At 41.3% G+C, this 125,446-nt stretch overlaps 1 protein-coding gene across 1 annotated transcript; it reads right to left on the bottom strand.

Annotated features, from left to right (window-relative positions):
- Positions 1–3,877: 3,877 nt before the first annotated feature.
- On the bottom strand, positions 3,878–115,333 carry LOC145389876 (intermembrane lipid transfer protein VPS13D-like; the record flags this gene model as incomplete). Its single annotated transcript, XM_080265003.1, is given in 48 exon segments — positions 3,878–4,002; positions 6,239–6,344; positions 8,802–9,060; positions 9,826–9,992; positions 10,868–11,349; positions 13,503–13,555; positions 14,157–14,327; positions 16,210–16,390; positions 20,813–21,065; positions 22,615–22,774; positions 24,157–24,341; positions 25,932–26,277; positions 28,191–28,327; positions 30,865–30,975; positions 32,979–33,108; positions 35,532–35,739; positions 42,745–42,765; positions 44,276–44,374; positions 47,065–47,223; positions 48,269–48,451; positions 50,120–50,324; positions 50,607–50,727; positions 53,748–53,872; positions 54,641–54,961; positions 56,207–56,431; positions 56,858–57,003; positions 57,687–57,865; positions 61,823–62,048; positions 63,674–63,890; positions 65,609–65,691; positions 69,690–69,852; positions 70,406–70,616; positions 74,019–74,091; positions 77,357–77,506; positions 78,964–79,184; positions 80,306–80,420; positions 81,607–82,392; positions 85,024–85,217; positions 89,733–89,856; positions 89,973–89,982; positions 99,499–99,676; positions 100,896–101,030; positions 102,077–102,391; positions 103,430–103,545; positions 105,588–105,678; positions 107,396–107,616; positions 110,579–110,746; positions 115,246–115,333. Coding segments are annotated over 48 exon segments (8,743 nt in total), but the record flags the coding sequence as incomplete, so codon positions are not given.
- Positions 115,334–125,446: the final 10,113 nt, after the last annotated feature.

Genomic DNA, 125,446 nt, shown 5'->3' with positions numbered 1-125,446 from the left:
TTGAGAAATGGAGATGTGACCATATTTGAGTATAGCTCATTTCCTGTATATCACAACTAGATAAATCTATCTATCTATCCATTGCCAGATGCTGCTAATCCTATAAGGGGTGTAATATTTGACTTTGAGTTATTTGTATTATAGGAAGGGGCACTAACCCTCCACCAACCCATCACTTGTTGACATGTAGTGTGCATGTATGGTTTGAATATTATATGGTTACCACCCAGCGCTGCTAATGGTTTCTTTGACTTACAGGAAACCATTTGGCTTGTCACTCAATGTAAAGCCACCTGTAAAGGAAAAAAAGTCATAAGAAGTGACAGGAAAGATGGGAGAAATAGGAAAAGAGGAGAGCAGGCACAGAAAAAGAATGACAAAGGCTAAGGAAGAAGTAGGTAGTAATATACTGGAGTGAGTGGATGATGGTCACCACCATCTACCACTAACTACAACTAGATAAATATATATACACATGCACACACACACACACACACACACACACACATACATGTTCCCCCAATATCTCTGTCCTTTGGGAAAAAGTGATCACGTGGTCATTGAGTTTTACATGTTAATAGGAAACGTCGAGCCAAGAGACTTAGCTTCGATAGAGAAAAAGATACAACTTTGGGAAAGCAAATTTTACAAGATTGGAGAAACTTTTTTGAAAATGCAGATTGGAGAAAATTCAGAGAAACAAGAGAGATACAGAGGAAGTTGGATATCTTTCTAGACCTCTATAATTTGGGAGTGGAAAAATTTGTACCAAGAGTAAAGAGGGAAAGAAAACAGGAAAAAGGAGTGGTTTAATAGAAGGTGTATGATAGCAAAAAGAGAGAGAGATAAGGCGTGGAACAATTGGAGAAAGAGAGGTAAACGACAGAACAAAGGAAGAATATAAAAGAACAAGAAATGAATACACAAGAATACGTAGAGAAGAAGAAAGGAATTTTGAAAGGTATAATTGACAAATGCAAGGATGAACCCAAACTGTTTTATAGATTTGTTAATGGCAAACTGAAACAAAAGGAAGGAATCACCAAGCTGAAAGTAGAAGGAGAGGTCTTTAAGGATGCGGCAATGCAAGCAGAAATAATGAACAAACGTTTCCAGTCAGTTTTCACTAAAGAAAAGGAGCTTGTGGAAGGGGAGGGTGTGATTAGAAATGTTCCGGTGATGAAAGATATAAAAGTGGAGGTACAGGAAGTGTATAAATTACTGGAAACTCAAGATGTAAGGAAAGCCCCAGGACCTGATGGAATTTCTAATTGGGTACTGAAGGAATGCAGAGAACAACTGGCGGATAAAATTCACAGCTTAATTGTATACTCACTGGAAGAGTGCAAAGTGCAAAAAGAATGGAAGAGGGCAAATGTGGTACCAATTTACAAGGGAGGAAACAGGGAAGAACCCCTGAATTATAGACCAGTGTCTCTAACCAGCATGGTCGCAAAATTGTGTGAGAGAATTCTGAAAGACAGATGGATAAAATATCTGGAAGAGATGAATATTTTGGCTGAATGTCAGTTTGGATTCAGAAGTGGAAGGTCATGTGTTTCTAACTTGTTGAGCTTTTACTCAAGAGCGATTGATGTGGTACAGGAGAGAGATGGTTGGGTGGATTGTGTGTACTTAGACTTAGAGAAGGCCTTTGACAAGGTACCTCATAAGAGACTAATGTGGAAACTAGAATATATAGGAGGACTAAAGGGGAAACTTCTGGAATGGATGAGAGACTTTTTGAGAGACAGACAAATGAGGACAGTAATAAAGGAAAAGATGTCTGGATGGAGGGAAGTAACAAGTGGAGTCCCTCAAGGCTCAGTGCTGGCGCCAGTAATGTTCCTGATTTACGTAAATGATATGGTAGATGGAGTGAACAGTTATGCAAGTCTGTTTGCTGATGATGTAAAGATCTTGAGGAAGATAGAGGTTGAGGAGGATTGTAAAATACTGCAGGAGGATTTGGATAGGATACACAATTGGAGCCGGACGTGGGAAATGAAATTTAATGTAAAGAAATGTAAAATATTGGAAATGGGTAAAAGTACCAGGAGACCATCACTGAATTATTTTGGGTAATGAATTAATCACAAAAAGGAGAGAAGAGAAAGATTTGGGAGTGCTGGTCCAAAGATAGTTTGTCACCAGAAAAGCACATTAACAAGATAGTTGGAGAGACTTATAAACTCTTGACTAACATAAGAGTAGCATTTCATTATATGGATGAGGGAAATGATGAAAAAATTGATAGTGGCCATGATCCGCCCCAGGTTAGAATATGCAGCGGTAGTGTGGTGCCCACACAAAAAGAAAGATATAAACAAGATTGAGAGAATACAAAGAACAGCAAACCAAGATGGTTCCCAAGTCTGACAGACCTGTCATACAGAGAGAGACTGGAAAAACTGGATTTGCCTTCGTTAGAGGAAAGGAGAAAGAGGGGAGACATGATTGCGGTGTTCAGGACCATGGTGGGAGCAGATAAAATTGACAAAGAAGATCTGTTTGTATGGGATAAGAGAGCAACAAGAGGACATGGAATGAAATTGAAAAGTCAAGCTGCTTGAAGGATATCAAGAAATATAGCTTTCCTTACAGAAGTATAGACTTATGGAATAGCCTGGACAAAGAGATCGTCCAGTCTAAAAACTTAAACGAGTTTAAAGTTAAATTCGACTTATTGAGAAACAGCGACGGAAACCCACGAGCATAGTACATTCCGTGTATATCACAATTAGGTATATTAGGTAAATACTTAAATATTTGGAACGACTTAGACAAAGAGGTGGTGCATGAGAAAAACATTCATGTGTGTAAAGGTAGACTTGATAAATGTGGATATGGAGACAGGACAACACGAGCATTGCTCAATTCCTGTATACTACAAATAGGTAAATACAAATAGGTAAATACATCTAATACTTATGCTCATAGTGATCCTTTTGTCAATTTCTGAAAGATAAATGCAGTAATCCCTCGATTACCCAATGTAACAGAGCCTGTCCGGGTAATGGCTCCATCTGGATAATGGACTTCTCCCCCCGCCCCCATTCGTACAAAACCTAATTTCAAGAGGCAATGTAAAAGGCCACTACAGTACATCGTACAACATTTGTTCCTGTTGTTTAACACTAATCTGTCCGGTCAAGCAGACCTATAAACCACAGCCAAGCAATTACCATGGTCAAGCAGACAGATCAACCACAGACAAGCAATCACCACTTCAGGGCCATACCCTGCAGTGACATGAAAACATGAAAAAAAAAAAAAGGTTACACAAGAAAAATACAGTGGGCACACAAAACATAATGGTATAAATGGAATAAAATCATGGTACGGTACAGTAAACTAAAATAAAATCAAAGTCAACACTCACGATTCGAACATCCCACATCAATCTTACCCAGGATCTCCTGCTTCTAAATAATCGGCACTACCCTCTTCCTTTTCCCTGGTGTTGGGACAATCTTATTACACCCTAGCAAGAGGCATGCAAGGAATAGCAAGGCCCGAAGGAGGTAGGGAACAACCACAAATATCACCACGTGCACTGCCATAACAACTGTCTGAGGGGAGCTGCTTACTATACTGTAGCCAGGTAGGAACTGGGAATGACTGAAAGGGTCTCTAGCAGACACTGGATGAACTACCCAGCCAGACAGGGCTATTCCACCGGGCTATTCCTGCTCGGCTGGGAGCAAAAATGTTTGTATGGCCATAATTTCCACCTGGACACATGCATTTTGTCCAGACACTATAAAAAAAAAAGTTTGAATACTGGTTTTGCACAGCCAGATCACAGCGTCCTGGTAATGGATTGTCTGGATAATAGCTGTCTGGATAAGCCAGAGATTACTGTATCGGCACCAACCTTGAACGAATGGATTATCTGGCGTGGTGTAGATAAAGTCCAACACCTCCATCCACCAGTCTAGGATGCCCATCAGACGCATATTGTTTAACAGGATGGTGAAGCGCGTCACATTCTTGGTAGATCTGTACAATATAAGGAATGGCTGACTGAATGCAGAAAATAAATGTAGTGATAAAACAGTAACAACAGAGGTAACCAAAAAAACAGGAACTGCTTAATCATGGAACACTCACTGGCCACTAAGTTAGGAAATCTCAGATCCAACTTCATGGGGAAAAAAAACAAATCTTTACCATCCTAAATAAAAATCAATGAACGGAAGTTTTCATATTTAGTAACACAAGTAAAATGTACTCACTGAATTACAAAAAAGGCTAACAGTGCAATATGTTCAATTAATCATAATTTCCTCACTCATATCTAAATGCTAAGGGCAACTGAGAGTAATCCCTATCTATATTTTCCTACAAGCAGCCAATGCAAGATGACTGGTGAGCTGTATTCTTTTCACTCACACGTTGCCTAAAACTGTCATCTCTTAATCTTCACTGCTGAGTTGCAGCAAGAATGTAACACTGGAATACGATGCCAGTCACAAAAAGGTGCTAAGGAAAGAATGTACAGCTGTGGTATTGTCTTTTTCTGCCACTGAGCTATGTGAAATAAGCTGAAAAAGGATGAAAATCTGGTCTAAGTTAATGTGAAAAGAGTATAGCACTGTAACTGCCATACTGTTATTGTATGGTTACAGCAGGAAACCATTTACTATGCTGGGTGGTAACCATTTACCAAAACTATGGTGCCTGGTGGTTTAGCGGGTAATTAAGGAGCTCCAGACGGATTGAGCCTGTGTAGGTTTATATCCATGGGGTGGATGGGGTTTATTGCTCACATAATGCCACTCAGGGATGAGTGAGGCAGGTCACTCTCATCTTATATGTCAGGATCAACTTGCCTAGCCCAGGGCTACTATGCTCCTCATGGGGCAACACAGGATTAGGTGATGATGTGGATGTTGATATTCTTACTTGTAAGTACAGTACACATGTGCTGAATTTGTTCATTTTACATATTTCTTGTTTTGCATAAGCACTTCAACAACATATGAAGTGTTCTTGTGGTGAATATATGGAAGTAAAACCTTCCCTTTCCTTCACACTAATTCCCTCGTGTGAGGTGCTAATCCTGGGTCGTATCGAATTTTGCCTATACACACAAAGCAGTACCCTTATCTGGTAAGAGACTAAAAACTGCATCTTTTGCCTCTTTAGACACACACTACACCGTTAAAACTACAAATCCAATGCCATACTTGCATAAACACAATATACACCGAAAATAGTTTTAAAAATTCATACAGTACTGTACTTTTTAAAAATAAAACTTCTATATTATGTACTGATTTTGTTCACATGACATATTTTTTGTGATTCCAAACAATTTCAGCAACAGTGAACTTTTTTTTTTTTTTAATATGTATATTTCTTCATACACTGAGGTGGTTTGGACATGTGGAGAGAATGGAGAATGAAAGACTGACTAAGAGGGTGTATGTAGGTGAGGTGGAGGGAGGGAGAGGGAGGGGTAGACCGAGGATGAGGTGGAGGGATGGAGTTGAGAGGTATATGAGGGAGGGGGGGTGAGTTGGGGGGAGGGGAGTCAAATGGTGGGTGACAGAGTGACTTGGAGGCGTTTTGTCTGTGGCCACCCTTTGCGGGATTAGGGCGTCGGGCTATAGATAGATAGATAGATATTTCTTCATTCAGTGCAACTATTAAGTTTTCACCAGCATGTCCACAGTCATTTTGTGATTTTTTCCACGATTCATTATGAATCACAGGAGGGGTTTAGGAAGCTAAAAATTACACTGGCAGGTGCACCATATGATTCCCTTCATGTTGGTAAAGGAAAAAATTTGATTTATGAAACTTGAAAAAATGGTCCTGGTGCTGACCAGGGGGGTGCATCAATTTCCAAAGGCATGGCCATGGAAGGGTTAAGCTCCTCCCAGTGATGATGAATGATGGATTATGATGATGATGATGGTGACTATGATGATGATGATGATGATGATGATGATGATGATGATGATGATGATGATGATGATGATGATTGATGATGATGATTATGATGATTGATGATGATGATGATGATGATGATGATGACTGATGATGCTGGATGACAACAACGATGACAAAAATGTCCGGATTCTTTCCATTCTTTGTCATGATGTGATACTGGGTTAGGATTAATATAAACTGTCATTTCTCCCATCCCTCTGTAAAGATGTGATACTGGGTTAGGATAAAAATACACTGTCAAATACTCACCATAACACATGAACTGACAGTGACGTACCTGTAATGAACTTCTGCCTGTAAGCGGCTCTTGTTCTTAGCACTCTTTATAGGGGTTGGCTGCAGGATGTCTGTGAATACGTTGGACCGCTTGTTGGCGGCAAAGTCTACCAAACACAAACAAACATTACATTATTAAAACAGAAAAATGCTGGTACAGACAGCATTATAATTGATGTAGTAAGCATTATTTCTGGCACCATTTTAGTTATGATACACACATTAGCTTAAGAATTGCTAAAATTATATATAAATATACAAGTTCATATATACATACATATATATATAAACATATGCAGAAACTTCACTTCACCGTGAAGACATGTATGCAAAATAAACACAGGAGAAATGAAAGGAGAGACGGTGAGTACTTTCATATATTACATCATCAGACAGAGTGATACAGAAACGTAAAGGGCAGAGGTCTTTCGTGCACACTCACAGCAGGGTGTGGCACATAGAACAAAGGATGACCTGAATTAAAACTGATTGATCTATCTATCTATATACCTAGGCTGCTTCCCCCAAGGAAAGGGAGGTAGCCGAGACAGGACGACACACTCCCCATTTACTCATCCATTCAAACACAATCATTTGCATCTTAGCCCCAAAAGGGAGAACGGACAGATCCTCACCGCACCACACCGCACAAGGATCAACTGCGCAATGCAATCAGTGACATCCGCAGCAGGGCCCAACAGCAGAGCTGGTTTACCCCTGCCACATCATAACAGACCCATCCCCTTACCCACACCTGACCTGAAAGCTGATCAGTCCAAATGCGGGAGAATATCCCCTCTTACTCATTCACAATTTCTCTCTATTTATTTCTGTCACACACAGCCACTCTTCCTTGCTCAACAGACATCCCTCTCACATCCAGCACTCTCTTCACACTGTCCATCCATCCTATTCGTGGTCTTCCTCTCAGCCTTACACCTCTCACATCAGATCCAGTTATCTTTTTCACCAATCGCTTATTATCCATTCTCTCCATATGCCCAAACCATCGCAACACCCTCTGCTCAACTCTACCAGCCATCTCCCGAACAACTCCAGTTCTCCTTCGCACTTCATCATTTCGCACTCGATCCATACGCGTCACTCCACACATACTCCTCAGACACCTCATCTCCATTACATTCAAACTTTTCCTCTCTGCTACACCCATATTCCATGTTTCAGCCCCATATAACGCAGTCAGTACCACAACACCCTCATACAGCCTTCTCTTTACATCCATTCTAAGCGAACGACATCTAAACACTTTTTTCACTCCTCCCAGCACCTTTCCTACTTCATTTATTCTAAACTTCACTTCTGCATCTATTCTTCCATCCACAGCAACATGTGACCCTAGATATTTAAAACACTCTACCTCCTCAAGCAACTCGCCATTCAAAACTATATTCATCCCCCTACCATCTACCAACCTCATACACTTCATCACTTTACTCTTGTTCTCATTTACTTTCAATTTCCTCCTTTCACACACCCTTCCAAACTCCTCTACTGATTGATACAAAGAACAATAGGTACCTGACTTTATACCTTAGTGATGCACCTGACAAAAGGGGTAAATACTACGACACTTATGCATACGTTAAACCAACGGTATTTACCCCATTTGTCAGGTGCATCCCTAAGGTATTAAGTCAGGTACCTACAGTTCTCTGTATCGATCAGTTTTATTTCATCGTAATGGATGCCACACATGCTTGTTTTTGTGAATAAACAGCAGAAAAAAATGCAATACCTCGCCACTAGACCACATGGGAATTTACAGTGGTGTGCAGTGTTAAGAAATTAGAATTTAGAGTGCAAAGGATTAAGTATGGAGTGCAAACTGGTGGTTGAAACTGGCGTGGCGCAATTAAGAACAGAATGTACAGTGTTAAACAATTATAACTCACAGTGCGAAGAATTAAGTGTAAAACAACACTGGATTACTGTATGTGCTTCAAGAGCAATTTCACCACTGCCACAGCCTTAGAGGAGGCGGCCACCGACGTTCTGTAAGTACCCTGTTCACTGCTAAATATTTTCCATACTCACTTATAATTCCTCATTCTCTGGTTCCTTTTCATTTATTTCATGCTTTATATCCATTATTGGCGTGAATAGGGTCTTAAATAGGTTTAAGTAGGTGTTATGCTTGTCCGGTAGGGAGTTATTTAGGTGGCTTTCAAAGTTAGGCTGGGTTAGGGTCCATAAATACCAGTCCAGCAGGCAGGGGCCCACTTTCCGGACAAACCCACCTCCCGGCCATGCCTTTGGCTCTATTACATCGGATAGTGGAGGGATTACTGTATATATATATATATATATATATATATATATATATATATATATATAAAATGCTAAAAATATAATAAGAATAAATAAATAAAAACTTCAGTTTACTAGAGAGATGTAAGTGTCTAAGGTGAAGAAATGTTGGGTGTTCATCTGATATATTCTGCAATACCTATCTATCAACCATTTCTGATATTAAATATAACTAATTCTAAACTAATGTACTGTACTCAATGCTGAGAGACTGCTTAAAGCAGAAGATAATTTACCTTTGAACCTGGTGTCACTGATAAGTATTTCCTGTGAGACCAAATCCACATCTTTGGACTCATCAGAGAAGCTTTCAAAGGTCAGTCTAGAGCTGATGAAGTTGACACAAGCCAGTGGGTTTGAGGCAGCTGTGTCCACTGAGCCTGTATCCTCACCCTCACCACCATCCCTTTGTAAGCTATTCAGTTCAAGAGTCACGTTGTCCAGATTGAGGATGAGAGTGAAGCTCGTCCACACAGAGATGCCCAACGGTGAAGACTGTGGGAAAGAAAAAACATCATCAACCAGACCTCTTTTTCCACCTTAGGTAGGGTCCAATAATCATGACAAAATGAGAAACTAACCAAAGTCTGAGCTGAAAAAAAAAAAAAGCATAATTAGGGCCTACACACACACACACACACACACACACACACACAAATCATGATGCCTGTACACTCAAACTTGCATAAATCATCTCCTTTACTACCTGAGTTTCACTAACACAGAACATTACACTTCACACATACACAGCATAACAACATTCTCCTGATGTTAAGGAAAATTCCCTGTAATGTCAAAAGAAGTACTAGTTCCCTAAATTACTTACAGTCCACTCCTAACCTTAGCAATGAAGTTAGTTTCAGTCCCTCAAACATGAATCATATCATCCAGAAAACAAAATTTCTTTTACTTACTTCAAATGTGCAGGTGGCCACACATGAACTTGGTACAGTGTCTGTGAGAGTCAGAGGTCTAGTTACAATTTCAGACATTCATGCATCAATTATTTAGTCATCTCAGCAGGTACTGATTCACGTCAGTGCCACCAACAAACATATGATTGTGTCAGCATTGTCAAATGTATCAAATGCTAAACCTCTGTTACACACTGATGCCGTCCCAGGGTGATATGTAGCCACTTATACATCTGCAAAGTCTATTTTAGCACATGTAGCCCTTCCTTTATGTCCACCCTTATACACAGAGGAAACAATGTCGAATGATCACTTAAAAAAATACAGTATGAAGTGAGGCACTGACCTGTTGTGTGTGCTGAGAATGAGGCTGGTAGAGGTAAGCTGGTGGTGGTGGTGGTGGTAGTGGCTCCCCAAGGTTAAAGGCCAGTAAACCGCGGATCAGCCGGTAATCTGCTGTGGTGATGCTGGCATGTACCTTGGTGACGGTTCCATGCACACTCAGATCCGGGACTAAAACAAAAATATGAACCAAATTTTAGCATTACCATCATCAACAACATTACTGACATAAATAGCATCACCATTCCTCATTCCTCCTCCTCCTCCTACTGAAGATCATGATCATCATCATCCAAATCCTGTTCCCCATATTCATAAGGGGTGAGGAGCTCCAGTGTCATTTAACCTACAACGTTACGCATTCAGACTTTACTGGTACCAGGCATTAACAAGTTACATGACCACATTGCATGTATGAGTATGCAACACAGTAACATCGTCTCTACTCTTGGAAGCAGCTGACAAATGCTAGTGGGGTAAAGCCATTTCACTGGCTGCTATGTGCAACCTCATGCATCATTCAACTATGCCTTTTTATACCATGTCAATCCTCTTTGCTTTTTTAAAATTCCATACTATTAAACACAAATAACCTATCTTTCAACTCTTTTCTTTTAAAAATTCCACACTATAAAACACAAATAATCTGTCTACCAACTCTCTTATCTTTTCAAAATTTCACACCATAACATACCTGATCTAACTCTTACCCAATCTTTTATTGTCCCACATGGAAGGCATGTATAGAGGTCTGAGGCTAGCCTGCATAGTCCACACATTTAAGGCAAGAAATTATGCCCTTTTCACCCAAACTTGGCCCAAATTTTTGTCCTTGTCTAGCCTATTTCATTTAGCTAAATGATAGAAAGATAATGCTACAGCTCTGCATTCTTTCCACAGCAGTTCTTTGTGACTGGAATAATTTTTTTGTGTTAATCTATTCCTACAATTCAGCATTCAAGATGGGGATGGAAATTTTAGGCCAAGTCAAAGTAAAAGGGGTATAAATGCTCTCCACTGAAACCCAATACAGAAGGTAAACTGACCTGCATGACTCATTGCTACGTCAAGGTTCCTCTCCACCTGCAGCCTGAGAGCACACTTATCCTGCAGGAGCGATGGGCCTTGTCGCACCACCCGGAATGCGCCAAACAGCCACTCCACACCACCATTCTTCTCACCTTCTGAGCTCATCCAACTCTGTTTTCTTTTACTTCTTTCATCGTATTTCTTTCCCACACTTCCTGAGTCCTTCTGGCCTTTCCTTTCAACATCACTCTTTCCTTCCCTCCCTCTTCCTCCCCTGTGTCCTTTCTCTCTCCAGTCTACCTTATCCTGTGTTTCTCTGGCACTTGTGTAAATATCCATATTGACTAAGTTTATATTCATCACATCCAACAAACACTTGTGAGGTTTAGCTTCATCTGACACTTTCCTTGGGTCAGATTCAGCATCAGAGTCACTCAGGTATGGACTGGATCCAACATCACGGTTTTGGCTGTGTGATCGTGACCTGGCATCCTGAGACCTATGAAGGTACAAAATATTACAATGCAGTATTGCAGGGAATTATCTATACTGTTACTGATATTAAAGTTACAGAGAAAGGAAATAATCCTGTCTCACACTAACATCCGTGAGATGTAGAAGCTTGATGTTAGACACCATAGTTCTCAAAATATAGTGTAACATAAGCCAAGGCAAACACCCTCAACTTCTGGTGGAATTGTATTACTGTATTTATAAAAAAAAAAAAAAAAAAAAAAAAAAAAAAAAAAAAAAAAAGCCTCCTGGCACCTGTTGGAGGTTTAAATTAACAAAATCTGCACCTTGACTGGTGCTGGACACCTGTACACCACCTGGTGTTTAGCTTGTGCTTGTTTCATGTAATTTAACTAGAGTTGTACTGTTTTGTTATTTTAAGTTCTGGAAAAAGATATCAGCATCACTGTCTAAACTTTACCTCCCAACTTAAATATAAGTAGAGTGGCAAGGAACTGGAAATAGCACTTGGAGAGTTACCAACCAATGAAACAGACTACACATTCATTCATTCAACAGTCATCATCATCACTGTCATTATCCTGACCTTCTCCCACCAAAAGATGGAGTGAAGAAGGGTCCAGAAAACAAGACAAAAGAAAGCACATAAGAGGGAGATGTATCACCTACATGCCTTGTGAAAGGAGCCAGAAATACCATACAAATCCCAGGATCATGTCTCTGCTTCACATGTCTTACCATCTGCATTGAGCTACTGGGGAAAGTTTTTTTTTCTTAAAAGATGTGCTTCACATACACTCTTCAGATAGAGTCTATCAGTCAGTTATCAGTTTTAAAAAGAAGTGGCAAAGCTTTACCATATGCCCCTCCATACAACCACTTTGATTATCATTCAAGCCTTCAAAGTTCTCAACTCCATCTCACAGGCAAACCATCCAGGCAGGTACATACTGTAGTCTCTTTTTTAGATGCATTTCAAAAATGCCTGTGGGATAGACATTGCACAGACTGGGAAAAGAAACAAATGCAACCCAAAAAAACAAAAGATAAAAGAGAGCCAAATTCAAGATCTGTATTATCATAATTTTTTCTTACAAACAAGAAAACACTAAAAAACAACAGCAAAGAATGCCCTTAATCTTTCAATATGATGACATCATGACATCATTTTAACCAGAGTGTTTTTTACTTAAACCTGGGCAGACATCACATCACCCACTAAACCATCTAGTTAGAAAAGTCTTTCCAAAGCTCAATGAATTGATCTGGGGAGAGTAGGAATAAAATTTAAAGATGTCATGGAATTTGAGACTAATTATATAAACCTGTCAATGAAGGGACTGGACAAAGCTCAAGGCACTTTGGTTTTGTTTGCTTCCCCCAAAATACACTTGGTTCCCTCCCACATCCCTGCATCCTCTTTCCATGCTCCAACCCATCAACCCTCCACAACTGTTAGTGTACTGCATTATCGGGTGTTAATGCACACAATGAGTAAGAACCATCTCATCTATTTATAACAGGATGTATTAATCAAGGAGAGCGTGGCTACAAACAAATTGTCTCCATATCACCCTGCTCCCCTCCATCATAAAATGGCAGATTTCAAGTGTGTTTTATGTGTACCAACACAGCTGATCATACTGTCATGTCGTATTGTTTATAAAGGCTACAACATGCTGCACGGTTGTTAAACTTGTGGTGGCTCTCCACGCTGCTCAATCTATGGCAGCCTCCCTGTTCAGTCCCTTATCCCTGGGGTTACCCTCTATGACCTCGTCCCAGGTCATTTTCAGTTTGCCTCTCACAACCCTTCCAACGACATTCACACTTCTCGCCTTTTGCACCCAACTGTCATCCTCCAGCCTCTCAACATGCCCAAACCATCTCAATCTACCCCTCCTCATCACAGCATCAATACACTCCAGTCCCAAACTTCCTCTCAATTCTTCAATCGTAAACCTAGCCTCCTCCCATGCCTCGCATTCAGCTCACTACACGTCCATCTAATCACTGTCATCTCTGTACACTTCAGCTTGTAAACACACGAGATACAGAAAAAACCTTGAGTTATAATGGGGTTGAGGACAGCATGCTCTTTACTCATTTACTGTTACAGTCCAACCTAAAATACTTTATTTTTTTCTGGCTAAAGGACAAAATTAAGACAGACATTACCTGGGATGTGATCGAGGCAGCATCAGTCTATCCTCCGTGTTTTGTCTCTGAACCTGACAACAACAACAAAAACACTCATTATCATCATCATCATCTTTCAAAACCAGTCTGCAATATTTATCATCATCATCTTAACCATACTTCCCACTTACAAAACTGGTTGGATAAATGGATAGGAAAATAACAGCACAGAAGTAGAACACTATATGGTAAAGAGACTGCAAACTGAAACAAGCCACACATCCATTCATTCAACAATAAAATCTCTTGCTCTTGGCTCCACCTATCAAACCAAATGATCCAACATTATGCTTCATACTGTCAATGGGTTACAGACTTCAGCTGACTGCATTCTACATCAACTGGGATGACTTCACACAATTTTTTAAACTCTCAAGTGGCATCAGCTGTGGCTTTAAAAAAAAAACTGATGAGTGGCATCAGCTGTGGCTTAAAAAAAAACAAAAAAACATGAGTGATAACTTGCCATCTGCTTGGCCAGGCAAGGTGTTTTCTGTGTCAGGAAGTTGCTCTTGAATAACAATTTAAAAAAATGAACATGACTTTTCTGTTCATGGTTAAGGTAAAGATTATATGATTCAATAAGGTCCTTTTTTACTCATTCTCATCATCAACCGTGAAGCAGCAACTCACCTGGCTAATGGTACCCTGTGAACCAGCCAAGAGGAATTTGTTTGTGATTGTGAGGCTGCCCAGCTCAGCCACCAGCAGGTCGCGTGAGCAGGAGGACATGGGAAGGAAAATGACTGGAGATCCAGCACTAATGTCCAACGATACACGTAATCCACGGCTGAAGTCTGACACCTAAAAAATACACACACAAAATGTAAATAAACTGCATCAGCATACCCATCACCATCACCAACTTACCAATGAAATACTGCCAGTTCAATAGCACTACAGTACATGTAAGGAGAATTGCCTGTGAACTAAACATTTTCTGTATCATATAAACTACTACCAGGATGTATGCTAGCTTTCTGCCCATAATGGTTTTTGATTACATTAGCCAAGTCTAAAGCTGCATGATGACCCAAAGCAGGTATATAATAAGGACTGGCTCTGTTACCATACATATTGTTTTATATTTATACAGTACTACAAATCAGGATCAGTATGACTGCAATTTACTCATCGCTATCATCAATGCTGTGCTTTCTTTTGAGAATTTTCTAATGGTAAATAACAGTGACAGAGGATCAAAGTTTCATAAGCATCACCTTCATCCAAATCCTACTTCCTAGGTACATATGCAGTGTTTAGGATCTAGAAATAGCAGTGGGAAAGCACAGAAAGATGACAACACACTGCTCAATGCAATGGGTCACACAACAATGTACCCATCAGTCAGGTAGTGACAATTTTCAGCTCCACCACATATTTGTGTATGCATGTGTAGCCAGTCTCACTTGACAATCTGTACAACAGCTTTAATTAAGTGCACTTTGTTTATGGTTCTTTACCTGATTCTGTCCTTTAAGCAGGAAGACTGGTTGGGATGGTAATGTTGCTTTCAGACTTCAGTGTCAGGCATTGCTACTCTATAATACAGGAAATACCTATAAAAGTACAGCATAACTACTATACAGATTCAAGCAGTGGTGGGCAAGTTAATGAAAAACGTTAGCTTCGTTAATCGTTAATCCGTTTATCAGATAATTAGCTTCGTTACAGTTAATCAGTTAATTTGGATTAATTCTGCCAAAAATTAATGGAAGTTAACTGTTAATCTGTTAATCCGCTAGTTTTACATATGAAACCATCACCAGCCACAATAGTTTCCTCACTTTCCTGCCTATCCATTCTGTCCTGGCCGACTACAGACTACTGAGATGTACTGGACTGAGACGCCACCACTATGAAACTGAATCTATGAGTATGATCCCTCCACAGTCCAAACTCCAAAATTCTGTTGGCTTAGAGTCGATACTATCAACATCATGCTTAAACCCAGCAGGCTGTCCAAATCCATTCATTCCAATTCACTGATTCTAACTCCTCCTCTACTTTGGTCCTGTAATCATCTGCCATTTCTTTGATCCTCAGCTTCTCAATTTTCAGTCTTTCTCCCTGACTGCTCCTCTCTCTCCCGATCCACCTCACTCCTCTCAGCTTGATCTTGCATACCACAATCACATGATCTGACAGACCTCCACATTGTCCTCTCATGGCCCTTGTATTAGCAACCATTCCCATCACTGACCTCTCTACGAGCACGTAATCAATCAGGCTTCTTTCAACACGATCCCCGTTCCCTCTATACCATGTATATTTATGTGCATCTTTGTGTTTTAAGTACGAGTTACAAGTGAACAACCTCCTCGCCTGACACATATCCTTTAGTTGCTTCCTATTATTATTTTCTGGTACTCCATAATAACCCATTATGTCATCCTCAAGACCAGCGCCTACTCTTCCATTCATATCCCCCATTAAGATCATTTTATAGCTCCTGGGCATTTCTCCCACTACTTCATCCAGCTCATCCCAAAACCTGTCTTTCTCTCTCTCACTCCAGTCCTCACACAGTGCATATGCTACAATCACTGCCACACTCACCGTCTCAATACAGCAAATACCTAAAATACCTAAAAAAGTACAGCATAACTATTATACAGATTCATGGGCTACGTTACTGAACAACAGTATACAATAAAAACAACTTTGTCTGCATATCACAACTGACCTTAATTCCAGCCGTTGTTGCCCTCCAGCATGACACAATGTCTCTGAGCTGCGTGAACTGTTGCACCAGCTGTGTTAGAGCCAAGGAGAAGCGCTGGGTGTGGACGTACATCACTGACGACATCTTCAGCTTCACACGCATGTCACACTCTCGCAGCATTCCAGGGTCATCGTGCCCATACCTGACAAAACCACCTCACATTAGTACACAACAGTACAGACAAAATCATTATCTTTTGTTGGGTAACATTTCTTAACATTTACTCAGCTTAACCCCTTTAATATCATGATGATTTTGTCTTTTTTCCTTGCTTCTGTCAGACAACTGTATTCATTTTTTGGGAGACTTTTCACATTTCAGAGGTTAGCTATTCCTTTTGTTTTTAAAGGCTCCAACATGCTTGCATGCATTGGCCTTGGTCACCTAATGGCATTAGTAATCCCTTTCAATACAAGAGTGCTCTCCTAAGCTGAATAAATCATCTAAAGACAGCATGAATAAACTAAATAATATGTCATCAGATTTATGGAATTTATGAAGACCTCTCTTGATGGTGGGTTTACAACGCAACTCATGGCTTCAACTGTCTACCACAGACTGAAGTTCCTTCTTTTAATGCCTCAAACCATTAATGCTATTATGCAATCCCTATAATGGAATTAACCAAAGTGCAAATGATGTCTGTCTACTGACATGCCACAGAACTCCTTTATGGAACAGTTCTCTTATGGACACAGGGATATTAAGGGTAAGCCTTGGAGATGTGTACTGGTATAATATACTAGTACTGGTGGCCACATATAATTTTTACATCACAGATGGTGTAGCAAGTTATGATGCACCAACCACATGTGGTCCAAAAGAGTATTTCTGAGGGGTGGTTGGGGTTTGTGGGTCATGTAATGATGCTAAGGGACAAGCAACTGATCCTTGTCATCTTAAATGTCTAGACTACACTGCCTAGCACCAGGTCCTAATGCTCTTGACGGGGCAATGCTGGACTGGATAATGGATGGACAGACAGCAGAACCACATAACTTCACCACCCAACTTCTTCTTTAAAAAGTTGTTGGAAACTGTTGGTAAATGCAATTGTCAGATGTGTAATTAATACTTCTCTCTATCTGTCTATCTATCTGTGGCCAGATGTCTCAATCCCATGGAAGGTGTCCACAAAAAACTAGCCTCCACCTCACCTTGTCCTCTACTATCAGGCTGCCTTCTCTCCGCCTTCATTCATATACCTCTATCCCATCCAACAACCTCATCTTTGGTCTATCCCCCCCTCCAATCCCCTTCATTTCATGCACATACACTCTCCTAGTCAATCTTTTACTCTCAGTTTCTACAAAATGATAAAACCATCTCAGGGTATTTTTCATAACTTTCCAGCACACCCGTCTGAACACCACAACACACCCCAACTTCCTCAAATGTTTGCCTGTTTCTCCACGAAACTCCACACACTCCTCTCAGATAGATAGTTTCTACTCCACTCACTCTTGACTTGTGTCCTTCCTGCTAAGTCCAAACTTCACTTCACAACTGCGCAACAACTTTCTTATTTCCATACTTACCTCTCAATTCCTTTTCACTATCCTCTACTTACCTTCAACCTTCCTTTCCAGTTGTACTCTTCTTGAACTTCAACCTAAACCCCCATCACTGCTCATCACACTACTTAGACTGCTCACATTCTCCATTCTCTGACCATTCAGCCTCACCAAACACTTCATGACTTCATTCCTCTTAAAAACATTCATCCATTCATTCATCATCTAATCCAGTGTGGCCCCATGAGGGGCATAAAAGTCCACAGCTAGGCAAGTTGTTCCTGACATTAAAGATGAGAATGACCAGTCTCATTCATCCCTGAGTGGCATTACAAAAGCAATAAACCCCAACCACCCCTTGGATATAAACCTGCACTGGCTCAAGCCGACTGGAGCGCTTTAATGGGCCAGTGCACTGAGTGGTCCTGACATCTGGTGGGAGTCTGTGAACTTCTCCCAGATGCACCTGTTGCAGGTGTGTGGGTTACTGCTACCAATATTTGATGTTATTCTACCCAAAGCCATCTAAAATTGAGTGTTATTACATTGAACATCAGGTTTACACCAACAAAACTAAAGGTTCTACAATATTCATGGCCTTATAAAGAAGATGGGTTGGGAAAAAAATAGTATTCAAACGTATGTTCTACTCCTGTCTATCAGGTGATTTCTAGGGATGTATTAAAGAGGGTTTACGTGGAAATATTGCCTTCATGCATGTATAAAGAGAGTAAATAATTTGAATATGGGTATTAAGAATTCCATTTCTTAAAAAACAATGATGAAAGATATGGATAAATTCGCCACACGACATTTCCATTCGGTACTTGGCTCTGGCACATGTAAGATTGTACACAAACAAGAGACTGGTGAGGTGCGTCAGTAATGGGATGACTTGGTTGTGTGGCACTGACAACAAGAAGAGTTAGCAAAATGATGAACTTTGCACCGTGGCTGACTGCAAATCAAATTCAACTTTCAAGGCAGACCAGCACCCATTCATGAAACAAGTGAAAGGATGGGCCAGGTTTCCACCAAAGATGAATGCCAAACGTTGTAGGCTGTGGGAGACGCCATGTGGGTGTTGACTGAAGAGCAACCAGGAAAACATGTCATACATTGCTCCGGCAGCGAATTTCAAAATACGGCAAAATTGTGCATGAAAGCATTTCCCCATATATTTACCATGTTATAGTCTTATACCAATTATATGGGATGTTAAATGAACCAAGTTAATTCCATGGACATGATGATTCCTGTTTTAAGATTTTTTTTTTCTTCTAATGCCACTTACACACCAATAGCATGAATGTCGAAGGCATTTGAAAAATTCTGTGATTTGAGGAAACTACATGAAAGTGCATAGAAAAATTTATCTTTGAAACCCACAAAACATATTTCTGGGAGAAGTTCACAGACTCCCACCAGATGGCAGGACCATTCAGTGCACTGGCCCATTACCTACTAAACCACCACATGCCATAATTTGGTTATATAGTTACCACCCAGCATAGAAAATGGTTTCCTGGTGTACAGGAAATCATTTGGCTTGTCACTCAATGTAGAGTCACCCGCAGACAGAAGGAACAAGAAAGAATGAAGGAAAGAAAGAAAGAAGAGGAAGGAAGGAAAGAAGAGAGGAAAGGGCAGGCACCCGAGAGCAGCACTACATCTAGTGAGTGGATGGTAAGCGTCCCCACCTACCACTATCCTCTTAAAAACACTTACAATAATCAAATCTGTAACAACATGAGAATCTCACCCTGGACTTGGACTGTGTATACTGTGCTTATGGGTGAGTTCCCTGGCTATGAATTATGATCTTGTGGTTACCAAGCTTGTAATCCCACCCTTATCACCTTCTTTCCCTCTATTTTTTTTTTATATACATCGCACTGATTCACTTACCTATGAACAGTCCTCAGTGTATGTCTAGGATATATGTAGTCAAACCATTACGATCCCAATGACAAATATTTCTGGCCCCCCAAAAAGGATAAAAGCAAAATCTTAGTTTCAAAATTATATTGTACCGTAGACTCTCGCTATAACGGGGCTAACTGGGGGGAAGCCTGATCCAATAAAGCTGATAGCTCATTATATCTGAGTCCCCGCCCCCCTGAGGTGGATTTCAAGCACATGTTTGAAAATAAATGAGCACAAGAGCATATTCTAGTAGCTACAGTACTAAAAATGAAAACTATACTCACTTTACACTAACTTGGTCCATAATTTTGTCCTTTTGCAGCTTATTTCACATCTCTGTCAGCACTTCCTTATAACTAGTACAATATTATTATATGCAGCTTGTTATTAGAACTCTGTAAAAATGATGGGGAGAGGGCAATTTCAGGCCAGGTTTGAGTACAAAGGGTTGGAAACATATGTATAGTGACCCACTGCATTATATTCAACCCGTGGGTTGCAAGCCACAGCTCGGGCTGGATAGTGCTGCGTTGCGAGCCACATCTCAGGCTGTGCTGGCCATGCATCACTGTAAACAACTCGACCCCCACGCAAACTTATGCATGGTGCTACGCAAAGACGGAGAGAGAGAGATATTTTTCTTTACGCCAGATGATGCCTTGGATGTTTATCTTCAAGTTTATAATAAACAAAAACATTTTTATTTTTTTATTTTTTCACTACTCCCATACGTAAACTTACGCATGGCTCTACGCAAAAATGGAGAGAGAAAGATAATGTTTTTTTTTACACCAGATGATGCCCTGGATATTTATATTCAAGTTAAAAAACAAAAAATAATAAAAAAAAAAAATCCTTAATTTTTTGCACACCATGAGGTGGGATAAAAAAAGGTAACTGCGCAATCCGTGGGTTAGTGGGCAGAGTTCATTATGGCTGATGGAAGTTTGGCAATCTTCGTAGTGTCCGTTAAATCTGATATCCTCTACACCAAGGTCCATTATAGCCGGGGTCTACTGTGCTGTGAATTAGGAACAACCTTAAGTGTAAAACTGATGTTAACAGATCAGAAACTTCAAAATGAAAACAATGCAAATCATATATCTTAACAGTCCACTACTCACTTGAAAACTTGGAATGTCATAGCCTCTGATCCAGCCGTCAAAAACTTCTCTGAGTAGAGGTGGCCATGTGGCGTGGTGTCAGTGAGCGTCAGTGATCCCAGGCGTCCAGTGAGGGTCAGGTTGCCCCCCGACCCCACCGAGCGTACCAACACCTGGGACACCCTTGCACATGCCAACTCCTGCCACGTGTGATTCAGAGTCAGGCTCAGTGATCGCACCTGCACCTCCACTATTGTGTTTACTTCTTCTACACCTGTAATAAGAGATTCAGTATCAGCATTACCTTGGCCTTTTCACATCTAAGGATAGGGAGGGGTTTGTAATGTGTGGCTCATATTGTTTATAAAGACTAGAACCTTCTTGCATGCGACGACCTTGGTCACCTGACGGTAGTTTTCCATGATGCTCAATCTTTGACAGCCTCCCTACTCAGTTCCTTATCCCTGAAGCCACACTCTATGACTTCATCCCAGATCTTCTTTAGTCTGACTCTCACAACCCTACCCTCGATGTCCAAAAATTATGGAAAGATTAAATATGATAGCAGGAGAATTGATCAACAGGATGTCCAGTTAAATCGGTCAATCACTTTTTCACTCACCATTCAAACCCATGGAATCCTAACTCTAACTTCACAAGAGACGATTACTATATTACTAATCCTTTGACACCTGTCCTGGAAAGGACACCTTACTAAGGTGACAATGATTTAACTAGGCAGCCTTATTGTTTAATTATACAAACATTATTCAATATCTTTGCTATCCTCTGAAGACCGGAGAATGGTGGACCTCAGCTCACCAGGTTCGCATCCAGGTGAGCCTGGGATGATGACGACAACAACAATAACAATAAACAACAACAACAATAACCTTTAACCCCAGTAAAATAATCATAACAATCATCATCATCATCCCCAGAGCAAGAAAAAACATGATAGAAGAACAAGTCAACAGTGTGCACAGTGAAATGAGTCATACACTCACTCACTCACCAATGAAGTCCCTGAGTCATCCAAGGGGTCATTGGGAGTTATTGCTCACGTAATGCAACTTAGGGATTAGTGAGGCTGGTCACTTTCATCTCAAATGTCAGGACCGAATTGCCTAGCCCCAGGATCCCATGCTCCTCCTCGGGCAACACTGGATTAGATGATGAATGAATCCAGATTTCGTCCAAATTCGGACATGCCTTTGGCTCTACTACGTCAGATAATCGAGGGATTACAGTACTATGACTATATCCTTTCAACAGCACCTCTTTGTGACTATACTCTTTTTACCTTAACCTGGCCCAGATATTTGTCTATTTACAGCTTATTTCACATAGCTCAGGGTCAGAAAATGATAATACCACAACTCCAACTCCATATCCTTTCATAGCACTGCTTTGTGACAAGCATCATATTCTAGTGTTTTTCTATTACTAAAGCTCAGAACTCACAAAGGAGAGATGGCAAATTTAGGGCAAGTTAGAGTACAAAGGGTTTAGCAACATATACTAGTATTAATCTATTGCTACAAATCTACATTCAAGATGGGGAGATGGCAATGTTAGGCCAAGTTAATGTGAAAAAAGTATAAGAGCCGACACAAACCTCCTATACTAAGGACACTGGGAGATGGCAATTTATGACAGACTGGGAGATGGCAATTTATGACAGACTGGGAGATGGCAAGTTAATATGAAGAAAGTATGAAAGCAGACACAGACCTTTACAAGAGAGACTGGAAGATGGCAATTTTATACCAAGTTAATGTGAAATATGTATAAGAGCAGACACAAACCTTTACTACAGTGACTGGGAGGGCTGAGTGTGGTGCTGGCTGAGTGTTGTGGTGATGGTGAGGTGTCGAGGTCATCATGGTCTTCAGTGCTAAAGAAATCCAATACCATCACCCACGAAGGAACGTTAACAACGGTGTTCAAGCTGTTGAAGTCCACGTCAATGAAGCGGTGGGTCTGAACACAAAAGCAAAGCACTGAGTAAGCTATGATCACTCTGATTGTCACTACATTTTACCATTACTATAAATCATTGCAGTCTCTCTCTCTCTCTCTCTCTCTCTCTCTCAACCAAAACAATGCTATAAAGCTCAATCTGATTACTCTCTCCCTCTCTCTCTCCTTCTCTACCTCAACCAAAAGTGTTATAAAGCTCAGTCTGATTACTCTCTCTCTCAGCCAAAACAACATACTGGAGCTCAATTTAATTACCCATTAATTTCAGCAGCCTTCAGAGATATATTACAAAAAAAAAAAAAAAAAAAAAAAAAAAAAAAATCAAAGCTAAATTTTTCATCCATTAATGTATTCATCACAAAGGAAGCAATGAGGTGTTTGCTGAAAGGCACTGTTTCATATTTTGAATGTGTCAGCCTTGTTGACCCATCACTTAAACATATATAAAAATGATGCTGTTCCCTCTTCCACAATCCCTGTACTTGTGTTGGCTATGGTACAGTTGATGTTTTGTAAGATTTTCAAATTTCTCAGCTTCATCTCTTCGGCAAAATACTGCATCCACATTTAATTATTTTTCTTTTTGAATACACTTGAAAAACACCAGTGGAATATAGCCATTCTGTCAACTGCCAAGCTGAAAAGGGTCCATCTCCTTGTTTTGTTCTTTTTTCTAATAATCAGAGTGACAGCCTTGCACAAGTTCAACTAAAGGTTGCTTGATTATGAAATGCCAGGACTGGGAGTAGAAATACCAGCAGTGGGAGCAGAAATACCAGCAGCAGGAGTAGAAATACAGCAGTGGGAGTAGAAATGAATGCAGTTGGAGTAGAAATACCAGCAATGGGAGCAGAAATGCCAGCAGTACGAGTAGAAATACCAGGAGTAGGAGTGGAAGTATTAGCAGTGGGAGTAGAAATACCAGGAGTAGGAGTGGAAATATTAGCAGTGGGAGTAGAAATATCAGCAGCAGGAGTAGAAATACCAGCAGTGGAACTGGAAATGTCAGCAGCAGAAATAGTCTGGTCATCTACCTTTAAATATACTCAACTACCGTGGCCTAGTCTTGGGCTCCTATATCTTGAAGGGAGTACTATGTGAAAAAATGTTACCACTTTGTATTTATCCCCTGTTACTTAGGCATGTTCATTCTCACTGCTGCTAGTCTGAGTTATTCAGATGAAGGGACCCCAGATGAACAATGGGTTACAGCAAGATCATCCTATTTACACCACCATAAGTTAAACAATGGCTTAATCATGTTCTGTTTTTATTGTTATTTGCTAAAGCATGCCTTAAGATGATTCTACATAGTAACATCAAACTTATACCATTGAAAACGTGTCTAAGGCAACAAAACAAGAGGTGTATTTAAGCCTCACCCCATCATATTTACTGTAGAACTCTGGGCAGTGCCTGTCAATGTTTGAGATGGTGATGGTGACGAGAGTGTTGGAGTGGTGGTGAGGGTCGTCCTGGGGAGTAGGGGAGGGAGGGGGTGTGGCAGGACTCTTTGTACTCCCTCCAGTTTTGCTGTGACTCTGGTGTACACCCTGGCTCGGCAGTCCTGCACAATGGATAAAAAGAACTACCATATAGTTACTCCTCATTTAAAGCTGTTTCCCTTTAATATCGATTCATTATGAAGACGTTGATGAATTAACATTTATTCTTCATTTAAATTTGCTTGTGATTCTAAAGCTGCTTCACAACAAACTGTTTCATTAATAGGCTTCTAATGAATTATGGTAATATCTGTTCGTCATTTCAAGCTGCTCTTGTTCTTATGTTGCTTTAAGGTCAGAAATGAATGTTTCTTTGTGATATTAACCCCTCCATCATGAATCAAAAGCATGTCTTGCTTAACACTGCACCACTTAAGATACAATTACATCAGTACATAACCTAGGCTTAAGGACTGACCGTATGAGAAAAAAAAAGAAGCACACATTCTATTGTAATAACATACAGGCCAAAATATGATTGGAAGTGTGTGCTTATTGTTGCATATTATCCCACAGACCTTGTTGCATGTCTGCTACCTCCACCTGAAATACTGGGGCAAGATTTCATATATATATATATATATATATATATATATATATATATATATATATATCTGCATATATAATACAGCAGGTGTTAGGTGGTGATGTCCACCATCCATTCACTTGATGCAATGCTACCTTCAGATAGCTCTGCACTAAGGGAGAGCCAACCAAATGTCTTCTTGCAGCCTTGAAACTGTCTCCTACATGAGGTGGTAACCATATAACCAAGTAGATGCCTGGTGGTCTAGTGAGTTAAGGAACTCCAACCAGATTGGCCCAGGAGGTTTGATTTCAATGAGTGATTGGGGTTTATTGCTCAAGTAATACCACTCAGGGAAACCTGACTGGAAACTCTGGCTTTAAATGTTGGGACTAAGTAGCATAGTCCAAGGCCCTAATGCTCTTCATGCAGAAACAAATGACTCTTGATGACAAGGAGATAGAAAATAATGATACTGTAAGCCAATCGTGTTGCATATACGTATGTTACAGGAACAATATGACTTGGAGCTGGAGAGGGATTCCTTCATGTGGTGGGACTGAAATAACCAGGTGGGTCTGCAGCCTAGTTATACAAATGTCCCTTAAATCCTCCCCATCCCCTCAAATGATGGATGGCGCACTACAGGAAAAAGGCAACTTCAATCTGAAGCCCACCAGGTTCACATTTAGATAAGCCTAGAGCCAGAACAGCTGCAAGTTTCTTACTAATCTGTTTCATTATCATCTCAAGTAGCAGGAAAGTGACAAGGCCTATACGATAATCAAGTGCGTAATAATTTTCACTCCAACTCTGAACGAGCATCAATGATCCTTTTCTTCGTTTATATATTACAAGAGTGATAAACAATAATGGTATTCAGACAAAGTTTATCGGCACTAACCTAAGAACTCTGCTGATGTTGACAAGCCCTATGACTGATTAATAATTATGTATATGTGTGAGGGACTTAACTCTCTCTAAAAAGTAGACTGCAAACCAAGGCAGCTACATGATATAACAACCAACATGTCAACTTTTTTTTTTTTTCTTTTTTTTTTTTTTCTTTTTTTTTTTTTTTAATGCAAGGAAGAAGGAACCAAAGCCCAGGAGCCCACAAACTTACCTCTAATAAAGCCACAAAGAGGTGCTGATGGCTTCTGCTGAGCCTTGAAGAAAGGTTTTTCCAGTTTGAGCTGACTGGGGAGGGAGGAGGAGATGAATCGTGTGGGGGGTGCCTGGTTGAGCTCAGGGCAGGATGATGAGATAAATTTTGGCATCTGATGCCCATCTGAGAGGAAATAAGTTGATGATGGATGATGCTCTGCTGTTGATGGATGGAGCCGATCCTTATGGGGATGATGCTGACCTGATGATGCTGTCTCAGGTACAAATGACTCTGACTTCATCAGGTACCTGTGTTGGGGGTCAGACTGCTGCTTGTCCTCCATAATCAATGATCGTAATGTCACCTGTTTGGGGGAACAGTGCATACTTTTAACCCCTTCATTCTTGTGATTTTTTTTTTTTACCTCCATCATGGAGGTTATGTTTTTGCCAATGTTGGTTTGTTTGTCTGTTAGCAAGATTACTCAATAAGTTATGAATGGATTATGCTGAATTCATTTTGGAAGGGTAGGGCATGGCCCAAGGAACAATCCATTAGATTTTGGTGGTGATCCAGGTCATCATCCGGATCCGTGAACTTCTTAATGGATTCTTTATGATGGTGGGATAGTGGCAATTTCAACAATTTAAATTCTAACTTGATAAATAATACCTGCAATGCTTGCACAAAAATTACAAGATAACATCTCCTCCTTGGAGGAGGTGTGCAATCTCGGACTGCTCTTGTTTTTTTGGTTTATTGCTGCTACATCCAGATGATTTTAGTCAACCTATGAAGACCTCTCATACTTGAAGATTGACAAAAGCCACAGCTAACCTCTAATATACTAACAGTATCTCCTGAGCTCAATAAAACCATCTGGAGAATAAAGCACAGTACAAAAGACAATACTACAGTGAAACGGTTAAATTTTCCTCCTCCTGCCCGTATTTCATTCCACAAAGAACGCTGTATCTGTTAAGTGCAAGGTCCAGCTAAAGTAAAAGACAATCTATCTATCTACAGACACATGCCTTAATCCTGAAGGGGATGGCCATAAACAAATCAACTCCATGTTGCCCTGTCCCCTGCCATGATGATACCCTCCCCCAACTCACACATCCCCTCTGTCATATACCACTCCACTCCATCCCTCCATCTCATCCTCAGTCTCCCTCTCCCTCTCCCACCTCCATCTCACCCCCACACACACTCTCCTCATTAGTCTCTCACTCTCCATCCTCTCCACATGGCCACACTATCTCAATGTATTTCTCCTAATGCTTTCTATCACATCCACATTCACATGTTCCTTCACTTCTTCATTTGCCAGACTGTCTCTCCATGTAACTCCACATGCTTCTCTCAAATAACTCATTTCCACTACTCACTCTCTTGACTTGTGTCCTTCCAACAAGGTCCAACAGAGTTGGAATCACAATATTATCATGCAGTGACTTTTTTACTTCCAAGCTTACTTCCTTATTTCTTATCACTGCTTTCAAAGAACCAACAAGCTTTCTTCCCTGTTGTACCCTTTCAAGCATTTCATCCTCCAAACTTTCATCCTTACTCATCACAGTACCCATATACCTAATTGCACTCACATTTTCCATGGAGGGTGAAAGACTGACGAAGAGAGTGTATGTGAGTGAGGTGGAGGGGGGAAGAGGGAGGGGGAGGCCGAGGATGAGATGGAGGGATGGGGTGGAGAGGTATATGAGAGAGGGGGGTGTGAGTTGGGAGCATGGCAGTGAAATGGCGGGGGACAGGGCGACTTGGAGGCGATTTGTTTGTGGCCACCCCAAACGGGATTGAGGCGTCTGGCAATAGATAGATAGATAGATAGATTTTCCATTTCTTCACCATCCTAGACAGAAAACAAACAAACAAACAACACTCATCTTCCATATACTGTACTTCTGACTATTCTCCTCCTGCCTGCACACAAATAAAGTCACATCTACATAAATAAAGTTGCGTCTACATACATAAAGTTGTATCTATATGCATAAGAGCACTGAATGTTATAAAACCTAAAAGGAAAAAACAAAGATACAAGCAATAACCCTTAACAACTTGTGATAAAATTTCAGGTTTTCTATTTGCCTTTCATTACTAAAACAATTACAGAAAAATAGATCCACAGATGGATAACACAAATTAAAAAAGTTATAATACTTTAACAATAAAAATAATTAAGAAGTTTAATATGGTACTGGCAACTACTAATCTACCGAGAACTTAAACTAAGATCATGGCAGCTTGTATCCCCACCTGTGTACGAGTCTTGAAGGGCTCGGAGGACTCATAAGCTGCCCTGATGTCCTCTAATAGCAGGTTAACAAGAGGCTTATCCCTTTCACCCACATCACCTCGCAGCTCAATGCACATGCTTGGTATAGAGAAGGAACCTGGCCAGGGGTAAAGAGACACAGGCTTTAATAACAATGGTTCTTTCATGACTGTACGGATAATACAAATTCTTCAACCACTTCAGCTTTAAGGCATCATTCTTACATTATTCTTGCTATCTCCAGATATTTTATTCAGTTTAGGATAGATCCCCCCTACCTTTTTTTTTTCTTTTCTTACTGGAGGGGTTAATGTAATGTCCTCATTACCAGGATACTGTTTTTAGCTGAATAATATTGCCTGGTATGAGGAAGAACAAAATGTAAATTACATCCTAGAACTGACGGAATTAAAAATATGCTCTTTCATTTAAAAGAATAACAAAGACTGTAAGTACTGAGGTTGATAACTGAGAGGTACAAAGGTTGATAACCAAAAGATATGCACATGATATGTACCGAGGTTGATAAATGAGAGGTAAACATATTATAAGTACCGAGGTCAATAACTGAGAGGTACCGTATGCACATTATAAGTACCAAAGCTGATAACTAAGAGGTATGCATATTATAAGTACCGAGGCTGATAACTAAGAGGTATGCATATTATAAGTACCAAGGCTGATAGCTAAGAGGTATGCATATTATAAATGCCGAGGTTGATATCTGAGAGTATGCATATTAATAGCCAACATTAATACAACAATTGGGACTGGAGATGGATACCTTCATGCAGTGGCATCAACAAAGCTGTATGAACACTCCCAACTAACCTCCTATTCCCCAAAATGAGGACGATGGACTACAGGAGAAAGGCAATTTCAACCTGCATTTCACTGGGTTATGTTCAGATGAACCTGGGGCAACAACAACAAATATTTCAACAACTATATGCACCAGATTTTCTTTGGTGCATATAGCTGCTCAAGTATTGCGCAGTGGCAGTATCATAACCAATGAGGTCTTGCCTAAGTGACGTATTTGCTGGTGCTATAAAGCTTGAATTGGGAAAAGTTGTCAATACCATCTCAGCACTTTTGCGGCACCTCAGTTTGGGTTACCTTTCCTAGAAGGGTAACCAAGTTGTACCCCACCTGCTCGTGGTGACCTCGCAGACACCCTGTTTTTCTCCATTTCTGTTCTTTGTGTTTTTTTTTTTCTTTCTTTCTTTTCTCCTACATTAGGGTGACACAAACGGGGGTGGCACTACCCGGGTTTATCCCAGGTAGTATTGTACTGATCGTTCTTTTGTGTATAGAGCCCCTAGATTATATAACAGATTGCCACTGTCCATAAGACAACTCTCTACTGTTGAATCCTTTAAGAGACAGCTGAAAGCCTTTCTTTTTTCAAAATGCTATGACCTGGAGAGAGGTACTATGATGGATGATTTTTATAGGTTTAATTATTGCCACTTTTGTGTACATATGATGTAGCTTGTATGATAAATGAGAAATATCACAATTCTTGTAATTGTAAAAATAATGTATGTGTGTCGAGGGATAGTGAATTCCCAAAGGATAAACTGGCGCTTTTGAGAAACAAAAGGCCAGATTATTATTATTATTATTATTATTATTATTATTATTAATGTAAGTAGGCTGGAGAAGCAGATACGGTGGACAGTGTCATGTACAAACTGATGATTCTGAAGTAAAAGTAGATGCACATCTATGGTTGTTCTGAAGTCACTTTTTATACACAGGTATTATGGTTTCTAAGGATTCATCATGGAAATTCAGGGACAGTTCAGACTACCTGGGGCACTTCAACATGCTGGTGACCTAATATTTAGAGCTGATGATAAATTTTGTAAACCTAGTCACACGATTAGTACTGGTACAAACACTGGAACTCATCACAGCAGGACTCAGATGTGGTTGGAAAAAGTTTAGGCAGTTACTGCCCTTTTGGACAACTAAAGGGCTCTTCCTGTACTTAAATGGCAAGCTGAACAGACACAACTTGCATTACCTGAGCAACTGCGATGCTGTATGACTGCAAAAAATGGGCAATGAAGATGGCAGCTCAACAAGAGTATAAATGCAATGAAATAAGAACAGATACACTGAAATGTACTGTTACTGAGGGACAGGTTGCCTAATACATAGATAAAAGGTAGTAGGTTAAGTATGTGCAAGGTCTAATATAATGACAGAAATAGGTGGTTCAGCCATGTGAACTATGATGAACTGTTGTTTGAGAGATATACGAGCATGAATCTGGATGACATCCGCTATGCCATCCACGAAAAATGTGATGAAGTGCCGAGAGGTGATCTTAGATTAAGCCTTCTGATGAAGAGGTAGCAAGAGATCATGCAATTTGGAGGGCTGAATTTAGTTAATAAGTCTACTTAAAGATTGGTACTGCATAATCTGAGTGGAATCATGAAGTACGTGTGTGTGCATGTCAGTGTGTGGATGGCAGCCATGACAAAATGGTTAGTGTGCTGATCCTCTCACTCAAGCAGGGATGGTGGTTCAATCTGCCAATTTACACAATAAGTATTCAAGGTATTGTATTTTCTCCCAACAAGCCTTGAAACTGCTAGTGTGAACCAGTCTTAACTTTGATGAGCGCTCTTCCTCTCTTACCCTTGACAGCAATGGTGGGTGAATCAGTGTATGATGCTGCTGACACACTATCACGACGACCTTGAGATGCATCCAGCCCTCCATTACTTCCTCCTTCCTCTGGCAATGGATCTGTATAGCGGAATGAAAAAATTAAATATATGTTCAGCAAAGCTTTAGGAAGTGGAGAAATGCTATGAAGCATAAGAGCTTAAGAGTAAATGCAAATAAAATAAAGGTGATGGTTGATGGCAGCACTGTCAAAGAAGAGTGGCTATGTGCGATTTGCCACAAGGGCATGGGAAGTAATTCCATCTTGTGCAGCATCAGTGATAAGTGGGTGCATAAGAGATGAAGTGATATTAGTTAGACTGCAAGATAATGCTGATTTCACGTGTGCGGTGTGTCAGGGAGAGCATGTGGAGATCGTCAGGCATGAAAAGATTGATCTTGCTGGTGAGTCTCTTGAGTATGTGGAAGAGTTTTGTTATTTGGGGGACATGTTGAGCCGGTGAAGGTTCATATCCAAGGGATGGTTGGGGTTTATTGCACTCATAATGCCACTCAGGGATGAGTGAGGCTGGTCACTCTCATCTTAAATGTCAGGACCAACTTGCCTAGCCCCGGGCTCCTACACTCCTCATGGGGTGACACAGGATTAATTGATGTATGTATGTATGTAACTGTAGTAGATTCTGTTAATTTGAGCTACTGAAGATTTCTGTTTTAATCCTCATCTCTACATATGTAAACACCAAGATAAGTGCTGAATAATGTAATGTTGCCAAACCAAACTGTTGGTAGCTGCAAAATGGGGGAGGTGCTGTGTTAGTTTACTGGTGCTTTTTCCCCTTATTAATGATCTGATTGTGCCGCATTTGGGTGCAGTAACACTGATGGATCTTCTATGTGACTATCCTGACTCCCTTGTGATCCACCAAAAAGGAAATTACAGGATATTAAGGTGAAGAGAGCAAGCTGGTCTATGAGTGAGTGTCATCAGCTTAGCTAGGCAAGTGTCATGTACAGTACAGTATTTGGCCCACATCCGCATTGGGAGGTAAGCCTATATAATATCCTGATGGAAAGCACTTCGTCATTCTTCTTGATATCCATAATTGTGGTATTGTTTAAATTCAACCAAACTCCATCAAACTTAAAAACCTCAGGCAAAATACGTAAACACTGCTCGTGTTAATTGTTCTAGCATCATCTGGAAACTCGTCCCAGATCTTGATTTGCTTCAAAATCAGCCTACCTTGTACAGAGGTAGGTTAACCTGCTGCGTGCCAGCTATTTTTAGCCTTGTGGGTCACCCCAGTGCCGGCCATTTTTCAACTTTTTTGGGTTAAAATGATAGATTTTCGTGTGGAAACAATGAATTTTGCCATTAAAATGCTCACCGAGGCTCGGAAATGAGTTTTATTGAGTCCTGCATACTCATGTACAGGTATAGCCGCTCTCTCACGCTGACCACGTACGTGAGAGAAAGCCGTTTTCTATGTAAGGTATACTCAGGTATTTATGCTGGGAAGGTATAGCAATGTTCAGTACACTTTTCTGATTACTTAATACTTCGGCATCTATCACAATTTGCATGTCTTCCTCACTGTGAATGCATTATCTTACACTTACTTGAAGATAGGTACAACCTGACTTCATTACGTAAAGTCCTGGCACTTACAAGAAGGTATTTACAGCTTGACTTCACTATACAGTCCTTACACTTGCAAGAAAATATTTACAACTCACACTTACATGAAAATATTTACAAAATGCCTTCACTATGTACAGCACTGGGTGAGGCACACAGGCAGAGTGAGGCAGAGGGAGCGTGAGGAGGGGAGAGAGGGAGAGGGAGGGGAAGACCGAGGATGAGGTGGAGGGATGAAATTGAGAGGTATATGAGGGAGGGGGGAGTGAGTCGGGGGGAGGGTAGTCAAATGGTGGGTGACAGAGCGACTTAGAGGCGTTTTGTCTGCGGCCACCCATTGCGGGATTAGGGGGTCGGGCTATAGGTAGATAGATAGATAGTAATATACAGAATACGTCCCTGGGTAAGAGGTGCTATTAAATCTCCAAGTGCTTGAAATTTGGCCCACTGATCCACATATACACAAGAAAGCAGTACTAACCCAGTGATGGTGGGTGGTGTGTGGTGATATCAGCGGTGGGTACTGAAAGACTTGACAATGTTTTGGTCACTTGCTGGTACTGCTGCCTTGACACACTGATCTTCAATGGGGTCACCATACCACCCTCAACCTGAAATATAAAAATGACTACAGACTGACTCATCTCACCAGACAAACATCCTTAATCCCTTTCAACTCCGTTCATGGTCGTGTGGTCAGACTGGAGCTTTCATTTGACCACTAACCACAATGACTCATTCCTACCTTGTAAGTAGGGCTTCTCAAATATAATGCAAACACTGCTCAGTAGCTACCAGTAATCAAATTGTACATGTAGTTAAGTTCTGTCTGATAAAAACAAACCAACTACATAACATACACTCCTAAAACTGAGGTGAAAGTGTATGGAAGCAACAAATTTCTAAAAAGACATGTATATAACAACTGTGAACCTCCAAGATGAGAAGGAAGATTTTTTCATCTAATGTAACAGCCTCTGAGGTACAGGGGCTTAAGGCTGTTACTATAAGTCTGTATATTTAAGTGAATATGACCAGCCTCCTTCTTCTAATGGCATTACATGATACATAAACCTAAATGCACTACCAAAAGGGGAATAAACCATCATCTGCTTTTGTATGTACAGTACTGGACTACACAGAATCTCCCCACGTTATGTAAATCTTGACTTCACACAATCTTTACAAAAACATCTTGCAGTGTGTTCAGTATGTTCAATTATATTACTGCAATGTGTACAGTTTATTAATGATTACCGTGTGTCTGACAGAGGTTTGGGGTTGGAGAAGAGCATGTGCCAACTTACCACTTTTTGAAGCAAGAGGTAACCGGAGCTCAATCAGTCACCTAAACATTGCCAAGGAAGTATGGTGGCTTACACCTTACACTCTGGATTACATTAGTCTTTCCTCAGACCCTCCATGGAGTACAATAATAATGGATTGGTTTTGTTACTGTTCTTCTTCTATATCATCAACAACAGTATCATCATCGTTAACACCTCTACCATCATCTTCAACATCAGGATTATCACCCTGATAATCATCAACATCATCTCCAACATCATCATCATCGTCATAATTTCACTTCTTTCGATGATAATAGAAATGGTAACAGTCAATCATTTATTCCCTAGGGGACCTCTGAGGGCCCAAGACCATCATCCAGATCAATTAACCCTTTCACATCAAGGAAGGAGCGTAAATTCCGGCTGTGCACGTAACTCTTGCTAGAGAGCTTTCAGAACTGTCGCGTAGAGATACGGTATTTTACTTCTAACGCTTGTAGGAAAGTTACTGTTCATCAAAGAAAGGCCACTTCGGTCTCATTTTGAAGATGACGACTTTTGCTCTGTCATACATTGTCCAGAAAGGCAATATATACAAAATAAAATGCAAAAAAAGTGAGTAGAAGTTAGCTGACATGCTAAAGTTTTACTCTGTCCTTTAAAAAAATATTTGCCAAAAAAGAAAAAAAAAAAAAAAAAAAAAATCAAGAAGTAATAATATTTTTTGCTTCAATACGTAGCAGAATAAATTTCCTTTCCAATAATGCATTATTTGTTGTATTTTCTTAAATAATAACGCCGCATATATACGCGAGAAAAAGGAACATAAGTGTTCGGCAGGAGGTCAAGAGGTGTACATCCTACCTGTGAGGAACCTCACACCCAGTGAGCCGAGCAAACCAAGTGAGCACGCACACACCAGCTGTGGCAGGCTTAGCTCCGCCCACTTTTACCCGTCATCCAACACGAATGAAGACTCCCTAAACATTTCTTTTGAGATTACATCGGATGATGGGCAAAGTCGTCATACTGAGGTTAAAGGTTGATAAATGCACAACGACGCAGGTCGTCATTGGTATGTCTATGGGTTAAGTTATAAGAGACCACATTATATCCCTGGCAGTATTTAGATGACAGAAAATACTGGCAGTATTTAGATGACAGAAAATACACTATGAATTCACTGCTTAGGCATACATATTGATGGATTACATATTCAACTGTATCATTTACAACGGCTCCAGCATGCTTGCATGCATCAGCCCTGGTCGCCTAATGGCAGCTCTCCATGCTGTTTGATCTCTGGCAACCTCCCTATTCAGTCCCCTATCCCTCATCCCACATCTTTTTTGGTCTGACTCTTGCAACCCCCAACAGACCTGGGATGAAGTCATAGAGTGTGACCACAGGGATACAGGACATGAAAATTTCCACTTGAACAAAACCTTTCACAATCCACTGCTTGTGTAACCCAGGAAGTGTCTACAGCAACAAGGCCTATTTCACATCAATGAGGGAAATGTAGGATATTTTATCATAAACTGTCATTCTATTTAATTTATCTGTATTATGATGCCGCAATCTCTGAGGAAGTGGGCACAAACACACTGCCTTCCTATTGCTTTGTCCTTCTACCATCTGGCTGCTCTCCCTCCACTTCAAACCACTCTCATTCATACACCTCTACATCCCATCCTTCCATCTCAACGTTATTACCACATAATACTCCACCCCTTTCCATGTACCTGGACAGAATCCCTGGAGGTAGTGGGGTGAATGTCCACAAAGAAGTCTGAGGGTAGGTAGCACAGTCCAGACTCATGGTCTGCCAGGAGATATGCAGCCTGTTCATGTTTGAGGCGCAGCTCTACCGTGGTGCTGTGCAGGATGGGGCAGCCGTGGTCCTTGCAACTATACAGGTCCTCAGCACTCATCACCATTGTAGACAGTGGACTGATGGTACAACAACAAAGATTAGTTCAACAAAGGGTTGTATTCTGGTGCTGGAAAGGATGCCTTCAGGTGGTGGCATTGATAAGAGCGGTCGGCTCAACTGTCTTATACAACCATCCTTCAAATGCCCAGATGGAGGATGGTAGACTGTTGGAGAAGGGCAACTTCAGCCTGCACTCCACTGAATTTAAGACAGATAAGCCTTTGCTACAACTACAACTACTGCTACTACTACCACTACTACTACTAGGGTTGTATTCCATGAGATGTCCTTGTCAGCACAGGAGGCTCTCCCAAACACCTCTTTCTTAGTGATTGATGTTGCCTATTACAGTACTATCTATATACCCAGGCTGCTTCCCCCAAGGAAAAGGAGGTAGCCGAGACAGGACGACACACTCCCTATTTACTCTTGCACTCAAACATATTCATTCCAATCTTAGCCCCAAAGGGGAGAAGGGACAGATCCTCACCACACCACACCTCATGAGGATCAACTGCGCAGTGCAATCAGTGACATCCGCAGCAGGGCCCGACAGCTGAGTTGATTTACCCCTGCCACATCATAATAGACCCATCCCCTTACCCACACCTGACCTGATCAGTTGATCAGACCAAATGAAGGAGAATATCCCCTCAGGGCTGCATCATCATTTATTCATTCACAATTTCTCTCTATTTATTTCTGTCACACACAGCCACTGTTCCTTGCTCAACAGACATCCCTCTCGCATCCAACGCTCTCTTCACACCGTCCATCCATCCTATTCGTGGTCTTCCTCTCAGCCTTACACCTCTCACATCAGATCCAGTTATCTTTTTCACCAATCATTCATCATCCAATCTCTCCATATGCCCAAACCATTACATCACCCTCTGCTCAACTAGATCAGCCATCTCCCACACAACTCCAGTTCTCCTTCGCACTTCATCATTTCTCACTCGATCCATATGCGTCACTCCACACATACTCCTCAGACACCTCATCTCCATTACATTTAAACTTTTCCTCTCTGCTACACCCATATTCCATTTTTCAACCCCATATAATGCAGTCAGTACCACAACACCCTCATACAGCCTTCTTTTTACATCCATTCTAAGCAAATGACATCTAAACATTTTTTTCATTCCTTCCAGCACCTTTCCTACTTCATTCATTCTAAACTTCACTTCTGCATCTATTCTTCCTTCCACAGCAACATGTGACTCTAAATACTTAAAACACTCTACCTCCTCAAGCAACTCACCACTCACAACTATATTCATCCTCCTACCATCTACCAACCTCGTACACTTCATCACTTTACTCTTATTCTCATTTACTTTCAGTTTCCTTTCACACACCCTTCCAAACTCCTCTACCAACTGCCTCAATCTCTCCTCAGAATCAGCCACCTGTGTAGTAGCATTCACAAACAGCAGCTGATTCAGATTCCACTCTCTACCATCAGCATTCACCAGACTCAGTCCTCCACCTAACACTCTTGCATTCACCTCCCTTACAATGCCATCCATATACATATTAAACAACCAAGGTGACATCACACATCCCTGCTGCAGCCTCACTCTGACGGGAAACCAATCACTCACATTATTTCCCACTCTTACACACGCTCTACTATTTACATAAAAACTTTTCATTCCTTTTAGCAACCTACCATCAAGTCATACAATCTTAAAACAGTCCACAAGACCTCTCTATCAATTCTATCATATGCTTTCTCTAAATCCATGAGCACCCAAAACACACCCTTATCTTTTGCTACATACTTTTCACACACCTGTCTCACAGCAAGCACATGATCCATGCATCCCCTCCCTCCCCTAAAGCCACACTGCTCATCACCAATCACTCCCTCTGTACCCTCTCTAACTCTCTTAACCCCTGAAGTACTAACAGGATCGATCGATCCTTTACCAGAATTTCGATTGATGCCTAATAGAATATATTAAAGACCCTTCGTAAAAAACTGTGGACACTAGGCTTCGGCCCGATTGTGACTTATATCGATGCAAACCAATGAGAACTAAGTCCTGAGTAGGGAGGGGGGAGGATTTGGGCCCCTACCCATGGTGGGGGTGATTCCCCCACCACCCTCTTGCCACCTTCCTCTACCCCAATACCTTTGTTCCCTTTCCCCCTCCCTCTCCTCTGACCACCTCTTGTTCCCTCCCTCCCCCTCCCTCACCATCCTCCATCATGCCACCGTGGTTCCCCCCCCCATTTTCTGCCCTCCCTGGGAAGGGTTATATCCTCCCTACTCACCCTCCACACCCCTGTACTCCCTCTCTGCCTTTCCTCTTTGTCTTGTGGTGTCTGTTTCCCACCTCTATACCCTCGTACCACCCCTCCAGGCCTCTCCCCAGCCCCACCCCCACCCCCTGTAGTATGCCGTCAGCTTACATCTCCCCTCCCCCCCACCTAGAGTATTATACGTCTATCTATCTATCTATCTATAGCCCGACGCCCTAATCCCGCAAAGGGTGGCCGCAGACAAAACGCCTCCAAGTCACTCTGTCACCCACCATTTGACTACCCTCCCCCCAACTCACCCCCCCCTCCCTCATATACCTCATATACGTCATTGTTACTATTCATGTCGCGTGTTTTCATTCAATACCAGATTATTGTTTGTGTAATTGCATACACTGATGCACGAGACACAGAATGTGTGTTTTTTTATGTTTTTATGGTACATTCACCTTTCATGTAAATGTTAGTAATGGTTGTTTTTTATAATAATAAATTGTGTACTGTATTTGTGTGTTTGTCTTTCTCCTACACCATTATCAATATTTTGCATGCCAGCCTATTACAGTTTTTAAAAAATTATCTTGTAAGATGCTTATATTTCTTGCACTTTAACATACAATGCAAAAATAACATACAAGAATATATAAACATATCGCATTAGAAAAAAAAAAAACTTGTATGGCAGACGAACCACAAAACCTCCCTGACAATAATACCTTATGTGGCTTCGGAGAGTTTGTACCGCCTCCTCCTGAGCATTTTTTTTTTTTTTCACATAACATTTCAATATCCTCTTGCATGTCAATAATAACATTATATATAAACATGCATGAGAATGCTATGGTGCAATATGCAAAATAAATCACTGGAGAAGTGGTACTACGAAGTCTTTCAAAACACCTACAGTAAACAGGCCACAGTACCAGCATATCATTAACCCCTTCCTATTACTACAGCATATTCAGCTGATGACAGCATCCTAGAGAATGGCTTACTGAAGGATATATCTAACCCCTTGCCTTTGATGTCTCTCCAGAACTGAATACAACCATCCTTTAAGATAAAGAGAAATAATAAAATACTGTACACCACTGCAATGATGGACTTAACTGCTGAAACTGAACACAGTGAATGAGAGTAAACGAAGATCAGCAAAATGCTGTACGACAACAGATCAACTGAAAGCTGAACAAAGTTAACATCATGCCACAGTGTTCTGACACAAAAATTGCTTTGATACCAGAAACTCTATGTTACAGGTGTATCTATCTATCCATCTATCTATTTATAGACAGATAGATACAGATAGATAGACAGACATAGCCCTATGAGGATAAAGTAGCCTGGAGATGATTCTGTCACAGGCATCTCCTGTCCAAGAGTCCCACAAGGGTCCAAGAGTCCCACAAGGGAACATGCATTGGAGATGATGACAAACACTTTTATTTTGGTATTTTCTCTATGCAGGAAACAGGTAGTAAACATTCTACAGGCTGATAACAATGTACAAGATCTATATAATGATGCACATAAAGGCAAGCTGGGGCTAACGAGAATGAACCACAGGAACAAGTGTGAAAAAATGAACATTTATATGAACTACTTAATTATCTCTAGTGTACTGGAGCATTAATGAAGCTGAATAAGGAAGTGTTTAAAACCTGCCACACCAATTAAAACAACAAATAAAAGCATTCTTGAGTCAATTATGTATACTGGGAAATTACTATATTATGTGAAACTCCTAAAAAGACTAAGTGCTTTTACCTCAAGACAAAAGGGATCAAAGCACTGAAACTTAGTGCTGACTTCTCAACAACTTTATAATAAAACATGAGCATCTTTAAAATTAGTGCAAAATCAACAACTTAATAACAAAACAATGAATCATCACTATCATCATCATCACCAAACTCCTGACCTTTTACTCCAACCTATGGATAAGATGTGGCAGGACCCTGAGAACAAGGAAGGAAAATGTACAAAAGTGGGAGACCTGCAGGTACCAACAGCATGCTCAGTGAAACAGGCCAAACACTCATTCACACAACATTCAAGTCCCTGGAATCCTGACTCCAACTCGAAAGTTTAACCATGAATATATGTTTATTTTCTTAACAGATGTGCTTCCCATACACCTGCCAGATAGTTAACAAAAGGTATCAATTATGAAGATAAAAAATGGAAAAGCCAAGACCTTTTCACCTGCTCCTCTGTATAAATTCACACACAGTCCCCTGTTGATTCCCTAGCTTCAAATTAAGTATATATTCACAGACGTGTATAATCATATCAAATAATGACTTGTATAATTTGCTGTAACAGCTGTATCTTCTGCATGTATAATCATCATCCAAATCTCAACTTCTCACTTAAAGATGGAGTGACAGCTTTAATTCATGTTATGCCAGTGGAAAGGTGTTCTGTTATTACTTTCCCTAGTATCAAACAGTGCAATGATGTGTTCCAGTGAGTCACAATCAACTTGAACTGGTGCAGATATGATAACAGATAACAACAAACATGCAAAGTCATCTAACTGGAAACAAGGTTCATTATTAAGAGTATAACCTCATTTCATCTGACTAATCTGGGGAAGAATGACTGTTATAAAAGCAAAGTCTAATATAATCAAGATTTCTCATGCTACAGTCTCATATTTTTGGAGAAAGTCCAGAGCAAGTATGTGGGTCAAAGACATTGTGGAGTTAAATACTCTGCTGTTTTTACTGTTGTTCAGTAGCCCCAGTCTGCCTAGCTGGGAAGACCCATCATACACAGGCAAGCAACCACCCCTGCAGGACTGTCTCACGCAATGAACCAATTTTCCCTTGCGGTAGACAGCATCTCACCATAGTAGTGAGGCATGAGAAAGAGTGTGGAGGTTTGGTTCCTGGATGAACGTTGCATTTGTCCTCCCCACCCAGTTAACAGGGGCACCATATCACCCCAAGTTAAACCCTGCTGGGCTGATTCTTTGTAAGCAGTTTACCTTCCTTCAGTCACTGTTTTATAGCCAATTTAAATTGTACCTCATATGAGGCTTGCACTGGAGCTGTGCAGACCTTCATTGTGCATCATATGAGGTCTGCAGCCTGGCAAGGGTTGAATATGTGCAATATACAAATGTGGTGCTAGACACAGTTATCACACAGTCAACACTGCAGAACAATTTACCACATGTATGTCTGTTAATAAAGTTTAAAAAAAAATCACAAAGCACTGGCTTCTCCAGACTTTTACTTACCTTTTTTTTTTTAAGCTAAATAAAACTGAATTTGATGTAAGAAATGAAAGTCCAGCAAAATGAAAGTGTCTACTAGAATCAAACGTCTGATATGGCAAGGTCCATTATAACGTAATTATGGCTACTGGATGATGAAAAGAGGAAAATATGTAACACTGCACAATGGCAAACAGTGCAGTACCTGACACAAGCAAATCTTCAGAGGTTCTGTCATGCATACACAGAAGAAAATGACAAAATAAAGCTACATTTATAAATGCAATTTACTGGTAAATGCTTCAGTTTTATAACCTCTTCAGTAGTGGCATCAGTCATCAGTTTAAGAATTTGGTGGCAGCAAAAATAAATTATAAACAATACTATTATGCCAATGGGTTAATAGGGTTCTCTTTAACCACCTGAACCTTCTTGTAAAACTGACAAATTTCTATTTGCTCAGACGAAGTTGCATCCATGGTGCCACCTCTCCATGCCTTCCCTTGCGTTACACAGGCAACTGGCTGCATTCATGACTGGAATGTCACTCAGCCATATTGCAGAACTTCGCATTCTTTCATTCCCCGAACTGCATCTCTCTGGAACTCGTTTCCCCAGAGTTGTTTCCCTCCAAACTTCAACCTACTGCTGTTCAAGTCTAACTGTTACAGATATTTTATGAACTGAGGACACCAGTAATCTGGTGCATGGATTTTTTTTTATTCATTTGTTTTTCCTTCCTTTGTTCTGTTAAAAAAAAAAAAATCCTGCTACTGAGAAATTTTAGTCAGTGCAGTGGAGATCTGTCATAGCTATCCACCACCACCATCCACTGCCAAACACCTTAATCTCATAAAGGGTGGCCACAGAGGAGTCGCCTCCATGTTGCCCTGTCCTCGGTAATTTTGTTGCCCTCCTCCCAGGTCACACCCCTCTCTCTCACATACCACTCCACTCCATCCCTCCATCTTATCCTCGGCCTCCCCTCCTTCTTTCCCCCTCTACCTCACTCACATACGCTCTCCTTGTCAGTCTCTCACTCTCCATCCTCTCCACATGGCCAAACCACCTTAATGTATTTCTCCAAACACTTTCTATCACATTCACATCCACACCACGACACTCCTTCACTTCCTCATTTGTCAGTCTGTCCCTCCATGTAACTCCACATGCTCCTCTCAAATAACTCATTCCCTACCAATTTACCCCTTTAACATGGGATTCTATGGTACACTTTGCACAATTTCATTTCCACGGAAAAAGTAGATGATAAATTAACTGTGTAACTGAAGGGGTCACTGTATATGGTTTCTCCTCAGTTGAACAAAATTATTAATGGTGTAGTAAGTTTACTGTATAATAAAAAAAATTAATGAATTGAAAGTATTAGGTTATAAACTGGAGCTACTGAATCTAACTTAAGTTTTTACAGTACTGTTCAGTACAACAGACAAAGCTAATGCTTGGTGCAAGGCAAGGTGAAGCAGACATAGTAAACAAAAACATACTGTATCATTTTACTCACGCTATAATCATGAATTGGTCGCTATAAAGAGAAAAATAGATGATACTGTATGAAGATGATACTACCAGTTGTTCTTACGCCAACTAATATTACATATGATATGCAATATTTTTACACACTACATGTGTATAATCTATCTATCTATCAATTGCCAGAAGTTTTTCTTTTAACAACTCTGGAAACTTTCTTTGGTATGAAGCATGATAATGTACACACGATAAAAAGAGTATTGGTGCACATTTGGCCCAAAACAATTTGATGCCATGGACAATGGACTCTAGAAATGTCTGATGATTTTCCCCCCTTTTTCCCCCCTTGCTGTCAAACATGCTTACATAATTATGTCACAGATAGGTTTCATATGACAATTTATGGTTGATATTGTTATTGGAGGCATATTCAGATGAAAATCAATTAGTTTACCAAGTACTACACAAGCTATACTGATCCTTTCAGATGGCATCATACCCCTCCTGAACGATACTTTTTTTACTGTGTATACATAAACTGACTAACACTAAAGTCACTATTACACTGCTTATAGAGTATATTGTGAACTGAGCAAATGAGCTCACATAAAAAAGGTTTTACGAATAGTATCTATCTATCTATAGCCCGACGCCCTAATCCCGCAAAGGGTGGCCGCAGACAAAACGCCTCCAAGTCACTCTGTCACCCACCATTTGACTCCCCTCCCCCAACTCACCCCCCCCTCCCTCATATACCTCTCAACTCCATCCCTCCACCTCATCCTCGGTCTACCCCTCCCTCTCCCTCCCTCCACCTCACCTACATACACCCTCTTAGTCAGTCTTTCATTCTCCATCCTCTCCACATGTCCAAACCACCTCAGTGTATTTCTCCTAATCTTTTCAACCACATCCACATCTACCCCACAACGTTCCTTCACTTCTTCATTCGTCAACCTGTCCCTCCATGTCACTCCACATGCTCCTCTCAAGTAACTCATTTCCACTGCTCTCACTCTTGACTTGTTCCCCTCTTGCAAGGTCCACGCCTCGCTTCCATACGTCAGGGTAGGGATCACAATACCATCATGCAGTGACTTCTTAACTTCCATACTCACCTCCCTATTTCTCATCACTGCTTTCAGTGTGCCAACAACCTTCCTTCCCTGCTGTACCCTTTCACGTACTTCATCCCCCAAAGTTCCATCCTTACTCATCACACTACCCAAGTACTTGAATGCACTCACATTCTCCATATCCTCACCATCCAACCTCACTGCACACTCTGTGACTTCATTCCTCTCAAACACCATAACTTTACTTTTGTTTACATTAACTTTCAGCTTCCTCCTCCTACACACTGTCCCAAATTCATTCAATAGTATATCCCTAAAATTATCAGTAATCCAAGAAATGTATTAAAAGGAACTACAGTATATAAGTAACTTCAAACCTAAACCTGCATCTAGATATGGTAGGTTCTCATGTAGCTTTCCCTCAACCAAAACTGAAGGAAGACAACATGACACTAATACTAAGTTAATACAAGGCCAATAACTTACTGAAACCACTGGAAACTGGAGTCCCTACTTTTGAGGCGTTCCTCCACGTTGAGAGAGAACAGACTGACATCCCTCACTGCCACGTGGTACTCTGCCACCCTGACAAAGTTAATGAGAAACAAAGAATGTAACTAGAATACAATGAGGAAATATCCACTCACTGGACTCTATTTCCTGAAGCTCAATGGCAGAGTAAGAAAATACTGTGGCGCTCAATCCTCTCCTTAACAAATCTTTGTGAGCAATATTTTATTCTGTGGTTAAACTCTTGTTGCAGATCACTGGCAGATTAACACAATACAACAGCTCTACATCTTTTCCACATTACTTCTTTGTGATTAGTATGTTCCAGTAACAATTTGCATTCAGGCTGGACAGATAACATGCTTGGGCCAAATTAAAGTGGACAGAGTACAGTGCTGCATAACAGCCACTGAACTAGGCTCTTGAATGTGTACGGAGAGTTATACGAGTTTGCAACAGGGACTTCTAGGCTACCCCCCATCCGGGAGTGACAGGGAATATATGCCTAGTATGCTGAAACAGTCATCAGGGGATGAATCTGATACATTTATATATTTATATGATGTGTCGACTGATGAGGATGACAGTAATTATGACCCTTAGGAAAGTACAGCGATGAGTCCCCTAGCAACAATGGTGGGAGTTCAGATACACTTTCTGCAACGAATGGGTAATGGTCTTCCTGCTCCAGTGCTATCACAGAGGACTTCACTCTACTCTAAGATCCATTTGGTTGATGTCAACACAGATGCCTACTGTATATGATCTGAAAAATATACATCGGTGTTCACTTCACATTTTTTTCTTTTTTTAAGTGGATTTATCTTCCATCCTTCTTTCCTTCCATCCTCTTCTGTCTATCTTTCCTTCATTCTTTCCTTGTCCTTCTGCCTATGGGTGACTTTACACTCCCTCTTCTGTCTTTCGTTCCTTCATTCTTTCCTCTTCCTTCTGCCTGCGGGTGACTCTACAAGAGTGACAAGCCAAATGGCTTCATGTACACCAGGAAACCATTTACTATGCTGGGTGGTAACCATATAACCAAATTTTGGCACCTGGTGGTTTAGTGGGTAATTACGGCTCTCCAGTCGGATTGAGCCTGTGTAGGTTTATATCCAAAGGATGGTGGGGTTTATTGCTCATGTAATGCCACTCACGAAAGAGAGAGGCTGGTCACTCTTATCTTAAATGTCAGGACCAACTTGCCTAGCCTCGGCTGGGCTCCTACGCTCCTCATGGGGCAACGTAGGATTGGATGATGAATGATGAAAAGGATTTATGTACTATGTTAATATGTTTAACACCAATGAAAAAGAATCATTGCAGGTATTTGGACCAAAGGTCAATTATTTTTCTTCAATAAGGGTTATGTGACTCCTTATATAAAATTTGGGTATGACAGCGTAGGGAAAAAAAAAAAAAAAAAAGGAAATTTAGCAATATTTACAATGCCACCACCACCCTCCTGAATGAGCAAAACCCTCCTGGTCTGCAGGCAGAACACTTTGTTTATTCAGCAGCCAACATGGTAACAAGAAAGGTTAATATAAACTACTGACAATAACATATCATACTTCAACCTCTGCTCTGAGGAACTAAGATGTTCAGCTCCATTCTCTGCATCTCAGATCATCTTACACAGTTCTCACAAATATTTATAATGCAGACACAAATAACGTTACTTTCATGAGATACAATATTAAGTATGGCATATGCTCCAAGATTATGGATGCAATTAGATAAATAACTCTGACCACAGCAAATGAACCCAGAATAAAGAACAGCATAGGATTTAAATTATCAGCACTTTCACACTTAAAAAGCTCTATGCAATTAACCTTAAATGAGTAGTGTCTGCTAAGTACAGTTATATACAGAACAGAGGTAATCTTCACTTTTCAACAAACCAGCCACTGCACTAATAAGTGTCAACCATAACTGTTGTTATACAAACATGCCATTGCATCTACAACTGTCAATCTTCTTCACTACTTTTATATAAACCAGCCATTAAACTAACAAACAATAATCTTCACTGCTCTTATACAAACCATCCACTACTAATGACTGTCAATTTTCACTACTCTTACACAAACATGCCACTAGACTAACAATCTTCACTGCTCTTACACAAATCAGCCACTGCAATAAGACTATAAACCTTCACTACTCATATATATATGACAAATATGACACTGTACTACCATCCATCCCTCTTCACTATTGTTGTTGTTGCTGCTGAGTAACCCCAGACAGTCTAATTGAGCAGACCTATAAAACGCAGGCAAACAACTGCCCCTCTAAGGCCATGCCGACCAGTGAATCACTGTTCCCTTGAGGCAGACAGTGCCTCACTACAATGAGGTGCAGGGAAGAGCTTGAAGGTTGGTTCCTGGATGGACACCACATTTGCGTCTCTTGATCCAGTTAAAAGAGGCACCACTGTAGGCTCCGTATCACCCCATTATTTGGTTATGTGGTTACCATCCATGTTGTAAATGGTTTCCTGGGTTACAGAAAACCATTAGGCTTATCACTTAGTGTAGGGCCACCCCAAATGGAAAAAAGAGTAATAAAACATGACAGGAAGAATGGGAGAAGAAGAAAAGGAGGAGGGCAGACACAGAATATGAATGCTAAGGGTGAAGGAAGTAGTGGGTAGCACTACATCAAATGAGTGGATGATACTACATCAAGTGAGTGGATGATGGTCACCACCACCTACCAACAACTTCCCTGTTATACAAACAAATCAGTGTACTAACTTGCTGGGTGGGAAAGCAGAGAGTGGTTCAGCAGGGCGTTGGTGTGGTGCAGGGAAGGCGTTGGATATTGATATCTGCCCCAGGTGCGCCACCAGAACGTCTGGACAGTTGAGGGACTCAGGCAGAACAACCACAGGGGTCTCCAGGATGACATCAAGGCTGCACACCACAAAGAAAGAACCAATATTTTACTTGTATTGACAGGTTTTACGATTCTGAGAAAATATTCTTAAATACCGTATAGTGCAATAAATGCTTACTTCACTTATCCAAACTTTGCGCATCTTCCTCGAAACATTTATTTTTACTTTCCATCCCCCCTTTTTTAAAATAATCATTATCTCCATCTCTATTCCCACCTAAAACACTGGGAGCAGCAGATCCAGAAACAATGAAATAAAAAGTATAAAAAGTGAGAACCGCTGTATCTGTACCGTGTCTAACATTACGAGTCATAAAACTGTTCTCACATTAATCAGCTACACCCGGGAAAATACTGATATACTACGTTGCGGTTTATACTGATCGATTCTTTAGTACAATAAAACTATACAACTGTGACACATGAAAGCTGGATACCTTTATATTTCAGCAAAAAAATGATTGTTCATTTTAACTAAGTGGAGATTTTTATAATTTTGTAGCTTATTTCCTGTAGCACATCTGTAGCTCAACGGCAGAATAAGACAACCCTGCTGCTCTACAGCCTTTCCATAGCACTTCTTCACAAATATCATCATATTTTAATATCGAATGCTCATGACAACATTCATGATGGAGTGATGGCAATTTTATGCCTAGTTACAGTCAGTCCCACAATATTCCTAATGAAATGTATGGGCCAGGGTGAGGCTACTTTAGTTTAGAACATTTGTTGTTGTTGCAACCCCAGGAACTAGGCTATATCCCTGTTGGCATTCATTGTTTAAAACAAAAAAAACTCCAGCTATCTACGAAATTTGATTAAAAAACAATGTGGGGCACAAAACAGTCACTTATATTAGTGGTTTACTTAAACCACTGAGCCACCATAAATCAGTTACGATATTTAGAACCAATATTACATATCCAAAAAATAAGGTAGTGGTATGTACTACTGTACTCTTTTTCTTGTAGCAGTACTATTATACTGAGAGTGCAAGGTCTGAAATATTATCTAACAAGCTTTATAATGTACCCCTACACTGCAATAACAGTGACATACTTGAGTGAGAATGGAAGATCTGTAGCACGTTCCTGTGTGGGGCTGAAGTGTGATCCTGACACAGATGCTGGTGGGGCGGGCAGGTTGAGGGTGTCTGTGGAACGCGACGCACTGAGGCGTCGGGTCTGGTGACGTGGTGACGACTCCCACTGGTTGCTTGACAGCCCAGCAAATGACTCAATCCTTATTGCACAAATGAGGGATATAATGTATTAAAGTCATTATCATCATCATCATCCTATCCTTATTACACAATCACCATCAACATCCCAGCTCTATCAGACTATTTCATCATAACCACATTTCAGCACTCTGATAATCCTAACATTATTTCATCATCACCAACACAATCCTCCTAACGTTAGTTCATATTACCATAATGCTATTTCATCATCATGAACTTTAACATACACTCAATCCTCGTAAATCGCGTGTTCATAAATCACGGATTTGTAAATCACGGCTAGGTGGCCGTCAGACTGCTGGCAACCTTAAATCACGTTAAGTCACGAAAATCGCGGATCTAGGCACCCAAGTGGGCCTTTTCTGAAGAGAACCGTAAACCGCGGCATTCAAACTGAAAATCGCGACCCAACAACCAATCACCGCGCGTCCCTGGTGGCCTATGTGCCTACTAATGCCGCCATGTTGTTGTTGTTCTTGTCCCGCCAGTCCGCACACTACAGACCGTCGCCGTGGAGTACAAGAGTTACCTGCCTTTTTGTGCAACTTCCTCCCACCTCCTACCTGCCATGACCCCTCCTGACCCCCCAATGAAGCGCTCTAAACAGTATGGCATCAAGAAGCTGCCGCAGTTGTCGTACAGTCAACATTTGGAGCTCATTTGTCGTGCTGAGAGGGGAGAGAAGTTTTCAAAATCTGGTGAAAGAGTTTGGGAAGAACAAGTGCTGAGAGGTTCTAAGTTCTTCCCAACACCACCCCACTCCATTCACTTAAGCAATTTCATCATAGGATTAAGGTGAGATCCCTTAATACATGCACTGAATATTCCTAAATTTGTATGATTGTGTTTGATGGTGCCTAGACAGGTGTAGGTAGGGTGCTGTGGGGGCGAGTTGGCCAAAGTCCAGACCCAAATTAATCTTGCACATAAGATTTATTATTCATAAATCACGTCAGTGGTCCAGACCCAAATTGCCGCGATTTACGAGGATTGAGTGTATTCCTACTTAAAAGTAGGACCTGTACAATCTAAACACACAATAAACAGGGTACCTCAAGTTCTTTATCACTAAGTAGGACAGTTTTTTTCAGGAAAAGGCAACTGGTAAATCAATGCATATGGAGGGGTGAGGGTTATGGTGTGGGAGGAAAGATTATGAAGGTAGCTTGACTAAAATCAGCCTGAAGAATTTCTTTCACTGCCATCATCATCATCTTCATCCTATTTCATACTAAAACAGGGGATGGGAGTTTCCAGAAATAAGATCAAGGCTATTTCATTCAATCTGGGTGACAACACAGTGTGAATGGGATTTGTATGTCATTTCATTTTTTTTTTTAATGAGTCAGAGTATTTTAATAAATTTAGGTGCCTTAATGATGAACGACTGGATGAGTGGCCAGTTTCACTGGATACTGTCAGTAACTGTACTACTATACTTCTACAAGAGGGAGAACAGTTGCACAGCATAGTTTAATGTGCACTGCCAATGACTGATGCTTTTCATTATTTCTGGGGTCATACCATACCAATTCCATTTAGTAGCAATAAAGAAAATGGCTGGTTATGGTGGTGGTGGTGGTGATTATGATGATGATGATGATAATGAGTTACAGGGTGCACTATATAGTATCTAACAATGCATGGGACTGTGGTCTGACACACACCTCTTACTAACAAGCCCCATAGCCATTTCTGTAGCAGCGTGTTTGATGGATGATGCCACAACTGCCATGTAACGCTTGAATTCTGTGGCACAGGACCGCAGCTCGTGAAGGAAGTGTGGGGAGTGGGTGTAGCAGACTGAGGCCAAACGCAGCTTCAGGGTTAAATTCTCAGTGTCGTTGCTCTGACAACGTTCATCTCTAGATACTGAAGAAATGGAAAAATGAAAAAGAGGATTTAAAGGATGAAGAGAGGGAAACAGCAAAATTAGAAAGGATAACAGTATGTTACAACCTTGGTCACTGACAAAAATTTAAACAGCAATTCAATTTGGTGGTGGAGAATAAAATTCTTTAGGAGTAACCAAAACGTTCTTACATACGGTACAGTGTCAGCCTGAAAATGGTTAATGATTTGTGAATTCCTAATTACAAGGGAACAAAAATTAAAAGTTAACGATTCATGGAAAGCAAGATGTGGTGTACATACAAGGAGTGGTTGCTGTGGAGAACGCCAAGGGTCGAATGACAGTGAAGCTGAATGCTCGTACGGGATCATCAGTGCCGACGTAACTTCGATACACGTCGCTGTTCAGTCGCGAGAACAAGTCCTGTACACCACAGGGGTAAATATGAGAAAAGATCTGGCAATGTCAACCAATTGTATGTGTATACTGTACTGTACACACACTGTCACAGCAGCCACTGCATATGAACTACCTCCCTTATAGATAAGATGAAATGTTGCCTCCCTTGCATTACTCTATATATAAAGTATGGTATTTTTAAGGGCAAATGTTTAGACTATGTTGCATCTATTGTGCCACCTCTCCATGCCCCTCTCCCCATGCTACACAGGCATCTGGTAATGCTCACAACTTGACTGTCACACTGGCATATTGCAGAACTTCTGTCAATCACAATTTATTTATTTCCTGAACTGGTACTCTTTGGAACTTGCTTCCCTGGACTAGTTTCCCCCCAAACTTCAACCTACAGCAGCTCAAGCCCAACTGTTACAGATTTTTTGTGACTGGAGGAGATCTGTAATCTGATGTGCGGATTTCCCTCCCCCCCCTCCCTCTGTACATCTTCTATATATGAAAAAAATCTATCACAAAAAATGGGAAAAAGGAAGAGATATACAGTAATTCACTACCAAATCTGAGTGCCATAATTTATATTTATATCCAAGTCTTAATTGCCCATAATAAATTTACATATTAGATGAATCGAATCACATTCACCACTGCTATGTTCTTAAAATACATTCCTTTTAACTGTTCCCTATTTTTCTTCTATACATTACCATTTTTCCACTCTATCCCTTCAATTTTCACAGTAATAATTGTACTCATTGCCAAATTTCTACACCTCTCTCCAAACAATGTTTCATATTTTCAATGCATCTTATACCTACATTCACTTTTCTTCCCAAATCATGCAATATTTTGTTCTCTTTACTCATTTCTTCTCATGCTTTTCTGCTTCCTACCCAAGCCAATCTCTGCAGTCCACATGTATTCCTGACATCCCATTTCCACTAGTCCCAGTTTAACTAGTCATAATAATACCAGTAAGTCCTTCATCACTAAAACACCGTACTATAATGTGTGCAGGTTAATGTGCTACTTTATGTGAAACACCTTTAAGTGAGACTTGCATTAGGTTTATGACTAAGGTGTTAAAAACATAAAAACACTCCTTCCTGACTTTAAAATACCTTTATACTGAATAAGACGCACTTTAGGCAAAAGGGTGGCAGTAATTAATCAGCTACTTAAGGGGAGGGGACGCTAGCAGGGACCGATTTTCGACTGACAAAGGCATTTTGTGAAAGTTACCCCATAAAAAAACTCCGAGTATCACATGTTCTCTGTAAAAATTTGGCAGCCGTACGACAATTCTTTCCCTTCAAAAAAAACTATTTTGTAATTCCAATTTTGCAGTTACTTCCCTGCAGAAATCTCTGTTTTCTATGTAATGTATAATATGACCACTTTCTTCCATTTTTTTTTTTTCTGCAAAAATTATGTCATACATCTGGCAATGGAAGTGTGAGTGTGTGGAGAGTGGCAGTGAGGTTGGAAAGGCCAAAAATGCTATGACACTGGGAGGGGTGAGATATGGCAGCCTTGATCTCAACCTGTTCTCAGTCTGCGCTAATCTTGGCCATTTCTCATCATTTTTGCACACTTTTTGAAGATGGGGCAACCATCTAAGAGCTACTGCAACATCAGAAAGCGGCAGAGAAGAATTTGACGCAATTTTGAGGGGAGAAAAACGCGTTGGAAGTAGCAATTCTTTCTCCTCCATTGCCAACTCCCACCCCGTGTGCCACCTTACCTGACCACCCCCAACCTTCTACATCTTTTTCTCCAACTTCGTCTTCTCCAACACCCTCTACCTCTTCATAATCATCCCTAATCCTAACTCATAAAATAAAAAAAAAGTACCTAATTTGTTTCTAATTGTACAGACACTGCAAGTCAACAGAAAACGAGTGCTATCTCGGAACTAAACTTATTGTCCTTTGGAGTGATGTAACTCCATTAGTTTTGAACATAAAACAAAAAGCATAATACCTACAAAAAGAGGAATGAAAGGGGAACATTTTGTGCGTATATTTTTGTCAGAGACTAACAAACATAACTGTAACGATTTTTTCAAATGGCAAAAAGGGGGTAAAAATTGGGATAAATACAGAGGCATTTTGGGAATTTTTTTGTTTAGCAATGGTGAAGAATATTAAAAAACTGTTAGGGCAATTTATCAATGAGGGTTTTATTAGTAAAACTACCAAATATCATAAAGATCAAATGAACACACATTCCCTGGTTTCCCATTTCTCGTGTCTTTTTTATACATCTTATGCATATATTATTTTTTTCTGTAAAAACTAATCAATCAAATTTACTCAAACTTTGGAATCTTATTGCTCATATAAAGTACCAAAACATATAAAAAAATCAGACAAATCTAATAAAAACAAATGTACCTTAATAGGTAACAACCGTCTGCTCCCCATAATAATGAAGGAACTTTAAGCAATCATTAATCATACCAAAGTCTCACATAATCATTACCATCTGATCTTTCTTTACACCTAAGCATGGGGTAAGATAATGTCCATAAAACAAGCAAAATGAAATAAAAAAAGAGGGAGAAAATATCAAAAGCATGCCAAGAGAAATGAGCCAGATATTCATTCCTACTAGTCCCCCAAATCCTGGTTCATGCCATAAGCCAAACCATCTGCACTTTTTTTGTTTTTTTTTGTTAACCTTCTTTCAGGATGCATTCCACATACATCTGCCAGATACAGTAGCCCACTGACTTTCATATTAATATGTGCGCAAAATCCTGGTCATGTCCTATATATAATTATGGGTACTGGTGGTGTACTTATTGGTGGTATTGTACTAATAGTATTTGTTGTAGCTCCAGATTCATCTGAACATGAACCTGGTAGACTGCAGGCTGATGATGCTCCCCTCCTGTAGTCCACCATCCCCCTTTTATTGGATAAGGAGTATCTATGGGGCATCTGTGCACGTGGGCAGTGGAGCCACCCAGTTTTATCAGTGCCACCACGTCCACATGGAGGTGGCTTTCCCCAACACTACACTACCTGTGATCGCTCTACAATGGGGTCCTGCCCGACGCTGATAATACACTGGTGCTTGTTACCCTCTGGGGTGATGTCCCGAACCTGGAAGCCTCCCAGTGACCCCTCAACAGTCAGGATGTCTCGCTCTGGAAAGTGCAGAAATGACGTTCAGAAATACAGTGCAGCATGTCCTTGTTATAAGCTGCCCTTTTTACTTCCTTTTTTCCCCCTTAAATCCAAAGCAAACTGCAAAATGACTACAAATCAAAGTTCTATAGCTTCCCAAAGAGCTGATCCGCCAGCTTCATCCAATTTACAGTAACAAACTTGTAAAAAAGTTATGATGCTCTGAAACATCCCTGACTTATAATGACCACTGAGTATAAGGTTCACTGCAAGACCAAAGCATCATCATCATCATCATAATCATCACTGTCATCAAAAGCATCATCATAATCAGCACTGTCATCATAACCATCATCATCATCATCACTCAGTGCAGAATCACCTGTAGACAGAAGGAAGAGGAATGAATGAAGGAAAAAAAGACGGAAAAGGAAGGAAGGAAGGGAGGAAAGGGCAGGCACAATTATAATTATTAGTATAATTATCATTCATTGTTATAATTATTATCATCCCTACTAAAGGCAATATCATTAAGCCTGGAGAAGACCTTTTATAATGAAGGGAGTTACAACAAGATCAATCAACTCATTTAATATGACAACTAACTGTTTCTTCCTGTTACAACAAAGTACATTTCTGTGCTTAGAAGAGACACATCATAGAGATGAGGCTGGAGGGGAAAAAAAAAATAAAATAAAATACCATAACAAAAAGGTAGATTCTACTTTTGCTATCAGGAGGCCATCTCACACTGAAAACAATGACAACCAAATCCATCTTAGACTCACCAACAGTGGCCTGAATCTTGGCATCTGAGAGCACAGCTGTGCCAACCTTGCGTCCCACCAGGTCCTTGTCCCGGTACGCCCCTCGCAGCAACAGCACTGTCAGCTTGTGGAAGTCAAAGCTCACCTCTGCACGCACTGGTGCTCGCTCAAGCTGCCCACCACTCCCCTCACCCCCACCATCACCCTTGTCTATGGTGGTTGAGCTGGCCTGGGGTACGTCAGAGGGGGTTGGATGCAACTGAAGACCGCTTGAGTATGCTTGTTTTTGTGGCAATAACTGCTGTATAAATCCAACAAGCTCTACTACTGTCTCCTGGTTGGCTGTTTAGAAGAAAGGAGACAAATAGAAAAATAATATGAAAATGTGTTTATCATCATCAGCATCATAATTAACAGCACACTAAATTATGAATATGTCAGATGCACATACAGACCACTTGACTAGGCTTGTTATTGTGGCAACAGATGGAGCATAAACCCACTGAGCTCCACCACCATCTCCTGCTTGGCTTAGAAGAGGGATAGACAAAACTGTAACATAGTTTTACTCTAACTTGGTCTTAAATTACAACTACCCCACCTTGAATGCCAAAGTCTACAAATGCATCAAATTTAAATATTATGCCAGTCATGAAGACGTGTTATGGAAAGGTTGTAGGGAAGCAACACTGTCCTTGTTAGCCACTGAGCTTTGGGAAATAAGCAGCAAAGTTAAGTGACAAAATATAAGTTATTGTGAAAGATCTATACTCATCATTATCAAAATCCTAACCCTACTCCACCCATCCATTAATCAAACGAACACTACCCCATTAGGAATTTTGAGTCTTGAGACTAGGCTATTAAAACCCAGATATCTGAGGTGAGTTGCTTTCCTTTTTACATACCAACCAACCTCTGGAATGTGGAATGTAACTCTCATGGGACACATCTGACTGAAGCACCTTAATTCACTAGACCATTGGATATAAGCTAATTCACTATATCATTACACACCACACAGTCCCACCCACGACCTCCCTGTGTGCAACTGAGAACTGTCTCAAACTCCAATTCCTCACAAAAATCAGATGAGTAGGATCCTCTGCTGGACATTTAGTGGGTTTGTTTATATGACAAAGCCCTACCCCTGTCACTTGGCTGGCTCTTCAGGTGAGGCAAAAGGAACTGTACAGTATGTAGGAAAAGTATGAGCTATGGTTCCAAACTCCTTGTCTAGTGTTGTCACTTCTATGACACAAAGGAATACATGGGTAGTATCATTTCTCCTCTTTATTATGAAAGATAGTATCATTCCTCCTCTTCATTATGGGGTGTGGTAGAATTCAGAGAACAAGGAAAGTGAAACCATAACACTGGGAAAACCTATCACCAACACGTCCACTGTCCAGTAAAACTGACGAGACACTCATTCGCACAACATTCCAGCCTCTGGAATCCTGGCTCTATCTCAAAGGCCTAACAATCTCCACATATTTTGCTTTATTTTCTTCAAAAACACACTTTACATTACTTGCCAGACTGAATCATTACTTAAAAAATGAATGCATCTATAGTGAGACCCACCAATGATGTCAACTGTGTTAAACTGGACAGTTGCCAGGAGTAATGCCCCGGTGCCTTGCTGTGATGGACACTGTGCCGACACATATGTCACCTCCAGTATAATCAGAGCTTCAGAGTCACGAGTCTCGGAGAACCCACCAGCCCCTCCCACGCCACTGCTAAACATGGGTGATGCGGCATGTGGAGGAGATGGAATGTTACGCGGGTACTGGGGTGGAGACTGGCCTGAAAAGGGAATACAGACGTTTAAAAAGGTTTTGCATACATACATAAAAAGAATTTATTTTATATTAAAAATTTCCAAGGTCTTAGCCATCCATGCACACTATGCCTGTTTTCCACATACTGATGCCTTAATTGTGGTATAAGTACTGAATGTCATGTATATCCAGCACTACTAATTGCAAGAAAAAAAATGTATAAAGAGACTGAGGTGACTATGTTATTCACAACAGGATCCTAAACCAACTGTATCTCTAACTTAATATATGGGTGAACTAACTATAGAATTATCAACAGGGTGCCACGTGAAATGGATCACATACCTATCCATTCACCATTCAGGTCTTGAAAATTCATCACTCCATAAGTCAAAGGCAAACCATCCATTTCCAAAATAATTAAACACAAAATAAATATCTGTGAGTTTACCCCTAGATGCAGCATAGGACGAGATAGCATGGCTGATGGTGAGTGGTGAGGTGGGCTTGAAAGGAGGGTTGTTGTGGTCTGGTGAGGCAGGAGACGTTGGTGAACATGGGTCACTGTCCAGGAGGCTGCCACTAACACTATCCATGCTGCAAGACAAGAGAACCAGGCAATAAGACCAACATACCAGCACCGTAAGTCACTGGAAAAATAGGGTTTGTGGAGACTGGTATGCCCTCAGTCTAAGAGGTCTTGCCTCAGTTAAATAAAGCAATATGGCAATAGCCCCCCCCCAAAAAAAAGGAGTTGTAATTATACTTAAGGAGTTAAAGATATCCTCACTATATTTTCTTTAAATATATAGTTCTTGTCTTCCTATTCACTACTACAGTACTCTCTACTGCTGTTTACCTTTGCCCCAGAATTTTCTTTACAGCTTAATAACCATAGTTTGTATTTAACTTGACATTTGGAATTCTACATTGCTATGAAAACTGTCTTTATCATAAACTCTTTACTTTGACATTCAATAGTCTTTTCTCATTGTGCCTTCACTGTAAAAGCTTTCCCAAGCTATATGTCACTATATGGTGGCAGTGCATGCAGACAGACAGGCAGGCAGGCACACAAGTATGCACACATGTATGCACAGGCACACGTCTGCCCCCCCCATAGGCATTATTATGATAAAGAAACACTGGAAACTGATGCCAACCCCTTCACCACAAGAGATCCTTTGTCAATTGAATGAAATCACCTATTAAAAAGAAAAAAAAAAAAAAAGTCAGAAATTCCCATGTGTCATCTTCCCACCAGATCTCATGTTGCTCACCTGACATGCTTGTGACTGGCCACAAGCAGCTCAAAGTCCGGCCCAAAGGTCTGCAGGGCATCCACCAAGAGCAGGGAGTGCACACTGAGCGTGGCTGAAGTTTCATGGGGACGCTTGCTCAAGTGGGCCCGTACGCCTGTCACCTGTAGCTCTGCAATGCTACGCCCACGAGACTGCAGCTGAGGGGTTAGAGAACAGAGGAATTAAAATCATCATCACTGTCACTGCTTTAACCATCTTCATCAACATCTATCACAGTTATCATCATCACCATCATCCATTTCTTTAGCTAAAAATAAGGTAAGGTAGGATTAAGAAACACGTAAAGAGTGTGTATGAGAGTGGGAAAATTATCAACAACATTTCCAGTGAAATGGGCCACACAGTCATTTACTTACCATTTAATGCCAGGGGTGTCAGACACAGATATTGGGCCCATAGTCCCTACATCAAAAATACAAATAAATAAATAAATAATAAAGTATGTGTCAGACCCACAATGCCCCTTTTAAGGTGTGGCAGTCCGTGGCAAGGCTAGGCAATGGAACCAACTAATTTTGAATGCAAATGATTGGTTGTATTCTTTAAGCGGAGTAAATGTTCTATGCACACTTTTAATTTCAAACAGTCACACATCTGAATTTTGCTTGTCCCATCTGTTTCCACTAAATGTTGTAAGTACTCTAATTAGCATGGAAGTAAAAAAGTTACTACATGACAGTACTGTGATACCAACTCTAACATGAAAGTGAAGCTTGGACCCAATTGGAGCAACAGAAGTCAAGAGTGAGAGCAGTGAAAATGAGTTACTACACAGGAGTCTGTGGAGTCACATGGAAAGACAGACTGACAAATGAGGATGTGAAGGAGCATGGTGGTGTCAATGTGGATGTGATAGGAAACGTTAGGAGAAACACACAGAGATGGTTTGGCCATGTGGAGAGGATGGAGAGTGAAAGACTGACGGGGAGAATGTATGAGAGTGAGGTGGAGGGAGGGCGAGGGAGGGGAAGGCGAAGGATGAGATGGAGGGATGGAGTGGAGAGGTATATGAGAGAGGAGGGGAGTGAGCTGGGAGCAGGGCAGTGAAATGGCGGGGGACAGGGCGACATGGAGGTGATTTGTTTGTGGCCACCCCTTATGAGATTAAGGCATCTGGCAGTAGACAGACAGACAGAAAATACTGAAGCAAACAGCAGACACTAAAACTATTAGTAAGGACCACAGCATCATCCAGAGTTGACAACACACATAAGATACTCCACCATTCATCACCAACCCTATGATTTGAGATGTACCCTCCCTCATAACCCCATCCAAATATATACTGAACAACCATGGGTCATTATGCCTCACTCCAACACTGACATTGAACCACTCACCTAGACATCTATTCTTACACAGGTTTTGCTACCAACATAAAATCCCTTCACAGCATTCTATAGTTTTCCATCCACACCATACATATATAAGCCTTCCATTCTCCTTCACTATGTACTTTGTTACACAATTTTTGTTTTCACATTCAGAAATGCAGACCTTCTCATATGCTTCTTAAACACTCTGCTTTACTACACACACACACACACACACACACACACAGCATAAAAGATGCCATGCTTTTTCTTAAGGAATCTCCATATTCATGGAAGCCATGGTACGGCTGGAATTTTCTATGGACTATAAGCTATACCAAGTGCCAAAACCAACTAATTACTTTACATCAGATACTGACAATTGTTGGGAAAAACAAAATCTGATGTGTACAAGGTGCTATCTAAAATTTTCTGGACCGGGACTACGATGCCTAAACGGGTTGTAGTAGCACGATGCTCCTCTAGGTGGCTGTACTAACATGCACTGCGAGTCAGAGTGCCATGCAGTGTGGAGCTTGGTGAACGTGGGGATTAGCGATGTTCATTTGTTTGCTGTCGTGTACGTATCGTCAGGCTATTTTCAAGATGGATATAAGAAACGAACAGCGAAGTTGCATCAAATTTTGCGTGAATCTTGGAAAAAATGCAACAGAGACTCTGGCAATGGTTCAACAAGTGTTTGGTGAGCAATCTCTTGGTCGGACACAGGCGTTTCAGTGGCATGCGCGGTTTAAGGCCAGTCAAACATCGGTTGACGATGACGACCACACAGGGAGCCCCTCAACCAGCACAACTCCTCACACTGTCGCAAAAAATTCAGCAGCTCATCCGTGAGGATCGACATTGGAGCATTCACAATGTTCGTGAGGAAGTGGGAATTGGTTACGGGACATGTCAGGGATTCGCACTAAATAATTGGCTATGCGCTGCATCACAGACAAATTTGTCCCCAGGCTCCTGATGGCTGACCAAATGCAGTAATGCGCTAATGTCTGCACTGAGCCTCTTGGACTCATCTCAGAAGATGAAACCTTCTTGTCCAGGCCCCCTGTGACTTCTTTCTTCTCCCATAAATGAAGATCAGGCTGAAAGGGCATCATTTTGATACCACTGTGGACAACAAGAAGGAACAGCAAGTGGTGCTCGACACTCTCATCGAGAAGGAGTTCCAGGGAGCGTTCCAGCAATGGCGGAAGCGCTGGGACTACAGTAGTGTATCAATGTGCAAGGGAACTATTTCAAAGGTGATGGCAGCCAATAGGAGCTATGGTAAGTTTTCATTTTTATATAGCAATTATCCAGAAAATTTTGCATAGCACCTCATTTTAAGATCTACAGTAATACTAGAGTTTCAGCCTGAACCTAGATTCTATACACTTGTGGATGAAGCTTCCTCCTTGAGTGATGGGTGTGTGGCTAGTTACCAATCTTGTAGCTGCACTTCACTCTCAGTGTACTATCTCCCAGGATCAACAGTAGCCAACTATCTACTATACTACCTGTTATAATTTTTTTTTTCCCCAAATTAATATCCTACAACACTCAGAAATATAAGCAGTGAAAATTTTTTGGGGGCTCACCATCCACTCATTTGACATAGTGCTGCTCTTGGGTGCCTGTCTTTTCCTCTCGTCCTTCCTTCCTCTTGTCTTTCTTTCCTCTTCATTCTGTCTACGGATGACTACACTGACTGACAAACCACATGGTTTCCTGTACACCAGGAAACCATTTACTACACTGGGTGGTAACCATATAACTAAATTACGGTGCCTGGTGGTTTGGTGAGTAATTAGGGCGCTCCAATCGGATTGAGCCAGCGCAGGTTTATATCCAAGGGGTGGATAGGGTTTACTGCTCATGTAATGCCACTCAGGGATAAGTGAGGCTAGTCACTCTCATCTTAAATGTCAGGACCAACTTGCCTAGCCCCGGGCTCCTACGCTCCTCATGGGGCAACACTTAATTGGATGATGATGAAGTTTTTGGAAACAAATACCATAATTATGAATCCCGCCACTAGTAAAACACAATAACCTTAGAGAAAACTGTCACTGAAACATAAACCTCGTATCACCCTACTCACCCTGAGGTTTACAGACACGAGGAGATGACATGTAACCTTACGTACTGGACAATGGTAGTCTAGGCTTAGGCCCGTACACTTAGAAGGGGGTCATATAAGATTGACTGTTACAATTCACCACTATCATTATCATCATCATCTATTATTCCAACTCTATTTCTTGACATGTTTTTGTGTGGGAGACAGGGCTGGGGTAATGATGATGACGAAATCACCTTACCTCTTCCAGTGCCTTAATTACTTTAATCTTCCAATTGCTACAAGATTCTTTTCAGCTTTGGGGGGGACTTCTTGATATGGTGGAGCTAGATACAGTATCACCTTCAATATATTTCCACTACAGAGGTTTCTCCTAAGCTGTATGAAATAAAAGGGCAGTGGCAAGAAAAAATCCCCATCATCATCATTTACATATTTTTAAAAAATGCAAGGTAGGAGGAAGCAAAAGCTGGATGTCTGAATGTTTGTTCTCTTCAAGAAAAAAAAATAAATAAATAAAACAAAATAAATGAGACAAATTCAAGATTCATTCATTTTGAGATGCCTAGACACGTTGCATTTAAAAGACTGGTCATAGGCACAAGGAAATACAGACAGAGGAAGACAGTTCTAGTGGCAACCTGTTACATACCTCCAGTACAGTACTTATAACTAAGTTAGTATTGTGTTCACCTTACCTCAAGAGAGAGTTTATCCACTGTAAACTGGACAACCAAAAGCTTGCCGTCATCAGTGGGTGAAGATGACCCTTTGCTGGAGTCCCCATCACCCATCGTGGAGCCATCACCCAAACCCAAGCCATCCAGCGACAGCAGTGTGTTGGAACGGGTCAGGTCCTGCCCATCAACAAACACTCCCCGGCTCTGGCTGCTACTACTGCTTCTACTTAAATCTGATGACTGTCTCCTGAAAAATTATCATCATCATCATCCTTTCATCTTCACTGTTGTCATCATCATCATCATCATTATCATCATATTCATCCATCATCATCATCATCATAGTCAATCATCATCATCATCATCATCACTGTTAAAGGCAGGTATTAAATGCATCATGTTTTGCTCAGAATGCTGCTCCTAACTCTGCTCAGACTCGGTTAATTCTTTCAGTAAAATTTCTGTCATTATCATCATCCTATGTTAACTCCAGAATATCCAGTGAGAGGAGGATGTTAGAACAGATCATGTCCTGTGCTGCTCATCCACACCAACTCTCCCTCTGCCAAGACTTGTGCTGCTGCTTCCGATGACTGTCTCTTGTGTAACTGACTTCTTCAGCATCCTAGCCACTAGCACATGGAGGAACTATCAACTGAGCCATAACTATGTAATCCCCAAGCCAAACTTCTCATACTAGTCTTATAACTTTCTGTTTTATCTCTGTTTTGCTTTGTAGTATGGGTCAGTTGGATTCACTGGAGAGCACACCTTCACCATGCTCTGTTCTATGTCAGCTCTCTTGTGACACTTCAGGATCTCTTCCTCTGGTGATGATGAGGAGCCTACACATGGTGGCACTGTGGCCCTGGGTGGAGCAACTGCAATGTCCATCCAGGAGCCAAACCTCCTCATATTTCCCTAAATCTACCCATGGGAAGAACCCTGGTATGACCCTGGTGAGGCGCTGTCTATCACAAGGGGTCACCACATCCCTACACAGTGTATGTATTGTAATGTACATGCCAGCTCCAAAGAGGCAGTTGCTTACCTGCAGTTGGTAGGTCTGCTCAGTCAAAATGGGTTAAGGTTGAAAGTCAGCACACACACCCTCATATAATGTCTTTCTCACTACATCCCTTCTGGTCCAGTACAGTACTTCTAAGTAATACTTCTACACCTCCTCAGTAGTTTCCCAGCTCTTCTAAGGATATCCCACCATCTGGTTTTACTCCACATATCCACTGGTTAATCTGGTTTAACTCCACATATTCAATGGATTATTCTCATATTGTTTCACTACAGTCCCATAATATCCTCCTCTTTTATTCCACATTTCACTTCCATTCATTTAGACACTACCGACACAGGTACCAAATCCTTTCCCTTTTGTGGACAATGACATTTCACAAAGGGCAGCAATTTTCTGAACCTTTTCAATCCATTTATGACCCCTGCTGTGGTGCTCTCCCAAGCACCATCCCCTGCACTATTGACATCAGCAAGGTGGCAGTCACTGTCCAAAACCTCCAGTGACTCACCTCCTTTCACCAAGGATGTTATTGATCTACCATTCAAGTGGTGTGGCTGCAACCCAATATCAAATCAGCTGATTATCCACTGTCGAACACAAGCTGTCACTCTCTTTGTTCTCATGTACGGTAGACAATGTTTGCAACAACTACAGAAAATACATTGCCATAACAAGCACACACCACACTGCAGGCACAGCTTGCATACCGAAACAACGCTACCTCAATAAACTTAAATATGAGTCAAAGACAACAGGCTGATGATTGCTCCAGTCAAATCCACCAATACACTGATCATCACTAGCAGCATCATAAGCTGTAGCCATTGGCCCTTTACCTTGGAATGTCTGCTGGTGTGGGATCTTGTGATATGAACTTTGTAAAGAGTGTGTGTAGAGCCTGAACCTTCTGCTCGTTGATATGCACCACCAGGCGAGGCAGTGTGCCGGCCAGGGTCACAGACGGCCACTGACGCCCCTCGTTGTGCTGCATCACCACCACACGACGCTCCAGCTCAAGGTTGATGCTGAACCGATCAAGCACGTGCATATGCCCTGCACAGAAAAAAAAAAAAAAATCTAGTGATTCATCATCCAATCCTTTTTTTGCCCCAATTGGAGCATTGAGGCTGGGAGCTAGGCTGTTCAGTCCCGACATGTAAGGTGAGGGTAACCAGCCTCACTTCCCCAAGTGGCTTTAGTGAGGAATAAACCTCAACCATCCAACTGATGCAAACCTTTACAGGCCCCACCTGGCTGGAACACCTTACCTACTAGATCACCAGGCATACCAATAACATATGATAAACTATGATGAGACCTTGTTATAACAGACTAATTGGGGGAAGGACAGACTGTATAACCAATAAATCACACTGTATTTCAAAATTAAACTGCATGTCACTTCTACTCGTACATCCAGGACTATGCAAGAGAAACTATGCTCCTACCCAGTTACCTGAATATGGCCTTCATGCATAGAATGAGAACAATGATGACAATTGTGATACACCTGAACAGTACCTAATAACACAAATGTTCACAAGGTTAATGAATGCAAGATATGCTCTTTACATTTTCCAACTAGTCCTTACTTTCAGCTACTGCATCCAAAATTTGCATACATGACCCAGCTCAAACTGAAAAAGTACGTGCATGACACAGCTTAAGCTTAAGCTATAATATTACATAGATGTAGGTGGTGCGACCATCATCCACTCACTTGATGTAGTGCTGCCTACTTCTTCCTTAGTCTTCATCATTCTTTTTCTGTGCCTGCCCTCCTCTCTTCTTATATCTCCCATCTTTCCTGTCACTTCTTATTGCTCTTCTTTCCTTTACAGGTGGCTTTACATTGAGTGACAAGCCAACAGGTTTCCTGTAAGCCAAGAAACCATTTACAAAGCTGGGTGGTAACCATATAACCAACCCATACATGCTCCCTACGTGTCAACAAGTGGGTTAGTGGAGGGTTAGTGCCCCTCCCCGTAAAACCAATAACTCAAAGTCAAATGACCACCCCTTATGGGATTATGGCATCTGGCAATAGATAGATAGATGTAACTACTGAAAAATTAAAGTTCACCTGGCCCATACTTCTACCCATTATGTCAATGACTGAACTCTAAGTACACTGCTGTAACCCACAGTTTTTAAAATGTAGGGGCACAAGGCTTGACTCCTAAACTCATTAAGGGCAGATAGCTAGCCTACTCCCTCTGCTGGTATTATTTGACTGAAATATCTCTGTTCACCTCGTTTTGTTTATAAAGGCTCCAACATGCTTGCATGCATTGGCCTTGGTCACCTAATGGCGGCTCTTCATGCTGCTTGATCTTGGGCAGCCTCCACATTCAGTCCCTTATCCTGCAGGCCACACTCTGTGACCTCATCAAAGGTCTTTTTCAGTCTGCCTCTAGCAACCCTACCCCCAGTGCTCATGCTTCTCATTTTCTGCAACCAGTTGTCATCCCTCATCCTTTCCACATGCTCAGACCATCTCAGTCTACCCCTCCTCATCACAACACCAAATACACTCCAGTTCCATCCTTCCTCTCAGCTCTTCAATCAAAATCCTTGCCCCCCCCCCAAGACCTTGCATTCAAGGATGCACTGCACACCCACCTAATCATTGTCTCACTACCATTTAGCATTACACTCCCAACACATGCACATAAAGGTCCCTTGGAACAGAGGGAAAGCCTTCTCAACGTCAGGAGAGGCAACCATTCCCTGAATATTTTCTGTAGGATAAACCATCTTGCCAGCCTTACCTGTGCCCTTGGTATAAGCAAAGTGCCAGTTGTCTCGAACTTTTCCCACCAACACCTGCATGTCACACAGCCGAAGGTCATATCTGGGAGAAGTGGGGTTATGGTCATGTAATAAAAGCAGGTTGAGATTCACATATCATAATCATCCATACCTTTTTTCCCACACCAGGGTGGCATGAGGTAAGGTCCAGGAGAGAGAGAGAGAGAGAGAGAGAGAGAGAGAGAACTACCCAAACTGCCAGAGTGTGTCACATTGCTATTCACAACCATTCCAGCCCTCAAAATCTTGACTCCATTGCACAAGCAAGAAAATCCTCTCTTTACATGCTTCATACCACCATCATAAAGTCAATCAAACAATTTTCACTTTGCCAGGATAAAAGGGGAGTGCCAAATCCATCATAAACTTCCTCTGCATAAAATTCCTCCAACCTGCCTGATACTTTCAGTTACACAGCCTCATCACTCTCTATACCTTGCCTTGCCTTCACACACACACATACACACATATCATCATCATCATCCGGACCTCCTTTCCCACCCTAGGGCAGGGTGAGGAGTTGCGATGTCCAGACAGCCCAAATTTGCCCACTCTAATGGGCCATGCTTCCATTCGCTCACCATTCAAGCTCCAGGAATCCTGGCTCTATCTAATATGCCAGAAACACTCACCACGTTCTGTAGCTTCACATAAATGTATCCGACAGAGTCAAGCCGGACGCTGTCATGTTAAAAAGAGGTGCCAAATCCCTAATCGAGCACTTCTCACAATATTCATTCAGCCAACTCGATCTCTTGTCAGTCCCCTAGCCTCAACCAACTTCCAAACCTCTCTTCCTCACACACTCATCCACCATATCCCTCCACCTTCTCCTTGGCCTACCTTGCCTCCTCCCTCTTTCAGATTCGCTCAGATATACCTTTTTCAACACTCTATTGTTATCCATTCTCTTCACATGACCATACCATCTCAGTACACTCTCTTCGATTCTGGTGTCCACAGACTTTCTCACTCCACATCTTTCACAAATCACATTATTTTGTATCCTATCTGCTCTCTGTACTCCATATACATTCCTCAGCAGTCTCATCTCCACTGCTCTCACTCTTTTCATTTTCATGCCACATCATAGTCTCACATCCATATGTTAAAGTTGGCACTAACACTCCTTCATGTAAGCCTTGTGCAGCTGCAACACTCAAGCCTCTGTTCCTCATCAAGGCCTTCATTGCACCAGCTACTTTTCTTCATTGTATCACTCTACTCTCCATTTCTTTTGCACATTTCCCTCTCTTTTCTATCACTGTACCCAGGTATTTGAACTCTCACCAATTCCAGTCTCTCTCCATTCACTGTATCATCACACTGGGAGTCACCTTCTCTCTCAATAACCATCACTTTACTCTTTTCTACATTTACTCTCAAGGCATTACACTCACAGCCATCAGCAAAACTCTGCACTAGTCTGATCCATACTGTCTTATGCTCTTCTTCCATCTTTGCTAAAAATGCTTCCAAGAAATTGGGACTTATGTACAAAGTTCGTGAGTTATTCACTGACAAGCAGATGGCCACAATATACAAAAGTCATGTGCGTTCTCATATCGAATACTGTTCACCACTGTGGAGTGAATGTGGAGCGGTTGCAATGAGGCAGTTGGACAAAATTCAAAATAAAGCCTTTAGATTAATCAATAATCCTGCCATTACACAGGACCTTCCTCCGTTATCAATATGTAGAGATGTTGCTTCTTTAGCATTATTTTATCGATATTTTTACCGTAAGTGCTCTGATAAACTGGCTTCAATTGTGCCTCCCCTTCACATTTTCTCCCGAAATACTCGGGCAGCTGCGAGAGCCCATGAACTAATACTGTACTCTCTTCCCCACACTGCAGAACCTCTGCTTATCAAAATTCATTTATCCCCAGAACTACTACTCCCTGGAATTCTCTTCCTGGAAGTTGTTTCCCACAAACATTTAATCCACTTGAATTTAAATCCAGTTGTTATAAATATTTTATGAATGGAGGATACCTTTAGGCACATGGACGTGTTTTTTTTCTTTTGTTTTTCCTTCTTTCATTCATTCATTCATTGCCAGACGCCATGTATCCCAGACGGGGTGGCCAAAGGCTTAGAGTTAATTGTTTTACAGGGAGGGGCACTAATCCTCCACCAACCCCACTTGACGTAGGGATGCCAACAGCATCTGGTGTTCCCAGGCGGTCACCCATCCAAGTACTAACCAGACCCAACGTTGCTTAACGTATTGTTATGAAATTCCTACACATTATAAATGAATAAATGATCTTAATGAAAGAAAAAAAAAATTATCATCATCAGCCAGACCTCCTTTCCTGCCCTAGGGCAGGGTGAGTAGCAGCAATGTCCACACAGCCCAAATTTGCCCAATCCAATGGGCCACGCTTCCATTCACTCATCATTCAAGCCCCTGGAATCCTGGCTCTTTCGGATACGCCAAAAACATTCACCATGTTTTGTAGCTTCACATAAATGTATCCGATAAAGTAAAAAAATAAATAAATAAAAATAAATAAATAAATAAATTACCATATTTTATCATTCACTCATTTATTCAATGCTGATTTCTCACAGATATATAAACATTTCATCAATGCTTGCTGACAGAAGGTTGTAGAGCATTCAACACACATCGACGAAATGTTTATACATATATCTCTAAAAAATTGGTAGGCGGGGGCGCTCACCATCCACTCACTCGATGTAGTGCTGCTGTCGGGTGTCTGCCCTTTCCTCTCCTCCATCCTTCTTTCCTTCCATCCTCTTCTGTCTTCCTTTACTTCATTCTTTCCTTGTACTTCTGCCTACGGGTGACTTTACACTCCCTCTTCTGTCTTTCTTTCCTTCATTCTTTCCTCTTCCTTCTGCCTGTGGGTGACTGTACACTGAGTGACAAGCCAAATGGTTTCCTGTACACCAGGAAACCATTTACTATGCTGGATGGTAACCATACACCCAAATTTTGGCGCCTGGTGGTTTAGTGGGTAATTATTGAGCTCCAATCGGATTGAGCTAGTGAAGGTTTATATCCAAGGAATGGTTGGGGTTGACTGCTCATGTATTGCCACCCAGGGATGAGTAAGGCTGGTCACTCTCATCTTAAATGTCGGGACCAACTGCCTAGCCCCGGGCTCCTATGCTCCTCATGGGACAATGTAGGATTGGATGATGGACAGATGGATGGAAAAAATTGGCGTTGAATAAACGAATGAACGAAAAAATATGGTAATTTATATTTTCTTTTCTTTTTTCTTCTTTCATTAGGAAGATCATTTATTCATTTATAACATGTAATAATTTCAAAACAAAACAGTTACAAATAATGGCAGGGGAATGAAATCACTGAAAACATTTTATGATGTTGAGCCAGCTGCTACTAGAACGACAAGGTGTGGTCAAAGACGGTAAGATATTTCTGTTCTGTACCCCACAGAAATCTTTCCAATAGAGCTAGAAGTGTCATTGTTTATGAAAATCGTTGCAAATAAATGCTCTACAACTTTCAACAGGCATTGACAAAATGTTTATATATCTGTGAGAAATCAGCGCAGAATAAATGAGTGAAAGATGAAATATGGTAATTTATTTTCTCTTTTCTTTTTTTTTCATTCATTAGGATGATCATTATTCATTTATAACATACAGCAATTTCAAAACAATATAGTTATACATAACGGCAGGGGAGAAAGTTGAATGGAAAAATTTTCCAATGACGCGCACATCACTGAGTGAGGGGTGTGTGGCATGTAAGGTCTAGGCTAGCCTGTGGGGGTCATGCAGTACTCAGAAGCGGTTGGACGCAGGCTGCGTCGAAAGAGTTCGAGAGGGTTAACATGGTTAACTAATTTTGGATTCATAATGACTTCTTCAAGTTCTTGCCACATATCGTGTCTTCAAGTTCCTGCAATACATACCTCTAACTGCTGCCATTCAAGACCAGTTCCTTTAAAACTGGTATCAAGAAAAGAGGATAGGTTGACTGGATAGACAGGTAGAGACAATGCAGATATAAAAACAGAGCTCATCACTACTCACTTGTCATACATGCGGTCGTGCAGCATGGCCTCTGAAAACTGAGCACTGGAATCAGACACTGAGGATTTCCTCTTAAGCTCCTCCCGACCCACTGTCACTGTTGTATCCGATGGTGACATATTTTCAAGTTCATCTGGGGTTGAACACGGTGTGGCAAACTCATCTGTTAGAAGAAGAAAAAAAAATGGTAACTGATTTTCATATCCTCTGTAAAGTTCAAAGACCCAAGACTAGGATACCACAGCCCACCAGGCAAGTGTTGGTATTTAAGCTTATAACAGTCATCAAATGTTCTACACACACCAGAACATTCTGGGTGCCCCATAAGGGTACCAAACTATTGCCTGACTCTGATTTTATCTCTATCCTATGGATCAACAATCCTTCCTGTTACTTACCATAATGATTAATTACTCTAATTGTTTTCTACATGGATGAACAATCTGCATCTATCGCTTACCATATAAATCAAACCGGTGGCATAAAGGTGAAACTGACTATCATCTCAAAAAATAAACTAGTACCTGACAGCATGACAAATTATACTGATTCATATACACTTCACCACAGACATCATTCCTCATTCAGTAACACAATAAACTTACAGCACCATGGTAAAAAAAAAAAAAAATACAAAGATCACACGAAAGCGAGTGCCTGTCTACCTGAGGCTTAAACCATAACAACAGTAATACCAGCATAAAGGCAACACATACCATCTTCATCACTGGCATTGTCTAGTTCCTCAGAGAGCTGCTGTTGGTGGTGGTGGCGAGGGTGGTGGGAGGTAGGAGGACGTGCAGAGCAGAACATAAGCTTGCCAAAGTCCAGCACAACCAACGTGGCATTCTTGTCCTGAGTGTGTTCCGGGATGATGATGTGTGGTGCTGAGATATCCAGCATCACATCCCAACGTTTCCTTGTTATCTGAAACAATTATGTTGATAATTAACTCTACTGATCAAATGACAGAAAAGAGTGTGATTAGATGGTATTATCACACAATGAGATACTGGATGTGAACAGAGTAGTGAAAACAAACTGGTTAAGTGAATTATTCTGAAGATGGTAGGAGGTGTGGAGAGCCTTGATGAGGGTAGATGGATATGTTCTGTGAACAAGTAGAGTATGGAAACTGAGGAACTAATAAAGCTAGTGAAGAATGGTAATCGATGAAAAAACACATTAACAGATGCACCTGACATGCTTTCATTCACTTCATAATTTGGCTGTTAACAGACCAGCTCCTGTCCCACAGGCATTATTATTTATCTGTTTATCATTTGGTCTGTATGGTGGTACCAACAATTTTGTAGGCATGACTGATAGGTGAATTAATACAAGACCATTTTAACGAGCACTAAGTTGAAAGTTCCCCAACTTCTGTGCTTTCCTGTTCCAATTTCTAGAGCTCTCCCACCCTATAATTTCTGGGTTGGATTCTGGGGCTGGGCTGGAATGGGGCTCAGATCTCTGCTAGAGGGTACAGGGCACTGCGGTTCCCAGGCTGCCACTTCTGCCCAATAGAGAGGGCAGGACCAACTTGCCTAGCCCCGGGCTCCTATGCTCCTCATGGGGCAACATAAGATTGGATGATGGATGGATGGATGTTTGTGTCATCACTAGTCCTGACAATTTCATTCAGTCCTGGAGGTCTCTTATAGATTCCATTAATCATGCCACTACTAGGAGCCTAAGCAGCATAAAGCTGGCTGCTGGCATTGGAGAGAGAGAGAGAGAGAGAGAGAGAGAGAGAGAGAGAGAGAGTCTGTACTGAAATGATTAAGTGTACTGGCCAAGGCAGAATGGGAAAACAATAGAACAAATCAAGGGTAGGTCAGCCCTATAACTGCTTTGCCTCTATCAATGGATGCAGCCAACCTTCTAAAATTCAAACTTCAATATTCTATATAAGGCTACTTAATCAGTCATAGGAATCCATGCTTACCCTTAAAGGAATCCCCATAATGGCCATGGTACAGCTGACATTTTTTATGGACAGAGAGACAAACCCCAAAACCAGCAAATTACCCTCCAACAGCTGCTGAAAACTACAAGGAAAGTCTAAATTTGAAATGTCTAAAATATGAAGAAATTTTGGAAAAAAATGCTTAAACCTGGCCAGGTCCTAGTTTTTCCATTTGTTAACAGTTGGGCCTCGGTATACATCAGTTTGGTACTGAATGCGATAAACTGATAAATCATGATAACAATGGCAAAATTGCTCATGCAATAATTGTGGTGCCCATGTATGACAATCCCTTGCACACACACTGCCTCCCACACATGCCGACAGTCAAATGTCTGAGTCTAGATGGTCGTCCAGTGTTTACAGTCATTGTGATCTCCATTTCCTTTCATTTCATGCATGAAAGGCCACAGAAACACCAGTGCTATTACCACATAACAATGCAAGTTCATAACAAATAGTGCAGTGTGCATTATGAAGAAAAGCAATACATTTTTGTGTGTGTGTGAAATACTGAAACTTGTGGAAATACTGAAACATGTCCAGCAAGGTTGCTACCTTTAATGGAAAGTGTGGTGCTAGTTTGGGTGCCAAGGACAAGCCTACAAGGGTAAGGTTTTTTGAGGTATTTGGTTAGTGGCCCTTGACCCCCAACTGAATCCATGTTATATTGTGCTCAGTATATGATAAATTGTTACACCTTTGATTCCTTCTTCCTCGCATTAAAAAAAAAAAAAAAATTGCCATACACTCCCCGTATACCACGGCATGACTGCACTGGGGTCATGGTAGTGCTAAGCAACCTACATTGACCCACTCTATGTCACCAGTTGCAGTCCTCTTAGACTCATTATGGATTTTACTCCTTTACAATGGATACCTAAAAGCAACCATGTGTTACTGATAATGCTATACTCCCCGAAAAGAAACACACGACACTTCTCTATCTAACTACTACCAGATGCTTCAATCCCATAAGGGATGGCCACAATCAAACTGCCTCCATGTTTCCTTGTCCCCTGCCAATTCACTGCCCTCCCCCCAGCTCATACCCCCCTCCTTCATATACCTCTCCACTCCATCCCTCCATCTCATCCTCAGCCTCTCCCTCCCTCTTCCCCCCTCTACCTCACTCATATACACTCTCCTCATTAGTCTCTTGCTCTCCATCCTTCCAACATGTCCAAACCACCTCAGTATATTTCTCTTAATGTTTTTCTATCACATCCACACCACAATGCTCCATCACTTCCTCATTTGTCAGTCTGTCTCTCCATGTGACTCCACATGCTCCTCTCAGATAACCCATTTTCACTGCTCTCACTCTTGACTTGTGTCCCTCCAACAAGGTCCTAGCTTCACTTCCATATGTTAGTCTGTCTCTCCATGTGACTCCACATGCTCCTCTCAGATAACCCATTTTCACTGCTCTCACTCTTGACTTGTGTCCCTCCAACAAGGTCCTAGCTTCACTTCCATATGTTAGAGTTGGTATCACAATACTACCATGCAGCGACATTTTAACTTTCATGCTCACTTTTCTATTTCTTATCACTTTCAAAGAACCAGCAACCTTTCTTCCCTGTTGTATCCTTTCAAGCATTTCATCCTCCAAACTTCCATTCTTACTCATCACACTACCCAAGTACTTAAATGCACTCACATTTCACATTTTGTCATCATCCAACCTCACTGTACATTCAGTGACTTCATTTCTCTTGAAGACCATAGCTTTACTCTTCCCTATACTCACCTTCAGATTCTGCTTCTTACATACTCTCCCAAACTCATTCACCAAGACTTGCAGTTCCCCTTTGTCTTCACTTAACAATACAGTATCATCTGCAAATAACAATACAGGAAGTTTCCAAATGTTGCCCTCTCTCACGAGGGCCACTCCATCATCCAATGACGTACACAACACTTACCTGTATGAAATAAATTGAAACATACTTGCATGCACTGGCCTTTGTCATGTAATGACAACTCTCAACACTGCTCAATCTCTGGCTGCCTCCCTATTCAGACCTTTATCCCTGAGGTCACACTCTATGACCTCACTCTGTCTTTTTTAGTCTGCCTCTTACAACCCTACCCATGACATTCCCACGTCTCACCTTCCATCCATTTGCCATCTTCCATCCTCTACATGAGCTCAAATCAGCTCAATCTAGCCCTCCTCTTCCTTTTCTATTATCATAAATCCCCACACACATAATCGTGAGTTATGTGCATCATTGAGCTGTTTCACTTACAGTAACATTTTGCCTGCACATATCCTGGGCTATAAGTAAAATGATTCACTATAAACACAGCCATCAATGATAAAACAATCAGAGACATAATCAGTATTGACTTACCACTTCCCCTTCCATTATCTGTTCCCAGTTTCTCTTCAGTTCCTGTTTGGTCTGCTCCTTCAGTTCCTCATATCTGCAATAATTACTCCAGTGAGACAAAGGCATGTTTTACACACTCAGCACTACAACATAATTATATAATCTAAAAAAAACTACAGTACAAAGGCTTAAACTTTTCCTACACTCTATCTACTCTAGTACAATGACTTAAGTTTTTCCTACACTCCATCTACTAAAACAAACTCCAGTCCATTGACTTAAATTTCCTACACTCTATCTACTAAAACAAGTAACTTTAACAATACTTCTTATAACTGGATGGTTTCATTCACCTAAGAAAAGATCTCTTATAAGATGCAGTTTGCAGATGTAGTTTCAGTTATACTCTTCCTGCATAGAAACAATTGTACTCACCTTCAGAAAACACCTTAGCACTGCAGGGGTTACTGTGGGATACAGGTAACTCCTTCATTTTGATGTCTATCTGGAGTTGACACAAGCAAGTGTATACAAAGACTTTTGAAAAAAAATTAATGAAAATAAAAAAATGAAGCTGAGTACAACTGTCTGAAGATAGCAAGAATAAATTATGAAGTATATCAGTTCCTATATGACAAGTATCTAGCCCCTTCCAACCATTAACTCTTTAAGCCTGACGACATTTTAGGTTTCATTGTACTCTTGCTACCTCCACATGATGTTTTTCAAGTAGGGGGAAAATTTCCAAACAACAGGGGTTAGATGTAGCCTCCATAACCCCTTCTATCAGGATGCTTTCCTCAGGTACTGTGTATACAATAACAGCTAAGGGAGGGGAAAAAAAAAAAAAAAAGTATCCTGAGGACGAATGGGTCCATAATCTCTTGTCCATTCCCACATCTAACCACTTCCAAGCAACCAGAGAGATAGACACCACAGGAGAAAGGGTTATATACAGCACTCTTTCAGTGCTGCAGAGGGATTCCTTCCTACGTGGCATAACTATACCTTGGGAACTCCACAGCCTGGTTACAAAAACATCCTATATCTCACTACCTATCCCTCAAAAGGAGCATGATGGACTGGAAGAGAAGGGCAACTTTAGCCAGTAGTCCACCAGGCTGATGTTCAGATGAACCTGGAACAACAACACTAACCCCTTCATCACCAAGGTGTTCTAAGCTGAATGGGATCATATTGGCCTGTACTCTCCACACTTAAGGAAGCTCCCTCCCACCTTTTCCTTACCAGTTCATTTTTGCATATAGGTCCTGAATAACCCTTTGTGTATTATTTTTACCTTCAGTGTTTGTGTTGAACTCCTCCGTGGCCAAGCCAGTGGAGTTCATCAGGACTAACAGGCCAGCCCAGGCACCAATTTTTCAAGTTTCAAAAATCGACTTTTCTCGCTCGCCAAATTGAAGAGAAACATCTGGTGCACCTTGCAATGCAATTTTTAGCTTCCTAGACCCATCCTGTGCTTCGAAATGAGGCGCGAAAAATTTTGTCAAATGAATGTGTTACATCCCAATGAAAACTAAATACAGGAGTAAAAAAACATCACACTAAGTCTATCTATCTATCTATTGCCAGATCCCATAATCCTGTATGGGGTGGCCATTTGACTCTGAGTTATTTGTTTTACAGGGAGGGGCACTAACCCTCCACCAACCCACTTGACACATAGGGAGCACGTATGGTTTGGTTATATGGTTACCACCCAGCGTTGTAAATGGATTCTTGGCTTACAGGAAACCATTTGGCTTGTCATTCAATGTAAAGCCACCTGTAACGGAAAGAAAAGCAATAAGTAGTGACAGAAAAGATGTGAGAAATAGGAAGAGAGGAGGGCAGGCACAGACAAAGAATGATAAAGGCTAAAGAAGTAGGCAGCACTACATCAAGAATTATCCATATTTTCACATCGCACTAAGAATTATCCATATTTCCAAACCCCTCAAAATTTCATTGGTGCTAAAATCGTTTGAAATGACTAGATATATGTATTGCAAACAACGTCAGTAAATAATATGGGAGGTTTCGGCCATGCTCCGATAAAACGTCATTGGATGCCGGCGGCCACGGAGGGGTTAAAAGATGCAACATACACGAGTGTAGTAAGGCATAGCATGGAAAATACATCATAAGGGAAAAGGCTCAGGGAGCTTCTTTAACTGACAAGATTATGGGTCACATGATTGCATTAATTCTATTCATTATCCAATCCAGGAGAATTGAGGCCCCAAAGCTAGACAACTCAGTCCAGACATTTAAGGTGAGTGACCAGCTGCACATTCTACAGCAGCATCACATGAGCAATAAACTCCAACTGCCCTTTGGAATTAGACCCGCAAGATTCACATCTGGCTGGAGCACCTTGACTCATTAGACCACCAGGCATCTAAAAATTGTATTAGGGCAAGAGGGTTAATGCGCTACATGGGTACACAGCACTAAGACCCACCACTGATCTCCCTGCAGGCATCACATGGTGGCATAATAAAGAAAACATAAACGTATCAGATAGAGCCAGGAGTCAGGGGCTTGAATGGTGAGTGAATGGAAGTGTGGCCCATTGGATTGGGCAAACTTGGGCTGTCTGGAAGTTGCTACCCCTCACCCTGGCCTAGGATGGGAAAGGAGGTCCAGATGATGATAACGATGATAATAAATGATGTCCTTGGGTTGAGTGAGTTAATATTATCTCGATCAATTCACCATGTTTGAGAGAAATGCCTTCATGTCATGGCACAGATATAACCGAGCTGTAGTAGTAATAGTAGTAGTTGTTCCCTAGGTAGTCTGGCTGAACAGCCCCGAGTCCCTAAGGAAGGCCATGGCTGAGACCAGGCTTTGCCACAGAGCTCTCATGGAGTGTATGTTGTGTTGTTGGCATATGTGATTGTGTGCAATGCAGTCTTCCATAATGAGCTTAACAGTATGGGGTGCTGTGTTATATCCTGGACGAGCATTAGCGACGGAGTCGTCCAGCCTCTTCTGGTAACTTACGAGGGCTGGATGATGCCCACATCTCAGCCTGGCCAGGTTGACCGTCCTCACGAGGGAAACAGGATTCGGAGGGGTGGATATCTGGGGGCTGTGCATGCAGCTGTGTGTTGTCCTTAAGTAACTGAATGGAGTGGCGAGTGATTTGAGTATGGATATGCTTCTGGAACCGAGCTGTTCCTATGCCTGGTTAAACAAACATTTCTTATTTCCCTCCCTACTCCCCAAAAGGCAGATGCTAGACTGCAGAAGGAGGTCAATTTCAGTCTGAAGTACACTGGGTTCATATCCTCTCATGCCTGGGGTTACAACTACTACCTATACTCTCAATTCACACACAAGCAGCATCTAACCTCTTCCTAGCAGCAGTAGTGAGGGCTGCCATCTGGGGTGTGAGTGCTGGCTCTCCGCGGCGTTGGTGGGGTGCAGTGAAGAAGGCAGCGAAGGTGTCCAGAGCTGATGGGTTGTACACCATATCCAGTGACGTTGTGTTTACCACCAGTCTGACAAGAACACATCCAAGTTTGGCATACGGCACATTTCAAACAGGCCTTTGTAACTCTAAAGACGGGTTCCTGTACGTTTATATTATCCTTTCACTAGTTTATTATCCAACACATTCCACTGACAAGGAGAAAAGTGGGTGGTGGTGATGATGATGATGATGATGATGACAATGACAACAATAATGATGATGATGATGATGACATATAATAATTTTTCTCTCCTCCAGCACTTCCAAAACACAAATCTCTCATTACAGGGGTAAAAGTGCTTCTGAGGTACAAAAGTGCAACATCAATATTCAGCAATTATCTTGTAAAGCACAGTACAAATACAGTACAGGCAATACCCGGTTGATCAATGCAATTGGTAAAGTAAAATCCCATCGCTAGGTGGGGTATCATATCTTGGGGAAGATTTAACAAGTAAAGTACTTAGATGCATTTTTGAGCCTTGAGTTTCCCCCCCAACCAAGTCCTAAACACCCCCAAATGAGCCCACAAACAAGTGTCTGGCTAACTTAAACCCCCAGATGGCTTTAAAACAAGTTAAATTAAGCCTAAAAGCAGTTTATAACTCACCTAAACCCAAAGATAAAATCTGGAAATCATAAAAAATACATCTGGAAAAATCAAACTCAGTAAACTGTGCTCCAAAATGACAAGGTTCACCCCACCTGTGATTAAACACATTAATGTAAGTCTAAAAACAGTTTATAAATCAAACTAAACACAAAATTTAAGTATAAAATATAATTAAAATCAGTATAACAAAACAAAACCCATCATTATACTGGGGTCTGGCCATCATTCGGCGGGGCAGGGTGGTATTTCTACCCCCATCGCTATGCTGGGGTATCGCGTCTCGGGGTCTGCCTGTATTACAAGAAGTTTTAAAGCTGACTGCCAATTTCACTTATTGCATTTTGAGATGGCATAAGACAGATTATATCAGAGTCTATGTGGAAAGTGATATTGGTACAGTATATAAATTGGACGGTAGAATATTCAAAATCACCTACAATATGTACAATGGAGCAAAATCAGGTGTACAGGTGGATGGTTAGTTCAGTGAGAGGTTTAACTTGAGGAACAGATTGAAAAAGGGTTGTGCTGGCAGTTTGCCACCAACAACTTTAGGAGATCCAACCAAGACTTTTGTGTAGATATAATTTAAGTTTGGTGAGTAACTTGGTCCCCGCACTCTCAGAGTAAATCATATTATAGCACCTAAAGCAAAATCCTTAAGTGTCACAGTCATCCTTGAGACAAGATTTACATGTTCCTAATCCAGTTTTACATGCAAATTGTATATAATGTAATGGCAATGTCCCTTGACTGATAATCACTGTTCTACCAAGGCATATACTCTAAGTTAAAATGCAGTATATGAATTTACAAACAGCATATATCTGAATTTTGTCATCTCATGACAGATTACAATAGCATTCCTTTACCTGTGGTCAGCCTTTGAGTTAAATGGCCAACTCTCATAGGTGAGTGAGAACAGCGGTCCTTCAACCTGTGGTGGCGGTGTGGGCGACACAATGCTGGTGAGGCGAGCATACATGACTGAGGGGCGGGCCAGGCTGGACAGCGTAGCAGACGGGGTTAGTGTGGGTACTGGGGTCCTGCTCTGCGGTGACACCAACAGTGGGAATGCAGTATCCTGTGTTACCTGTAGAAAACACAATTACTGTACACAGACTGTTATCTTTGATCTCTTTCTGACAAATCCATTTTTTTTATTTCCTGCAAAATGCTTTTAAAAAGTCACACACTCTTATTACAATCATTTAAATTAAACATAGTACTTTTGTTACAATAAACTTAAATGATTAACATGGAGCTACCATCTCCTACAGATGGAATCCAGGAACAGGTCATGAATGATCCACTAATATATATCTACAAATAATATCTTAGTGGTTGGTGGGGGCGCTCACCATCCATTCACTCGATGTAGTGCTGCTCTCGGATGCCTGTCGTTTCCTCTATTCCTTCTTTCTATCCTTTCTCTTCAGTCTGTCTTTCCTTCACTCTTTCCTCTTCCTTCTGTCTACAGGTGACTCTACATTGAGTGACATGCCAAATGGTTTCCTGTACACCAGGAAACCATTTACAGTACTATGCTGAGTGGCAACCATATAACCAAACTATGGCACCTGGTGGTTTAGTGGGCAATTAAGGCACTCCAATCGGATTGAAGCGGTGCAAGTTTACATCCAAGGGATGGTTGAGGTTTAATGCTCACATAATGCCACTCAGGGATGAGTGAGGCTGGTTACTCTCATCTTAAATGTCAGGACCAATTGCCTCACCCCAGGCTCCTATGCTCCTCATGGGGCAACACTGGATTAGATGATGAATGAATGAATGAATGAATGAAAGTAATTATATTTACTATACACTGTATCACCATTTGCAACCTACGTGCTTCCCACGCCCCTGTCCTCAAGGGATATTGTATTGTTATTATTTTCTCTCTCAGCTGCAGCAACTGTTCCCAGGCAAGTACTCTGCACAAAGTACTCATAAATACCACGAATCCATTAGTAAAGATTACACAAGAGGATGACTAGCTGTGGAGAGTCACAGGTGTGAATGCTGATGGAAGAATGTTCAAAAGCAGAATGAGTAAGATACAGGATGAGGTTATATGTGGAGACCTCTGGGTCACGGGACGACTAGGAAAATGACACATGATCGTGATACATGGAAAGCTGCCACCAGGTTAAAGGGCAAACAAATATGAGGATGGCTAATGGTTTCTAGGCATAAATATACGTGTTTCCTTACCTTGTCCCTGAGGTTAAGTGAGCCAAGTTCAATGTCAAACTTGTATCATTTACTTCTGGGTCGAGACTCTAATGCCATCTTCACATTGGCCAGTTCAAGCTCAAACAGGTCAGTTCTGTTAAAGTACATACAGTTTGAATTAGTTATAAGTATAATGATAATATTTACTTACAATGTACTGCCTAATAACTGGTTTCTAAATTTTCAAAGGAAATTACAATATGCTATACCCATAATATGCCATTATTGATCAATAAGTATGATGATGATGATTTACTAGCAATGGACATGCAACATCAAAATTGTAAACAATATCCAAGTTACACAGTCATACATTGCTCTGATCAGGTTACCAGTAGTTACAATTTATAGCAATTACAAGGTGCATGGCAAATTGTGATTAGCTAAAAAATAAAAAATAAAAAAATAAAATCAATGAAAAATAAATAAAACTCCCTTGTAAATGGGGTGGGTAAGATCTAGCAGTAGGAAAAGAAGGGCATAAAAGTAGGAGACCTAACGACACAGTGCCTAGTGAAATGGGCTGTAAGTCCATTCAAGCCTTCAGTTATTTTATTCCTCTCCACAGGCCTAGATTATCCACACTATGCACTTCATCTGACTGTGGCGTTCTCCCAAGACTTCCAGCAGACACCATTCTATTGAAAAGTAAGTTAAAAATGGGATGCATCCCTTGCACTGTGCATCTCCATTCACACTTCATCCATTACTTTCTGGTCTGTCAATGTTTCTGCCTGCTCAATGTCCTTATCTTGCTTGTTCACAAATTCACTTGCCACACTAAGCTATTTTCTTCCTAGTGTTCCATGCCTTCTCCTTCCCTCCAAGCTACCCGTACACACATCCCATATTCACCAATTTATTTCTATTCATCTCCCTCTGTAGCCATACCATTTAACAACTATTCCTACATGCTGATCTAATGACTTCCTTCGTCTATATCTTCTGGTATTTCTGTACTAAATTTATCTCATCCAACCTAGCCACACAACCTACAATAATTCCATTACATTTTTATTTCCACAGCTCCCATTCTCAAATTTTCAATCTCATGCTATATTGATGCCTCATACACATATATATTATCACTCTCAAATTTTCAATCTCATGCTATATTGATGCCTCATACACATATATATATATTACCATTCTCAAATTTTCAATCTCATGCTATACTGATGCCTCATACACATACATTAATGGAGTACTGAGGAAATAGGAAAGTAAACAAGCACTAACTTCATATATCTTGTTCTCTTATAAAGTAAATCAACACTCACTTCTTGTCCTTGTCATCTTGGGTAGTGTGTGATGACAAAGTGAAGGTGCTCTGCTTCAGGGTAAAGCTAAGCTGACAGAACACTGCATCTCGCTTCATAAACGTATTGTTCTCAACGGAGTCAGAGAGAACATACAGAATCTCTTCCTCCAGTGACCCCCCTCCTCCTCCTCCTCCTCCTCCTTTTCCTTCTTGTATCTTGCTTTTGCCAGCTATGTCTTGGGGTTCGGCGTGATATGGGGAGGGAAAGTCACCTGTGTGTGTGTGAGAGGTACTGGGTTCAACAGTGGGGGCTGTTGTTGCGTACCAGCCCCCCCACGTGGGGAACCACCGTTGCAACAGGCCCTCACCACTCTGTGTAGGGGAGGTGGACTGGCCGGCTTGGGAAGCCAGGCTTGTGGGTGATGCTATGGGTGATGTCGTGATACAGGGTTCATCTGAAGCCTGCATCTCCCTTCCTACCCTAGCCATGGCAATTTCCCTCAGTGCACGCAGTTCACTGAAGTTCATCCCCTTTTCTACTCGAAGTTTGAGTGCCTTTTGGTCCGTCAACACAGTAGCCGGGTTCTTCAAATGCTCACAGTACACATCCACATAATGCACAATATCACGTGCACGCTGTCCTGCCGCCTCCCAGTTGCGTCCACTATAGGTGCGGTGGATCCGATCAAGGTGGCACTGAATGGGATACTGCCACCAGTCATATGGGTTCTCCTTCACAGTGCAAGATGGCCGCCACTTGCGATACAACCGAGCCTTATTCAGACGGTCATACTCTTTGGTCCACCTGAAAGTATGGCTTCAGTTAGTGTTCTTCCTTGGAGTGTAAATTTTAATAAATCTGAGTCACTGTGTCTTAGTTACTTTTACTATTCAGTCCAGTCTGCAAGGTTTAAATGTACTGGTGTTGTGATAAGGAGGGGTAGAATGAGATAGTTTGGGCATGCTGAGAGGACGGAGGATAATTGGGTGCAAAGGGTGAGTGGTGTGAACACTGAGGGTAGGGTTGTGAGAGGCAGACCAAAAAAGACCTGGGACAAGGTCATAGAGTGTGACATCAGGGATAGAAGACTAAACAAGAAGGTTGCCAGATACTGAGCAGAATGGACAGCCACCATTAGGTGACTAAGGCCAATGCATGCAAGCATGCTGGAGCCTTTATGAACAATACAATGTATGGGGTTCACAGCTACCTATAATGAAGAAGAAGTGAGTCAGACAGTGGTTCCAGGCAGCTCATTGAGTCATCACCAGGAGAGGGGCAGATAGTGGAGGTATTTATGGTCTCCCCCCCCCCCCAGGGGACTCTGAGGCTTGGCTGAACAATGCCATTTTTTAAAATTTTGAACAGGAAGGGTAGTGTGTAATATGCATGTAGTTTGGTGTTGACAGTTAGAGAAACTTGTATTTGAGAGTATGCTGGCCTACTCTCTGTCTCACTGAAACACTGAAAAAGTTCAGCAAAGGGGGATGGTCAGGATCTAGTCCCAAGGGCTGATGAAACAGGAGTTCCAGCTCTCTCTGTCACCAGTTTTCTATCCACCTTGGGAGTACTGCCTTGATCAACTGGTGCTACAGTCTACTCCCTGATAAAGATGGTTGTTGTTTGGGTGTATTGCTGTGAGTACTCTACATAATTCATTGATATGTCCATTACAGGTATGTTTCGGTATTTATTTATCATTGGCATTTTATTATTATTAAGTAACACAGATATTGTAATACTTATGGAGATGCTGTTATACGTTGTAATGCAGTAACTGCCAGGGTAGAACTGCCAGTGAGTGCTGTTTATGTTTGTTTTGCGCTTGTAATTCCTATAATGTTTTCTCTCTTTTGTTACAGATTTGCTATATGGATTTTGTGTTGAGTAAACCCTAGAGACAAGGCCAGTGTTTATCACTGCAACAGTGATAATGCTACAGAAAGGTGCCAAAGGAGAAAAAAAAATAATAAACATTTTTAGAACCTGAAAAGACACCTCCAGCACCACCAGCATGAGGGGATGGTCAAAAAATCAGACTCTAGAAGCAAAAGAGGTTTAAGTCAAGGAAGTGTATTATGGTAAAGTTAATTAAAGCAAAAACAACTTACCATACGTGAGACATGATTCTGACTTAAAACTGAGGGATTACACGAACAAAACAACATTTATACCTTATTTCAAAACAACTCTAGGATAAATGAAAAACAATTTTAACTGAAAAAGAGTTGGTAATTTATCAGGAACTTAAAGATGAAACAACTCTGTGTGAAATGACTATACATCAGACATAACAGTGCCACCTTTTTGCACCTCAGTGGCAGAGTTAATTAAACACCCGAGGTATGATCAAAAAGTTCCAAGACTGTTACTGCTGTAAATGAATGGAGTGCGGCATGGTCATTCGCGCACAGCAGGGGCAAACAGTAACCTTCATGAGTCAGTATGCCACTTGGGGTTGTGCTGTCAACATCAGGACCACTGTTACATGCATTTTTGTGACCATGTGCATGTGCTCATTTGTGACTTCACTATGGACCTCAAACTTGAAACAGCAAACAGCAAATTCTGTGTCAAACTCCGGAAATCTGCAACAGAGACCCTTGAAATGCTTCAGCAGGCCTACGACAATGAAGTAATGATCCGACAATCCTCACGCACAATTCGCCGAATTTTTTTCCACATTTTAAGGGATTCTGCTTGTGGTGAGTCGCCCCGCCCTCTCACCATCTTCCAGTGATGTTCTGTCCCTTTTGAAGCACAAGTGCCACTCAAAACACCTCACCTGGCTCACTGCTTCATTGCTGTAGGCCTGCTGAGGCATATCGTGGGTCTCTGTTGTCAATCTCTGAGTTTGACACAGAATTTGACGTCTGCCCTCTGCTCAAGTTTGAGGTCCATAAAGATTGCAAATGAGCACGTGCATGTGTCACAAAAACATGTAACACAGGTTCTGGTGCTGACAGCATGACACTGGCAGCGCACTGACTCGTGAAAGTTACTGCTCGCCCCTGCTCTCTCGCATGACTGAGCCGCACTCTATTCATTCGCAACAAGAGCAGTCTTGGAACTTTTTGATCACACCTCGTATTACTGTCAACATTAGGCTGGCTGAGTGGTAAGTACTGCTGGCTACATCTATCAGCCAGACAACACCAGGATTTCAAACCTGGGGCAGGCAGCTGTTGCCTCCTGACTTAGGTATTCATCCACCCTTTATTGGTTTGTTGGCAGAATGAGTACCTAGTGTAAAACCTATGGGTAAAACCTTCACTAAAACCTAACTGTAGTAAACTGAATCATACAGTGGCCTTGTATCCCATGAGAGAGGATGAATATCTCTTTAGATGCTCAAACGTTCAAGTAACTGAACTGAGCACTGTGGCTAAGCTATTCATGGCATCTGTGTCCACTTTAACCTTTAGCTTTACCCACCTGACAGCCTGGCGGTACTGTGAGTCACTGAGGCTGAGAGGGAATTTGTCCAGCTTGAGGTCACAGGTGAAGCGCGGGGATGAGCGAGAACGCAGTGGCACCTCACTAAGGTTTCGCTTCACACATGCTTTGGCGCTCACCGGAGACAGGATATATTCATGATCACGTTTACAAATAGATGACTGCATGTTGCTCTGCAAGGAAAGGATTTTTACATACAGTAATCCCTTGATTATCCGACATAATAGACCCAAAGGCATAACTGGATACTAAGAGAATGGAGTTGTGAGAGGTAGACTAAAAAAAAAAAAAAAACTTGGGACAGGACCACAGAGCATGACCTCAGGGGTAAGGCACTGAATTGAGAGGCTGCTATATCTCGAGCAGCATGCACAGGGACTATCAAGCAACATGGGCCAATGCATGCAAGCATGTATGAGCCTTTATAAATTAAGTGAAGGACTTAAATGGTGTGTAAGTCAGTGTATGGGATATCTCCTTCAAGTACAGTAACTGGGATGGGTAGGGTCCACAAAGAGAAGAAATATTCATCCATTCATCCATCATACTGCAAAAATATGAATAGTGCATAGTGAAATATGTCATACATAAAAAATCATTCGGCATTCAGCATTTATATAATGTTAATGGCTCCACCTCACAGGTAACTGTCTTCCAGTCAGTGTGATTCAACTGATTAACTTGTTCTTGCAACAAATGTTGGTTTGAAACAATCAGCTATCATGCTAAACAAATAACAAACAAACTGAAAAGAATGTAGTCAGTCACATGAATCCTACAGTAAATTCTTGCTGCCACTTTTTAAATACAGAATTTAGTTTCCCTGTAAATCCACAGTAAACTTAGAGAAATTAAAAAAAAATGATTTACCACTTTTTCCCAATTTACAGTGCAAACTGTGTGGAAAAAGGTAAAATACTTCCCTGACGTAAAATTAGAGCTATCCATAAATACTATACAGCACTTCACTCGTTGTGGTAAGTGGTGGGAACCATTATCCACTCACGCTGCAGTGCTGCCTACTTCTTCCTTCACCTTTATCATTCTTTTTCTGTGTCTGCCCTCCTCTCTTCCAATTTCCCACCTTTCCTGTCACTTTTTATTAGTCTTCTTTCTCATTCAGGTGGTTTTACACTGGGTGACAACCCTAATGGTTTCCTGTAAGCCAGGAAACCATTTACAGTATTGGTTGGTAACCATATAACCAACTCACATGTGTTTCCAACATCTCAAAAAAAGTAGGTTGGAGGAGAGTTAGTGCCCCCTCCTGTAAAACAACTGACTCAAAAGACAAATGTTCACCCTTTATGGGATTATGATGGCTGGCTGTAGGTAGACAGATAGATAGATAGACTTCACTCATCAAGTCCAACTCCAGCACATTCTCACATCTTTATCCTAATCTATATGCACCCAAATCCAATTATCAATCACAGCTCTGCTTATCAAAATTTTCTCCATTCAACTGCAAGTAGCATACTGGGATAATGATTAACCCCTAAAGTATGCAATTCGCTCAGCAGGTCTGTCCCTCCAGCTGCAAAACAGGGTCGATTTTTCGACTATCACCAAGGTAAATATTTTTCTTCGACATTTCAAGAGACTGAATTTACACACCCCCCATGGGAAAAAATAAAAAATGTACAGAAAATCCATTATTTATGGTAAATAATTATGTATACATAACTAATGTCAATGTGAAGTGTTCCCTAAGCATGAAATGTCAGTGTGGCATATGCCCATAGCAACAAAACAAGCCAGGCGAAAAGTGGAGGTGGAGTGTGTGTGGCTGGAGAGGGGGAGGAGGGAGGGATATGGGAGGAGGGATAGGGGAGGAGGGAGGGAGAGGAAGGCGAGGGGAGAATGGTTGCTATGCACACACACTGCTGTAGGAGGTATGTTGGGGTATGGTTGGTTGGGAGGGAACAATGTGGAGATGATGCAATGGGGCTGAGGGAGTTAAAGTGACAGTGGTGGGGGGGGGGTTCCTTCTCCCCCTCCTTAGGGGGCCAATCATGCCATACCACCCCAGACACTCTAGCTCTCATTGGTCTGATTCCATATACGTCACCAAAGGGGCGGAGTTACCCTCCCCCAGTTTTTTTGTGTCTTTATCGATCGTGCTGGATAGGCTGGCGTGTCATATTACAGAAAAGCACGATCGTGCGACATCGGTCTTGAGGGGTTAACTGGGTTTTCAAAGTAGCAATGACACTTTAACCTCTTCGGTCTGATAACATATATTCCTTCTATTTCCACATGATTTCATTCAACTTAGGATATAGTTTACTGAACTGAATGGGTTAATTTATAGCTTTCAATTGCCCATTTAGTACATAAGACTCCAAAATTGAAAAAATCATCCGGTGGCACCAAGAATAAAATATGAAATATGTCATCAGATTAACAGGTTCACAGTCAATTTTTTCTGTACAGTAATGAGGACTTAATACTGTAGTAAAAAAGAATGTCAAAAATGGGTAATGAGGCATTGCTGCATACATACCGTGAACCGGGGTGACTTCGTACGATTTTGAAGGTTATTTCATCCTGACACAATTTATTTTGGCCAAAATACTGATGTTAAGTATTACATACGTACGTGAGCCAATAACCTGTAAGTATCTAACAGCCAGATAATCTCAGTATCTCCATCTAGACGTAGTAAAATATTTTATAGGTGTCCGAGGTCACCCCGGACTGGGGAGACTTCGGACTGCCTTGGGGTGACCCCGGACACTCATTAGAAATGCACTGAAATGGGCCCCTAGTAGCTCAGCTGAATGTTTGGACAGTTCTGGGGGGTCTTCGGACACTGCGCGACTTTTAAAAAAATTGCTGAAAAAAATACAAAAAAATACAGAAAAATTACACAGTAACCCATCAAAGTAGTGATATATAGCAAAAATAGATGAAAAAATAAATTTTCCATTGACTTACAACCCCAGTTTAGTTGATTATACATATACATTATAGGGAGTACATTCCCACGCTATGTCGTGAAGGTTAAAGGCACGAAATGTCAGTGACTGACTGACCGGACGGTTTAAAGCGTGCCGGCTATTTAAATGCCTAATTAAAGGGAACTTGGAATGGAGGAACAGAAGGGATAGGGAAGGAGGGAGAGGGAGCTAAAGAATGGTGAAGCACACACACTGCTTGGGAAGGAATGAGAGAAGGAGCTTGGGAAGGAGAAACAGGAGTTAGGAATGAGGAACAAGAGGAGGGAGTGGAGACGAACTATAAGGATATCATACCGGTACCACCATATGGTAACTTAAATAATATGTGTTCTCACATCATATTTCTTAGCAGCAAAAACAAAGATAAGCATGCAGACTGTGTACATTGTACAAAATATGTTTTATTACATATAAAAAAAGCAAATTAGATATGCTGTCTGACCTCAACCCTTTAAATATCCATTGTCCGAAGTTACCCCTTTAAATCCCAAAAATGCGTACACATTCACTCATGTCATGTTTACATACATTTAAAATGCAGATTTTAACCCTTTCTCTGTTCCAATCTTCAAGTTAGACGTTAAAGTAAACCTCTAAATGTGTATAAGCGTGCGGTTTGTTATGATTCGTTCACACCAGACCAAGTTTTCCCGTATTCATTTTTTCACCAAAAAATAGCATTGTCTTTTTTACAATATATTCACCAGTGGAACATAATATTTTAAAAAGATAATTATACATAACATTTTACAAAACCTATGCAAATATGTCATCAGTTTAACAGGTATATACGATATCTTTCTTCTGTTTACAGTAATGAGGACTTAATACTGTAGTATGCAAAAGAATTTCGTCCGAAACCACCCCGTGTCCGAATTCACCCCGGCTCACGGTAATTTACACTCTTGCTTTTGTCTCTGTCCCACCCATACAAAATCTAAATTGTAACTCAATGTCAGCCATATGAAAATCCATTAGAATTGATCTATCTGTATATGTTGCACTTGGTCTATCTCTTTTCACCAACTCTTATGTAGGTGATGAATCACAAAACAATTTAAGACAATTTTCTCCTCACAACTAAGACTTATTTCTGCAGCAAGAACAGGAGATATGGGAAGGTTGTGCATACTCTTTCCCGTCTCTCCCGTAAAAATTATTTGTTGCTGTGGTAGATGGGGGCAATCACCATCCATAGGTGTACACTGAGTGACAAATTAAATATTTCCTGTTATCCAGCAAACCCTTTATTACATCATTTGTTAGTAATTATCCTGTCAAAAGATATCTGGTGGTCTAGGAAGTTAATGGTCTCCAACTAGATGTGATCAATAAGGGTCTACCTCTGAGGGTGGGTGAGGTTTACTGCTTACATTATGCCACTCAGGGAAATGCAACTGGTCACTCTTGCCTGTAATGTCTGGACTGAGTAGCCTGGCCCTATGCTCTTACTGGAGCAATAAGAACTGGATGATGTGATGTATTGTTATGGTGCTGTTGCCATGGCCTCGGACTCATTTAAATGTGAACCTAGCGGAGCGCAGGATGAAAGCTGCCCTTCCCCTGCGGTCCACCATCCTCCTTTTGGGGGACAGGCTCAAGAGCTATGGGATATTTGTATAACCTAGATTACATCAGTATCACTGCACAACGATGTCAACAGGGAACTGATTATATAAGTTTGCTAGCAATTCCAGGTGCTGCTATCCGTCACTTGGCACGTACCGCCAGCTCTTCCAATGTGTTTTCACTGAAGATGGTGGTGGAGGTGTCCCAGTACACACCCATGTTGTTCAGCTCCAGCAGTTTGTAGGCCATCTTGGAGTCACCACCATACACAAATCTGAAACTGTACAGGACATATCAACATCATCATCACCAACACCCAGACCTAACTTTTCACCTAAAGAGTGAGGCAGGATCCAGAAACAAAGGAAAAAGAATGAACATGAGAGAACTACTAACCGTGTGCCCACTGAAATGGGTTACACAATTGCTTACACATCATTCATGCCCCTGGAATCCTGGCTCAATCTCTCAATGGATGGAGAGAAGAAAAAAAAAATTAGGCCACCCTGGAGATGACCACCATACACAAATCAAAACTAAGAAATAATGGATATTGGACCACAATGAAAAGTTAATACTTTTGTGAAGTATAAATGGTAATATGTAAGCAATATAAAACCCAGACATTTTAAACGACCATAATTATCACCATCATTATTATCCTAAACCTTATTCCACCTAGCAAAATGAGGTGAGGCAGAATCCTGAAACAAAAGCAGCCACCTGCTCACCCCGGCACGCCGTACACATAAAATCAGCATTATCTCGCAGTCTACCTCTGATACCACTACATCTCTTATGCACCCATTTATCACACACACCGCACAACATGGAATTACTTCCCACGCCCTTGTGGCAAACTGCACATGGCCACTCTCCCTCGTCTTTGACAGTACCGCCACCAACCCTAGATATCATCACTTTTGTTTTATCTGCATTTACCCTTAAACCCTTTTGCCCCATACCATCTCTCCACTTCCTAAACCTTTCCTCCGCCTCCCTTTCATTCTCTGCAATCAACACCAAATCATCAGCATACAACAACTCCCACGGGAGTCCGTTTCTAAAGTCACGTGAAAGGGCTCCAAGTACCATGATAAACAACATGGGACTCAAGACTGACCCCTGATGCACACCAACATTCACGGAAAACTCATCACTCAAATCTCCATTAACTCTCACCTGGGTGTGAGCACCCACATACATGGCCATAACCACCCTAACCAGCCACTCCTCCAAGCCAAGCTTTCTCATTGCCCACTTCACCACCTCTCTAGGGACTCTGTCAAAGGCCTTTTCCAAATCAACAAAAACAAAATAAAGATCCCTTCTCCTACCAATATATTTTTCCTGAAGCTGTCGAACAATGAATATGGCATCAGTGGTCTCCCTACCTGGCATGAACCCAAACTGCATCTCATCAATATTCTCTCTTTCTCTATTCATACCTTCTAAAACTCTCTCCATTAACTTCATTATCTGATCTAAAAGCTTTATACCTCTATAATTTCCTCTTTCCAGGGCATCACCCTTCCCTTTATACACATTTACAATTACACTCTTAAGCCAATCATCTGGGACAACACACTCATAAATAATCCTATTTATCAGGTCAGTGACTAAACTCACCCCTATATCGCCTGAGGCCTTCAACATTTCGGCAGTCAACCCAGACACACCTGCTGCCTTCCCCACCCTCATCCTGCCTATTGCCTCACTCACAGTAACAGTATCAATCAAAGGCCAAGGGCCAGACACTGGATCTGCTGGCTCCAAACCTTCCCTGTCCCACTCAAACTCCTCATTCAACAACCGGTTATAATGCTCTCTCCATGCATCTTTAATATCCTCACTGTTCACCACTACCCTTCCTTCATCATTCTTCACACACTGCTCACCTATGATATCCCGATTATCCCTCTTCACCTGACCTGCCACCCTAAATATATTTTTCCTTTCCCCATGATTTAGGTTATCAAGTAATTGTCTCTGTGACTCAGACTTTGCCCTGTATACCTCTCTCCTAGCCCTATGCTTGGCAGCCAAATATTCCTCTTTGCTACCACCCTTCTTCCATTCCCGGAAAAGCCTTCTTTTCTCCTTAATTGCAGCTTCTACACCCTCATCCCACCACCAAGTTACTTTATGTCTTGGTGGTCCTCTTGTCCAGCCGCATGTTACATCAGTAACTCTCAAAAAATTGTTCTTGAGGGCTCTGTACTGTTCATTAACGCCTCTGTCTACAGCTCCCTGTTCAGCCACCACTCTCCTCAACTCGCTATAGAAGGCATCCCTTACTACTTGGTTTTTCAGCTTCCATATTTTCCTCCCAGGTACATAAGTCCTCTTTTTCATCACTTGTTCTTTAAGCACCATATCACAAATCAATAGTTTGTGCTGCTGCACACACTCCTCACTTCCTATAACTTTAACATCCCTCACTAACCTCCTATCGGCCCTCCTAACCAGAAAATAATCTATCTGACTGCTATTTCCCCAGACTCATACGAATTAAACCCTGCCTTACCTCGAATGACCTAATCCAACTTAAATCAACCCAACCTAATCTAGCTTAACCTCACCTAACCCAGTCCAATTGTATTTAACCTCACAATCTCACGTAACCTCCCCATACTTAACATAACCTACTTTGAAGCAGCCTAACCCCATCTAACCCTACCTAATCCTACCCAGTCTCACTTAACCATACCATACCCAACCTAACCCAACCCAGTCAAGCCTAAAATGACCTAATCCAATCGAACCTAACCCAGCCTAACCCAACCAAATAAAACCCAACCCAAAACCTATCAAAACCGACGTATTCTAAAGCAATCTAACCTAATCCGTCTATATCTAGTCGAACTGAAGCCAACCCAACCAAAAATTACCTAATCAGACCAAACCCTGCCCAAAGTGACCTAACCTAACTTTCGATCGGCTATATATTCGCTAATAAATTTTGCTGCCTGAAAAAAAGTCTACGGATGTCACATTCCAAGTTTCGCCTGTTCTGTGTACTCGTATACCTGTGTGTGTGTGTGTGTGTGTGTGTGTGTGTGTGTGTGTGTGTTGAGTTGTCTGTGTGTACGTAGGTGAGCCTGTGTTTGTGTCGGGGAGGGATACAGGGTGTGGAGGGATGGACAAGATCACAGAGCCTGTGTGAATGGAGGTTTGGGTATGGATGTTAGTAAATGAGTGTGTGTGTGTGTGTGTGTGTGTGTGTGTGTGTGTGTGTGTGTGTGTGTGAACAAAAGGATATTAACCAGCCTTATGCAAAAATATATTGTTAAGAAAATCTTTGCTTGACTGGTGCGATGTCCTGTGTGTTACCACGGCAACCTCCCACACCACCAGTTACATAAACACATTTCCACACCAAGATCCATTAGAGAGTATTGTGTGTGTGTGTGTGTGTGTGTGTGTGTGTGTGTGTGTCTAACGTGGATATGCATGTGTGTAAGTGCAGTAATGTGTGCTACGGTGTGTGCTTGTATCAGTGGCTGTGTACCAGTGCCAGTGTGTATCAGTGCCAGTGTGTATCAGTGCCTGCGTGTATCAGTGCCTGTGTGTATCAGTGCCTGTGTGTATCAATGCCTGTGTGTATCAATGCCAGTGTGTATCAGTGCCAGTGTGTACCAGTGCCAGTGTGTATCAGTGCCTGTGTGTATCAGTGCCTGTGTGTATCAGAGCCTGTGTGTATCAGTGCCTGTGTGTATCAATGCCTGTGTGAATCAGCGCCAGTGTGTATCAGTGCCAGTGTGTATCAGTGCCAGTGTGTATCAGTGCCTGTGTGTATCAGTGCCAGTGTATCAGTGCCAGTGTGTATCAGTGCCAGTGTGTATCAGTGCCTGTGTGAATCAGTGCCAGTGTGTATCAGTGCCAGTGTGTATCAGTGCCAGTGTGTATCAGTGGCTGTGTGTATCAGTGCCAGTGTGTATCAGTGCCAGTGTGTATCAGTGCCTGTGTGTATCAGTGCCTGTGTGTATCAGTGCCTGTGTGTATCAGTGTCTGTGTGTATCAGTGCCTGTGTGTATCAGTGTCTGTGTGTATCAGTGCCTGCGTCTATCAGTGCCTGTGTGTATCAGTGCCTGTGTGTATCAGTGACTATTAGTGCCTGCGTGTATCAGTGCCTGTGTGTATCAGTGCCTGTGTGTATCAGTGCCTGTGTGTATCAGTGCCAGTGTGTATCAGTGCCAGTGTGTATCAGTGCCAGTGTGTATCAGTGCCTGTGTGTATCAGTGCCAGTGTGTATCAGTGCCAGTGTGTATCAGTGCCAGTGTGTATCAGTGCCAGTGTGTATCAGTGCCTGTGTGTATCAGTGCCAGTGTGTATCAGTGCCAGTGTGTATCAGTGCCAGTGTGTATCAGTGCCAGTGTGTATCAGTGCCAGTGTGTATCAGTGCCAGTGTGTATCAGTGCCTGTGTGTATCAGTGCCTGTGTGTATCAGTGCCTGTGTGTATCAGTGCCTGTGTGTATCAGTGCCAGTGTGTATCAGTGCCTGTGTGTATCAGTGCCTGTGTGTATCAGTGCCAGTGTGTATCAGTGCCAGTGTGTATCAGTGGCTGTGTGTATCAGTGGCTGTGTGTATCAGTGCCAGTGTGTATCAGTGCCAGTGTGTATCAGTGCCAGTGTGTATCAGTGCCAGTGTGTATCAGTGCCAGTGTGTATCAGTGCCTGTGTGTATCAGTGCCTGTGTGTATCAGTGCCAGTGTGTATCAGTGCCTGTGTGTATCAGTGCTTTTTTAGATCAGGACTCCAGACTACTGATGCATATTCCAGGGCTGGTCTAATGAATGATATTAACCTTCTCAGCATGTCTTCATTTATGTATGTGTGTGTGTGTGTGTGTGTGTGTGTGTGTGTGTAATTCACCGGGTCGTGTGTGTGTGTGTGTGTGTGTGTGTGTGTGTGTGTGTGTGTGTGTGTGTGTGTAATTCACCGGGTCGTGTGTGTGTGTGTGTGTGTGTGTGTGTGTGTTCTTACCTAATTGTATCTTTACAAGAATGAGTCGTACTGTCCCGTGTCTTAAACCATTTTTATCGTACATATCCTTAAATTTATGAATTGTTTTGGCACACACTTTCATCCGGTAGTGCATTCCACTGACCAATTGCCCTATTTGGGAAACTAAATTTCCTTACGTCTTTATTGCCTCTCTTTTCATGCAGTTTTTTGCAGTGTCCTCTTGCTGATGCATCCCCATAGGTTATATACTTATTTATGTCTATTTTTGCCTTCCCTGATATGCATTTATATAGTATATATAATATACAGTATAATCATATCTCCTCTTTTCCTTCTTTTATAATATAAGAGAAGGAAAAGAGGAGACATGATTATACTGTATATCATATACAGTATACTATATAAATGCATATCAGGGAAGGAGAAAATAGACAAATAAGTATATAACCTATGGGGATGCATCAGCAAGAGGACACTGCAAAAAACTGCATAAAAAGAGAGGCAATAAAGACGTAAGGAAATTTAGTTTCCCAAATAGGGCAATTGGTCAGTGGAATTCACTACCGGATGAAAGTGTGTGCCAAAACAATTCATAAATTTAAGGATATGTACGATAAAAATGGTTTAAGACACGGGACAGTACGACTCATTCCTGTAAAGATACAATTAGGTAAGAACACACACACACACACACACACACACACACACACACACACACACACGACCCGGTGAATTACACACACACACACACACACACATACATAAATGAAGACATGCTGAGAAGGATAAGAACATCATTCATTAGACCAGCCCTGGAATATGCATCAGTAGTCTGGAGTCCTCATCTAAAAAAGTACATAGACAAGATTGAAAAAGTTCAAAAGGCCGCTACAAGATGGATACCAAGCTTAAGGGACCTAAGCTACGAAGAAAGACTAAATAAACTGAATCTACCAACACTACAGGAGAGAAGGAAAAGAGGTGACATGATACTGCTATATAAATGCATATCAGGAAAGGAGAAAATAGACATAAATGATTACTTAACATATGGAGAAGCATCATCAAGAGGACACTGCAAAAAATTGCATAAGATGAGAGGTGATAAAGACGTAAGGAAATTCAGTTTCCCAAACAGAGCAATTGAACACCATATTATGGTGTTTGCAACACCTTAAACCTTCTTTACTTATACTTTTCAAGTAGTGCCCAATTCTCTTGCTGTATGGGGCTACTCTTGGATCAGCATTATTAAATTCTTTAGGCAACTTACCTCACTCCAGTTACCTCCATATTCACTTACCGTAGGCCTTTGCCGGTTCCACCTTTATATTTTGTAGTTTCCCAACCTCCCGTCACCCATCAAAGAAATACCAGTACTATATTACAATAGACCAGCTGGCCCACGCTAGTCAGCTCCTACACAAGTGTGACTAAATAAAAGAAAGTCATAATCCCACTGGCTGGGGAAGCACCCAGGCACCTTTCTTACCAGTTTATTTCTGTATCGTGGTTGGTGGTGGCGACTATCATCCACTCACTTGATGTCTTGCTGCCTACTTCCTCCATAGCCTTTATCATTCTTTTCTGTGCCTGTCCTCCTCTCTTCCTATTTCTCCCATCTTTCCTGTCACTTCTTATTGCTTTTCTTTCCTTTACAGGTGGCTTTACATTGAGTGACAAGCCAAATGATTTCCTGTAAGCCAAGAAACCATTTACAACGCTGGGTGGTAACCATATAACCAAACCATACATGCTCCCTACATGTCAACAAGTGGGTTGGTGGAGGGTTAGTGCCCCTCCCTGGAAAACAAATAACTCAAAGTCAAATGGCCACCCCTTACGGGATTATACATATCAATGTTCCCTTGTTTATGATCACAAACAAACTGCCACCATTCATACAGCAGTAAGAGAAGAGTTGTGTAAGGTCAGCAAAACACATCACTAGGACTCAGGTGCTAAAATGCCTCCTGTGCTAAACACCACTGTCCACTACTAACGAAGGCTCTCTCATTAACTGATCAATTATCCCGTATTCTTGTCTACAGGAGCATTTTGTTAAGTGCTCAGCAGCAGATCACCATCCTCCTTTCAGGGGATGCTGACCACCAGTCCCCTGAGTTCATATCTAGCTGAGGGAAGTGAAAACAATACATGAAGCTAAATGCTGAAGGATTTAATCACTCAATTCAAAATAATGATGCCATCCTTTTTCTGAAGGAATCCCCAAACTGAGGTGAGCCATGCTACTGTACACATGGCTTGTATTCTCATCAATTAAGCAAGCTCCCTAGCCCTTAGCTAGTTATTTTTGGATACAGCGGGGTAATAGGATTATGTATATTTTTTTGAAAAGTATGGTGATAGTATTATTTATTCATTCATTCATTTATTCATCATCCAATCCTACATTGCACCATGAGTATTAGAATGATTGAAATAACGTACAAAAGAACAGATCCTCATCCTGCCCTAAGGTGGGAAAGGAGGTCCGGATGATGATGATGATGACAAAAGGACAGCATGGGGTAATAAGCAAAATAAATTACTTGGGAAGAGGTGTTAGGGAGCTGCTTTGACTGACAAGAATACAGGCCATGATTTATAAAACTGGCTAAGCACTGAGTCAAGAGAAGAATATAACAGAGGATAACTGAAGAAGGTTGGCAGACAAAAGCACATACACACAGAATATGACACCGACAGAACACAGCACATAAAGAACATGAAAGTGTAGCTACAAAAACCTGGAAGAACAAAGAACGTAACTATGAACATACAAATTTAACTGCAAAAGACTGTGTAAGCTGGAAGCAGGGCAATGAAATGGCAGGGGGACAGGGGGACATGGAGGCGATTTGTTTGTAGCCACCCCTTACAGGACTCGGGCGTCTGGCAATAGATAGATAGATAAGTAGACAAAGAGACAGACTGACAAATGAGGAAGTAAAGGAGCATTGTGGTGTTGATGTGGTTGAGTGTTAAGAGAAATACTCTGAGATGGTTTGGCTATGTGGAGAGGATGGAGAATGAGAGACTGACTAGAAGAGTTTGTGAGTGAGGTGGAGGGGATGAGGAGAGGGATGGAGTGGAGAGGATGTACATAATCCAGATCAGTACAGGATAGAGGTACTGTCGCCACTTGGATCCTCTGACCACAATCTCATCAAAGCCTCATTAGTTAACTCTCCTACACCTCCCCATTCCGAACCTGTCTGGGTGACCCGATGGCACTTTGACAGGACAGACTGGGATGGATTTAGAAATTATCTTGCTGATGTTCCATGACAGTCTTTCTTCTCTAGTGATCCCAATTCTACCCAGTCCCACATCTGCGACTTAATACTAGCTGGTATGGATTTATTCATACCAAGTCAACAATTCACTAAAAGATCAAACTCTCCAAAATGGATTCATGGCAATTGTGCCGGAGCAACAGCCCAAAAGTCATTAGCATATAACTCTTACTTAAAATCAAAAACATCTGAATCACTCTCCCAATTTAAAAATTGCTAGAAATCATGCAAAAGCTGTATTAAATCTATCTAAATCAAACTTTCTTCAAAAGCAAGCATCAGAACTACTTAACAACCCTAATGACAATAGAATATTCTGGTCAACTCTTAATTCTTTCAATAATAACTTTAACAAGTCATCTTCCATTCCCCCACTAAAATCTTCAGATGGCAGTATTACAAATGACCCAAGTGGGAAAGCAGATATCTTTGCTAGTACCTTTGCAAGAAACTCTACCATAGATGATACCAGCCAGAATGTCTCAGTACTGGAACTTGATTCTCCCAAAATTGCCCCACTTAAAATACAGACAAGATTCGTAAAATCCATCCTAGACAATTTACCTACCAACAAAGCTCCAGGCCCAGATGGAATTCCGCCAATTGTTTTGAAAAAGTGTTCCCCTGAACTTGCCTCTGTCCTAGCTAAATTATTCAGACTATGCATACGTACTTCTTTATTCCCAAATTCATGGAAAGAAGCCAATATCCACCCAGTTCCGAAGAAAGGAAGTTCGTCTGACCCCTCCAATTACAGACCAATAGCTGTCACATCTTCTCTTGGTAAGGTATTTGAAACTTTAATTAATAAGCATATTGTTAAACATCTTGAATCCAACAACTTAATTAGTGATAGACAATACGGTTTTCGCCACGAAAGATCCACCACTGACATACTCAATCTCTTAACTCATACCATCCATCAATCATATTGTATTACAGTAATTTTTGGAAAGCTCTACTGTGTTGAAGTGCTACAGGGAGAGAAATACTGACATACCCCCCCCCAAAAAAAAAGTGGAACTACCCAAAACTACTATTGTTGCTTCTACTACTACTAAAACAAGAATAACAACAAGAATAAGAACAATAACATCAAGGGCAATAAAAATAATAATCATGATCATAATAATGTAAATATAATAATAACAATAATAATAATAGGAGGAGGAGGAGGAGAAGTGGTTGTAGTAGTTGCAGCAACAATAATAATAATAATAATATTATTATTATTATTATAATTATCATCATCACCATCATTATAATTAAGCACACTCAAAGAGCACATACCTCCTACAAGGCCTATACAAGACAACTCAGATCATCACCAATCTTTAATAAACTCTTTCTTGGTCTATAACCCCGATATCCACAAAATTTTCTTTGAAATCCGTCAATAAATTTACTTGATATCTTGTGGACAAACAAACAGACAAACAGGGGTGAACACAGAACCTCGTCCACCTTTGTTTGTTGGAGGTAATTATAATGTATGCCTAATAAATCAGCGATAATACCTGCTCCTACCACCAAAAGACAATCGTTCCCATTCAGGTCTGTTTTGGAGTGAGGCAGCGTCATATGTGTTGTGTTGTAACGTTGTGTATACAATACTGAGCACAATTAACTAAAACAAATAAAATGCTTGCACTAACCATTGGTATACTTGCACAGGAAGGGCAGTGTGATGTTGCAGGACTGGGTGGCCCACAACCCATCTGTGCCGTTCACTGCCACACACTCAGGCTGGCGGCTGTCCAGGTTGGGCTGGTCGGGCCCCCAGTTGGTGTACACAGCTGGCCACCCATCTGACCACTTGAATACCTGGTGGTCCTGGTGTAGGGTTCGGGTGGGTTAATAAATACTGCATCACAAGACTACTCACACCACGATTATATATTTTAATTTTATTCCTGCTACCTACAGTTGAATATATTTGGATTATGAACTATCTATAATGCTGAAGTTGCCAAAAGTAACTTCCTTTCAACATTTACAACCATAAGCAAAGGGTTGTAAATATTTCCTTCTTGGCTGTGGTGATGGAAACCTTTATATGAAACGTTTTATGCCATAACAGTAAGAAGCTCACAGCAAGAACGTTGTGGAAAAAAATACCAAAATCCAGATCTGTTCATTTCCAGATGCTTTGACACACTGAATTTAAACGAATGGGAGTCATAGGCCATGGCGAAGATAGACTGAGGAAGATAGTTTCAGAGTTGATCAGTAGCATATATGAAAAACTCTGAGTATGGGGAGTCTCTGGCATTAAAGAATTCAACTAACAAGGGTGTGTGTGGTTAGTCCGGTGCTGCGTGCCCGCCATAATGGAACTGGGATGCAAGCGGGCAATTAAGGAGAACAGCAAATTTTGGTCTTTCACATTTGCTACCTTCATGGCATTGTTTAAGAGACTACACTGATTAAGCAATAGTGGTGAAGGGGTTAAAGGGATTTGGTATTAAATATATCAGACACTTTGTTCATTAACTATTTCAGTGAAATGACCCGGACACACTTCTGACAGTACTACATTATCAGATATACCCAGCCGCCTCTTTGAGATACGAAACTGTGCACCATGGTATAAGTAAGAACACGACGGAACATGAGCATGGGGGAGGAAATAGTGACGCCACAAGGAAAAAAAAAAAGAAAGAAAGAAAAAAAAAACAGATCAAACAATCTGAAATAAAGCCTTCCTTGTCTGTTCACCAACCTCATCAACATCCATACCATACTTTCTCACACTCATTTACCGTATCTTTCCACTTTCTTGGTCCAGCACATCTCCCACCTTCACATTTGCTATACACACCCCTTTCACTACCCTACTGACACCCATCCACTCCGCATGTCCATACCTTTTTGTAATTTGAACATCAGCATAGTCAGTTACTTGTACCATGGAATTACAGATTTATTTGTAGACAGTGATATGTGTAACTGATATAAAATCCTTCCCTGCACTTACATCAGTTATTCAGTGGCAAGGAGGGAGGGCCGTCTTTACCAGGATACTTAAAACAGACTATAGTAATGTTCTTGCCTGGTTATTGGAGAGGCCGACCCACATCTCAGCAAAGGAGTTCTCTTGAGCCAGCACCCAGGTGAAGCTGTCCTCGCCTACACTCAGCACCGACACCAGATGAGACCAATAACTCACACACTGTTCTTCTGCTGCCTGAAAGATTATATGAAACACTGGCCTTTATATATTTCAACCTAGTGACACTGATCATAATTCTAAACTCACACACTAATGTATGGAATTCTAAGCTCACTCTGAAATGTATGGAACTATCATCATTATTACCATCATCATCATCATCATCATCTCAGTGCCCACTAAATTATGAGATGGATGGCACCCAGAAACAAGAAAAGCCAAGCAGAAAAGCAAGTACAATGTCAACGATCAGTCACTGAGACAGATATACAAATTCATACATCAATTAAAACCAACTTTTTTCCTCAACATCATAAGCAAAATCCATGTGCAGTTATTTTGTTTTTATCTTTTAGATGCATTTCACAGATGCATGAGGTGCAGAGTCACTGCTTCCATTACTATGGTGAAATTGTACACAACCCTTGTCATGTACCGGTACATACATCTCTAAACACACTATATAATTTTTCTTTTTTTGCTTCCTCAGTTTAAACACATCCTTTCTCAGACGTACCTTTACTATCAACCTGTTTCCTTTATAATGGCTCCAACTTAGTGTGTGTCATTTTGGGAAGTGAAAATTAAGTTTTGCAAATTTCTTTAGTGAGGGGGTTTTAAAAATATGTTATAGGAGGTGAAGAATTAAAATCTGCAATTACTTCTGGGAACTGCACAACATTAAGCTTAGTAAATCTACGGTTGATTAAAAACAAATAAACTGCTCTCGGAAAACAATATATATCAATTCTAGCTTCTCAAAATGTCAGGTAAAGCTATGAAAATTTTAGTTTCTCTTCATAAACATATCCTAGTAAGCATAAAACATATCCTTGTAATCATATAACAACATCAGAAAGTAATGATATCAGTTTTAAAAAAATGTTTAAACAAGTTTCATGAGGTCTTGCTTTGATTCGTTCGTGGACATCAGCTGCCGACTTGTTTCTTGGCTTCTGATATAACCCTCAGGTTTCTCATGTGCATACACCCTGCCTGCTGCCTCTGTGGCTTGTTTTACACACCACTCTATAGACAGCATTTTAGGGTCACTGTGGAACTTGCATGGGCTCGTCAATGAACTTCTTTACTTCCGCTGTAGTCCCGTTAGACCAGTCAATCAGCTCCAACAGGGAAGAAGCACTGGGGTTGATGGAAGGTGTCTGCCTGGGTCGTACAGAAAGATCTCCCAATGTGTTATCATCTCCACCTCTCATGTCAACAATCTTTTGGACATCAGCTCTCCTCTCCTCACTGTCATCTGAGCACAAGAGTGTCTGGATTATCATTGCGCTGAATGCATACCATGCTGAGTGCTGGTTGGCTGGCAAAATGGCATCCGCTACAGCCTTCTTTTGCAGCCTAAGTAGCCGCAGCTGAAACAATATGTGGCGTGTGCCTTCTATCCAAGAGCATTTTACTTTTATGTTGAACCAGAAGGGGTTGTACACACCAACAATGTATTCCACAATCAGTCTTAAGTTTTTAAGGGCTTTACCTTTAAGGCCATGTTTTGAAACCCATGTGTGACAAAGCCTGTTGCTGTTGTCAACCACCTTGAATGGCTCACTGGATCAGTTTCAAGAAGGGCCAGATCCGTGGGAAGTTCTCCTGTCCTTGTGGCATGTGTGATCTTATTCCCGTACACTTGATCAGCAGAGATCCTTTATGACACTGTCACTCAGTGAAATAAGGGGCTCTCCAACTGAGAGTCTGGTGAATGAAGGATCAGTTTGAAGTTCTGTAGCAAATGTCCAGCATCTTGCTAATGTTACCTGTCCATTTGTTGTTAGACAGGGTCTTCCCATCCAGTGCTGTCACATTCACTTCTCCTTTCTCTGAAATCTTCATCTTCAGTGATTTCAGGCTTCAATACCACCTCAGGCTCTCCATTCACTGATCCACCTGGTGAACAAGCCTACGTTTCCTTGCATAAAAAACCTTCTTCCTTGCATTAACGGAGTCACCTGGAGAGAGAGAAAGAGAGAGAGAGAGAGAGAGAGAGAGAGAGATGGGTATTAAGTGGATAATGAGTGCCCCTCATACCATAATAATAATAATAATAATAACATTAACAATAATAACAATAACAATAGTAATAATAATAATAATAATAATAATAATAATAATAATAGTAATAATGTACAGTTTTCTTCTTCAATACAGGTGACGGATGACTATAAACGCTTTCTTGATGTAGTGTTCTAACCTAACGTGGCAACAGGACAACGGCTGCTACTGATGCCCACCACCACTACACTGCTAAGGCTTACTGAGTCCCTGGGGCGGGAATGAGGCGTAGGTACAAGGAGACACACCGCCTATTCTTTACACCCTGTCGCTCACCATATCAACCCCATCATCGTGTGTGTGTGTGTGTGTGTGTGTGTGTGTGTGTGTGTGTGTGTACTTACCTGCCATGACAAGGGTGTAGGTGAGGCCCAGTAACATCCACCCTTGTATAAGATGAAGGTCACTCCATATGCTGATCCACAGTACGGCACCAGGTCGTCACTGTCTATGGCCGGATCTGCCAATAATACGATAGTTTACACGGTGTCTATCATAACCTAATCCAATACAACCCAACCTAATCTTATGTGAATTATCCTCCGTAGCAGCAGGAGTAAATTACACCATACGCGATGTTATCCAGAGAATTAGGACATTAGGGTGAATAAGCATCCATGGGAGTCGCGTAACAAATTCTTGCACGTCAACTAAAACTGACTGATTACATGAACATTATAGCGCCAAACGACAATGGCTACATGGCACTAGAGAGAGGTAAACAAAAGGGTAGTGGTCCTGACGTTGATGTGGTGTGGCGTTAATGTGGTGTGGCATTGATGTGGCTTGACAATGAAGTGATTTTGGCACCGAAGAAGTAGGGGGTTTAAAGTGGGTTTGTCACTGAAATGGCTTGGCTATGATACGTCTTGGTTGGTTAGTTAAAAGGTAAGAGCTTGACTGGAAGCAGGAAGGGTGTACGTCATTGGGCGGTCCTTTAAATATCCCTGCCATGAAACTGAATATCCATCTTGATAGAATTGGAGGGAAACTAAATACTGCAAGAAACACGGAAATATCAAGAAGGGAGAATGGACTGAGGAGACGTGGAAGACAGAAAGGAGAGGAAGACGAGAGACAAAAAGGCCCCATTTAGTTGCCTCTTATGACAAGCAGGGATACTGGGGAAATATTACCTCACCCAGGGGACCCCAATGAGAACACAGTATAATAAAACACTGCCTCACTTCATCATACACAGGCAGCCATATTCCTCAGTGCAGTTGACGTCATTTCCTTCTTTCTCTTGTTTCCCTATTAACTGTTTTCTTCTCCTCTTCTTCCATTTCCTTCCTATCTCTCCTTTCTTCTTCCATCCTTATTCTTCCCTCCTTACCATTCTGTTTCTTCCAACAATTCAATCATCTGCTCTCCTTAGCGATTCATGACCATCACACACTTACTCATCCTGTCTCCCCCCCCTTTTCCTTCTTCCCTCCCCCCTCCCTTCCTCTTCCTCGATCCATTTTCTCTTCACTGTCGAAGGGAAGGTCACTGACTTTCCCCTGCTCAAATCTTAAATCCAAAGTGGTTATCTGCCTTCATGACCCTTGCCTATGTAACAGATTTAGATTTATTTTAGTCAAGTAATCTCAACTATTCACAAATTCATTCTCCTCCTTCTATTGATATACACATTCAGTTACTCAGACGCTGAAGGATTACAATACAAAGCAGTACAGTCTCTTAAGCTATGAATGGCTACAGCATAGTGCATTACAAATACTAAGACTAATAAAGAGTATGTGGATGTGGTTGAGAACATTAGGAGAAATACACTGAGGTGGAGAGAATGGAGAATGAAAGACTGACTAAGAGGGTGTATGTAGGTGAGGTGGAGGGAGGGAGAGGGAGGGGTAGACCGAGGATGAGGTGGAGGGATGGAGCTGAGAGGTACATGAGGGAGGGGGGGGGTGAGTTGGGGGAGGGTAGTCAAATGGTGGGTGACAGAGCGACTTGGAGGCGTTATGTCTGCGGCCACCCTTTGCGGGATTAGGGCGTCGGGCTATAGATAGATAGATAGATAGAGACGATATACTTACTAAACCTATAACAGAATGGAGTACAATTACACAATCATAAACTACAATACAACTGCTCAGACTGTGAAAGGCTATGGTACGAATCACACACCTAGACTTCTTTCTGTCATTCCCTCCTCTCTCCCACGCTCCTGTCAGTTCAGTTCCTTTTACTCATTCTATTTCCTTTATCTTTTCCTCTCCTTCCTTTCTTACTTTCCTTCTCCCTTTCTTTCCTCCATTCCATTAATATATTCCTGCTGTCTACTAAATTTCCTCCTCCTCCTTTTTCCCTCCTACGCTTCATTCTTCTCTTCTTTTCTTTTCCCTTTTTCATTCATTTTTTCCTTCTGCCTGCTCATTCTATTCCTTTTCCCTTCCCCTCTTCCTCCCTTCCCTCCTTTCATTTTCCTACTACTGTCAACGCATTCACCATCTTCTACTCAACAATACAGTAAATATTCAGGCTCCTAAAGACTACCTTGGTTCATCATACAAACGAAGCCATACTCGTTGGTGCAGCTCACATCATCCCAGCGACCTGTTGTGTACCTCACCTGCACACACTCTTCCTGTAAAAAACGTGTATTACCATCACTGTTATCATAATGCTCATCATAAAAATACTAAGATGGATTAGGATCGTTGGCAAATGACTTATAAATATCGGGAAGGAATCAGACTGGATGAATGTTAAAAGCAGTGTCAGGTTCAGTTTTGGGTCCTATAATAATTCAAATATACTAATTCAAATAAACGGTACTTATATATCTTTAACGAAGGTTTGTTTAGCATAACATCCAAGGTCCCTGACGATACAAAAATCAGTAACACAATGGATATCCCTGAACAAAGACTGATGATTCAAAAAGATCTTAATAAACTGTTCCGTTAGGCTCAAACATGACAAATGGACAAGTGCAAAGTTCTACACATAGGGAGTAAACAGAAAAAGTATGAACAGCAGTCAACTCACGATTTTAACAAAGATGAGCTTTGAAAATTCTAAAAACAACAACTGATTTTAAAGCCCAGGCGACAGTGCATTGAAAAACTAAACAAAGCGAACATACTGTACAAGCTGCCTTTACATACAGAACTGTCGAATGCAGATCAGAGAAATTAATCCATTCCTTGTATAACTGCTTAGTGCACACGCTTCCGAAGCACTGTGTTCATTTCTGGTCACCCTATTACAAGAAATATATGGAGAAATCAGAGAGAGTATAGCGAAGACTAACAAAAGTGATCCCCAGACTAAGGAACCAACTGCACAAGAAATTGCTACAAGCGGGAAAGTTATTTAATTTTAAAATGTTCAGACTACGAGGGAGTCTAATTCAGGTGTACAAAATTTTTAAATAACGTGGCAAATGGCAGTTGGTAAGTACGTCACAATGCATCGGTGGAATTACACTAGATCTATCTATCTATCTATTGCCAGACGCCATAATCCCATAAGGGGTGGCCATTTGACTTTGAGTTAGTTGTTTTACGGGGAGGGGCACTAACCCTCCACCAACCCACTTGTTGACACGTAGGGAGCACGTATGGTTTGGTTATATGGTTACCACCCAGTGTTGTAAATGGTTTCTTGGCTTACAGGAAACCATTTGGCTTGTCACTCAATGTAAAGCCACCTATAAAGGAAAGAAAAGCAATAAGAAGTGACAGGAAAGATGGGAGAAATAGGAAGAGAGGAGGGCAGGCACAGAAAAAGAATGATAAAGGCTAAGGTCATAGTTCATCCTCAAAGCTGCTCTCTTCCTCCTCCACACACCACCCACACACCATAGACGTCGTTGCTGCTGTCTTGATCACCTTCAGTACGATGATTCTTTATGTCATTCATCGTCACCATGGTTTCTTATTCAGCTTAGGGCAAGGTTTTTGTACTGAAATTATTAGGCCCATTCTCCACTAATGTTTTCAGGACAACGAGACATCTTTATGGCTTTTTTTTTTTTTAATGCAAGAAAGATGGAACCAAAGGCCAGGAGCCGGCAAGATTGTTCCCTCCAAGAAAAAACAAAAACGAGGTAACAGAGCCAAATTCACGATCCGTTCACCCCCAGATGATTACAGATAACTTCAAGTAAGCCCGTAGTACCAAAGGGAGTAGGAAGCATGAATTACAGAACAGTAAAGCAATAAGAGATAATCATTTGTTTTTAAAATCCAGAAATAACTCATATTGTTGGGTCAGGCAAGTGATCTTCCTTCCCCCTGGCGCCTCAACCCACTTGACCACAAGGCATCTAATTCCCTAACCCTCGTCTCTTCACTCACCATGGCCTCAATCCAGTAGTTCTCCTTGTGGGAATGTATGGATGCCAGCTCGCCGCCCTCCTCGCAACACAGTAGATGAGCCTGCCACCAGCTCTGCGGCGCCTCATGCAACTCAGACACAAACTTGTAGCAGTTGTCTTCGTACAAGGTCCAGGAGTCGACGTCCGAGCATTGTGTGATGGGTGGCTTTGTTGGTGGGGCTGCCGTGGTGTGCATGGTGCCTGGAAGGATGAAATAGTTTTTAGTAATACTGGTCTTTGTAACTGGCTTCACAACTTACAGCAGGAACTACCAATAAATAGTCAACAGAACGTCATCTCTGGGACCGGTGACAGTTGGGTTCCTCAGTGATTTATGCGGGACCATTATATTTCATTATCTATACTGAATAACCCCGATATGGGCTAAACAAGCAGTGCACACGCCCAATTTTGCAAAAAGAGTCAGGTTTAGGTGAAGTACTGAATTACAAAATAATGCCTACTGCAGGACGTTGAAATATTCACTAAATGATCATTAAGCAGAAATAAATATGCTCTTTTATGTCACTAAGTTACATACTGAAAACAGTGACCAAAATCAAGGAGTTTTAGTATGATACAAAACGTACCATAAAAAACACACTATAGCCCACTCAGGTCAAGCTTCATATCACTTACAATTTTCACACTAGTACAGTAAGACTACCAAAACAAGTGGGATGCTACACTTCATAATAACAGAGATTTGCAGTTACTTCTTGTGCCTTCAAAGAAACCTTGGAAACAGCATACCAAATCTTGTCATATGTATGTAATCTGCGTTGAGATCCACGTGCTCGCTTTCCCCAATTTCTGATCTTCTTTATTTCGGGGAACGTGCCTGACCTCTCAAGAATTACCGGGGGAGCCAGGCCTCCCAAATATTGCATTATGGTCCACTGTGCAACATGTACTAAGATATCACAAAGTATCTGCCCTCCTTCCCCTATTTTGTATGCTTTATAAATTCCGCATGAGGCGAACCCCCCTAAAAATAATGGTAGAAAATTTAATATAGTGGAAGATACTACCATGGACCAACACGAACTGAGCTGAGATGCCTCGCCAAAATCCATCTGCTCACAACCCCTTATATCTGGTCATTTTTATTATTAGGTGAGGGTTGACCCCCAAGAATTGCTGGGGGTGTCATGCTCCCCAAATCTTGCACAATGGAAAAGAGTCCATTGTCTGGACGTATTGTTGTTTGGAACAATCTCTTGCACGAAGGATATCACTGGGATTAATTCAGACTCTGACAAATGCCAAATAGATTTTTTTTCTCTCTCACAGCTGAGTGGATAACATTCATGGTGAATGAGTTAGAAACAATCTCCATTAACCCATTCTCTATGATGATGTCATTGCTGCACCCAGGATACTCTCATAAATATCTACGTCCAACTGTATACACCACACCACACTACATGCACATTATACATCACAACCTCTAATCCATCCCCTCTTGAACAATGGCAGCTGCAATAGTAAGAGCAAATGCTGTGGTGCCTCACACTGCCACCACCTGCAGGATAGGGCTGGTGACAGAGGGCTCTCCTGGTCGCCATCAAACGACTGCCACAAACCATGCTCGTCAGGGGAGAAGTGCAGATTCGGCCTTGAATTTTACTGACATCCGTGGTCTTAGTATCAATCTGAATTCTGTTCACATCTTCCTTGAATCCATATCTCCACCTGCCGTATACCACACACAAGCCCAAGTCTCTCCCTCTACTGATTTAAGCTAATACAGATTTCCTGGTTACCATCTCCTCACTAACTTTCGCAACAAGGTAGACACTTGTTGCTATAGTAAATCTGAATATTCAATTGGCACTATCATCACTTCTTATTTTGATTACTCATTGTACAAACTAATTCACAGTATTATAATCAAATATATCTGTACAGTTTATCGTTCCCCCAATGCCTCACCAGAACCCAGTATATCTGACTCATATCCACACAGATTAACCTTACCCTTACTGCATTACAACAACTGAAAGAGACTCAGAACAAAGCAAGAAGAATAATTCATAACTCAGTAATTACAAATGAACTACCTCCCCTACAGGTAAGACAGCATTATTTTACAGATACTTTTATGGCAAATGCATAGGTGAAGTTGCATCGTAGAGGGTGTGGCCGGAGACGTGTTTATGTGCTGGGAATTATAAACCTGTAGAATGTCTGGGCTAAGGACTTTATCAATTTAATCACTGGACACAGAACAAGATATTGCCATGTTCTTGAAAATCCCCGTAAGATATTAGAAGCTTGTTGAACATACGAGTATTATGATCAGTTATATATGGTCTGCCCTTTCCTCTCCTCCAACCTTCTTTCCTTCCATCCTCTTCTGTCTTTCTTTCCTTCATTCTTTCCTCGTCCTTCTGCCTACGGGTGACTTTACACTCCCTCTTCTGTCTTTCTTTCCTTCATTCTTTCCTCTTCCTTCTGCCTGTGGGTGACTCTACACTGAGTGACAAGCCAAATGGTTTTCTGTACATCAGGAAACCATTTACTACGCTGGGTGGTAACCATATACTGTAACTAAATGTTGGCACCTGGTTGTTTAGTGGGTAATTATTGTACTCCAGTTGGATTGAGCCGGTGAAGGTCTATATCCAAGGGGTGGTTGGGGTTGGTTGCTCATGTAATGCCACTCAGGGATGAGTGAGGCTGGTCACTCTCATCTTAAATACCGGGACCAACCACCTAGCCCCGGGCTCCTACGCTCCTCATGGGGCAACGTAGGATTGGATGATGGATGGCTGGATTAAAAAAGAACCATATTACCAGCAATTTATGATGCTGATGTGTTAAGTACTTAAGTGATGATGATAATGAAGCTGTTTTATCTATAATTATCTATGTTTGGAACCACAAGCAACTGTGTGTTAATGTACAAACACCCGGGTGCAATAGTTATCCAAGCAGAGTGTGCATGTAAAAAGTTGTGTGTACAGCCTCTAATCAAATGTGTTTAAATTTATCTATCTACCTACCTATCTTTCTGTCTATCTATCTATCTATCTGTCTGTCTATCTATCTACCTATCTCCATTTGTCTATCTATCTATCTACTACCTATTCATCTATCTGTCTGTCTATATCTACCTATCTGTCCATCTATCTATTTTTCTATCTATCTATCGGCTTACCTTCCTTGGCCTCACAGATGATGGGTAGGTTGGCTTCACAGTACGAAACAGAAAACTTGAGGGAGAACACATTAGCTGAGCCACACTCCTTCCTGCCGTCCTCAGCATCGGGCTGGTTCAGGTCCCAGTCTATGAAGGTGAAGGGAGTGCCGTCCGTCCACTCGTACCCTTGAACATCACATCATCGTGTAATACAAATTGAAAAAGGCGAAAAGATGAAGTAGGCAGCAATTCCCCCGTATCCCATTATGGTGTATGGTGAAATTATGCATGATCAGTCAACCCACATTTATATAATAGTTGGCATGTCGGGTTTGCGAAGAATTTTGAAGATCTGAATGATAACTGAAGGAATGGATGGTTTATTACACTGCACAGTCCATTAACAGAGTCCTGCCTCCATGACCTGTTTCTCTGTCTGCATCATACCCACCCCATACAATAGTGAGTTCGGATTCATGATGATGGTGATGATGTGGTGGTGGTGGTGGTGGTGGTGGTGGTGGTGGTGGTGGTGGTGGTGGTGGTGGTGGTGATGATGATGATGATGATGATGATGATGATGATGATGATGATGATGATAATGATGATGATGATGATGATGATGATGATGTCTCAAGATGGTGCAATGTGTGTCATAATTATTTTGGTCAGTGTTGCAGAGGAGTGAATACATGGACAGACACGGGAAACTCTCTCTCTCTCTTTCTCTGTGTCTCTGTCTGTCTGTCTGTAGTTTAATACAGGATGTGCCAGAGTGGACTGCTAAAGGAAGAAGAGGTAGAGGTAGGCCGAGGGAAACCTGGTTGAGGACAATGAAAAAAGAAACAGGAGAGGAGTGTTGGTGGGACCTGAAGGAGATGGCAAGAGACAAATATTGGTGGAGAGAGTTCATTGAGGCCCAATGCATCCCGTGGGGTGCCACAGGAAATGACTGATTGATTGATTGATTAGTAAGAGATGTACTGGAAAGGCCCACACATCAAAACCATCCTCTCACACCCGAGACAAAAGTGTTGATACTATTAAGGTTCCTTGCAACTGGAAAAATGCAGCAGTGTAACTGTGATGACTTTGGACCATCGCAGCCATCAGTGAGCAATGTAGAGGAATTAAAGAAAAGCAAGTAAGTTTAAGAGAAGTGACAAACAAAATAGACCCAGAAATTATAGTACTTAATGAAACGTTCTTGAGAAGAGGAGAAGTGGTGAAGTTAGAAGGATATAAAGCATATAATAATAACAGAGAAAATAAGGTGGGTGGAGGAATAGAAATTATGGTCAAAATAAATTCACAGTTAAACACAGTAAAAATCAGTGAGGAAACAGAAGATATAGAAGAAATGACAGTAAGAATAGAAACCAGAAAAAGAGCACTGAATGTAATTAGTGTATATGGAAAAACAGAAGGAAGGGTGACAAACAATAAAATTAGGGAACAGTTTCAGTATCTCAAAGAACACACTAGAAACATAGAAAAAGTGGGTGAAGATTATATAATAATTGGAGACTTAAACGCAAAAATAGGAAATCAGGAAGATGGTATAGTTGGAAATAATGTAGGGAAAAATGAAGCAGGCAAAGCACTGATTCAAATGGTAGAAAATGTTAAAGGTGTAATTGTAAATGGAACAGAAAAATGTAAAGGTAAATGGACAAGAGTAAACACAAGAAATAATGAGGAAAAAATCTATATTAGATTATGTGATAACGAATAGGAGTGTATACGAGGACATAATAGATATGAATATAGATGAGGAAGGAATGTATAAGCTAACAAAATACAAAAACAAAGAAGTTAAAGAAACAAATCATAATACAATATTAATAGCAATGGATGATAAAATGAAAGAAGTAAGGAATGACTATGTAAAACAGTGGTACTTTAAAAAAGAAGGAGGATGGGAAAAGTTTAAAGAAATGACAGAGAAAAATGAAATTTTTGAGAGGATGTGGAAAAAAGTAAACTACCAAGAACAAAGTATTGAAACTGAGTGGAATAAGTGGAAGAAAGTAGTGTACAATATACTGGATAAAGCATTTGGGAAAATAAGAATGTCAAAAAGGGTTAAACCAGGAACAGATAAAAGGGTGAAGATATTAATGGAAAGAAAAAGGAAGATAAGGAAACAAATAAGAAAAGAGAATGATAAAACCAGAAAAGCAAATTTTATAACAGAAAGAAAAGAGATTGAGCAAAATATAGCAAAATATATAAATGAAAATGAGGAAAGAAGAATAGAAGAAATTAGTAATCAGCTTAATGATAAAAGAAATAATAGTGATACGCTGTGGAGGTTAAGGAGAAGACTTAACAAGAAACCCCAGTGGCAGTATGTAGTAAGAGATAAAGATGGAAGTGATATAAGAAACCCAGAAAAGATAAAAGAAAGAGTTACAGAATACTATAAAGAGATATACAAAACAAATGACTTAACAAAAGGATATGAGGAATACACAGACTACTTAGAGAGTATGATCAGAGAATGTTGGATGTATGAAAACAAGGAAGAGGAAAAATTAAGTGAGGAAGAGGTGAAAATGGTAATAACAAAGTTAAAGACTGGTAAAGCAACTGGCCCAGATAAAATTAGCAATGAAATGATTAAAAGATGTGGGAAAAGTATGAAGGATTCAATAATAAGAATGATGATGAAAATATATGATAGAGAAATAATACCAAATGAGTGGCACAAGGCATACATAAAAAATATATATAAGGGAAAAGGTAACAAGAAAGATTTAAACAATTACAGAGGACTGATACTGAACTCACACCTGATGAAAATGATGGGGAAAATAATAGAAATGAAGGAGACAGAGAAGCTGGAGAATATGAGTGATTACCAGTGCGGGGCAAGGAAAGGAAAATCAGTGAGGGAACATCATTTTTTTATAAGAAATATTATTGAAGAAGCACAACAGAAAAAGAAAGAAATAACAGCAGTATATTTTGATGTATCAAAGTGTTTTGACAAAATGGTATTAAAGGAAGTAATGAAGGAGTTATGGCTAAAGGGAATAAAGGGTAAAAACTGAAGAATGATATATGAAATTAATATGAAGAATGAATTGATACCTATGACAGAAATTGGGGAATGTAAAGGAGTGTATGTACAGGAGATGATAAGACAGGGATCAGTGCTAGGGGCCAAAATAAGTTCAATAACTATGGATTCACTAAGCAGAATGATGAGGGAAAAAGAAAGTAATTGGAAAATAGGAAATGTAAGGATAAACCCATTAATATTTCAAGATGATATCAAGGCAATAGAGGAAAATTACAAAATACAGGATACAATAAACACAATTGAAGTATTTCTAAAATTAAAAAGACTAGAAATTAATGAACATAAAACAAAGCAATCAGCATTAGTAGGCAAGGGAAAAAGAGTAAAAATAAATGGTAAAGAAATTGTAAGAACACAAAGTCATAAGTACCTGGGAATAATTATACAAGAAAAAGGGAAACAGAATATTAAAGTGGAAAATATGATACATAAAGCAAGGGTAGCAGCAAATGAATGTATTAACATCATAAATAGAAAAGAACTGAAAAAAAGTAGAATTAAAATAGGGCTAAAATTATTTAATACTTGTGTATTACCGATAATGTTGTTTGGAGGGGAAAGTGGGAAAACATTAAGAGAAAAAGAAAAGAAAGCTGTAAATAATGTTCAGACTCAGTACTTAACAAAATTAATCAAGGTACCAAGGACGCCCCTCCCTGTAAAACAAATAGCTCAGAGTCAAATGGCCACCCCGTACGGGATTATGGCGTCTGGCAATAGATAGATAGATAGACCAAGGACAACACCGAAATGTGCTTTATTATATGAAACACAGGAAGTAAAAACAGAACACAAAATTAATCAAAGAAAACTTGAATATTACATTGAACTCAAGAATAGGCAAGAAGACGCTGTTGAAGTAAAGACGAGAAAACAGTGTGAAGATTTTGAAAGAGAGTACGTGAGAGAAATAAAAGACATTAAAGAAAAGTACAGCATACCTGAAGACTTAGAAACATTAGAAGAGAGAGTGGCAAAAAGGGTAATAAAAGAAAAAATAATGACAAAAAATAAAGAAGAAATTTGTGAAGACATGAGAAAAGGGAGTAAGACAAAGGAATCAGTGGAACAAGAAATAGGCCAACAGAGATACCTAGAGGAAATAGAGTTTGAAAGCGCAAAGATTATATTTTTTATTCAAACCAGAATGCTAGAAGTGAAGGGAAATTATAAGAAAAAGTATGAGCCTAACCTTATATGTGACATGTGCCAAGAAGAGAATGAAAATCAGCATCATTTATTCATATGTGAAGCATACGAAGATTTAACAAGCGAAATTAAAGGAAAAGAATCAATAACAGAAATACTAAAACAAAATGAATTACAGGTTGTAGCAAATACAGTGGGCAGAATAATGAAACGAAGGGAAGTAATTATGAATATAAGGAGCAACATAGAAATGAACAATAGAGACTGAGACAAAAATAAATAAATAAATAAATAAATAAGCCATCTTGTTTAGACAAGAACTCCCGGATGGGAGTAGGCACCAACAACAACAACAACATGGTGATGGTGCCCCTGTACACTGGATGGAGAGAGATAAAAGCAATGTCCATTAAGGAACAAAACCTCCACACTCTTCACTGCACCTTGCTGTGACAAAGCACTTCTAGGGAAAACTGGTTCATGGTGGTCCTGCAGAAGCACCTGCTTGCCTGTGGCTGATGGGTCTGCTCAGCCATACAGACCTTTACTTTACTACTACAACTACCGTATAGTCTGTTTCAGGAAAGACGAGGGTAGAAATCTTACTCAAAATTACAAAAGGGGGATTTTCCCCCTAAAATGAAGGTCAAAACTAATTGGTATTTTGCCTTGGAAACCATAAAAATAATAATAAAAGAAAACGTTGGTTACTTCTAAAAATTTACCAAGAAGTGTATGTGAATAGGAAAAATTACCTCAGCATGAACATTCAGTTGGCGATTGAGAGTGAATATAAAATACTGGATGTGGTTGCAAGGTGGCCTGGATCAACACATGATGCCCGAATTTGGCCAGAAAGTGGACGAAAGGAAGCAGCAATCACGGCAGTTCAGGGAGGCTGCAATGGATCGAGTAGCGTGGAGAGCCGCCATGAGGTGACCAAGGCGCTTCGCTGGGTACGTTGTGTTTACGTCGGTTCTATAGCAACACGATGTGTTTACATTTTATCCATTTTATCGACATTCGTAAAGAATCATAATATATGATCAAATAGATGTTGTTTCTATATATATAAAGTAGTTTTTCATTTTTAAACTACTTACTGATACTCTAAGGCTTTCTAATGGTAATTTATTAAATATATTAAGCAGAGTGGAATCTTAAGCAGCTGCTGTTTGCAGATGATATTGCACTGGTGGCTGATTCAGAGAGATTGAGACAGTAGGTAGAGGAGTTTGGAAGGGTGTGTGAAAGGAGGAAATTGAAAGTTAAAGAGAATAAGAGTAAAGTGATGAAGTGTACGAGGTTGGTAGATGGTAGGGGGATGAATATAGTTTTGAATGGTGAGTTGCTTGAGGAGGTGGAGTGTTTTAAATATTTAGGGTCGCATGTTGCTATGGATCGAAGAATAGATGCAGAAGTGAAGTTTAGAATAATTAATGAAGTAGGAAAGGTGCTGGGAGGAATGAAAAAAGTGTTTAGATGTTCGCTTAGAATGGATGTAAAGAGAAGGCTGTATGAGGGTGTTGGGGTACCGATTGCGTTATATGGGGCTGAAACATGGAATATGGGTGTAGCAGAGAGGAAAAGTTTGAATGTAATGGAGATGAGGTGTCTGAGGAGTATGTGTGGAGTGACGCGTATGGATCGGGTGCGAAATGATGAAGTGCGAAGGAGAACTGGAGTTGTTCGGGAGATGGCTGGTAGAGTTGAGCAGAGGGTGTTGCGATGGTTTGGGCATATGGAGAGAATGGATAATGAGCGATTGGTGAAAAAGATAACTAGATCTGATGTGAGAGGTGTAAGGCTGAGAGGGAGACCACGAATAGGATGGATGGACAGTGTGATCAGAGCGCTGGATGCGAGAGGGATGTTTGTTGAGCAAGGAAGAGTGGCTGTGCGTGACAGAAATAAATGGAGAGAAATTGTGAATGAATATATGATGACGCAGCCCTGAGGGGATATTTTCCCGCATTTGGTCTGATCAGCTAGTCAGGTCAGGTGCGAGTAAAGGGATGGGTCTATTATAATGTGGCAGGGGTAAACCAGCTCTGCCGTCGGGCCCTGCTGCGGCTGTCACTGATTGCACTGCGCAGTTGACTCATGTGTGGTGTGGTGCGGTGAGGATCTGTCCCTTCTCCCCTTTGGGGCTAAGATGCGAATGACTGTGTTTGAATGGATGAGTAAATGGGGAGTGTGTCGTCCTGTCTCGGCTACCTCCCTTTCCTTGGTGGAAGCAGCCTAGGTATATAGATAGATAGATAGATTCTTTGTGTTGGTAACACTTCATGGTAGGAGCGAAATTACTACTACGAGTCCTCCTAGGAGGAACTTTTAGACGCAACTCTCATCTACAACCACATTTAGTAATAATTTTAGAAGTACTCCTAGAAGTTTTTATTAATACCGGCCCTGATCTACACAACCTCTTCCCTTCCTAAAGCCTCCCTGTTCTTCTCCAACTAATTCCTCTGTTCTTTCTCTAACTCACACATCTTATAACTGCATACACATGCAGTAATACACGCATGGGCACACATGTTGTAGTCATATGATGGGTAATCTAATAATAACGGTGATAAGATGATGATTATGATGATGATGATGATGAGCCAAGATGATGTGTGGGATACTGAGAGGATCTTATGGGTAGTGTAAACGCACCTAAATACTTACTAAGATTATTTCATTCAGCTGAGATATATTCTGGCAGTCAGATGTTAATATGCATGTCATAATAAAAAAATATATATATATTAATATCTTGAGACTCGGTGGCAGATATAATTAAAAAGGCGCATCTTACGTAGAGGTTAATGGATGATGATGCTATAAGCGATCACATTCGACAGGTTTTACTCTAGATAATTAAAATCGTCTGACAGTAATATGAACAGAGGCAAAGAGACGTTCTCAAAGTGAAGTGGTTAATGTAAAGATAATGATAATGTTTAAGTATATAACACATAAGTGAAAAGAGTATAGTTAAAATGAAATATACAGTAAAGCAAATGTTACCGAGCATGATTGAAATGAGTCTCCTGTCTCTAACTGGAACTCTGTGAACCCTTGAAGCTCTGAATCCCATCAGTCACCCTCTAACCGAGAAAGGCGTAGTACGCAGGTGCTTTGTGTATATTAACTCGGTGATAGGATTATAGTGTGTAAACATCTTCCCCGTCTTCTTGAGGTAAAGAAGGGTAAGCGAGGATACTGTTCATTCGTTCTTTGATAGCTACGAGTTCTCTCCGCTGCGCCAAATCGTCTGTATTAATCTGAAAAAGTAAAGATGCGCTGTGGTGTTGATGTGGATGCGCTGGAGGGTGTTGGGAGAGGTACCTTGAGATGGTTTGGCCATGTGGAATGAAGACTGAGAGATTACCTATAGCTCTTCCACCTTAACTTGGCCCAGGTTTTCGTCCCTTTGTAGCTTATTTCATGTAGCTCAGTGGCAGGAAAATATAATACAGTACTACGGTTCTACGTACGTTCCTACCATGATCTATCTATCTATCTATTGCCAGACGCCATAATCCCGTAATGGGTGGCCATTTGACTTTGAGTTATTTGTTTTACGGGGAGGGGCACTAACCCTCCACCAACCCACTTGTTGACACGTAGGGAGCACGTATGGTTTGGTTATATGGTTACCACCCAGCGTTGTAAATGGTTTCTTGGCTTACGGGAAACCATTTGGCTTGTCACTCAATGTAAAGCCACCTGTAAAGGAAAGAAAAGCAATAGGAAGTGACAGGAAAGATGCGAGAAATAGGAAGAGAGGAAGGGAGGCACAGAAAAAGAATGATAAAGGCTAAGGAAGAAGTAGGCAGCACTCCATCAAGTGAGTGGATGATGGTCGCCACCACCTACCACCACCTACCATGATGCTTGTTATTCATTTATTTATTTTACGCGTCGTATTCTGGTATTCGTATTGCTACAGCTCAGAACTGAAGACAGAGACAGTAATATTAGGACAAGTTAGAGTGAAAGGAGTATAAGAGAGTGTATGTGAGTTAGGTGGAGAGACGAGTAGTGGGAGACCGAGAATAATGAGATGGAGGGATGCGGTGGAGAGGTATATGAACGATGCTGGTTTGAGTTGAAGGAGAGGCAGCCTGATGATGCATGACAGGGTAACATGGAGGCGGTTTGTTTGTGGTCACCCCTCCAGAGATTAGTTTTAGATATAAGAAAGAGCACCGAGATATAAATACATCCATAGTAGTGAGTCAATTGATTTTTCTTTTCTGTTGCTCTGTAAGGTCTTCTCTCAGCTTAACATAATCCTGGAGTTTTTGCTTGAATATATATCTTTATTAATCTATGCTACGTTCAGTGTAGGGTCGGACCTTACAGTCGGAGGGAGAGTGATAGCCAGAATTAACTCCCATGCTGACGAGGTGCCAGTGGGAGATGGGTGTCCGTAGGAGGGATGATGCATATGAAAGTGGAGAAATATGAGGGAGAGTGAAAGGCAGGATTAACTGCCACATGCAGGCAAAGTACATCTGGGAATGGGATGGGTGTGTAAGGAGTGTGATGTTTGTGAAAGTGGAAATATTGTAAAGTATTGGTTATGTTTATGTGTCAGAGTGTGTGTATGTCATTGGTAGAAGTAATATGGTGTGAATATATGTAAGTATATATTATCTTTATTGATAGACAGTGGGTGATTCTGTACTTAGGAAATAAGAGGCTTTACGAAATGTTGATATACATATTTAGACACCACGTTATGGAGATGGTTTGTGTAATATTATCCTACAGACACACACAGCCACACCTCCATACACAGGCACACCTTCATACACAGCCACACCTCCACATACACACACACACACACACACACACACACAACGTTCTCGCTTGCCAACTGGTGGACGGGAGTTCGCGCCTCGCTCAGGTTGCGAAAAGTTTCACTGACGAAGTGGGTGGTTACTGTCCCCCTTGAGCAAGGGGACGGGTGTGTGCGTGTGTGAAGGTCACAGCCTTGCCCTTAGATCGGACTATATGAGCTTTCAGCTCCCTTCCGGGAGGGTAAAAGCTGACGATCACGACCATCAAGTGATCCTGACCGACCCGACCCGGTGAATTACACACACACACACACACACACACACACACACATGCTAAGAAGGATAATAACATCATTCATTAGACCAACCCTGGAATATGCATCAGTAGTCTGGAGTTCTCATCTCAAAAAACACATAGACAAGATTGAAAAAGTTCAAGGGCCGCTACAAGATGGGTACCAAGCTTAAGGGACCTAAGCTACGAAGAAAGACTAAATAAACTGAATCTACCAACACTACAGGAGAGAAGGAAAAGAGGTGACATGATAATGCTATATAAGTGCATATCAGGAAAGGAGAAAATAGACATAAATGATTACTTAACATATGGAGAAGCATCAGCAAGAGGACACTGCAAAAAACTGCATAAGAAGAGAGGTGATAAAGACGTAAGGAAATTCAGTTTCCCAAACAGAGCAATTGATCAATGGAATGCACTACCGAATGAAATAGTGTGTGCCAAAACAATTCACAAATTTAAGGATATGTACGATAAATATGGTTTAAGACACGGGACAGTACGAGCTTGACTCATTCCTGTAAAGATACAATTAGGTAAGAACAATTAGGTAAGAACACACACACACACACACACACACACACACCAGTCATGTTTTTAGTGTATATAAATGATATAAACAGTAACACTGGAAATGAGAGCTATCTGAATATGTTTGCAGATGATGCAAAAATACGAAGGAGAATTACTAACACAGACTCTTGTAAAGAGCTACAAGAAGAATTAAATAAACTTCGTGAATGGAGTAGTACATGGCAAATGGAATTCAATGTGGACAAGTGTCATTAATCAAGTTTGGTAAAAGTGGAAAAAGACCTGACTGGGATTATAAGTTAGGAAATAAAACCCTACACACATCAGAAAGAGAGAAGGACCTAGGTGTGATTATCAATAACAGACTATCTCCGGCTGACCACATCAGCGAGAAGGTACGGAACTTGTATACACTGCTTGCAAATATGAGAATAGCATTCACATACATAAGTGAAGACATGCTAAGAAGGATAATAACATCATTCATTAGACCAACCCTGGAATATGCATCAGTAGTCTGGAGTCCTCAGCTCAAAAAGCACATAGACAAGATTGAAAAAGTTCAAAGGGCCGCTACAAGATGGATACCAAGCTTAAGGGACCTAAGCTACGAAGAAAGACTAAATAAACTGAATCTACCAACACTACAGGAGAGAAGGAAAAGAGGTGACATGATAATGCTATATAAGTGCATATCAGGGAAGGAGAAAATAGACATAAATGATTACTTAACATATGGAGAAGCATCAGCAAGAGGACACTGCAAAAAACTGCATAAGAAGAGAGGTGATAAAGACGTAAGGAAATTCAGTTTCCCAAACAGAGCAATTGATCAATGGAATGCACTACCGAATGAAATAGTGTGTGCCAAAACAATTCACAAATTTAAGGATATGTACGATAAATATGGTTTAAGACACGGGACAGTACGAGCTTGACTCATTCCTGTAAAGATACAATTAGGTAAGAACACACACACACACACACACACACACACACACACACACACACACACACACAAACACACAGCCTCTTCCCTTCAGTAGAGCTTCACCCATCTTAGGAGAAATCTCTAGACGCTGGCAGAAGTAGAGGAGACTGTTGACAACCCAGTTACCTGCATAGTTCACACCTGAGCCAATTATAATCATCAGGTTGTACCAGTTAAATAATAATAATAATAATAATAAGAAGAAGAAGAAGAAGAAGAAGAAGAAGGTGTCATGATGTTGAATAAGTAAAGAATTTTCACATAAAACCATCACTGATATTATGCACCTGTACTGATGTGTTGATTTTACCTGTATGATATCTTAATTAGGAACTCAAAATGTGGCATGCAGGCTAATAAATCTGATCCCTGCTAGTCTTACATTAGTGACCGTCAAAAACTGAGGTCTTTAATTCTCCTTTGGTCTCATAGTTTTAAGATTAAGGACTAAATTAAGACGACGTGTTGAAGGAGTCTGTATTATTTCTGTGTATTTTTTTTTATGCAAGGAAGAATGAACCCAAGGCCATTTTTCCTGGATACCTCTATGACTGGTTTTCCTCATTTATTTATACAGTTTTCTTATCTTTTTTATTTTCATTATCATTTTCCTGATGTTCTCTGCGTGTTCCTCTCCGCCAAATTCCTAACAGTAAGTGCTAGCAATATAACATACTAACACTATTTCATTTTTCAGAGAGAAGGAACCAAAGGCTGAACACAAACGCAAGATAGTCAAACAAGCAAGCCAACGTCAAGACCATGCTGTACCTGGACACACAGCGTTAGAAAAATGGAGGTCGAAGGCAGGGGGAGATGCACACCAGAATTTTGGCAATGCAGGTGAGTGATTACAAGACACGTAGTATTTTTCCACATCATTTCATCAACTCCCCCACCTCTCTCTTTCTCTCTCCCACACACACACACACACACACACACACACACACACACATTACATTAACCCTTCCACTACAGTGAGGAGATGAAAGGAGCACTTTGAGGATTTGTTGAATGTAGAGGGTGACAACAGTGCGAGTATAAGTGGTTGGGGAATGGCTGGGAGAAGGAGAGAGGAGAGGAGGGAGGAAGAGATCAGTAGGGCGGAAGTAGTGGAAGCAATGAAGAAGATCAAGATGGGAAAGGCCCCAGGGATTGATGAAGTGTGTGGTGAAATGCTGAGGTATGGGGGTGAGATTGTTGTGGAATGGATATGCAAGTTGTGTAGATTGGCTTGGGAAGAGGGAAGGGTTCCAGAGGACTGGAAATCAGGTATAATTGTTCCTTTATACAAAGGAAAAGGGGAGAGAGAAGTATGTGGTAACCATAGGGGTATTTGCCTTCTTAGTGTGACTGGTAAAATATATGGTAGAATACTCATTGATAGGGTTAGGCATATGACTGAAGTTAACTGCAAGTTCGCCTAGATAGCAGCGTGAAAGGCTTGGGAGATGTGATTCCAAGTTTGACTACCAGGGGACTGGGGAAGAGATGTTACTGCTGCAAGTGCTGGGAGAAGACTGTCGATGATGAATCAATGTCCTCGCGCTAGTTGCCCCTTACACCCTTTATTCAGCAGCTGCCTTACGATCTTTCTCCTGCCATCACCGCTCTTCCTCGTCCGCCACTGTCGCCCGTGTTTTGCTCTCATTCGGGAGCTTAGTTTTCCTGCCTATTTCTCTGACGGGCTCTCATGTTTGCCCGTGTCCCCACCTCTGTTGTGGGGCAAATATTTACAATCTCATCCCTGGTCTCCCCCTCCACCACATTCACATACACTCCTAGTTAGTCTCTCACTCTCCATTCTCGCCACTCAATCCCTCCATCTCATTCTTTGTCTCCCCGTCCACCTCGCTCACATACATTCGTATTTGCTGTTGTCAAAGAAAATTAAATTTGATTATAAAGTTTTATAAAACGATGAGTGATGTTTGAATCAAAATATCTACCCACGGCCTACACCCACGTCCGAAGTTGCACTGCATCCAACCACGGTGTACATCTACGTCCGCATGTTGCACTATAATATCCCCAAGGGGTACACCTACGTCCGCATGTTGCACTATAATATCCACCCAAGGTGTACATCCACGTCCGCATGTTGCACTATAATATCCACCCAAGGTGTACATCCACGTCCGCATGTTGCACTACACTACATGAATGCATTTACTTCGGTGACATCATCTGCGGCCAATCTACAGTCGCGAAACAAAAACACCCTACTTGCCCCATACATCTCAAGTGCACAAGTCAATCAAATAGACTATAGTAATCAAGGACAGTCACCCGTCCCTCATAACCACTACTCATCGTATATCCTGCAACCACCACTTAGTATTAAAGGTGTGGCGGTTTACCCAGTCCCGTCAGATGAAAACACACAAGTTATACGTATAATTAGGTTAAATCCATCAATTCCATGAGATATTTCTTATTGTATCGTTCGTACCGTATCATTTATAAAGGCTCCAGTATGCTTGCATGTGTCGGCCTTGGTCACCCACGCTCTTCACGTTGCTCTATCTCTGGCAGCCTCTATGACCTCGTCCCAGGTCTTTTTCGGTGTGCCTGCCCCCGACCTTTACACTTTTCACTTTCCGCACCCAGCTGTCATCCTCCAGCCTCTCCACATGCCCAAACCATCTCAATCTACCGCTCCTCATCACAACACCAGTACACTCCAGCCCCATCCTTCCTCTCAAACCATCTCAATCTACCTCTCTTCATCACAGCACCAGTACACTCCAGCCCCCATCCTTCCTCCCAAACCATCTCAAACTACCGCTCCTCATCACAACACCAGTACACTCCAGCCCCATCCTTCCTCCCAAACCATCTCAATCTACCTCTCTTCATCACAGCACCAATATACTCCAGCCCCCATCCTTCCTCCCAAACCATCTCAGTCTACTCCTCATCACAACACCTATACACTCCAGCCCCATCCTTCCTCTCAAACCATCTCAATCTACCTCTCTTCATCACAGCACCAATACACTCCATTCCCATCCTTCCTCCCAAACCTTTAGCGTGAGCAGGCTGGCAGGCAGTCTGGGGGCGGTATTCTGGTACGGTCATGAAGCTTACCAACACCTCTTTCTTACCGGTTTATTTCTGATTCTGCTCCGTTACTACATTCTTTTGTGATCAGGGAAAAGGGGAAAAAGAAGTGTGTGGTAATCACAGGGCATTTGTCTTAGCGTAACAAGAAAAGTATGTGGTAAGATATTGACAGAGTTAGGGATATAAGAACAGGGAGGTTTTAGGAAGGAAAGAGGTTGTGTAGATCAGATATTCTTAGGTCTTTAGTGGAAAAATTTCTAGAGAAGGGAAAGAAATTGTATACGGCCTTCGTGGAATTGAAGAAAGCATATGACAGGGTGGACAGACAATGACTCCTCTCGCATAGCTTGGCCTGGCCAGTCGTCACTATGCCCGAGCTCCGTGAGACTTCCAGCGACTCTGCTCGTGCCTGCGACCCGTTGAGGGGGGCATCCAACAGCAGATCCGTGCCGCCAGGAGCCACTACCATCCAGGGAACCGTGAATTGGTTCAACGTGAGATCGTGTTCGGTTTCATCAAGCGCCGCGACACTGGCGCTGATGTTTTCGTGCATGCTTCTGGGATCGTTGCACCAAATCCACGGCATTTCCAGCGCTCACTTGGCGAGGGAGAGACGGTGGAGTTTCGTGTTGTACAGGCTTCCATGGGTCCCGAGGCTAAGGACGTCACTGGGCCGGGTGGTGTTCCTGTGCAGGGCTCTGCCCGTGCACGGCGGCGTCCCCCTGCCCAGAGACGCCAGCCAAGGGATCTTGGAAGTTCTGGCAACACAAACACACTCGTTGCGATGTGTATCGCGACGGCTGAAGCTTTCAGTGGGGGTAGCAAGACGGTTCTGGCTGTTCTCCTTCCTCAAATCTTTGAGGAGAACGGCCTTCCACGCCTTGCCATTCCCCGAAGCTTCACCCGCGATCCTCGTCTCTCCCCTCGTCAGGAGCGTCAGGCCCGGCGACAGCAGCCACCA

The sequence above is a fragment of the Coenobita brevimanus genome, unplaced genomic scaffold (assembly GCF_032717465.1).
Source record: "Coenobita brevimanus isolate Jiangsu-jjx unplaced genomic scaffold, ASM3271746v2 jjx.HiC_scaffold_2577, whole genome shotgun sequence".
Lineage (NCBI taxonomy): Eukaryota > Metazoa > Arthropoda > Malacostraca > Decapoda > Coenobitidae > Coenobita > Coenobita brevimanus.
This window is presented reverse-complemented; position numbering and strand designations above follow the sequence as displayed.